General features: G+C 43.5%; 3 protein-coding genes across 4 annotated transcripts in view; 2 read left to right on the forward strand and 1 right to left on the reverse strand.

Annotated features, from left to right (window-relative positions):
- Positions 1 to 9,011, forward strand: part of syt4 (synaptotagmin IV) — a 13,197-nt gene extending 4,186 nt beyond the window's left edge. The window contains exons 2-6 of one of the 2 annotated variants that reach the window (XM_079580665.1): positions 132 to 511; positions 930 to 1,166; positions 1,547 to 1,870; positions 5,508 to 5,625; positions 8,097 to 9,011. In XM_079580665.1, the coding sequence (XP_079436791.1) occupies positions 132 to 511; positions 930 to 1,166; positions 1,547 to 1,870; positions 5,508 to 5,625; positions 8,097 to 8,407 (1,370 nt within the window). In that variant the 3' untranslated portion in view covers positions 8,408 to 9,011. The remainder of the gene's footprint in view (positions 1 to 131; positions 512 to 929; positions 1,167 to 1,546; positions 1,871 to 5,507; positions 5,626 to 8,096) is intronic. The other variant, XM_079580666.1, reaches the window with a different exon arrangement.
- A 21,921-nt stretch (positions 9,012 to 30,932) lies between these two features.
- On the forward strand, positions 30,933 to 53,223 carry LOC306980294 (urea transporter 1). The gene is made up of 8 exons (XM_079579640.1): positions 30,933 to 31,100; positions 39,032 to 39,221; positions 40,377 to 40,505; positions 40,810 to 40,999; positions 51,091 to 51,238; positions 51,546 to 51,680; positions 52,815 to 52,864; positions 53,027 to 53,223. Exons 1-8 carry the CDS (start codon positions 30,980 to 30,982, stop codon positions 53,207 to 53,209), a joined length of 1,146 nt encoding a protein of 381 aa, XP_079435766.1. The 5' UTR covers positions 30,933 to 30,979; the 3' UTR covers positions 53,210 to 53,223.
- Positions 53,224 to 61,494: 8,271 nt separating this feature from the next.
- Positions 61,495 to 100,803, reverse strand: LOC306980271 (protein O-GlcNAcase). The gene is made up of 18 exons (XM_079579598.1): positions 100,582 to 100,803; positions 89,342 to 89,393; positions 86,749 to 86,846; positions 85,098 to 85,228; positions 81,056 to 81,227; positions 77,658 to 77,756; positions 75,660 to 75,929; positions 73,908 to 73,991; positions 73,381 to 73,603; positions 72,165 to 72,384; positions 69,522 to 69,696; positions 67,677 to 67,733; positions 66,795 to 66,877; positions 65,126 to 65,230; positions 64,293 to 64,381; positions 63,915 to 64,104; positions 62,942 to 63,101; positions 61,495 to 62,192 (listed from the first exon to the last, which is right to left on the reverse strand). The coding sequence occupies exons 1-18, from the start codon at positions 100,619 to 100,621 to the stop codon at positions 62,056 to 62,058; spliced, it is 2,385 nt and encodes a 794-aa protein (XP_079435724.1). The 5' UTR covers positions 100,622 to 100,803; the 3' UTR covers positions 61,495 to 62,055.
- Positions 100,804 to 144,179: the final 43,376 nt, after the last annotated feature.

The following is a 144,179-nucleotide window of genomic DNA, read 5'->3' on the forward strand; positions in this document are numbered from 1 at the left end:
TCTGGTCCATACCCTCTGGTCCATAGCCTCTGGTCCATACCCTCTGGTACATAGCCTCTGGTCCATAGCCTCTGGTCCATACCCTCTGGTCCATAGCCTCTGGTCCATAGCATCTCTGTGTGTGTTTCCAGTGGCACTCCCAGCCGGCGTGGCCCTGGTGAGCGTGTTCGGCCTGGTCTTCGCGGTGTCCGCCTTTGCCTGGATCTGCTGCCAGCGGAAGAGCACCAAGACCCACCAGACGCCCTCGTACAAGTTTGTGCACATGCTGAAGGGAGTGGACATCTACCCCGAGAGCCTCAGCGGGAAGAAGAAGTTTGCCGCCTCCCCGCCCGCGCACGAGCTCCACAAGACGGACGTGAACGGGAACTGCCACGGCCTGTCCCCCCAGAGGAGCTGCACCCAGGCCTCCAGCCCTGGTGGCACCAGGCCCCCCATGCACCTGGAGCTAGAAAAGAGGGACCTCAACGGGAACTTCACCAGCAAGCCCTTCCACCACCACCACAAGGCAGAGGTATGGGCAGTATCTTTGAACCAAAAAACACACCTGGAACCGATTACTTTAAGTGACTCTTCTTACTTTTTTGTTTCTTTCCCCTTGAGTCATTCATTTCTACTCAAAGTACCCCATAAACTCTAAGGTGCAGTCTATTCTTTAGAAAATCATCCGCTAAACTCTAATTTATTGGTGTTTAATTGTGTATTGTATTAAAAAATACTGTTTGACTGCAACAGGGCATTCTGATATCACTCAACGTTGTTGTCATTGTTGTTCAATGTTATGGAGCATGTCTTATTATAATTTTAAACTCATGTTATTCCTCATTTGAAAGCTCAGAACCTCTAGTGACTGAGTTTAAAAGTAAGATGTAAACGCTATTGTCTTCAAACAGTCATTTGAGTAAATCTAAAGCCTCTTCCACTCCCCGGAGCAGCAGAAGGTCCGGAGCTCCCCAGACCTGGAGCTGCCCTCTCCCCACCCCGGCTTCACTCAACCTGCAGTGACAGAGCACCGGGAGCCGGCCTCACCCCCCAGCACCACCTCCAGCCAGGCCCCCACGCCCATGGTGGAGAGAGCCCCAGCCGAGGAGCGCGACAGCGGGCTGGGGACGCTGCACTTCGCCCTGGAGTATCAGGCGGAGAAGAAGGCCTTCATCGTCCACATTAAGGTACGCTGAAGTAAAGAGATAAATATCCAACAAGAACATAAGTGAGTTTAAACACTGTTCTCTTGGTCTGCTCTCTGTTCCACTTCCTGATGTCATGAGGTGGAGCCCTCCTTCTCCATACACCTTAACCATACCAGTGCTCAAATTGTCATAAAAACAGTCATATCGAGTGTTCAACTCCATTACTGCAAACAGGCAAGGCATGCTTTAGTGAAGGCAATTTGAGCTCTGAGACATGATCAGGTGAAGGTGTATTGACTTAAAAGGAAGATGCCTCATGAATTCAGCCATTGGACCAGACTATTTTGTTTACTTGCTGCAATATTGTATAAAAAAAACGAGTTGTGGCAGCAGCTAACAGCTGATGGTCCATTGTGCAGGAAGCCCAGGGACTGACCCCCACAGACGAGCACTCTCTGACCTCTGACCCCTACATCAAACTGACCCTGCTGCCGGAGAAGAAGCACCGCGTGAAGACCCGCGTCCTCCGGAAGACTCTGCACCCCGCCTTCGACGAGACCTTCAGCTTCTACGGCCTGTCCCAGGCCCGCGTGGCCCAGCTGTCTCTGCACTTCGTGGTTCTCAGCTTCGACAGGTTCTCCCGGGACGAGGTGATCGGGGAGACGCTGGTGCCCCTGTCCGGCATCGACCTGAGCGAGGGGAGGGTGCTGATGAGCCGCGAGATCATCAAGAAGGACAACAAGGTAAGCATAAGGAACCTTTGTGCTGTTTCAGTAGCAGGCCTGCTGTGACGTGCTTCAGACAGGAGAGAGCAGGGACTCTTTTAGATTGCCTGGAAATCCATATCCAGACTCACTGTTGCACCAGCGACAGTTTGGTGACTGTGGCATCAACTATGTTTTGAGGTGGAGCAAACGCGGGTTTACTCCACAGTAACCTTTGTGCTGTTTCAGTGCTTTGACAGGCTTCAGACAGGAGAGAGCTGCACTGCCAAAAGTCATATCTAGAAAAGTTCACATTATTTGAATTAAGAATATTTTGCGCTTATTTGAGTAATTTTGACTTGCCAAGTAGACATATTATAATTTCATTAGCATTTTGCCTGGAAATCCACTCACCAGAGATTTTTGGTGAGCGTGGCATTTATCTACATTCTGAGGTGGAGCCAACGCGAGCAAAAAGAAAGTGGAGTAAACCAATCAGCAAAAGGCGGCCGTATGTTGCTGTTGTTGTGATGTTATTACCAGTTCCACACTAATATTCGAACAGGAGTATGAATCAGGAAATTTACTGTTGATGTATTTTTTGTTCATTTATGGCCGATTGGAAAAAAAACTCTGTCCTCTGTGCGCCATCCATGCAATTGTACGAATCCGCTTGCACAAGTCTCTTTCAGTTTTTTCGTGCAGCTCGGGCCCTGACTGTTATCCCTGTGTGTAAAAAAATAATAATGAGAGCCATCATTCTGGACATGCGAGGCCAGATTTTAGAAGAACTGTTTCCGCTGCTTCTGTGGGAGTACTGCAGTCAGACTAGGAACACTTTGGTGCATCACTGAATCTGGCAGTTATCTTTAAATATTGATTTGAAATGCACAATCAAGCCAGTCATTTCCCACTCACCCTCTTTCCTTTGTGCACCATTAACAGAAGCAGCAAAACTCTGGGAATCATTATCTCTCTGTAAACTTCCAGCGCCTGCTAAGTGCACGCTGCAAATCTTTCTCGATTCTGAAAAGTACAAACTGGATCGGTACACACGGAGCTGGCATCCTGGAGTCCCTTTGAACTGTTTGGTGCGAAAAACGCCTTTAGCACTCAGCAATCCATGAGTCATTCATTCCACGTGGTGCTCGTTCTGTAGCAACAGCCCCCCAAGGACAGCCGCTTAGAAACTCGTCTGGTTGGATAAAGGAGGCCGTTCTGTGTCTCTTTTTATTTAAAAGTCATAGAACAGTCACCAAATGGCTCACAACTCTTCCCACGGTATGTCTAATAGGTGGCTAATAGGGACCGTCTTTCCAAACAAAGCAATCAGTGTTTGATTTTTAACAATCACATAGAAAGACATGGCAGATGAGTAGGGCTGGGTACTGGTACATGTTTTCGATAACGATACTGATCCCTTCATGATACTTTTTCCAATATCTATACTAAAATATTCATCTAGAACCAGAAAACAGAAGATCTGCAAATTTACAATGTCGCGTTCATCCTCAATGTCAAGAAATGTGTTAAAAAATGGGGAATAAGTTGGGAAGAAATATGTAAAAAAAAAAGGCATTACGATTAGAGATGATAAGTTCTTTTACCTTTACAGAAGCAGGTCATCCTCAGAACTATCACCAGCATGCGGTGAAGTGTCAATTATAAGCTGCTCTTTCTTCCAAGGCGTGGTGAGTCTGGCAGCGATCCGTTTCCTGATTTCGGTGGCTTCTTTTATCCATCCACCCATCCGTCCATGGCTCCTTCTGCAGGTGGTGGATTCACAGAAGGACGGCCCCATGTGTCCAACCCGGGCCTGTTGATCTCTCATAAGGGGCTTCTGAACCGCTCCTTGTCTGACCCGTCACCTAGGACCTGTTTCCCATGGGAGACCTGACCAGGGTCACGAAGCCCCCGACAACAGAGCCCGCAGGATCATTCGGGCGCTCAAACCCCTCCACCACGTTAAGGTGGCGGTTCCAGGAGGGGTTCTTTTATCCAGTGCTTGAATTTGTTAGTTTACGATTCGATAACCGACAAATACAAGTGCTAAAAGCCATCGAAATCACGATGGATGGATGGATGAATGGATGAATGGATGAATGGATGGATGGATGGATGGATGGATGGATGGATGGATGGATGGATGGATGGATGAAAGAAGCCAGACTCACCACGCCTTGGAAGAAAGAGCAGCTTATAATAAACACTTCACCGCACGCTGGTGATAGTTCTGAGGACAGCCTGCTTATGTAAAATTAAAGGAACGTATCTCTAATCGCAATGCCTTTTTTTTTTTTTACACATTTCTTCCCAAATTATTCCCCATTTTTCCACTCATTTCTTGACATTGGGGATGAACACGACATTGTAAATTTGCCAATATTCTGTTGTCTGGTTTATAGATGAATATTTTAGTATAGGTATTGGAATTCGAAACCCACAAATTCAAGCACTAAACCTTGGAAGTTATGCTGATCAAACCTTCATGCAACATCCCAAAACCAAGATCTACAGTGTTTGAAATAATGCCTGTTGTAGGAGTATTAATATTGGACAATGTGACATCCCTAATCGGCAGCTCAGCAAATGCAGCAAAGGGGCTGAAGAGGTGGTTTGGCAAAGTGCCGCAAAATGGCTGGATATGGAGTAACTTGAGTTGTCTCTGGGCAGAAGTGAGAGCATTACCTCAGGCCTGGCTTCCTGTATGAAACACACTCCCAAATGGATTTATGGATTGGTAATGTGATACAGGGCTAACGTCCCACAGGAGAGCACTGACTATAAGAGCTGCTCAGTCTCAAACCAAACCGCTCCACAGGAAACAAATGTGGGTCTTTTACTTGTCCTCCTGGCTGCTACTTGCATGTCAACATGGAGAGACAGCACAGAAAATACTATTATAGATTTTCATGTAATGGGCTGCAGTCGCGAGTGAAGTGAACTGCAAACAACAATATCTTGATGAATTAAAGCAAGACGCTGCTGATTTTTCATTCAACTAATTCATCTACTTCTACTACACTATCAATCCACCACCAACTCTCTGAAGACCTTTACAATCCATGCTCTGAACTGTGGCTGCGATAGACACACACGTCAAAAAAGTATTTTACAAGTATTTTACATTAATGAGAACATAATAAACTTTTGCCTTGATTTAAGTGATTCTGACTTGCCAAGTAAATGTAATTTTCTATGCAATAATATATATATATATATATATTTTTTTTCATTTCCTTTTCATTGATAGATAATTCAAGGTAGAAGAAAATCAAGGTATAAAATTCTAAAACTAAACAAGGTCTAAAAGCCAATCCATGATTAATGAGGCATGAGAGGTTCCCATGGCAAATGAGGTCACTTTTGTCCCGACTTATGAAGCCTTATCAACTGGACTAAACCAAGTCTAAACCAGGATACAAAAGAACAAGCTTATTGCACAAGGACTTTTTTTTGTGACAGTGTTCTTTACTTTCTTCTAACCGTGTTGGATTTTCTAACCGGGGGTGCAGAAATGCTTTCCAATTTCCCAAGCAGAAACTATAAGATAGACATTTAAAACATGAAACATGAATATTCCATCTACGATTATGATCAGTGTTGACTGATGAAGGTTGACATGATTCTGTGTTTCCCAGTGTTGAGACGGTGTGTGTGTTTTGTGTTTGTGCAGAAGACTTCAGGCCGTGGCGAGCTGCTGCTGTCCCTGTGTTACCAGTCCACCACCAACTCCCTGAGCGTGGTGGTTCTGAAGGCCCGCCACCTGCCCCGCACGGAGCACGGACCCACAGGTACCACTGCAACTACTACTTCTACTACACTATCAATCCACCACCAACTCTCTGAACACCTTTACAATCCGTGCTCTGAACTGTGGCTGCGATAGACGCAATAGATGCGTCAGTATTTTACATTATGAACAAACGAGGAGAGTCTGCGTTTGCTGCTACGGGATTTAGTAGACGATAGACCATTTTTTGGGACAACAGCCAACCGAGGCCTGGAAGTACTGCATCTCGTCTGGGTGGGAAAAGTGGGAGAGCACGGTAACAGAAGAGCAGCTCTTCTCACATGTGTCGGTCTGAACGTGCAGGTCTGTGAAAAGCTTGAGCGTGATGGTCCGGGAGGGTTCTCACTTGCCTCCACAAACTACAGACCCTCAAATTCTACTACTACTACTACTACTACTACTACTACTACTACTACTGGCACAACTACTGCAGCAGTAACAGTAACCACTGTTACTGCTGCACACCCTCTGCCCCACATGCTCGTATTACTCCTGCACACCCGGCACAGACCAGTTCCAAAATAGATAGTTCGATATCCAAACTTCTTCCGGGTCCAAACTGTGGAATGTTCCGTAGATCAACAAAGCAAAAACGCAACATATTCTTAATCTCCTGCTGAAGCAACAACAACTAAAAGGCCCATAACGGTGTTATGCTTATTTATGATAATTACTATACTTTATGTCACCATTTCTCTAAGCAAAATGAACATATTTATATATTGGAAAATGTGCCTTCAGTGTGTGTTAGAGGATAACATTAAATCGCTATTTATCATCCGTGGGTCAGGCTGTACAGTCGTATTATCTCTGTCGTAGCCTTGACTGTGCTCAGGCGCTGCTCTCAGCCACTGAATGTTTTCTTGCGCATCAGCATGACGCTCTGAGAGGGTATTTATCACTCTTCTGTGGAAGCATAGACTTGAATGGTAGGACTAGCGCAATGTCTCGAGTTCATGTCTCCGGGTTCCATACCGATGGTAAATAAACTTCTCCTGTAACATCCAGACTGCGGCCTATCCTCTCGAACACCTTTGTTAATTCGGGCGTTCTGCTCTCCCAAAACTTCATCCGCTAAGCGGCGCTGCAATAAAAAAAAATGACACTGTTCGTGTCCTAGTGCACTTCCTGCTGCTATTTTACTGCATTCAGACTGAACGCGATGGAGACTTTCTGCTTTGTTTTATTGTCTTAGTGGTTTGTGCAGCCCTGTGAGGCAACTCCTGTTGTAATATTGGGCTGTACAAAACCACTGATTGATTTAGACGTCAGGGGCGAGTGATTTTAAATGTGTTCTGAAGTGTAGGAAGGAGCTCTTGACTGAAAAATAACTGCTGTTTTAGTTCTAACTAGTCCCTCTTTGTTGCTGCCATGTCCTATGGATCTTCAACTATAGCTATACACACGATCTACGCAAGGATCTCCCTAGTATTTAAGCTCATATCCAGCCCATATGTCTGAATAAAGGATGATTATTTGTGCCAGTGGACAATGGCTATTCCAGGTTAGCCCCGTTAGCTTGTTACAATCGCCTACAGCTCATTGTTGATGAAAAGTCCGCAATAAACCACAAATGCATCAAGCCCGGCTCAGTGTGTGATCATCTCAAAGGCTGCTTTATATAGTTACCGGCTGTATTCACGTTATTGTTGCATAATAATTGTTTTCACCGGATCTATGCGCTGCTAAGGAACTAGTTCGCTCCGAGCGAGCGGTTAGCAGCTCAGCTGCTGACTTATTTTTTGGCATTCATGGCTGATGTTCTCACGTTGAAAACACAGACTCGATAGTTGTATTGAGCAGAGAGATAATCAGAGGCTAGCAGTGCTTTTTACTATAGTCTCCAGGGACAGCTCACAGACCCCAGGGGCAACGCTTAGCTATCCTGCCCGGCCTTCGAGGCTACGAGCCGGGTGGGAGACCGTACAGCAGGGCAGTGTCCTCTGAAGGCAGGAGGGGGAGCAGGAGGTACGAGCCCCAAATGTAGGGAGTCGGAACAGTCGAAGTCTGCATCATCAAATATCAGCAACAGAAGTGTATTCCTCTCTTAGCAGAAGATGAAGCAAGCAGCACGAACGAAAACGCTCCGGCAGAACTGGAACTGGCGAAGACTATTGTTACCCATAATGCACCGCAAAATTCAGTCGCTCCCCCGCCCATCGGATGAAATTTTGGGAGAGCAGAACACCCGAATTCTCTAACAGTGTGTTTTTCCCAGAGAAGCTTTGCTAAAGAAAGTCCGGAGTAAATGTAATACTTCTGTGTGATCAGACACTTGAATAGAGCCTTGTACAAAGCAGCAAAATCCCATTATTGGGAATAGATTTTGGGAAAATCCATTGTTACCATGGAAATCCGCTATGTTTGTGGCTGTTAGCATACATTTTCCATAGACCTATATGAAAAAAAACTTGGAACAGCTCCGTTAGGTGCTAAGACTGAGTCGTGCTAACAGCCTGTGTTCTGTTGCAGACCCCTTTGTGAAGGTGAACATGTTCCACGGGAAGAAGCGGATCTGTAAGAAGAAGACCCACGTGAAGAAGTGCTCTCCAAACCCCGTCTTCAACGAGCTGTTCGTGTTCGACCTTCCCTCGGAGCGGGAGCTGAAGGACATCAGCGTGGAGCTCCTGCTGATGGACTCTGACCCCCGCAGTCCCAGCCCGGTCCTGGGACGCCTGCTCCTGGGCACGTCCTCGGCCAGCACCCCCGGGGAACACTGGAGAGAGATCTGCGAGCACCCGCGGCGCCAGATCGCCAAGTGGCACGGTCTGAGCGAGGACTAAACCTACGGGTAGAAGACAAAACGGACATAAAGGGACGGGGTCATTGTTTTTCCGCTGCTGCCGTGGAGCTCAACAGTCCCGCCCACCTCGAAGACGCAATGGGTTCTGGGAGTAAAATCCCCCATAGGCTTGAGATTACGGCATGCCTGAGGCTAACCAGCTACAGACCATAACATGAACACTTTAACAAAATATGCCGAAACATGGCAAGAGGCTTTTATCCATGCTTTTTCTTTTTGGTTTCACTTGTAATTGAAATTGTGGGTTTCATGCCTTGGTTAGTCACAGAGCTGGTTATCCTTGGACATTTCTTTAGGAGCTTATGAACAAATCTTCTGTTATTTTGATCCAGACATCGTTTCACATTCTGAAACAAAAAGTCAGAGGGAATGTACGGGCTTTATATGTCTGGGACGAAGAGTGGGCTTCGAGGTGGGCATGACTTTTGAAACTGCCGTCGGACTCGGACAGAGATGGAGGGGGCTTGCAGCATCATGGTATAGACATTTTTGAGTCGGGACGTCCAGAGGAAACACTTGTTTGTTCGTATGCATCCTCAGCATGCCCAGACCTTCTGTTTCATTCTCATCGAGCCGTTGTAAAATCCCTTCCTGATCGTTTCTATCCGTATACGTTAGACGTCCTCTCGGTGTTAGCTTCAGCTGGGAAAGACTGATGACACGCAGCCTCGTCCATGAGTAATCCCACAGACTCACGGGGAGAAAGTCTCCATGGCAACAGCGGTCGTCACGGCAACAGTGCGCAGCCTCTTCCTATTACTTTAATACATTCTTTCCCTTCTGAGTCATGCCGGAGCGCAGTAGCGGATTGTCCTGTTTTCTAAACGGCTCTTTGATGCTTACAGATGTGGATGTTTCTTATTTTTTACATTATTTCCGTGCAGATGTTTTGTATGTTCGTATTTTCTGGCTGGACACGTGAATGTGGACACTGGCTGTCGATGGCAGGGGCGTGTCTGGACGGTTTGTTTGACTCAGGGTGGCTCAGGGGCGGCACCAGGACAGGACTCATTAAGGATAAAGTGCTTATGTATGACTAGGGCTGGGTACCATTAAACAATACAAGTATGGTATTGTATTGGTATTGGTACAGCTGGTATCTAAAAAATATATAAATAAATCATTACATCCAAGTTTTGGCGCTGTTGGTCAACAAACCTTGAGGAAATGTAAATTTAAAATAAGAAAAAAATGGGGAAAAATTGAAAAATATTTGGGAAAATTTGGACCAAAAAAAAGGGGCGTAAATGAGGGGAAAATGTTGTTAAAAATAGGGTTGAAATTAGGAAAAATGGGGAAAAAAAGGTTTTTTTTTTGCTGCCCTTAAAGGAAGTTTCTTGGTTGTTTCACCTCAAATAATTGATGCAAATGCAAAATAAATAAAATGGAAGAAAACGTAGTAAATTAACATTATGAATCTGTTTTCTGGTTCTAGATGACAAATATTCCAGTATAAGTATCGAAAAAAGGATCGTTCAGGTATCGGCATCAAAAACCAAGAATCAAAGTAAAGTATCAAATAAAAATGTAGCGGTACCCAGCCCTATGTGTGACCATCCCCACTTATTTTGTTAAAGCCACACTGCGGAGCATTCCAGGATATATGTTGCTATGTCACAATAGCGTTTACACACGTGAAACATGCAAGCGATACCAAAGTTCAGATGCTTTCTGTCGTGGTTTATGATAAATCCAAAAACAGACTTATTATTTTCATGTTTGTTCTATTTTCCTGGTTTAGTTGTTTGTTGATGAACAAAATGAAGAAATATATATATACATATATATCCCTTACTTTGCATTGCTCTCACGCAGCCGCCATCTTTATGAACATTTATGAACAGGGCTGCAAAGGGGCGGAGAATTCCGCATGTATTTCTGGAAACATTACACAAAGTTTCAATGGGAAATTAACTCGGAATTTTGGGCAAATATATGCAAATAAAAATACACTATTACTGAACTAATTATGTCACGTCAAAATACAACTTTCCTAAATGATGATTCTGTTAAATGGTTAAATTCAAATTGTCAGTGAAGCAGCGACCTTCAGGTGCATTCATTTACATTTATTCCCATAGATTCCTGTTCATTTATATGGAAAATGTCCCAAACTGAAAATCCCCACAATTTTGCAACTCTGTTTATGATGTGTAGCATCACCTCCATGGAGACGAGCTGGTGATGTCCCTGAAAAGTTCATTTTGTCTGTAGTAAAATGTCAGTTTGTACAGAGGATATGCTCAGTATTTTATTCTAATTACGGGGGGAAATGTTGCGCAGTGTGGCTGTCATTTTGATCCGACTTGTAATTGACCCCCAGTGTGGACACGCCCCTGGTGTCTGGTCAAGTGTCCGTCCTGTGACTGTGAGCAGGCAGATCAGCTGTAAAAGTCTGTATATCTTATTGATAAAATGTTGCAGATACCGACGGAGCGGGCGTGGCGTCTTTCTTCAATGCTGGTGTGGGGGCGTGCGAGGGGCTGATGTAATGCTCCAGATGAGGTCATGTTTTTAATCCGTCTGAGAGGTTTGCACTAATGCCCCGTCAGCAGAAACAAGTCGGCCCGTTTACCCTAAATCATGAGTTTTTCTGTTCTGGCGAAACAAAAGTGTCATTTGGAGATTTTGTTGGGAAGTCAAGGCAGTGTTTTCAACTTCAGTCTTCTGTTAGGGATGGGCGACACTAAAAGTACTTTAAATACTAAAGTATTAAAAGTACTAAAATACTTTTACTCAAGCACAAGTAAAAAGTGGGCGGCACGGTGGCGCAGCAGTTAGTGCTCACGCCTCACAGCTAGAAGGTCCCGGGTTCGATTCCCACCTGGACGGGGCCTTTCTGTGTGGAGTTTGTATGTTCTCCCCGTGTCTGCGTAGGTTTCCTCTGGGTACTCCGGTTTCCCCTACCACTAAAAACATATACAATAGATTCCCTTCTGGAGCCAGGACTCCCCTGAAAAAGAGATTCTTAATCTCAGTGGCACTATGCTGGTTAAATAAAGGTCAATAATAATAAAATAAAAAAGTAGTGACCATTGGAGTTCTTGTGTGTAACTGAGTTTATTTACAAAGACGCCATTAATTGTGTGAAACAAAATTATGAAAGAGAAGAAAATACAAAAAATATATATATATATTACGGGCCGGTAAATCCGTGGTACTTACAGTGGTAATTACTATTAATGACAGTGGTACTTATTGTGGTACTAAAAGTGGTAATTACTAGTAATTGGGGTTAGGGTTAGGGAGTCACAGAGGTACCACTGTATCTCTCATTACTAAGAGATACAACTCTTAGTAATGAAGGTTGTACTTCTATTTACTTTGGTATTTTAAGTGATAGTTTCTTGTAGTTACAGTGATACATCTATGGTGCTTACTGGTAATTCAAGGATACTACAGCCGCAATTCATAGGTAGAAAATGTGGTACTTCTACAAACAGAAGTAATTTCTAGGATTGTGTGACTATAAAACAACATAAAACAGCATTAGGGAAAACAACCTTCATTACTAAGAGTTACCACTGTTTCTGAAAGTACTTACCTTGAAATTCTCACTATAGTATCCTTTAAGTACCACGATAAGTACCTAGAAGTACCACTATTACTACAAGTATTTACCACTGTAAGTACCACAATAAGTACCTAGAATTACCACTGTAAGTACCATTGTAAGTACCAAGGACTTACCGGCCCGTAATGTAAAGAAAAAATAAAAATATTTTTTAGTAACACTTTACAAGGAGCACGAGACGAACTGCATCTACTTCATTCATCAAAATGAAGAATTTGAGGCTTAAATATTGAAATGATTATTATTTTACAAGTACAAGTAAAAAGTACAATATGATAAAACTACTCTAAGAAGTAGGCCTACTTGTAAATGTAATTGAGTATATACCACATGTTCCTTAATCAATAGGATACTGACACTTTTGGGGTCTTTTTTGTCGATACTGGTCAGTTCATTTGACCATGGTCTGGATCCATCCCCACCTCATACTCTGGAGGAGGTGATTCTTCAGAAAGAAGGCAGCACACACTGTAGAGGCACGCATGGATTATGGAGCTCCAGACTTGGTGATTCCTCCGCTGTCGTCTCCTCCTCGGCCACACTGACAGGCATGTTTTATTCGCTCGGCAACCTGATTTAGTCGGGCTGTTTCTCTGTAGCTGTCGGCGCTGTTCAGATCTCACTGCCCTCCTCCACCCCGCCTACATATGTGCCAGATACCAGCCCATTCCGATCTGTATTTGAGTTGACCATACATACACAACACAAGGAATCATAATACAATGATTAAACAACATTACGCAGGTACGGGGCCTCTGAATATGCAAACATGAAACGAAGGAAAACTTGTGATGCCCGTTTCTGTCACATTTAAGTCAGGGTTTTCTCAGATTTCCCAATATTCCCCCGCAGCATCTCGCCTTAATTGCGTGATCGGCCGAGGCTACAAAGGCGAGTGCGTCAGAGGAATGGATGAGATGCACCACTTTGAGAAACTGAAGCTTACGAAGTGAGCCATCATTTCTCCTATTAAAACAGCCGATATGAGCAGCTGTCAGGCTCCATTTATAAACCTGTAATGATGCATCCACTCTCTACGAGGCTCTGCAGCTGAGGACACCTCTCACCAAACTCATCAACAGCACTGTAGCTGGCAACACTTCAATGACACAGAGGAGGCAAATATGAAACTGATGATATTAACAATCACCATTTTTGCACTGATTAAAATATGTCGTCGTCATTTTAGTCAAAGTCATATTTTTGCTGACTAAAATTAAACCAAAATTAAATTGAAAGTTGTTTATGAGACTAAGGCTATATCCACACGTAGATAAAACGCGTATATTTTCAGAAACTTTCTTTGTAAGCATGATTCCAGTTTATTAAATGTGTGCGTCCACATGGGTCGACTCAGGTCTGTGAAAACGGCGCAATTCAACTTCCAGGCCTGTGTGAGGCGCTGTGACGCTCACACAGATAATAGAACAAGATGTAGAGGCGCATGTGCAGTTAACTTATGTGGAATGTAAACAGTGAAAATGAAACTGATTGAAGGATTTAGGATCTACAGAAGAGACGAGGAGGAGAGTTTATTCTTCAGACGTAAAAACCTGTCAGTGACTTTTACTGTCAGTCCAAAAACACAGACTGACTTGTGTTTTTCTACTTGTCACCTGTGGCTTAAGGTCTGCAGTGGAGCAAAGAGGAGCAGAGTCAAACCATCATAGATCCATGAGGAAAACTCATTATGAGGTCAGTAGATTATAGATAACAGACACCACTCTGGAGCTGTGATGTCATTGTTTTAGTCAAGGTTGCGGAGACGTCGTAACAATGGAGCCACGCAAACGACGTTTTGAGATCTTTCCACTCTGGGACCTAGTTTAGAAAATGTTTGTTTCCAGACCCCCAAAACCTTTGCAGTCAATGACAGCCTGAAGTCTAGAAGGCACAGACGTCACAGACTCTGGTTTCCTCCCTGGTGATGTTCTGCCAGGCTCTACTGTAAATGTCTTCAGTTCCTGCTTGTTCTTGGGACATTTTCCCTTCAGTTGGTGTGAAATGCAGCTCAGTTGGATTCATGTCAGGTGATTGTCTTGGCCATTGAATAACATTTTACTTCTTTGCTTTAAAAAGCTCTTTGGCTTTGGCAGTGGCTTCGGGCCATTGTCCATCTGCACTGTGAAGCAACGTCCAAGCATTTGGCTAAACCAAAAACATGAAATAAAACAACCAAGATGTGCTTAAACTGAAGACTTTCAGCTTTAATTTGAGGCTATTCACCTTTATTTCTCCATAATTTTCTCTTCAAATCACTTTGGTACAAGTTGATCTTTGTCTCGTCTGTCCTGGATGTTGTTTCAGAATTGTGAAGGCTCTGGACGTCTCATCTCTTCTTTATAAATGGGATAATGAGGGAAGAGCAAACACCAGGCCATGGAACAGCTGAGCAGCCAAGTGTCCCATTACTTTTGGTCCCTTAAAAAGTGTGAGGCTCACATACACACAGCTGTAATTCCTACACATTCGTCTGATCTGGATGTAAATACTCTCAAATTAAAGCTGAAGTCTCCGGTTCAAGTACATCAAGTACATTAATTGTGGTTGTTTATAGCCAAAAACATAAGAATTGATACAAATTTGATCGGGTCAGGTCATCTGGTGATTGGAGGCAGTGGGAGTCACAGGAATAAGTAGAAGAGCATTTTTACATTAGGGTGGTTCACAATATGATGATATAATCAAAAGATTTCACAGTTTTTTCAGATTTCATTTTGCCTTGTTCCTAACGGAATTTTGACCAAAAACGTTGAGCCAATAGGACACCAGGAAAGGGTGGCTCATTTTACTTATCGAGCGACAAGTGGATATAGTAATTATCGTGACAGGCCTATAATTAATAATGTCAAAACTGTGAAAAGGTGTGTCAACCCTACATGTGCAGCAACGACTCTTTGGTAGGAAAGACCCTACTGTACACAGTTAGTGAGCCAGCACCTCCTCGAACCATCTCCACATTCAATAGCCTAATGTTAGCACTAGCCACAAATGATGAGTGATCCAGATGTTGTCGGCCACATCTGTGTGATGTTAGAAATCTTTATACACTGAATGTACAAACCTAATGATTTCAAAGTCATCTGTCTGAGGAGAGAATGTGACAACATTCAAATGCCTGGGAAAGTACTAGGTGCAAATTGTCAAGACCACTTCGTCAGGTTGCCGTGGTGATGGGAGAGGCCGCGGGAGTCGGGTCTAGTTGCCATGGAGACGGGAGCAGTCGCAGGAGGCTGCTGGGGTCCTGCTGCCTCCTCCGTGCAGTCAGACCGAGCTCATTATCTTCCCCACGAGAGACACAAACAGGTCTGTGCCGCGTCATCCGCCCGTCGCCATGGAAACAGGGCTGTCACATACCATAATATACACAGAATACAATCACTGCGCTTGGTGACATGTGACGGTAATGAAGAGGACAATAGAGAGATTTATACTATCTAAGATGAGGCATTTGAGTTCATTCATCATGTGTCTTTGGAGCAAGTTTAATTTGGCCACATGCACTTGTCGTCACTGCATGAGTATTGGCTATAAGTTATTTAAGTACTGGCTCTAACGTGAAATTTGTATCAAACGTGAGAGGTTGCGCTGCTCAGGGCGGGTGGAGATGTGTGAATGTCAAAAATACGAAATTAATTAAATAGCCAATTAATGGTGCACATTTGCCCATTCTTGCACATTGGCCATTGGATTTTTATCATGAGTTAAAAACAATCAGCTGTTAACATAGTTCACGTTGTGGGGAGCTGGGCTGAGCACACGAACGATCTCAGAAGATTCCAGAATGAAATCAAATTGCTTCCACTTAGCCAAACTTACCTGCATTACTTATAAACCCTTATTGAAGCCCTTGAAAGCAGCATGAGTCTAGACTCTGATGGGTTTGGAGCACAACCTTCAAGCTTATAAAGCAGCAGCTGAAGCCCGTGTCACAACATTAGGTCAATTATCAACTATAAAAGGCCTCTTTCCGAAATAAAAGAGAATGTGCTGTGGCTGCAGTGGACTCCTGTCAAACAGTGACATACAGTAGCTCTGCACTGAGTGACCCGCTCAGAGAGAGGCAACAGTCATTAACATGATGTGAGTCATACCACAACACAGATACTTTTCCAATGTCCCTCCGTCAGTGGCTGTAGATATACATGCAGAGCATGAATCTGATCTTTGTCTGATCTCTGGAGGTCTTCTATTACTGAAGTAGCATGAAACTGTACAGAGAGCACGATGAGTCCTTTGAGGTGCAGCATGGCAAGTGAAAACAGTCTTCCTGCTGCGTCAGATATGAGATTTTTGGCTAGTTTTCTTCCTTAAAGGAATAGGCCACCTTTTTTACATTCTGATATGTTCTTACCTTAGCTTTGACGAGTGCTTTAGGACCTGTCTGATCTTCAGCCGTGCCTTCAGTCACGTAAACACAGCGCAGACGGCGTTAGCATTTAGCCTCTCCCTCTCTCCTCTATAGCTCCAAAACAGGTCAAGATAGAAGCTACCAAGCTCTTCCACGTTTTCCCTATTTAAATATGGTTACGTGAAGTGTTACACTACAAAGTATAATTACACAACATTAAACAATGTAGATTTTTGAAGCGGATAAAAGGGGGGACTATATTTTAAGGCGTAATAATACCAGGAGTAGTTTGGCATCCGCACAGTAAAGTGAAGATATTACTGTGCGGATTTCGAACTACTCCTACTAAATAGTGTGTGTTACTGTATTAGGGCCAACTCTGCTGCTGATCCATTTGAACACGAGCAAACACTTTGTAAATGACCCCCAAAGTGTTTAAATCGGGCCGTGCAGAAGCTGCTAGCCACGGCGTAAATCGAAACTGAAAGTTTGTTTTTGCTGCAGTGGCCAACAGGACGAGTCAAAAGCCACCGCAGCTCAAGATCTGTATTTCATTGTTATCATTTAATCATAAAACATACAGCGTACAACATCCTCAAACAGATGAGACTAAGATCAACTTGTACCAGAGTGAAGAGAAAATTATGGAGAAATAAAGGCTCTGCTCATGATTGAAAACATCCCCTTCCTCAGTGAACATGGTGGTGCAGCATCATGGCCTGGGCTCGTTTGGGCCAATGGAACTGTTCCCTTGTATTTATTGATGATGTGACTCTTGACAAAAGCAGCAGGATGAATTCTGAAGTGTTTGGGACAATATTATGAGCTCATATTCAGCCAAATGCTTGGACGCCTCTTCACAGTGCAGATGGACAATGACCCGAAGCTACTGCCAAAGCCAGCAAAGAGCTTTGTGAGGCAAAGAACTGTTGTTCAGTGGCCAAGTCAGTCACCTGGCATGAATCCAATTGAGCAGCATTTCACTGTTGAAGACCAAACGGAAGGGAACCAGAACAAGCAGGAACTGAAGACATTTGCAGTAGAGCCTGGCAGAACATCACCAGGGATGAAACCAGAGTCTGTGACGTCTGTGCCTTCTAGACTTCAGGCTGTCATTGACTGCAAAGGATTTGTCATCAAATATTGAAAAGAAAAATGTTTGTTTCATAATTGTTACTTTGTCCCATTACTTTTGGTCCCTTAAAAAGTGTAGTCGTCATAATTCCAACATCGTTCATCTGATTTGGACGTAAATAGCCTCAAATTAAAGCTGAAAGTCTTAAACACATCTTGGTTGTTTTATTTCAAATATTTTTCGTGGTTTATAAAGCCTAAAAGATGAGAATTGAGTCGACCGTTAAAGACTCTTTAATCGACTCTTGCACATAGGCTTAAAGGTGCATTATGCAACTTTTTATGTGGGAAAATAAGTTGATATTTGTGTGTATTTCACCTTGTAGTGACCCAGCAGCTGTAAGAGTGGTCAACATGGTGCCTTTACTTTCCATCACAGCGTACTCTGGACACTCCAGGATCAATTGTTTGGTGAGAGGCTCTGTCAGCAGTGAAAATGCATCTGAAACTATAAAAGCAATTGATCCTGGAGCCTTGTGGAGACCACTGTGACGGAAAGTAAAGGCACCATGTTGACCACTGGGTGGTAAGGGCAAAAACATTTCCCTGGACCTACATCTAGCACATCCCAATTCCTCAGGTATTTGATATAACACAGTGGTCCAAACATGACTGATCAGGTCAGCAGATCACTGGATGGAACTGGAAGTATCAAAGAGCAGCGGTGTCCATTATGTGGCCAACCTGACAGAAGACGTTGGATTTCTTGTGCAGTGTTTCTCAACTGGTGGGTTGGGACTCAAAAGTGGGTCAGGAGCCTTTAACGGGAACCATTTCTTTCAAAAATGTCGACATAAAAAAACTGTTATTTCATTAATTTTTAACATGGGTTATTTGAGCCTTATTAAGGCCCATTAAACAATCATTTGTAAGGAATATACACTATTCAATTCTGTTTTGGGTTGCAGCTTGTGATTTTATGGTGACGGAGCGTCTCAACACATATCTGCTGAGAACCACAGGCCTAAACTCTAGTGGACATTTTCAAAGAGGGGGGGACACAGACAGTTCATAGAAAAAAAACGCCAAGCTTTTCAAATGTGGATGAGAGTGGACAAGTGCTTCTACTGAGTCTATACAGAATAGTAAAACTAAGTCATGTGATTTATTTATTATTAATTTGACCATGATATATATATCTATATATATATAGATATAGATATAGATATATATAGATATATATTTTTATATATAATAGCTTTTTTAACTTTAAAGCTACACCGTGTAGAATTTTTTCCAATAAATAAAATTCAAATACAAGCATTTATATTATTTTCATTATTGAAAAACACCACAAAAATGTACAAACAAACAGGTGCCTTTGCTGTGAGCAGCTCAGCTCTCCTAAGACATGACTGTAACTTTACCGGGAGTGGGTACGTCTCCAGCTCGTCTCCATGGAGATGCCAACTAAAGTTAACAGGATTTGAGATTTAAACAGGTTAGGTCCCCATGCAAATCCATTCTTTGATTATCCACCGTAAAAAGAGTATTTTCTGTGTCAAGCTGCTCATCAAGAGCATGTTTTGTACTGACGGTATTAGTCATCCAAAATGTTACACAGTGTGCCTTTAATAAATGACCCGGAAACCTTGTACACAGCTTATTTTGGATTTTACATTCATTTAAGTTGCAATTATAGCTTCACCACACATGTCAGAATAATCATCCTCTTCGTCACAGTTACCATGAAAATCTAGATCTAGATCAGGTAACGAGTCCAACGGTGAAGCTGAGAGTTGACACTCAAAATATAAAAATACTTCATTGGTTGTTGATTTTGCAATAATGGCAAAATGTACTTCATCAATGAGCTCTCTGTTGGGAATTTCTTGTAAAAGTATGCTTAGCAATGTATTAGAATGTATGAGCAAGCCAAAGGCAAATTTCTGCCATCATTGTGCATGGTAGACAATAAAGTTTTTTCTATTTCTATTCTATTCTTAGCTTCACCATTTAAAGGCCACTATATGTTCTCCTCTAAACCATCTTAGACCAAAGGGGTTCAGCTGCTTCCTCCAGGAATCTTGGTGGAATATTCAGGTTTTCAGAGGTCTGGTCCTGGTGTTACTTGAAAAAGCAATTACTGATTTCTGATTGCAGATTACAGTTAGATTAGTGTGTGTGTGCGTGTGTGTGTGTGTGTGTGTGTGTGTGTGTGTGTGTGTGTGTGTGTGTGTGTGTGTGTGTGTGTGTGTGTGCGTGCGTGCGTGCGTGCGTGCGTGCGTGCGTGCGTGCGTGTGCGCGTGCGTGCGTGTGCGCGTGCGTGCGTGTCTTTGATATAAAATGCCATCTCTGGTCCTCATCTCGGTCCACCTTTGCTCCTCCATTAAGTTCTGCTTTAAGATGGCAGAAAAGTCTCCCCTGCCTTCAGTGATTTGCTGTAACTGGAGCCACTGACAGTACTTTTTTGTTCTGTAATCATCTTTCTAAACCGCCTGAAACACCTGAAGTTTGTCCTGTTGGTCCTGCAGTTTTTTAAACAGCATCATCCATGTAATCACTGCCTCTTGTTTTTAACGTTCCTCTTATTGTCATGCGTACAGTGTGAGTAAGAGCAGCGAGGGGCTGATTTTTGATCACAACACAGCAGATGTTCACTGCCAGAAAAACTGTAGGAAATTGGGAAAAGAATGTTCAAAGGCACCGAAATAGATCAGAGAGAAGCTGAAAATGTCTGCCGCTGGTGGATTAGCGCCTCCCACTGAAGCTTCTAATCCCAGACACGCCACAGATCTCACTTTATATTTTAGGATCTAGGAAACGCTTTGATCCTTTTACATGTCCTCCACGGGGAAATGTTGGGGAAAATGTGTTTCCACACGAGAAACAAACCTGGGCCATTTACTTACTTTACTTACTTTACTTACTTACTTACTTACTTACTTACTTACTTACTTACTTACTTACTTACTTTACTTACTTACTTACTTACTTTACTTACTTTACTTACTTTACTTACTTACTTACTTACTTACTTTACTTACTTACTTACTTACTTACTTACTTACTTACTTACTTACTTACTTTACTTACTTACTTACTTACTTTACTTACTTTACTTACTTACTTACTTACTTACTTACTTACTTACTTACTTTACTTACTTACTTACTTACTTACTTTACTTACTTACTTACTTACTTACTTACTTACTTACTTACTTTACTTACTTACTTACTTACTTACTTACTTACTTACTTTACTTACTTTACTTACTTACTTACTTACTTACTTTACTTACTTACTTACTTACTTACTTACTTACTTACTTACTTACTTACTTTACTTACTTACTTACTTACTTTACTTACTTTACTTACTTACTTACTTACTTACTTACTTACTTACTTACTTTACTTACTTACTTACTTACTTACTTTACTTACTTACTTACTTACTTACTTACTTACTTACTTACTTACTTACTTACTTACTTTACTTACTTACTTACTTACTTACTTACTTACTTTACTTACTTTACTTACTTACTTACTTACTTACTTACTTACTTACTTACTTACTTACTGAAAATACAGGATTTAGGAGCAGTCCCAACCTGCTCAAAAATCAGCTTTAGTTGTCTGAAGTCAAACACATTTCAAGCCATTTTTCTCAGATAAGATAGCTTTTTTTGTCTCCAGTGCACCTCTGCTTTAGGGGGTATGCAATCCAAATGAATGGAATGTCTGCATTGTTATTTGATTTGACTGAGTTTTTGACAAATCCACAAGCGTGCTTCCAATGTTTACAAGAGAGAGACAAACTGTCCCAAGTGTGATTAGTCCCGAAAATGAGGTCCACAGTCCAGTGACAGCCAGTCTGCAGTAAAAACGCGAATACCTTCTGTAGAGATGATGTAAAAGAGGAGCTGAAGGAGGAAAAGAGCTGAATCGATCAAGGACAGACCAAGGACAGAGGAACCTGAGTGTCTTCCAGGATTACACTGGTGTGATGGTGTCCAAGGGAGGCTTCAGTTACAGCGTGACCTAACACATAACAGCCAATATCCACTGTTATATCTACATATCATTGAGGGCCACATATTGAAATGTGCACAGTGTGGAGGGCCACGGTGTGTGTGTGTGTGTGTGTGTGTGTGTGTGTGTGTGTGTGTGTGTGTGTGTGTGTGTGTGTGTGTGTGTGTGTGTGTGTGTGTGTGTGTGTGTGTGTGTGTGTTTAGCATATTTAGCAGAGTTTTAACCGAGACTGCACATCTTCATTTAGTCCTAGAACCTTAACACCACCTCTTTCCCACAATAATAATATATTTTTTATGATAAAATTGTGTAGAATTACAAAACATGTTGTAAATGCGATGTGCAATGACCACCAAAAGGCTTTGATTTGTTGCTGTTAGCATTAGCATGCTGTCATTAACATTACACTGTTGCATTTGTCAAAAATACAATTGCAGAGGTTGAAACTAACTCAGATTGAATTCTCCAGGTTCTGTGCTACAGCATGTCCATATTCACTGAGGTTAAACTCAGTTAAAGGGGGCCGTGGTGAGGCCCCTGTTGCCCCAATTTGGACTGTAATGATTTTAACAATTTCAGACCAGTATCCAACTTCAAATGTTTAAGCAATAGCTTAGAAAAACTTGTCTTTATCCAACTTAATGATTTTATTACTGCACATAATGTCCTTGAAAAATTCCAGTCCGGCTTTAGGGTAAACCACAGCACCGAGACCGCCCTCTTAAAGATTTTTAATGACTTTAGATTAAATTATGACTCACAGAAGGTCACAGTGTTGGTTCTTCTGGATTTGAGCGCTGCCTTTGATACAGTCGACCACACTATTCTTTTAACTCGTTCAAAACACATCGGCCTCTCTGGTGCTGTACACAAATGGTTTACTTCCTACCACACAGACAGGACGTTCATGGTAAGTGTGGATACCTGCTCCTCTAAGGTGCATGGAATTACATGTGGTGTGCCCCAGGGTTCAATTTTAGGCCCAGTGCTTTTTAATCTGTATATGCTCCCTCTTGGTGATGTCATCAGGAGACATGGAGTCAACTTTCACAGTTATGCTGATGATACACAGTTATACATCTCCATGTGTCCTGATGACACCAAATCCTGGATGGCAGAAAACTTTCTCCAGCTTAACCAGGACAAACTGAAATGTTAATCATCGGCCCTGAGAGAGAAACTTTTACCCAAACTACACTCACTGTCTTTTAATCCTTCCTCACAGGTGAAAAACCTGGTTGTGATTGTTGACTCTGAACTGACTTTTATTCCACACATTAAGAATATCACAAAGATAGGTTTTTACCATCTAAAGAACATAGCCAGAGTCGCCCCATTCTCTCTCGGGCCAACACGGAGACGCTCATGCATGCTTTTATCACCAGTCGTATCGACTACTGTAATGCCCTGCTTTCTGGTCTTCCCAAAAAGAGGATCTCAGGTCTACAACTTTTACAAAACTCAGCAGCTCGTGTCCTGACGAAGACCAGGAGGTGGGACCACATTACACCGGTTTGAGAATCGCTGCATTGGCTCCCCGTGTGTTTCAGGATCAACTTTAAAATTCTTTTAATGGTTTTTAAATGTCTTTATGGTCTTGGTCCTTCCCATCTTTCAGAACTGCTTTTACCTTATAAACCTTCACGGCCCCTTCGCTCCTCCGGCAGGGGTCTCCTAGTTATTCCTAAAGTCAACAAAAAGACTCATGGTGAGGCGTCTTTCCAACATTACGGCCCTCGCCTCTGGAACCACCTGAGGAGGAGCTCAGGGCTGAGGATTAGCTCAGGGCTGCAGAGAACGAAAATGTTTATAAGAGCAGGCTCAAGACCCACCTTTTTAGCTTAGCCTTTAACTGACCTAATAACTGATCTATTTATTTAGTCCTCATATATAAAATATATGGGAGGTTGTGCCAGGCGCATTGTTTGAAATGTTGTAATCTGTAAAGCACTTTGAGATACCTTTCAGTATGACAAGCGCTTTATAAATAAAGCTTGATTGATTGATTGATTGATTGATTGATTGATTGATTGATTGATTGATTGATTGATTGATTGATTGATTGATTGATTGATTGATTGATTGATCAAACTTGTACTTAACCAATTTTCATTGCGATGTTTCTCTGTGGGTGGACTGGTTTTAAAGCCTTGACTTCGCTCTTTCCAATGCAAAAAACAGGAAGCCTCTATTGGTCCCAGAGATATCAGCTTTTTTCGGTGCTAGATCGGACCAAATAATGGCCCAAATAATGGCCCAAATATCCAAACACTGACCCAAATATCAAAATACTGGCCCAAATATCAAAATACTGGCCCAAATATCAAACTACCGGCCCAAATATCGGTTGATCTCTTGTCAAATCAGACCATATTTGTTTCCTCCTGTCACAATAACGTATCTCCATGCCGTACTCCATCTGATACTGAATTTAAAGTGTCAGGTCTCAGGTACAGTCAACCAAAAGCAAATGAACACACACACAAGCTCCACCCACAACGAAAACTCCCACAAGCTGCAGATCAGTTTAAGGGGAAGTGCGGCGACACCAGGCAGAGTCGGCCGAGGGTGGAGAAAGGCATCGGACACACCATCTTAACCCCATGACCCCCGCCTTAACAGAGCACATCTTCTCTAGTGGGGCTTTATGGATGTTTTACCTGTAACCGTTGCTTGTTTTCCCATTTTTTTCACTTTCTTATCACTCTTTTGTGGCTTTTTGGTCACTTTATTGTTGCTTTATTGTCACTTTTTTAATGTTTTTTTGTCACTTTCATGTTGCTCTCTCGTCATATTTTTGTATGCTGTTTTGTCACTTTATTGTTGCATGTTTGTTTTTTGTCACTTTTGTATCACATTTTTTTGCGTTTTCATCCTCGTTTGCGTCTTGTTTTCTTGCCTATTTTGGCACTTTTTTCAAGAAGCTTCTAGGTTTGGGTAAAGCCAAACTAAACTAAACACATTATTCACTGGAAAGCAACAGATTATTGAAAATACTGACCAATATTGCTGGGAGCCCGATTTAACCTGCTCTTCTCTTTCGTTGCTCTTTAGTTGGGACATACCATTTGATGCTGAACCCCCTTCCACAGTAGTTCAAGTTGGTGGAGTCTGATTGCCTGGGGAAAATGGATGGAGAAAAGGCCATGTGGGGCTAAAATGAAGCCAGACATTAGTGACATTTCTAAACACGGGCTGAGGCTGTGCAGCTGTATCGGTCAAGCCTCTCCACGAGTGAAATATTGGTCTTCTGTGAATTATAATTTCATTTTATGTGAAAACAGAGAGGATGCTGCTGTGACCAACCTGTTCAAGGATACAGGCCTCATGTGGATGACTCATGGTTGACCTTCGCTCTGTAATGATGAGGTGAATTATGAAAGATGGCGGAAAATGTGATGTGTTTTTTCTGTCCTTTTATAGCAACAAAGCACTGCAAATGAAGATGTTTGCAGCAAATTTTTGCACGTTTTTGTATATTTCAGCCCTTATTACAAACACATTTTTTCTGCAAACCCATGAATGGTCACCAACAATAGATCTCTCACTCTTGATACTTGGCTGAACCACCTTTGACCTTGATTATGACACACATTCGCTGTGTTTGGATAAATATCTGCAATTCACCAAGTTCTTTCACCAAGACCGCCTCATCTTGGAACGTTTGCCTGTCGTCAGAAGAGGAAATGAATCCATTGATGGAATAACCTGGTCATTCAGATTATTGAGGCAGTCACTAACCTCATTCCTTGACCACATCACACCTGGACTTGACCATCTGCTGCGACCCCTGATCCAGGACTCTTTAGCCGAAGCTGAGTCAACAGTGAACACAGAGCCAGTGCCAGAAAGCAGAGTGAGCAGTTTGTAGCCACCTGGAGCAGGGATTCCCAACAACTCAGGGCCCACCATTATTAAAGGTAAAATTGGTTAGTGAGTTTTGGTAAGTTCCCTCCTGAACACCCTACATGACAGATCCCACTACTGTGGCATTTGACCAATCAGCAGAGACCTGTCGTGCTCTCAACTTCCTGTTTTCTCTGAAGTCTGATAAAGTCTGGCTAAATTCATGGTACATTTCTTTACTTAACTTGAAAACTAACCATGGTAAGTTAATTGTGATACATGTGATATATGTGTTGGTTTTAGAAGACGTAGTGAAATAAGTGAAATTACAGCATGAAAAAAGCAGTCACCATATTTGTTCACTTAAACCTAAGGTTACGTTAGTTTTGTCCATATTTGGACATGCCCGGTCACCTATCATTCATACTTACAATATTTTCTTGACAAAAGAACCAATAAACCCTAGGACTATGTTTTATGTTGCCAAGGGGGATTTTTAGTAAAGTTTTTAGTCAAATAATACCAGAGGTGACTGACCCCGCCCACTGCACGTAAAGCACTTGTATTGTTTTTTTTTACCACTTAAAGGATCTATATCATGCTATTTTAGCCATTCCAAAGTTAAGTATAGGCATTTATATGATATATTGTACCTCTACCGCTACTGAGCACTCATTTTTGTGATAAATATAAGTGTTTTATGGAGGTATTTTTCAAACCTGGAAGACACAACGCTTCGATTCAGTTAACTCCGCCCCCTCTCTCCGCACATACAACTTTACCGTAATATAAATAAACAACAATAAGTGAAGATACTTCACAATGCAGTTATAAGGAGCTGACATCTGCAACACAGCTTCATAAATGGCTAACACACATGCTAATATGCTAACACACATGCTAATATGCTAACCTGCGTTTGGACTGACTCACCGCTCTGCTCCATCGCTGTTTACATTATGGGACTCGCGTTGGTTATAAAAGTTAATCCACTTTGATTCAGGCGAAGGTTCATCAAACATCCATCAGTGACAGTCACAGAAAAACAACCAGAATAAGCTCCATCTTCAGCTGCAGCACAAACATGACTGATCTGTTCAGACGCTCAGGGGATGTGTTTGTTTTGGCCACAGCTGACCTGGAAGCACCTCAGGCACATCCTTTTTATTTATTTTTTTCATAATTTTGACATTTTTAGACTCCGTATAGTCCCTTTAAAGTAGTAATTTGTGGGGGGAAATAAGCCTGATGTGTGAAGTTTGCATTGTATGTGTGACAAAAATGTGGCAAAATGCGTCAAAAAAACAACACAATTGTGATTAAAATGAATACAAAAATGACTAAAGTGAGATAACAAAAATATGGAAGAAGTTCGAAAGTTCAAATGAGGTTGAGAAGTGTTCAGATTCAGGTAAAACTGGAGGAAATGTGCTGTGTTAGATTCTCATGAGTCCCATGAGTATTGAGTATTCTGCTCACAGGCTCCGAGGGTCCTAATCTAAACTCTCTCCAAAAATGTGACCCGCCTCGTCTCCATGGTTCCCCTGATGCACAGATCCGGTCATCAGTGCAGTTACACATTAGAGCCGCAGCACCAACAAAAGACTCACGGGAGATAAACCCACAGGCCTAATGGCTCTGAGCGCCGGGGAAAGACAAACACCGGGCAGTAAAAGGTGGATCAGTAGCTCATTTCTGAAATAACAGGAGAGGAACGAGTGGGGGACAGCGGGGACATGGAGAGGACGAGCGGGGGACATGGAGAGGATGAGCGGGGGACAGCGGGGATATGGAGAGGACGAGTGGGGACATGGAGGGAACGAGCGGGGACATGGAGAGGACGAGTGGGGACATGGAGGGAGCGAGCGGGGACATGGAGAGGACGAGCGGGGACATGGAGGGAACGAGCGGGGACATAGAGAGGCCGAGCGGGGACATGGAGAGGACGAGCGGGGGACATGGAGGATGAGCGGGGGACATGAAGAGGATGAGTGGGGGACAGCGGGGACATAGAGAGGACGAGCGGGGGACAGCGGGGATATGGAGAGGACGAGCGGGGACATGGAGAGAACGAGCGGGGACATGGAGAGGACGAGCGGGGACATGGAGAGAACGAGCGGGGACATGGAGGGAACGAGTGGGGGACAGCGGGGACATAGAGAGGCTGAGTGGGAGACATGGAGAGGCTGAGTGGGAGACATGGAGAGGCTGAGTGGGGGACAGCGGGGACATAGAGAGGACGAGCGGGGACATGGAGAGGCCGAGCAGGAGACAGCGGGGACATAGAGAGGACGAGTGGGGGACAGCGGGGACATAGAGAGGACGAGCGGGGGACAGCGGGGACATAGAGAGGCCGAGCGGGAGACATAGAGAGGCCGAGCGGGAGACATAGAGAGGCCGAGCGGGAGACATAGAGAGGACGAGCGGGGGACAGCGGGGACATAGAGAGGCCGAGCGGGAGACATGGAGAGGCCGAGCGGGAGACAGCGGGGACATAGAGAGGCCGAGCGGGAGACATAGAGAGGCCGAGCGGGAGACATAGAGAGGCCGAGCGGGAGACATAGAGAGGACGAGCGGGGGACAGCGGGGACATAGAGAGGCCGAGCGGGAGACATGGAGAGGCCGAGCGGGCACATAGAGAGGACGAGCGGGGGACAGCGGGGACATAGAGAGGACGAGCGGGCACATGGAGAGGCCGAGCAGGGACATGGAGAGGATGAGCGGGGACATGGAGAGGACGAGCGGGGGACAGCGGGGACATAGAGAGGACGAGCGGGGGACAGCGGGGACATAGAGAGGCCGAGCGGGAGACATGGAGAGGCCGAGCGGGAGACAGTGGGGACATAGAGAGGACGAGTGGGGGACAGCGGGGACATAGAGAGGCCGAGCGGGGGACAGCGGGGACATAGAGAGGCCGAGCGGGGACATGGAGAGGACGAGCGGGGACATGGAGAGGACGAGTGGGAGACAGCGGGGACATGGAGAGGACGAGTGGGAGACAGCGGGGACATGGAGAGGACGAGTGGGGGACAGCGGGGACATAGAGAGGACGAGCGGGGGACAGCGGGGACATAGAGAGGCCGAGCGGGAGACATAGAGAGGCCGAGCGGGAGACATAGAGAGGCCGAGCGGGAGACATAGAGAGGACGAGCGGGGGACAGCGGGGACATAGAGAGGCCGAGCGGGAGACATGGAGAGGCCGAGCGGGAGACAGCGGGGACATAGAGAGGCCGAGCGGGAGACATAGAGAGGCCGAGCGGGAGACATAGAGAGGCCGAGCGGGAGACATAGAGAGGACGAGCGGGGGACAGCGGGGACATAGAGAGGCCGAGCGGGAGACATGGAGAGGCCGAGCGGGCACATAGAGAGGACGAGCGGGGGACAGCGGGGACATAGAGAGGACGAGCGGGCACATGGAGAGGCCGAGCAGGGACATGGAGAGGATGAGCGGGGACATGGAGAGGACGAGCGGGGGACAGCGGGGACATAGAGAGGACGAGCGGGGGACAGCGGGGACATAGAGAGGCCGAGCGGGAGACATGGAGAGGCCGAGCGGGAGACAGTGGGGACATAGAGAGGACGAGTGGGGGACAGCGGGGACATAGAGAGGCCGAGCGGGGGACAGCGGGGACATAGAGAGGCCGAGCGGGGACATGGAGAGGACGAGCGGGGACATGGAGAGGACGAGTGGGAGACAGCGGGGACATGGAGAGGACGAGTGGGAGACAGCGGGGACATGGAGAGGACGAGTGGGAGACAGCGGGGACATGGAGAGGACGAGTGGGAGACAGCGGGGACATGGAGAGGACGAGTGGGAGACAGCGGGGACATGGAGAGGACGAGTGGGAGACAGCGGGGACATGGAGAGGACGAGTGGGAGACAGCGGGGACATGGAGAGGACGAGCGTTGGCATGAAGAGAATCAGCATCATAATAATGTCCTGGTTCTGTCCACTCAGAAACAAAATCCTGATCTTTCTGGTCACATTCAAACCTGAGACTTGGTTCGATTGGAGACCAAAATTGTAACATTGTTTCATTTTTTCAGCAGGCGCAGTTTGTGTTCACACCTCTTTATTGTCAATCGAATCCTCATTTTAAATGCAGTAATCACTGCACGCCTGCGGGGGCGCTGTATCAAAATGTTCTACAGATCAAACTCCACTTCCTGCACTTTTTAATAAGGCAATGACTGTAACTGCACTAGGAATGCACGGATCTCTTTACATATAAAACAGGAGCAGAAATGAGCCAATACACGGTGCAGCGAGGCAAAACCAGGACTAAACCAGGACTAAACCAACTGGGACTAACGCAGGACTAACAGACCACGGAGAATTTGTCTTCACATGAACTGTGCTAGCTCTAATTGTAGAGGATCTGAACATGCATTCTCATTTCTCGTTTTAAATAGATCAAAATGAAATAGATTCAGTATGAATGTTGTGATTGCCCCCAAGGAACAAGGACTTTTCCTCCTCTCGTGTTTTGTGCTTCATGGAGACATGCTGAGCTCGAAGGTCCCGGACGCTGGTGGGCCTTCAGCATCTTCAGCGTTTTGCACTATGTCCACACTCAAATCTGCTGCTAACACTGAATATGTGAATATGCTCACGCTGTTCTGTGGCAAATTGTTGTTGTCTTTATCATAATTTAAATTTAATCGATTGAACAGAACCTGTTCATATGGCCAATAAAACGAAACTGATTCTGATTCTGAACTTTGGCTCCCTGGTTTTGTTCTCTCGGAACCGGATCGAGACCCGCCTTTTCAACAGGACCAGAGTTCGCTCTTTTCAAGAGGGGGTTGTGAACGCACCAGTCTGCTTTAAGTCAATCCAGTGTTGAACCAGCCACAATTACAGTTAGCACCAAGTTGTTTTGGGACATTCACTCTTCCCTCTGTTTGTTTTGTTCATATAAGGAAATAAATAAAGACATTTTCTATCAAATGTGTGTTGTTTTATTATAGCATTGATGAAAGTGATAGTCTGGAAGTTTTAAATGTTTTATAAAATGTGCAAAATCTACCACCTGGTCTTGCATGGGCTTTACCCAAATCTAAAAGCTTCTTACAGCTTATAGGCCAGCCTCATTTGAAAGCATAAGACCTCCAAAACTGATCTAAACAGATCTTTTTCCTCGCTTAGCTGCTGTTGTTGTCGCTTTTTTGTGGAACATTCATTCCTTTTTTCGTTAAGCCTCATATAGCTGTAAGTGTATCCGCCCCCAGTAAAACATCACTATGAAGGGTGCTGGCACTTGGCCTAGCACATGTATTATGGAATATCTGTACCAACATTTGACTCTGTCCAAACATGGACACACTCTTAGACCGCTACAGTCCACGGCTGAAGAGAAATGACTTGATTAAACAGACAAACTCTCTTGAGTAAAGTCAGAAACTCCGAAAGGGATCCTCATGTTTGTGTCCTGGGCAGAGTGGACGTGGGGCGGGACGTGAGAGGAGGGAGGAGGAGAGGGGCCGGAGGAGCCAGGAGATTGAGAAATGTGCTGGACCCGGAGCGGTTGGACTTTGGCTCGAGAGCTCCGTGAATCTGTGACTGCTGCACTGGTTTATAAGTGACCGCGAGGAGAGGTGGACGGCGGGGGGGACAGAGAGAGAGAGGACACCAGAGTGGACTCAGAGGACAGCCTGTGAAGAGGATGTGGATGGACAAGAAGAACGACGCGGGGGACAGCAGCAGGGACACGAGGACTGGCTGGGTCCAGAAAGTCCACCTCCGGTGCATGGGGGACATGCTGCATCTGGACACACTCATGCAGGGTAAGGGCTGCTCCACATCGCAAGTTACATTTCTTGCATTTTGTAAAAAAAAACTGGACTCTAAGCCATGACACGTTTACTGTAAACACACTTGTGGCCTGTGGAATGTTGGTCCACTCCTCTTCAGCACTGATGGGTGATTGATTCATGACTTCTAACTACAGTAATCAAGCAAGAAATGAAAAAGTTTTCATTTTTTATTGCTGCTATTTGACTTGTAGTGGTGTTGTTCAAAGTTGACTTTAGGAGGTTATGATTATTGTAGCAGCGCACACACTTTTAAAGCTGGTAGTAGTTTCATGTTTGTACTTTTGTATAAAGTCCAAATCCTGAGTTAGTGGCCCCCTTGTCCCTCTGCTGCCTGTTCCTGCTCCAGTCTGTAGCTGCACCTAGAGCTGAGAGAGGATTTAGTTGATCTACAATGGGCCTCAAGATCTCGTCACGGTCTCTCTGTGCTTTCAAAACGCCGTCAATAACACGCTGATGTGTTCACATGTCCACATCAACACCCTGATCAACTGTATGAAGGAGATGTGCTCTACTGTCACAGCAGACACTCACGAGGATAAATATGCACGTTTTGGGCAAGTGCAACTTTGCTTTGTCAGACTATATTTTAGATTTTAGTCTGTTTGTATCACATTGGGAAAGCGTAAATACAGTGGAGGAAGTCGTGATATTGCCCTGTTAACAGTTGAGTAAATAATACACAATAAATGGGAAAGCTGTGCAAGTACCAAAATTTGCAGTACAAAATACATCAGAGTGAAAAGCAGAAAGTACACACATCACCCCCAAACACACCTCACACATATCATAGGTCTTGGCTTTCAAATGAGGTATCACACTGGCATACAAGCTGCAAGCTCTCCAGTCAATACACTTTGAGATTTGGACATAAATATTGGTTAACCCTGACCCTAAGGTGGCAGTAAACAGGATAAAGGAACAGGCCACTGTTTTTTCCATAATGAGATATGTTCTTCCCTGAGCTTAGACGAGTTGATGCGTAACTGCCTGGTCTTTTATGTGTGCGCTCAGTCATGCAAGCATTGTTAGCATTTAGTAGGGCTTTTTTGGTAATCGATTAATCAACCGATTATTTTCACGATTAATCGATTAATTGCTTGGCTGTGAAAGATGCATGGAAATTGTTTTTTTTCAATTTTTTATCACATAAAGCTGAAGTGGCACGGCTTGTTGATGGAGTAAACTTTAAGTAAACGTTTGTAGGAGGCTCTTTGTGCTAATTCTGCTTTCTGACTGGATGAGACAAAGACATATATTTATGAAATTTACAATGTACAAAACACTGCAGACCCTAACTTTTTAAAAAAAAATGTAGGTTTTCATCCAAAATACATAATTGTCATGTCTTTTTTGCTCTATTTTAGTCTGGGTTTACTAGAAAACGATTAATCAATTATTGAAATAGTTGACAACTATTTTAGTAATCGATTAGTTGTCGATTAATCGATTGGTTGTTTCAGCTCTAGCAGTTTTATTATAATAGAGTTATGATAGAGTTATGATAAGTTATAATAGAGTTATAATAGAGTTATGATAGAGTAATAATAGAGTTATAATAGAGTTATTATAGAGTTATGATAGAGTTATAATAGAGTTATAATAGAGTTATGATAGAGTAATAATAGAGTTATAATAGAGTTATTATAGAGTTATGATAGAGTTATGATAGAGTTATAATAGAGTTATTATAGAGTTATGATAGAGTTACCTGATAACGGAGCTCAATTGTGATGGTCCAGACCAAGGTTGCCAGACTCTCAAAACAAATATATCATACCAAGCTTCCAAAACTATCGTATTTCCACACAATCTATCGTACACTATAAACATGTCAATAGCGCTGTTGCACCTGCGCAAAATATGGCTCATATCATCACCTCCCCTAATACACTATCCCATTTTTTACATTACACACACACATGACATGACAAAATAGGCCTCACCTAAGAGATGGCTGCAGCCAAGGAAGGAGGATAATGCGAACTGTAAAACTGATTCAGGAACAGTCTCTCCGTCTGGCAGCAGATATTACACCTACGTGAATACGGAGGCAAAGTCTGACTCCAGATCAGAGCGAAAGCAAAGTTCTGCTGAGAGGGGACAGTGCACTTTACCAGACTTTTTCTGGCGCTCTGAAATTATCAGACATTTTGGGCTATTGATCGTACATCGTACAGGGGTTAAAATTATTGTACAAATACGATAGAATAGTTATCGTACGTCTGGCAACCCTGGTCCAGACCCTTGTACGAAACGCAATAAGTACAAGGATCTGGTAAAACCAGGCCAGATCCGACTAAGCTCTTTACATGAGTAGTTATACAATAAAGTATAGTCACGCAAAATTAAACTAAATGTCGATTTTCTAGGCGGATAAAAAGGGGAACTATATTGTAAGGCATAATAACACCTTAGGAGCACTTTGACTTTGTGGCCAGACCGCCTTTGCTCTGCCCAGTCCCGTCAGACCTTGGAAGCTAAGCCTGGAAGGGCCTGGTCGGTACTTGGATGGGAGACCGTTTAGTAACACCAGGAAGCCTAGCGAATAGAGTGAGAGAGTGAGTGGTTGGTGGTGGTCGGAGGGGCCGATGGCGCAGACCGGTTGCCTCGCTTCCGTCAGTCTACCCCAGGGCAGCTGTGGCTACAATAGTAGCTTACCACCACCAAGTATAGAGTGAATGAATAGTGCAATGTAAAGCGTCTTTGAGTGTCCAGAAAAGCGCTATATAAAACTGATGCATTATTTGACGTCCATGCAGTGAAGTCAACTCGTCTAAGCTAAGGTAAGAACATATGGCTGCCGTTTACAGTGGTCCACTCCTTTAAAATATAGTGCAGTAAAAGCAGTATTTGTTAGTAACAGAGTACCTGTATTTTGAATACTCATTTTCAGCAACTGTATTACAGTGCAGTTACACTTTCATTTGAGGATATTTAGAATATAGTTACTTTCCTAAAAATCAAAGGAATACAATTTTTAAAAAAAACATGCTCATGTCTAAAAAAAACATGTCTAACAAAGTGTGCTGTATCAAAAAAACAACACCCATGAAATGATCAGGGAGTGACGCTTGTTTTTAGTTTAGCTCCATTTAGTTGATTTTGTTGATCATCTCAGCTTTATATAGCATAAACATTAATGAGGAAGAAGAGGTGGTAAAGTTTAACTCTGCAATGCTTCACTTTGAAAAATCACTGATCCGTCTCTCCTCCCAAAATACAAATAAAGGTTTCACGTAATGCACTGTGATCTGCTGCACTCCTGGTGTGTTTGCAAAGTGCTCTTTTGTAGAGATGTCAAGATGAATCAGTTTTACAATGAGCACAATTATGAAAGGACGCGGGAGGTAAGAATGTTAAAAGGCCACAGTTACCGGTGAAATTACACACGCCAACTCACACGGCACAAACAACACGTAAACTCACCCATAGGAATCCAGAGTAACATCCAACTAAAAAACGACTGAAGGCAGCAGAGTGGGACCTTTTTAGGGATCTAGAAGATGACCAAGGGGTTGTTGTCGCTGATAGACATTCTACGTGCAAAGCCTTGTGTCGGAAAGTTGCAGCAAAAGGCGACGATAGGTCCAATATGAATCAACGTCTTGGAGATAATCCTTCACTGTAAAAGTCAAGGAACAGCTGCGTAATTCACAATAAAGTTAAATAAGTTCATAACAGATGCTTTAACACTAGCATATCTCTGTTTTCAACCACGTCCAGTGTTTTAGATATAATACACATCAATAGTATTCAGAACAGTAATACAGTACTCTAATTGCACAAAGAAAAAAAATGCATTTTAAGGCAAGTATTTGGTATTCAGAAAAATAAATGCAATTTCAAAGTATTCTCCTCAACACTGTGTAAAAGTACAAAGTTATCAACACAAAGGCTAATCCAGTAAAGATCCTCAATAGTAAGTAAACTGACTCTGATACTGATCATCAGAGGGGTCAGTAGCAAAGTAAATCTACTATGTTTGTGGCTCTGTACTTTACTTGAGTAATAGTTTTGGATAAAACGCATTACTTTGACTGTACTACATTTGAGAGAGAAATATATACGTTCTACTCCGCTGTTTTGATGAACACTCCAGAACAGCAGGTGGCGCTGTGTAGTGCACTGTCAATGTCACTGACTCGTGACAAAGAACAAGGGTTGTGTTGCCAAACAGGTGTAGTATTTTCTACAGCAAATACATCAGTACTTTAACTCAAAGGTCCTATATCATGCAAAATCGACTTTTTGGAGCTTTTAACCATGTTGTTGTGTTACTTCCTTATCAAAAACACACCCAGAGTGTTTTTTGGCTTCATCCACGCAGTTCTCTAGCCTGGCTAACACCAGACTAAAATCACAAGTGATATTTAGTCTGGGGACCACCAATTCCTTTTCTCGTAGGAGAGGTGTGGTTTACGATCGTCCATAGTCGTTTATTGGGCGATATGAAAAAAAAAAAAAAGTCTATCATGCGTCTGCACGTAGCCATAGCCAATCGTATCATCGTATCCGATGACGTATGACGTACCCGCTGTAAACTTTTGAGATAAACTATTTAGAACAAGGTCTAAAACTTGATCGAAAAATACCATTGTGTCTGCTGCTGTCATGTTGGATCCGTAAATAAACTTTTTAATTTTAATCCGTAAATAAACTACAAGCTTCCGTATGAATAGCGTGTCATCGTCTTGCCGGCCCTCCTCGCTCTGTAATTTAATGCCTTATGGCCTGATTTTAATTTATAAAACAGCTTCTTATTTATTTATTTATTTATTTATTTATTATTTAAGTTTATTTGAATAGGGACAAGTATGTCACATAAACTCATGACATACTACAACATTTTAGCCAAAGCTAATTCTCAATGTCCGTCCCCAGTTGGGCCTTCACAAAAAAATTAAACGATACATAGTTAAAACACATATCATAAAAATACAGCACAACACTATGTAAACACAGCAGAGCAGACGGTCAGTGGTCACATATCTGACCTCTGATTAAAAAGTCTTTAAGTTTGTGTTTGAAAAGGACCCAGTTTGACTCTCCCTGCAGGTCAGTGGGTAAACTGTTCCAGGTTCCCGTTCTGAGCTCCTCTAGTCCTTGAACCCACAGCCCTGAGTGGAATTATACACTCACTCAAGACCTGTGGGGCTGGTTCGAACATTTATGCATCAGCTGCAGCTGGGAAAATGTGATCAAATTTTCAAAAGATAAAAAGTAAAAAAGGATTTTTACCGCTCTGTTATAAATCATTTGTATTGGCCTGACTGTAGTGGCGGTGAGACCATGAGCAGATGCAATAACTAATATGCGAGAAGATCATGGCGTGCATGAAAGTGTGAGCAGCATGAAACGGGAGGTCGTCCCTGATCAGTCTGAATGTGTAAAGATTTGCTTTGGCCACACGACAGATTTTTTGATGTGTCAAATTTAAGTTGAGAGTCAAGTACAACTTTACCTCTGAGACCTGCTGGATCATATGACCATTTATCTGTAAATTTAGTTCTTCGGATATGGACTTGAATCTTGAGGCAAAGCAAACTGACATGTTTTTTTTTAACATTCAATGACAGACTTGTGTTTTGAAACCAAACCGCCACAGTGTTTTGCCAGTTCCTCAGAAACTGCATGCACACTTTTCCCTCACACATAAACCACTGCATCGTCAGCGTACATCTGAAATCCTGCTGTAGGACATGAGTCTGGCAGATCATTAATGTACAATGTAAAGAGCAAGGGTCCGAGAATGGACCCCTGCGGTACACCTGTGTTCATTTTTAAAAATGTACACATTTGATTATTGACCACCACACACTGATCTCTCTGTTCAAGATATGATTTGAACCACTGTAAAGTTAATGTTGTAAAGTTGAGAGTTGAGTTGTTTCATTATTTCTGTTGGAAGAAATAAATAAAGATGTGCCCGATGTGTCCGCGCTGACCCCTGTAGCGAAAACAAACGCACCCCTGAGCATCTGAACAGATGCCATTAATGCTCCGAAAGTTGTGAAGAAGGAGCTCTTTCTAAACTATTTTGGACACACTTGTTCTTTTTTCTTACCTAACAAAAATGTCATGGAGAAAAGCTCGTTTGAGAGGTACAGAACTTTATTCAACCTTCCAAAAGAAGAGGCCACTTGCCAGAAGTTGGAATTTCTTTACAGGATTCGGAGACTATCAGCCAAAATAGTGTTTTTCTGTGACTGTCTCTGATGGATGTTTGGTGAATCTGCACCAGAATCAAAGTGGATTAGTAAGGATTAAACAACGAGGAGCCGCATTAGACGGTTATAATGCACGACGCGGAGTCAAGAACACCACGACGCGCAGCGTCATTTACTAAACTCACTAAATCTGCCAGACTACGGGACTATTTTGTGTGGGTTATTAGCCGGTCACTGAAGGCTGGTCTCAGAGCGAGTCATTCTCCGCAGCTATTACGAGGATCTCAGTCAGGCTCAACGACACAACATCAGCACAGAATCACAACACAACAGGACTAACCCGGAAACACTTTTCCCTGGAAGTAAACACCGATATGCGGCACTCGTGGACAGGAGTTATTTCACTTTTACGCTGTTTAACCTGAAGCTAGCTAGCTAGCTCAACCAGCTCAACTGTTTATGGAAACAGCTGCGGTGGAGTCGCTCACACCTGGGCCCCCCCAACTGAAACTTTTATGTTTGACTTTACTAATCCAGACAAATATGTTTAAATGCAGGATCATTTTATGTACGCCTGGAAATGATGAATAGCCTTAACTGTTTTCAATAGAAATGTAAAGCTCATATGTTATTAACAGTAGCTAACCTAGCTGCTCACTCTCCTCTACAAACATTTAGCAAACGTTTTGTTTTGGCCAAAAACGTTGAAATTAACACAAAATCCATTTCATACGTTCCTGTCAGTCACTAATTACGCGTTTAGCTGATTCAGCTGTGTCATACGTTGCTATGGCGATGCCACAGCGGAGTGATATCCCAGTGATTTAACTACCGGACTACGTGTGCGGTTATACCAAAATAATGCACCAGCCAATCAGAATCCAGTATTCACCCAGACCATGGTATAAACTTTCATAACCAACGCGAGTCCTGTAATGTAAACACCCGATGGAGCGGCCAGGACAGAGCGGTGAATCAAAACGCGTGTTAGCGTGCTGGCTTGTGTGTTAGCGTGTGTGTTAGCATGCTAGCTTGTGTGTTAGCCCTTTATGAAGCTGTGTTGCAGATGTCAACTTTTTACTGCTTTTACTGCTAATTTGGGTGGAGAGAGGGGGCGGAGTTAGCTGAATCGAAGCATCGTGTCTTCTAGGTTTATTTTCTTCCAGAAAATATATATTTCTCACAAAAGGAGAAATATAGGAGTACTCCATAGTGGTAGAGGTACACAATATATCATATAAATGCCTATAGTTTACTTTTCTCTATCTGTTAACATGGGGCTGGAGAAGTCCACATAAAATCAGTTACGACACGAAAACAAAGTCGTTTTTAGGCTGCGCAGAGAAACGGTGCAGTGTTGACATATTGGTGCAACACATTTTACACAAATCAATCTACTAACCATCCGATTTGAGCAGTGAACTTTTCCCCTCGTTCTCCGCTTAATGAACGGGCTTTGCGCTCGACCGAAAGTGTCAGGACAACGGAAGTGCAGAGACAAAGCAAAAAGAGTCCAAAGTGGGCTGGGCGGAATACAGTGAATATGAAGTGCTTTGGCCTGAGTGCTGCCTCTTTGTTTATGTGCATTATTGTAGTGTGCTCTTTGTTGTCTGCTGTCTATCTATCATACAACGTTTAAAGATCCTCTTTCTCAATGGCCCCATGCATGTCCAAACAGCTGAGCGTTGACCCTCAGGCCTCTCGTGCCCTGAGCCTGTGATGTCTGTGTTTCAGATCGGTGGTGGGTCCTGCAGCTGCTGCTCTGGGCGCTCCGTGGAGTGGCCAGGGTCATTCTGGCTAATAACCCCATCAGCGGGCTCCTCATCCTGGCCGCGCTCCTCTGGGCCTCCCCCTGGCAGGGTCTGCTTGGGAGTGTGGGGGTGCTGTGCTCCACACTCACCGCGGTCATCACCGGACAGGACAAGTGAGCGCTTTGAACCAAACACACAAAGGAAGGGGGGGTTAGAGAAGGCAGGCTCCACTGAAGCGCTTTACAGAACAGGAGTGCAGCGTTAGACATAGTCTACGTGACATTACGCTTAAAAAGCAAATAAAAACATTACAAATTCATTAGAAAAGAGAATAAAAATGTGACATACCAAATGCCTTCAGAGTCATCTGCACAGGTAGAAGTGTTTTCAGAGGGGCACTAGCAAGTTAGCGAGTTAAGTTCAGGGTTACCACTAGAGGTGGGAACCACTGGCTCACCATAATGCTAACCTTACGATGCACAAAAATAACCTACGGTACATCATGACTTTTTCAACAGTTTTTTAACACACTGCAATATTTAGCATTTACATTTGTTTGCATGTGATTTGTACCTACTTTTCTTAGATAAATAAGTGAAGAAATGTTCCCTGACTTACTCACTGAAAATGGGTCTATTGATCTGTCATTTTATTTCACTTTAAATAAACAAGAAAACACAGTCCTGCTTCCCAAAAGGAATAAATAATAATGCATGACGTTGGTCATTAATATAGATATCAGAATAAAAAGTATCACTTGATAGTTACATATTCTCAGCACTTTAACTGTAGCCTGTCCAGACAGAATACACGCTTTTCCTCTTCTTCAGACGTGTATCTGGGATCGGGGAGATTCATACCAATTCCTGAAGAGCGTGATTGGCAAGCGTATTAACCAATCAGAGAAAAGCCAGAAAGTTCAACCGGCTTCGTAGTCTAGGCCTCAGACCAGGTCCAGACTAGTTCTGAACCAAGACTAAAACAGGTCTAAACTGGACAAACCAAATGCCATCAAACACCACCGTGTTTCGTCCTGACTTTGGGAACCAGCAAACCCGATTCATTTTTATTCATTTATTTTCATTGATACTTTTGGAATGCATTAAGTTTGGCGTTTATTCTGGATTAGACAGGATTTACACCAGTTTAGATCCATTTTGGACTTGGTTCAGTCCTGATTTGATCTGATGATGAGGCGGTCCCTGCTGTGATCGCCCTGACCCTGACAGGCAGAGCTGTGCTGAAGGATGAGTCTGTAGTTAGAAACATGGCCCCACTCCCTCCCTCACTGCACACTCCCACACACACGTCTCTGCTGTGTGCCGCAGGTCAGAGGTCAGCGCAGGGCTCCATGGCTTTAACGGGATGCTGGTGTCGCTGCTGATGGGGGTGTTCAGCTCGGCCGGGGACTGGTACTGGACTCTCCTGCTGCCCGTGATCCTGGGCTCAGCCACATGGTCAGTGCACACACGTCGCTTTGGTTTGGTCGGTTATTGTTGTTGTTTTTGGCTCAAAAACCTCCTGTTGTGACCAAATTGCTTTTAATTATCCAATCCATCCACTTTCTACAAAAATGGATACAAATCTATGATATTAAAGCAACTCTAAGGGATCCCGTTTTTCTGGTCCAGCACCGATGCATTACCAATTAGAGCCTCTAGATGTGCCCCCCCCAACACACCCCCACATGCCTTTCTTTTAATCTGCTGGTGTGAGCGGGCCCTGTAGAGACCTGTCCCCCTGACGTGTCCGTGTGTGCAGCGTGCTCCTGTTCTCCAGCCTGTCTCCTCTGTTGGACCGCTGGGACCTGCCCGTCGCTGTGTTCCCCTTCAACATCACCATCTTCCTGTTCCTCCTGTGCACCCGCCCCGAGCACCCGTACTTCCCCCGGCACCTGGCTGTCCCTCCTGGGGCTGTGCAAGTGAACGCCACACAGCTCGACGCCCTCCAGGTGAGACTGACTGCGATCGAACAGGACCGTTCACGATGACACTTCTGCCTCTGGCGCTGTCATTTCTCCAAAGCTCTTATTCTCACTTTTCTGTTGCTCTTTTCTTACCTTTTTGTGGCTGTTTTGTTGCATTTTCAACCTTGTTTTAAACTGTGGTGAAAAGAGGTGAAGCCCTATAACTTCCCAAAATTCTTTACTAAACATCCCAGTACGGATGACGACGTGAACAAGGATTAAGACTCGTAAACATGCCCTAATCCTGCAGGGGGCAGTGTTTTTACAGAATGAGTCATGAGAGTGTGTGACTGTGCCCATATGACACTTGAGATGACGTCATGAAAACACACACAGACTGAGAGCGCCATGTGCGCGCCGCAGATGGACCGGCAGCATAATTACACTGTGATGCAGCGGTTACCTAGCAACACGGCGACGTGCGTTTTTAACCGGGAATAACAATGAAACAAATGTCAAGCAGGGGAGATGGGTCGAAGCCGGTCCAAAAATAACAGAATCAGCCAGGCCTGAGACATTTTGGACATTGTGGAAGGTCGGTCCTCTTCCAGTCGCTTTCATTGAGAACTCATCGCTCATTGCCGATGTGAAGCTGATCATCATCAATTTAATTTCAGGCTTTTTAGGGTGCCGGTAGGTTTTCTGAATGGAATACATATGAAACCATGGACCATTGACGTTCCAATCAGCAGTGAAGACCTACGAGAAACCCTAAAAACAAAACACCTTTACTCCTTTACCTTACTCATCTAGGATAACATCTGTTGTAAGTAATAAGTGTGGCCGTCCCACCTTTGCTCTGCCCGGTCCCGTCAGACCTCGGACGCTCAGCCTGAAGGTCTGACTGGCTGCCTTTGCTTCCATCAATCTGCCCCAGGGCAGCTGTGGCTACAACAGTAGCTAACCACCACCAAGTATAGAGTGAGTGAATGATGACGACAGTGTAGCGCTGTGAGAAACTTGGTAAAACAAGCTTGTTTGGTGCAATACAAGTGTAAGGCATTATTGTTATGTTATGAATTATTTTTATTTCAGAGTAGCAGGAAATGATTTTTTGAAGCCACTAACAGGCAGTGACATGTGAGTGTGGCGCCCGTTTCCTGTGATGTGACGTCACTGTCCCCAGTTAGTTGGTGTCATGTGATGTTTTATATCTGTTTTGTTTTGGCATAATCTTTTATCACTAATTGGCGTTTAACAGAGCAAACCATTTGCCTTGTGTGTGAAATGCGCAGTATAAATAAACTTGACTAATACTTGCCACTAATACTCCACTATTGGAGGACGCGGGAGTGGATGAACATCTCACTGCATTACCATCGACAACCTCACGGACCCACCACAGTACGTGCAACTGCGCAGCTGTGAGTCTGAGGTGGTCGTCGTGGGCTGTCTGTCTGAGGGTCGGTTATCATAGACTTTGTGGACTGGTGTGAGCGCAACCACCTGTTGTTGTTGTTGTTGTTGTTGTTGTTGTTGTTGTTGTTGTTGTTGTTGTTGTTGTTGTTGTTGTTGTTGTTGTTGTTGAACACCAGTAAGACGGAGGAGATGGTGTTCGACTTCAGGAGGAAGTCACTACCAAGTGATTGACAGGAGGGTATCATGGACAACACCTCCCACCCACTGCACGGGACTGTAGAGGAGCTGAGCAGCTCTTTCAGTGGCAGACTGAGACACTCTCAGTGCAAGAAGGAGCAGGTCCTTCATCCACACTGCTGTCAGACTGTTCAACAAGACTGTAAAGTAACATGTGCAATAACCTCTGTACCAACGTCACTTACTGACAACCTGCACTAGGACTGTAAACTTTGCACCTCGATATTCTACTTTTTATAGTCTGTTCTAATTTTTATTCTATTTCTATTTCCGTATTATTATAATTGCGCCCCCTAGGATTTTTGCTTTTACTTATTGTGATACCTCTTTTTTCTACTATTTAACTGTTTGCACAATTTCTGTCTATTTTGCACAACTTGAGTGATCTTATTGAATGCTGAATGTAACAAGTGAATTTCTCCGTTGTGAAATCAATAAAGGATTATCTCATCTTACTTTATCTTATAATTACGATTTGGAGAAATAAGACAATGATGTATTAACATTGATTTTGTTTATGCTTCTTTGAACGTACAAACAACACAAACATAACATTTAACATTTTCTCATTTACAGAGGATGTCAAATCTTTCATTCAAAAATAATATCACTCAGGTTGTTTCACCCACCTCCTCATGAATCTGAAAGTAAACTGGATTTGGCCGAGCACAGGCCTTTAAACAGCTTGTCCTGTGGTTCTGCCCCTGCAGTCGCTCCCCTCCTCCTGCACAGTCAGTGAAAGAGCTGGAATAAAGGGATGTTTTATGATTCCCCCAGCTCTGATCCTGCTCCAGCTGCAGCTCTCCTGCCCTGACTGACCGACTGACTGACCGACCGACTGACTGTGCCTTTGAGCAGGAGCCAGCTCTGGGTCTGGGCCTTTCTCACACTTTTCAAACCACTTCCTGCGCTGGCCGGCTTCACGTTGAGCCACGCTGGTTCCATGTGGGAAGAAGGAGGAGCTTGACCGTGTTTTTAAATCTATGGAATGCATTTTGTGTAGTCCATTATCATCTTGTGAAAGCAGTTTTAGAGGAACTCTGAGCCAGTGTGCTGGATCAAAACAAATATGATGATACCACTTGTTGTGTTGGTGAGCACAACTGTCATGCTCACCAGTTATTTATTGCTCTCACCGGCAGTGACGTTTCGGGCCTTTGCCCTTCATCAGGCTCAAGTCTGTAGGAGGAAATCGTTTGTGATATGCCTCTGATTACACAGCATTTTCATTGTTACATGGTACGAATATAGTAGTCAAACTATTGGGATGTTCGATAGGTTTTTTGAAAAGATAGGAGTGAGTTTGGACCACAACAGTTATCTGGTTAGAGTTAGACTTAGGGTTAGCAATTCTGCATATCCAAATCCCAAAGCGTATTGAGTGGAGAGCTTACAGTCTACATGCCAGTGTGATGCCTCATTTGAAAGCCAAGGTCTTCTAGTTTCTAAAACTATGTGTAAGATCTGTGTGAGTGAAACACAACTTATATCTCTCCTGCCTCTGCTCTGCCTGATCCTGTCAGATCTCGAAGCTCAGCCTGAAGGGCTTGGTCAGTACCTGGAGACACCGGGATTAACACCTGGCTTAATTTAGTGAGTGGTTGGTGGTGGTGGGAGGGGCAGATGGCGTAGACTGATCAGCCTTGCTTCTATCAGTCTACCTCAGGGCACCTTTGGCTACAATAGTAGCTTACCAGCAGCAAGTATGGAGTGAATGAATAATGCGAGTGTCTTTGAGAGCCTGGAAAAGCACTATAAAAATCAATGCATTAATATCATTATTTTTATCACATTTGCCTTTTCGGACCACATCATCACCCTGACCCTGTCTTAACTCCCTGAGGGCTGTGCTACGAAGCTGCTTGAACCGGGATTAACTCCTCTAACCCGGGTCGACAAAGTGCTACAATAAAGCACGTTATCAGACGGTTTAGTTAACCCTGGGTTTCTCTGAGGATTTGTATGCGGCTGTGGGTGTTAATGTGAAACAGGAGGAGAGACACAGACCTAGTTCATCTGAATATTACAAATCCATCACAAATAAATACAACAGCGCCATGAGTCTGAACTGAGCAGCCCATAAGGAGAATGTTCATGTTTGTTAACACTCTTTAATGCAGCACTCGTACTATTATGTGAGCGAGAAAAGGGCCTATAAGATGTAACACGCTTCTTTATAAAATCAATGTGCGCTCAAAAACAGGAATCCAGTTGCTGCTGGGGGGGGCTTCCTCCTCTTCCCTCTGCTCCACTTCTGCCTCCATCGCAGCAACAGACCCACCCGCCTCCTTCTGTCTCCCCAGAGAAACGTTCAGTTCTCTGGGTCCCACGGCAGCGCCCCTCTGCTCGGGGTAAACAGGCCCATCTCCTCCCTCCGCTCTCCCCTGGCTCTGCCTCTCTCAGCCTCTCTCCAGGAGCCAAACGTGACGTGTGTCCTATTTTTACTCCTGACTGTGGAGACTGTGCTGCCACCTGCACACGCTCAGTACACACTGCCTGCATCAACCTGTTCAGCTTTACTCAAATCTTAAAGCTTCTCAACCGGAGCTCGCAGCTTGTAGGCCAGTGTAGACCTACTAGACTGATCGAAGATTTGTCCTTGCGTTGTCATCACTTTTTCGTTGAATTTTTGGTGCAGTTTTGCCTCGTTTTGGTCACATGTTTTGCTTTTCTGTCTTGTTTTCTTTTTCATCACTTTTTTGTCACCAGTGCTGATGTGCGCCCCCTGGTGAATTGACTAACAGTCTGTAGGGCTGGGCTTTTTGAGATGTTGACATTTATTGGTAATACGTGCTTTCCAGTCATTTGTAATGCCAGAGACATCCTTTTGGTTCGAAAATGCAAAATTGATCGAAAACAGATGAAACAAAATATCCAGTAGTTTCGCTTCTTGATCCTCTGAGGGAGCAAGAAAAGTAAGCCCCTCCCACTTCGCTGTGCAGCTGTTTCAATAAAAAAAATTCATAAAAACAAAGAAACGAATTCCCCTGTTCAGCGCGTGTGGCTGCACTGAAGCTCTGACAGGTTAAGCTTATAGTCACTGCTATAGAACAGCTGCTGGTGAAGATCCAAAGATGACTCAAACATGCGCTCGCGGCTCCAAACACAGCTCCAGGTCTGTTTTTGAAGAATTTGTTGATTTTGTGGTTCCCTAGCCTGGCCTTAGCCATCCGTAAACTCTCGTCAATCATAATTGTTCGTCTGGGTCTGACCTCAGTGGCGGCGTTTCATCGGTTGACTTTCTGCCGACCATTCAGCGAGCGGGGGAGGCGGGGCTTGTAGGTGACGTCAAGAATTTGCGCCGCATTTGTGGGTTGTAGTTTGGCAATGGCGGCGGATACGAAAGTAATGGAAGCTCCTCAATCCACTCTGGCTCGGCTCCAAATATCCAGAAATTTAAAATGAAGCCTTGGAATGTGCAAGTAATGATCCCAAGAGTTATGATAGAGTTATAATCTATAATAGAAAACGCAATCTCAATGGCCGCCGCCTGGGCGCCGCCATGTTTATTTCCCATACCGACTTTGAAGCTAAGCAGGGACGGGCCTGGTTAGGACTGGGATGGGAGACCGTTCCTCGGAGGCTAAGCAGGGAAGGGCCTGGTTAGGACTGGGATGGGAGACCGTTTGGGAACACCTGGAAACCTGGCGACAGTACTGAGTTTGTGCGTGGTTGGTGCTGACCGTATTCCGTCTCCAAAGCTTTGTCTCCGAAAAAAAGTACACGCAAAACATTGCCCAAAACCTGCTCAAACACGAGCCTCTAATCACACGCGCTGCTCCGAGTGATTTATCCTCCGTGTGAGTAAAAGCGAAAATGAAACTACCACTTAACGAGCGCATGGCCTGCACTGCGTAGTTTTTTTCTTTTTTTTTACGTTGCTGCTGTACCATTTGTTTTCTATTTTGCTTTCACGTATTGTGAGCCCAGAGGTACATTTTATTCTAAAGCAGCTTTGAAAGCATTGCCAATTTTATCGTAAGGTTATAAATACTGTCGAACAACGATCATTAGGCTATTTCAGTTCAAAACCAACTTATTACTTTTTTTATTGTACATTACCGTGATGCACCAAACCACGGGTCCTGCACCGTGAACCAAACCGTTAGAGCTGAACCCCTAAAATGTATCCATAATTATTCCACTGTCTCTTGAATTCTATTCCCTGAGTTTAGCGAACATACTGTCTTTGTAGTTTATAAGAAAGGAGTGTGGGTGCATCAAACACTCCAATTGCAGTTTGTTTGAAATTATTTTTAGCATTCATTATTTGAAACATTTGTAGTGGCCATAGTTTTTGGAATGGGTTGGGAACCACTGGTCTACAGCTGAACTGTGTGACGGGTTGGACATTTCTTTGTAATAACTCATAATCTCAGAATATCAAATGTGGAGACTAGCAAGGCCCGGCCAAAGGCCGGGTCTCAGCTAGTAGAGTTGTAATAGTTATGATAGAGTTATGATAGAGTTATGATAGAGTTATGATAGAGTTATAATAGAGTTATAATAGTTATGATAGAGTTATGATAGAGTTATGATAAAGTTATGATAGAGTTATGATAGAGTCATGATAGAGTTATGATAAAGTTATGATAAAGTTATGATAGAGTTATGATAGAGTTATGATAGAATTATGATAAAGTTATGATAGAGTTATGATAGAGTCATGATAGAGTTATGATAAAGTTATGATAAAGTTATGATAGAGTTATGATAGAGTTATGATAGAGTTATGAGAGAGTCATGATAGAGTTATGATAGAGTTATGATAGAGTTATGAGAGAGTTATGATAGAGTTATGATAGAGTCATGAGAGAGTCATGATAGAGTTATGATAGAGTTATGATAGAGTTATGATAGAGTTATGATAGAGTTATGATAGAGTTATGAGAGAGTCATGATAGAGTTATGATAAAGTTATGATAAAGTTATGATAAAGTTATGATAGAGTTATGATAGAGTTATGAGAGAGTTATGATAGAGTTATGAGAGAGTCATGATAGAGTTATGATAGAGTTATGATAAAGTTATGATAGAGTTATGATAGAGTTATGATAGAGTTATGATAGAGTCATGATAGAGTCATGATAGAGTTATGATAGAGTTATGATAGAGTCATGATAGAGTTATGATAGAGTTATGAGAGAGTTATGAGAGAGTCATGATAGAGTTATGATAGAGTTATGATAGAGTTATGATAGAGTTATGAGAGAGTCATGATAGAGTTATGATAGAGTTATGATAGAGTTATGATAGAGTTATGATAGAGTTATGAGAGAGTTATGATAGAGTTATGATAGAGTCATGATAGAGTTATGATAGAGTTATGATAGAGTTATGATTGAGTTATGATAGAGTTATGATAGAGTCATGATAGAGTTATGATAGAGTTATGATAGAGTTATGATAGAGTTATGATAGAGTTATGAGAGAGTTATGATAGAGTTATGATAGAGTCATGATAGAGTTATGATAGAGTTATGATAGAGTTATGATAGAGTTATGATAGAGTCATGATAGAGTTATGATAGAGTTATGATAGAGTTATGATAGAGTTATGATAGAGTTATGAGAGAGTTATGATAGAGTTATGATAGAGTTATGATAGAGTTATGATTGAGTTATGATAGAGTTATGATTGAGTTATGATAGAGTTATGATAGAGTGATGATAGCTGCTTCACTTACTCAAGCGCATTACATACGTCACGACCAAACTCTCCCACCTGATAACGGAGCTAAATTGTGAAGATCCAGACCCTTGTACGAGGTTCTGGTAAAACCAGACCAGTGGTTCCCCAGTCTTTCACCACCTTCTTAAGATTTGGAATAATCCGTCTATTAAAATTCAGGGTACTAAATTAATGTGGAAAACTTGGATGGATGGAGGGATTGAAGCACTGTCAGATATTATTAGCTCAAGTAATATATCAACATTTGACACATTGAAGGTTAAATTTAAACTAAAAGACTCAGAGATATTTAAATATATGCAGTTAAAAAATTGGATCAAAGAGAACTGTGATATAGAGAATGATGTTCCAGAAAAGATAAAGACCCTTTTGGAACAAAGTAAGAAAAAGAAAAAATGTATAAGTGTTATTTATGATTATCTCAACAATGCTGTAATCAGCTGTGATTTGTTAAGTAAAATATATGAAAACTGGGACAGGGATATAAAGGACTTCAATGCCAAAACAAAATGGAAGGAGTGCTTAAATCTAACATATAAAGCCACAACCAATGAAAATCTTAGATTGATTCAATATAAATTGATGACTAGAATTTATTATAGTAGGGATAAAATTCACAAGTTTGATGCATCCTCCCCCCCCACCTGCTTAAAGTGCGGTAATAATGACCAGCTAACTCACTCATTTTGGTACTGTGACAAAATAAAGAAAACCTGGTTTGATATTGAGAAATGGCTCTCTAACATCTGTAAGCAGAGATTTGTATTCACACCAGAAGCCTGCTTACTCCAAAATGTGACAAAAATGAAATATCCTATGGGATGGCAATTAATACTTTCCTCATTAGTCTATAAGAAGCTGCTGTTACAAAACTGGAAAAGCACAGATACCCCAGGGTTGGATAAATGGAAAAACTTAATGAAATATTATTTAAACATTGAGGAAACTATGTCAGTAGATCATAATAAACAAAAACAGTTCAACTCGGTGTGGAAAGCAATATTTGATGCCCTGTAACTGCCCCAACTCTAGCTCAGATTAACTCTTTTTTTTTTTTTTTTTTCCTTTTAGTGGTTGCTAATTCTAATTTGTAATGCTAAACTTCTTCTTTTTTCCTTTTTTTTTCTTTTACAGTTCATTCAAAGAAGCACCACCAGTGTAACGTGTGCGTTTTTTGTGTGAATGTGTGAATGAATGAGTTATTTTTCTTTTTGTTTGTTTTGTTTTTCGTCTGTTTTTTTGTTTTTTTTGTTTTTCGTCTGTTTTTTCTCGTCTTGTTTGTGTCTAGTCTTTTGTGTTATTTGTCTAAATTGTTTGTCTTGTCAATGTCCCTTGTCTTATATGTAATAAAGAAAAAAAGTGTTTGTAAATTGAAGGGGAATGTACATTTTGGTTTTCTTTCCCCTCCCCCTATTGTTAGGGGACATTGTTTACTCTTGTTTACTTGGATGGAAGACCAGATGTCTGTCTGCCCTGCCATTGTGCTAATGTTTTAATTGCATAATAAAAATAATATAAAAAAAAAAAAAAAAAAAAAAAGAAAGCTAAGACCGATTAAACTCATCTTAATGGAAAAAAAAAAAAAAAAAAAAAAAAAAAAAAAAGAGTTATGATAGAGTTATGATAGAGTGATGATAGCTGCTTCACTTACTCAAGCGCATTACATACGTCACGACCAAACTCTCCCACCTGATAACGGAGCTAAATTGTGAAGATCCAGACCCTTGTACGAGGTTCTGGTAAAACCAGACCAGTGGTTCCCCAGTCTTTCACCACCTTCTTAAGAGCTTAGCAGTTCATCTGTGTTATCCTCCAGTGAGCGTCCATTAGCCAGAACATTAGTAGGGACGGAAACCTTGTGTGGCTTAGCTGTGAGTCTTGCCCGGTTACCTCCCCTTTTGTCTCTTCCTTGTTTCCTGTAGCTCCTCTTGTGACGCCTCCTCTGTGCTGCAGGTGTGGGGGCTCATGGTGCCTCCTCAGTGTCTCAGAAGAAGAAATGTGTAGGTCTCAAATGCGTTTAGCTCATATGCTAGCTGTTTACTTTTAAAAAGCTGATTCTTCAGGTCCATTATGGACTCTCTACAGGAATAAAAATCCACCGAAAACACTGCAAAGCATCAAGAGAAACACTGTGGAACACAGAAAAAGGCAAAACAGCTGTACCAAGAGAGAGGGAGCTTGCTGCTTGTTTTACTCTGACTTTTCCATTGTGAGTAAATATTTTGATCGAGAGATGTACTGATGTAGATCGTCTTGTTTGTTTTTTTCCACAGGATTTTAGGTTTTGTTTCTTACAATTTATGGCATCATTGAAAATAAATCAGACTTTTTCACTCAAATTGTTACTGTTAGGAAGTAAAATATTCTCCACTTTTTACTTTTACTTGAGTAATTGTTTGGTCACTACTTCTAACTTGTACTTGAGTCAAACTACTTCAAAGTAACGTCCCTCTTACTCGAGTAATTATTTTAGCGACTCTACAGACCTCTGCTTGACCTGCGCGAAATGATTTGCCCAAGGACACAATGTCAGTCAGCCGGGAACCCAACCACCAACCTCTGCCACGTGAGCCACTGTCGCCCATTTGTGCCAGGAGTACATCAACAGGTGCACGGAGTGGCCTTGTGTGGGAAATGCGCAGCATGAATAAACTTGCCTTGCCTTACTTGTACCAATAATGCTTCTAGATTTGGGTAAAACCGGTTAAGGTGGGGGCTAGGAGGTTACACAGAGCCAGTCTTCTGAAGTGCAGTGTGAGGGCTGATGCTCCTCTGCCTTGTGCTTCAGGTTTTACAGGGCATCCCTCTGGGCGTGGGGCAGATCTACGCCTGCGGGTCCCTGGGCCCCTCCCTGCTCATCGTGGGGGCCGTGATGCTCTACTCCCCCCTGCTGGCCGTCCACGCACTGCTGGGCTCCGCCATAGGGACGCTGGCCGGTGAGATTTAGGCAAACGAATTAACCAGTGACTGAGTTCAACATTTCTAGAACAGTTTTTGTTGCTTTATCTTTTTTTATATGATAAAATGAAGGAGGAAAACAGGACGAAAAGATGACAGTATCAAAAGCAGATATATATCTTTAGATCCATGTTTTTATGCTGTTGGTCCAGGGACTTGGTTGTTTCAGCTCAAATAAAAAAATATTTTCTAAATTTTTACCCAATGTTTGCCCCATTACTTCCCCGTTTTTCAACATAAACCAAGTATGGAGTACTGGTTTCGGTAAGTGTTTGTGTGTGGCAGGCCTGTCAATGGGCGTGCGCCCCCCCTCGCTGTACGCCGGCCTCTCGGGGTTTAACGGGGCGCTGGGCTGCATGGCTGTGGGAGGACTGTTCTTCACCTTCAGCTGGAGGACGCACCTGTTCGCCATCGCCAGTGGTAAGACCTGCATCCTGGACCAGACTCATCAACAGGCAGCATTTTTTACATTTTAATTTTTTATATTTAGATCCAGAATCCCTCTGAAAAAACTTTGTTACTAATATAATCAACAAAATAAAAGCATATACTGTATTTAAGCCTCACTCTATATCCAATGTTTACATTTTTTTCACTGATTTTGTCAATTTTTATGCATAAAATGTGCATTTTTATGCATAAAACATAAAATGACAGAAAACTTAAATATATACAATGCAATATACGTTTTCTCTAATGTTCAGCAAAAGTTTCAAAATGATAAAATTCTATATTTTATTCATTTTCCTTTTCACCTGCCATGCCTTGCCTTAAAGAGACTAGATGTAAAGTTTGCCATTTTATACTCACTACTGCCACCTCAGGTCATACGTGTAACTGCACCCTCTATATTAAGCTCGTGCATGAAGGCACTTCTGCCCCGAAGTAACACCTTTTTGAGAAACAGTGCAGGATTTTAGAGGCAGTTGTGGTGAACAGATCTGGGCTCATTCTACACATTAGGACATGGCTGGAACATGTAGGAGGAGGAAAATACTTAATTTGACCTTTTTTAAAACTCCATAAAGTCCCTTTAAGTCAAGATGGTCCAGATGGTTTGATTCCTCTGACATAGACCAATAACGTGAGAAAAGTGGTTATGTTTCCATAGAGACCAAATATCTGATCTTAATCTGATTTCTGGAGTTCTCAGATTATATATATTAAAATGTAATCAGATTTTTTTCTGATCTTTCACACTCGTATAAACAAACCGGGAAAATAAAGCAGAGAGAAACAAACACGTTCATCAGTACAGTTAGGAAGGCCACATAGTTTGAACCTGGACGTCTGAGTTTCAAAAGCGTCTCCACTGGGCTCGGGCTCAGGAGGTAACGCCACACTTTGACTGCAAGCCCGAATATGGATCAGCTCCACCTGTTTCTGCAGGTGGAGGAGACTGAAGGGAGGGGTGGGGACAACATTCAAAACTACTCTGGCTCATTCTCTTTTCAGAATTCTGATGTGAATATGAACACATCAGATCTTGTTATTGGGTAATCTGATTACTCTGCCATATAAACGCTGATGATAGATTGTGGTTTCTCCCTGCAGCCTTCTTCTCTGCGTACATGGACATCGCCCTGAGCAACCTCCTGGGAACGGTGCGTGTCACACACTCATCAACGTGTTACTTCACTTAAAAGTAAAGGAAACGTTAATGAATAAACACAACAATGGCTAAATGTCCAAAAGAATGTTTCTGAGTCACATTTGTGCAGGACATTAACGTGACTCTGCTGATATTGGTTTCCTCCTGTGAACAGGTGGGGCTCCCAGCATGCAGTTGGGCAGCGACCATCGTGGCCACGCTCATGCTGCTGATGAACGGCTCTCTGAAAGCTTACCGCATCCCCATTGGTCAGGTGCAGTCACCTGAGCAGAACCTCCGCTCCCGCAACCAATGGGAGGCCGGCAGGAGCGCGGACCAAGACAGCACGGACGTGTAGACTGAGACTCATTTGTACAGAACATTTGTCCAACTGTGTCTTTGTAGATAAAGTCCAGGAGACGTCCAGTCGTCCACATCTCTGTACTTTACTGCCTCTCACCTATGTTTCATTATCGTTCTTTTTTAACCTCTGAACCCCCACCTGAACTGAGCGCATTTTCTCCAGTTTGGCTTTACCTAAAAAAAAATCTAAAAGCTTCTTGACTGGAGAGGGTAAAGCCGAACTGGAGAAAATGCACCCGGTTCAGGTGGGTAGTCAGAGGTTAAAGTTCAATTTGTGCCTACAGTGAGAACCATAAGTTTACATACACTTCATAAAAAGACATATTGGCATTTTTTTCTCCCTGTCTGACATGAAAGCAGAATTAACTTTTATATTTCTTCGGTCAATTAGAATTAAAAAAATTATTTCCATTTGTCAAATTCCAGAAAAATGATAAATAGAATTTTTTACATATTTTTTTTTTTTTATAACTTTTTTACAAAACCAAAAGTTTACATACATTTCATTAATATTTGGGAACATTGCCTTTAAACTGTATAACTTGGGTCAAATGTTTTGGACTTCCTTCCACAAGTGTTTCACAATAGTTATGGTCCGTTCCTCCAAACAGAACTGGTGAAACTGGGCCAAATTCGTAGGCCACCTTGTGTGCCTATGCCTTTTCAGCTCTGCCCATATATTTGCAACTGGACTTTGTGATGACCAGTATTGGCGACATACATCCATTTGGAAGACCCATGTGCGCCCAAGCTTTAACTTCCTGGCTGATGTCTGGAGATGTTGCTCCAATATTTCCACATATTGTTCTTTCTGTATGATGTCATCTATTTTGTGAAGTGCACCTGCCCCTCCCACAGCAAAACAACCCCACAGCATGATTAAAGGTAGAGTCATCTTAGTGTCGCTCATTCTTCTGGGATTTGACAAATGGAATTAAAATTCTAGCTCACCCAAGGAAAATAAAAGTGAATCCTGTTTTCATGTCAGACAGTGAGAAAAAAATGCAAATGTGTCTTTTTTTATGTCATGTAAACATCTGGTTCTCACTGTATTTGACCTTTCAGTGACCCAGGGGCTGTGTGGGTGGTTAGCTTATTCTTCAGAGGACGCTTGAATGCAGTTGGGTGGAGTTCACTCCAGTGTATGCAAAGCCAAGAAGATATTTCTGACTTGACGTTTGTCTGTATACTGTACTATCTTGACCCAAATGTTTACAGATTGTGTCCAATATGTTTAGAACAAAAAGAAAATCTAAGGAGCGCCTTTACTTTCCAGGTGGTGATGCTCCAGGATCTATTATATTTCAGGTTATTTAGGGTTTCTGGTAACTTTTCAGGATGGATTGTATGCGTTATCATGAAGACAATTCGATCAACAGTACAACCCAGGGGCGTCAAACATCGCCTTATCCGGCCCGCGAGATGATTTAATCCTGCCTTGTAGAGCATAAATTCCAGAGTTTGTAGGAAAAAAAGTAAGTCTCTAGCCCATTCCTGTGCGGAGTTATGAGAATGTTCATTCTAGCCACTAGGGGGCATTAAATAAATAAAAAAAGGAAAGAGTTCCACACATGTCCAGCAGAGGGCACTGACATAATAAGAGCTCAGGATATGAACAAAACATTATATAGCCACCTGGTAAATGAACAGTCTGTCCCAGGGCGGCTGTGGCTTCAATAACAGCTGACCACCACCGAGTGTGGAGTGAATGAATAATGACTACTATGTAGTACTATGTAGGACACACAGGCTTGTAAAGTGTATTACAAGTAAAAGCTGTTGTTTTTAATGAAGCTACAGTCAAGTTGGGGCTTTGACCAAATCACAGACCCCCTGTGGGAGCGGGACCCAAAATGACTTTGACACCCCTGGTATAACCTATGAAAAACCTTAAAAAACAATTGATCATGGAGAGCTTTAGAGGCGCTAAGCTAACCACCCATACGGCCGCTGGGTCACACAGGTCAAATCTGCACAAATATCAAGGTTTTTTACATAAGTTGCTTAGTGCACCTTTTAACCATTAAGTACGTAGTAGTTGCTTGTTTTTGATCTTTCTTCTATGACGTCAGTAACAGTTACAAGCTGTTAGCATTCCCCTTAAAGTGATAGTCTCTAAGTTTAAATGTTTTACAAATGTAATAGATTACGTATAATTGAGCTTAAGTAATATTAAAGCCACACCGCGTAACATTTTACCCAATAAATAAAATTGAAATACAAGCATTTATTTTAAGACAGATATTTTCATCATTGAAAAATACCTCATAAATCTACAAACAAACATTTATGAAGCACAGCTCTCCTACGATATGACTGTAGACTTTACTGGGAGTGGGTACGTCTCCAGCTCGTCTCCATGGAGATGTCAACTGAAGGCACCAGATTTTGAGATTTAAATAGGTTAGGTCCTCATCCAAATCTAGTCTTTGATTACTCAATGCAGAAATAGTATTTGCTGTGTTGAGGTGATCATTAGGAGCAAGTTATGTGTTGATGGCAACAGTAGTCCTATCCTAATTCCTATCCTTTGCTGATCTCAATCCAATCAAACAGAGGAATGAGGGGAAATGTAGATATTCAAATGCAAACTGGACACAATGGGAAACTTCTGAGCAAATGTGTTTAACCATAATGATAGTTGAGCAATGCCATTATCTGTATTTAAGGCCAGTTTCAGTTGAATTTCTTTTAATGCACCACAGAAACACAGCTCAAAAAACATCAGACTTTCCAAGAACCACCAGGCTGAGATCAAAACTGGGTCTAAAATAAATGTAAACTGGACTAAACTGGACTCCTCTGATATTGCACTTTGCACATTAAGAACGACAGCAGTACGGTGATCGGGAAAACCTCTTTAATTGTCTTTTCTTTTTTTTCCATTAAAGTTGTTGGAGATGACTCAGGACGCATGAGGTTGTACAAACAGAGTGGATGGAAGCCTGTCCAGCCGTTCACCCTGCTCACTGTCCTGCAAGTAAATGTGTGTCCTCAGTCCATCCGCTCAAACCCCTCACATAACCTCAGATAACCTGTGTGTGTGTGTGTGTGTGTGTGTGTGTGCGTGCGTGCGTGCGTGCGTGCGTGTGCGCTTTCTTTCTTTTGGCTTTGTTTTTCCCCTGCAGGTCCATGCGCCCTCTGCTGGCAAGTGCAGAAAATACACATCTTTTTCTTTTACTCACTTTCCGTTCATACACATTGTTACTTTTATAAAATAAAAGTCATAGCTTGACAACACGGTGAGGAGGGCGTACGGCTGGGCCGGCTGGATGGTGCAGTTTAAAGGCATCCCTCTTGTGTATAAGCGAGGAGCACATCTCGGGCCGCGCACTGCATTATGGGTAAGGTCAATGTTTTTGCTTCCAAACAACGCTATTCATGGATCGTGAAAAGCAATGAAGAGAGCCTTGGACCATTTCAATTGCTGGAAAGTTCATGTTTTTTTGTTGTTTTTGGAGTTGTAAACTAGCAAAAGGAAAACAGAAAGAAGAACAAAGAGAGATGCTGTCAGAAATGGTCCTTGTTCACATTTCTGACCCTTGAAGGCGACTGACGAAGGGTTGGACGCATAGATATAAAATCAGCTACAATGAAGTCCAGAGTCTGAAACTGTGGCCTCACGTCAGCAGAAATCATTCTCCACCAGCTTTATACTGAAACATAAATCAAAGAACTGAGCGAGGAAATATTTTATATCTACTATAATCTTGGCATTTGAAGGTGAAAAATAAAGACAATTTATAACGCAATTCTTGTTTTGTCAATAGGGAGGTGGACAGGAAACAAAATCTGTTTTACACTTTTACACTGCAAAAAGCAAATATCAAGCATTGGCTAATAGCACCATCTGACCAAGTTTACTTTGCTTGTTTGATGACAGTTCCGACTAGTTCTAAGGTAATCTCGTCTGAAATAACAAAGTAAAACTGCCAATGAGATAAGACCAATTTTCAGAACAAGGGAAATAATCTAGGTCAAATGCCCAACTAAATCTTAACTCATCAAAACAACTAAAGTTTGGATTATTATGTTTAACTCCACCAACACGCATAGGTTTGAAATTCTAAATTCATTTGATTTCTAGTTTTCTGGGAGTGATCTGACGGCACACGACACAGTCAATCCATGGCTAATTCATCCTCTACATTTCAGTGGCAGTGTGGGTTGATTGGTCGCCGATATTCCGGAACCTGACTGACCCATGCATGCGCAGATGAGATGTGCACTTCGCGTAGGGTGCAGTTAAAGCCACACTGTGTAACATTGGTTCCAGTAACCAGAATAGAATAGAAGCATTAGTGTTAGTAAAATGACCTGGAGATGCTGCAGAGTCCTCTTCCAGTGTCCACATGTCTGTTATTGCCTTGATGCAGCACGTAGACTGGAACGTTCCGCAGTGTGGCTTTAACCCGATGTGGACAGTGAGGAGGGGGAGCCTTTCCTTGAACATTCACAGAAGTACATTCACACGTTTGCAGTTTTGTGCCGTTGTTTCTGACGGCGTGATGCGGCGCTGACGAGTGGGGAAACGCTGCAAAAGCCAATATCTCTGTGCGGGAAAGGAAACACGAAACCAGACCAGAACTGCCCTATAGCTGCACGAGTCCTATGGGTTAGGTAGTAGTACGCAATTTACAGTTCTTGACCACATTTCTCACCCAGAAACTGAGAGCGTGGATTAAAAAAACAAAACGTGTTAGCTATAGATACTTTATTTACTCTTAACTGAGTAATACATTTTTGACTTCCACTTCAGGAAATGATTTTTTAATAAAGATATGTTTTTATGTGTGACTAATGTGTGCAGCTGAGGAACTGAATTTCCTTCAGGATTAATGAAGTGTATCGTATTGTAGTGTATTGTAGGCTCTGGGTCGGGTGTATGTAGGCTGTTCATCACCTACAAAGCCCTCAACAACGCGCCCCCCCCCCCCCATACCTCACAGACCTCCTACGACGCCACCGCCCATTCCGTCGCCTCTACTTAACTTAAACCTTCTCAAACCCATTACCAAATCAAAGCACCGAACCTTGGGGGACCGAGCCTTCGCCATCGCCGCCCCCCACCCTCTGGAACTCACTCCCCATCCACATCAGAAGCTCAGACTCACTGGCCACCTACAAAAAACTGCTCAAAACGCACTTGTTTCAGCTCACCTACAACCTACAATAGCTCTGCCATCTTTGTTTGTTCATCTCTTTTGTAAAGCGTCTTTGTGTCCCCCAAAGGCGCTATATGACTCATGTATTATTATTATTATTATTATGTGTGAACCAGTGTTCATTTTGTTGACTAAAATATTTAGTCATAATTTTAGTTGTTTTTGCTTTGCTGATAATAATAAGACTAAAAAAGAAAAGCAGATATTTTTTTGTCTTCTAAAACATGGCTAAAATGAAAAGAAGACACTAAAATCATCAAATCTTCCAATGACAGTTTGAATGTCATCCTAAAGTTGACTAAATTCATCTTCATCTTAGTTTTTAGGTTGACTAAAACTAGACTAAAATTGAAGAAAATGATTTGACTTAAAGCAGTACTAAGTAACTCATGCCCCTAGAGGCCATAAGCGCCACTGCAGGTGTCGTAGCAAGTTGCAATTTTTTTACTCATTGATTGTCCGTGAGAGTAAATACTACGCTGACAGAAAAGACAAAGGCACAGAGGGATATTGTTCATCCAATTACACAATGGAGATCTTTTTTTTTCACTCAAACTTGGCTGTAAATACAGTTTAAGTGGCGCTAGCCCGCAGCTAGCTTTGCCCGATGACCTGTTAGCTTCTTCTTCGTGAATTCATTAGTGTGTACTGGTTGCAATTGTGGTTTTGCAATTAAAATATGTTGTCAAAATGAACACTGGTGTGAAGCCAGTTTGACCTCGGGCCGACCTGTAGTTTTGGTTTTATTCCTCTTTATTTATATTTTTGGATGAATACAGGACGTTTGGATTACTGCTCTGACGAGGCAAAATGGAGCAAATTTAAATCCTCAGGTCTCTCTCTGCTGTGCACTAAAGCTTTCCTCTCCTCGTGCAGATTAAAGCACATTTTCTCCTCAGCCTCACTGTGTTTAACCATGAGGGAGAAATGACCAGTAACTTCAGGGAAGTCGTGCTTGAGCTTGTGAATGTGACTGGACTAACATTGAAACAAAAACAGTTCAAAGAAGACCAGTCCCACATGTGTGAATGCGCCCTCAGCCAGAGGGTGGCCATGTTTCCATCTTTCAGACCCAGGGCAGCTGAAGTGCAAATGAATAATAACAGCCTACTGTAGCACACGTGCATTATGAAAACCAAACCAAAAAGATCCATTTAGTGAGAATTCCAAAGTAGATCCTCAAATGGATATGAAATGGATATTCACTTTTGCAGTGCAGGACATGATACAAAAAGTGCCTTACTGTTGCTGATACAAAAGAAAACTTATAAATACATTGTGCCAATGTCTTAGAAAAGTGGACATTCGCAGTGTGCTTCTTTTGGTGTTGGAGGCAAAGTGACAACATACAACGGGACACGTGTTTTTCAGACACTTACACAAACAGAATTATCAAAAGGGAGAGGTATCTTTTCCAAACGAAGACTTGTAAACTATTGGAACTATTTTACTGCATAATTCCCATGCGCAAAGTTCTGGAAAAGTGTGTCGATGTGCATGCGCTGTTCGTCAGAACCACCAGGACGGGTGCAAAAGTTCTCATGGGAGTATTGCATCGAAAAAAAGGAAGAAAAGTCTGTCTTTTTTTTTCCATCTAAATGTCTCGGTGTGGTGAGTACTCGGTGAGTTCATGCATGTAAACATTGAGCTAGTTAAGATGTAAACTGTTATTAGTAAGAGCGCCGTGTGGACGAGAACAACGGTGAAACCCGCCATCGCTTTTCATAAACAGTATTGTTGATCTTTTTCACACATACAAAAACAGCTGACATGATGCAAAAGCTTTTTATGTTTACTTGTTTTGTTCACATTATCAGGAGATTGTCCCAAATCAAGTGCAAGTGGGAAAATGACTATAGTTTTATGGTCCTCACCCACATCTTTTACAAGTAACTTTGGCAGTGTCATCCTACACGTCTTGGCAGCAGTCCTGACAGTGACTTATTTTTTTCTGTTAAATTTAGATTCTTAGATGTGTACAAAACTCACTCCTAACATTCTTAATAATAATACACGCAGTGGCCTCTTGTTATTCACTAATGTGTGTCTGAAGTCAACATACTCAGCATCCTGTTCGCTCTGCCTTCAACACTGTCCTCCCTGGACTGCTACAAGACAAGCTCTACCAGCTCAGCGTGCCCGACTGCCTCTGCAGGTGGATCACTGACCTCCTGACGGACCGGAGACAGCACGTGGGGCTGGGGAAGATCGTCTCGGACACTCGGACTACAAACACTGGATCTCCTCAGGGCTGTGTACTTTCCCCCTGGCTCCTCTCCCTGTACACAAACTGTTGCACCTCCAGTCACCAGTCCATTAAACTGATCAAGCAAGGAGAGAGGTGCACCGGCTGGCGTCCTGGTGCAGCCACAACAACCTGGAGCTGAACGCCCAGAAGACAGTGGAGATGATCGTGGACTTCAGGAAAGACACAGCCCACCGTCCCCCCTGACCCTGTCAGACTCTCCCACCCCCATTTCCCTCGTGGACTCCTTCACCATCACCCAGAACCTCAAATGGGAGTCACCCTCAGCTCCCTCATCAAGAAGGCCCAGCAGAGGATGTTCTTCCTACGGCAGCTGAGGAAACTTAAGCTGCCGACCAAGATGCTGGTGCAGTTCTACATGGCTGACCCTTCTCACCCTGGACACGGACTATTCACCCCTCAGGCAGGAGGCTACAGTCCATTCAGAGCCAGTTTTTTCTCCTCTGCCCTTAGACCATGAACAAAAACAAAATAATAGCTTAGCTATTGCCAATAGCTTGCTTACAGACTCATGGATGTAATCTGCCCTGTTGCACTGTGTGGTTTGTCCACAGTGATCTGCTGCTATCACTTTATACGCCTACACATCTGCAAATACAATCCCGCTGTGCTTTTATGTCAGTAGTTGTCGTCTTACCATATTTTACTTTTTTTACTTACTAATATTCTTATGCATGCCCCTCTAGTCTTATAGTTTAAAGTTTTATAGCTTATTTTTTATCTAAATTCTGTGTTTTATGTTGCACGTCTGCACCAAGAAAAACTCCTAGTTTGTGAACCTGTTCTCAAAAAAATGGTATAATAAAAAATATTCAGATTCTGATACTGCAAGGGGCACTGCCAAAAAGAAAACAAAAAACAAAAACAGGAATAATCAGGAAACTTGGGTCATTTATGTGTGTGTTTCTCATAAAACCCTTTTCAGTGGGTCACGAGCCTGTGCCGGGAAACTTTTCTTTCAATATGAATCGACTGAAAATGCATAAAAACATGACCTGAGTCTGTTAAAATTATTGTTATTTGTTTGATTGTTTTTATTGTGATTTCAGCTTGTTAGGCTTATTGCATTATTCCATCCATCCATTTCCTTTCGCTTTATAGTTTAAACCAGTTGAGAACCACTGATCTAAGTTGTATTTAAAATATATTATACTGCCCCAAATGAGCAGGTGCTACTTCAGCTTCATTTGTTACCCCTTTTCAAAGCAGAAAAATGTAACAAAAGGTAATTACTGCCATTTTTTGGTTCTTTTTCTTTTCCGTTGTGAGTCCTCGTCCACACAGGCTGGCGGCTGTAGATGTAGTGCTCGTGTGAGTGCATTAGAGAGTGCGCGGTGGGCGGCCCTGTAGCCTCGTCCCTCGTGTGTGTGTGTGTGTGGTCAGGGCTCAGAGCAGGTGGTCGGGCGGGGCTCATAACAGGCGGCCCATGACCACGCCCTCGCGGCTCCTGGCTTCTCCTCGCAGGATCTCCAGGAAGCCCAGTTTGGTGAGGAACTCCAGGCGCTGGCGGTCAGTGGGCTGCACCTCGCAGAACACGCCCTGGGAACCTGCGGACAACATCATATACTGTGAGGAACACGGAGCTGACCCACTTTGACCACGCTGCGAGTTTACATTGCTTCTATGTATAAACAGTAGAAATTCACTTGTTAAATTCGGCATTCAATAAGATCACTACGGGTGTGCAAAACAGACAGGAAATGTGCACACAGTTACATAGTAGAAGAAGAGCTCCTGTAATTTTATGTCTTACAAGTGGAGTTTGGGGCAGAAAAGTTGTAGTTTTGTCAGCGTCATGCCACGCCCCCTTTTAGTCGACTAATCACTGTTCAGGGCATGTTTTTGGTCGACCATGAAACATTTTTTGGTCTGAGACAGCCCAATGAAGTCTGAAGTGGCCTTGTGAGGCTCTGAAAACAGATCATGTGCTCACAGTCTGCTTCTTTTATTCTTCAAACACTGTCACTTTTGTGTGGTTCCTGAGGAGATGTGTTTATGTGGGACAGGTGAGGGGTTGAACGTCCCAGCGCTCATGCAGCGCTCAGAGGATGTCAGTCTTGTTTATGAGAAGTCGCGATAATAAAGTTTGTCTTCAAGTGGTCAGTGTTCAAACAGAATGAAACCGCTCCAAGACTTCGAAGCGTATGACACTTTTTTGCGAGGAAAGCCTCAAAGTGTGACAAGGCTTCACTCGCCCCTCAACCCCTGCTGAGAAAGAGACTGTCCTAACTCCACGGGTGCTATGACTGTTCTGGATACGCTGCTTGATTTGACTGGAATGTAGGTGCGTGCTGACCGTTAGCCTTGAGCGCAGTGAGCAGAGCGGTCAGCAGGGTGCGGCTCACGCTGACGTCCACCAGCTCGGGCAGCGCGTCCAGTCGCAGCTGGGAGGGGAAGTGGTAGAGCAGCGAGTCTGGGTACTCTCCCTGGTCCTCCTGCATCTGCTGCACCAGGTCCTGTAGGCATACAGGGGGCGCCAGAGAGTCACATTCAGACAGTTATATTCACAAACACAGGGGGCAGCAGAGAGTCACATTCAGTCAGTTATATTCACGGACACAGGGGGCAGCAGAGAGTCACATTCAGTCAGTTATATTCACGGATACAGGGGCAGTAGAGAGCCTTATTCAGTCAGTTATATTCACGGACACAGGGGGCAGCAGAGAGTCACATTCAGTCAGTTATATTCACAAACATAGAGGGCAGCAGAGCCACATTCAGACAGTTATATTCACAACCACAGGGGGCATTAAAGAGCCACATTCAGTTATATTCACAAACACAGGGGGCAGCAGAGCCACATTCAGTTATATTCACGGACACAGGGGGCAGCAGAGAATCACATTCAGTCAGTTATATTCACAAACACAGGGGGCAGCAGAGAGTCACATTCAGACAGTTATATTCACAAACACAGGGGGCAGCTGAGAGCCACATTCAGACAGTTATATTCACAAACACAGGGGGCAGCAAAGAGCCACATTCAGTCAGTTATATTCACGGACACAGGGGGCAGCAGAGAGTCACATTCAGTCAGTTATATTCACAAACACAGGGGGCAGCAGAGGCTGCTCAACTCCAAAATGATGGCAAAAATCACACAGTGTAAGCCCAGCTTTAGCCTCTGTTATGGATGTGATTGTGACTATGACTGATGAATAATTATCCACACTGTATATATTGCTATTCTAACTGCTTTTGTCCCTTAGGACTACATTGTCCTGATAAATAAATAAATGGTACTCTAATTCTGACCCTATCTGCAGTACCTGTATGTTGCCGTGTGTGCTGCCCGCTCTAGGGGGGTACTTGTCCCTCATGGCAGGGATCCAGCTGGCCTGACACCTCTTTGTGAAGGAGCGCACGTCCTGAATCCCCAGCACACAGCCCACACAGCCCAGCTCATCTTCTAGAACAAAGCTGTACTCCGGGCACAGAGCCAGGCACGCTCCCAGACACCTGCACAGACCGAGCGAACAGAAGAGGAGAGGTTCTTTTCTAAAATTTGGCAAAGTGATGTATTGATTATTTTCATTTCAGTTCAGTTCAATTTCAACCTCACTGTATCATCAGAACTTCCAAACTTGAATATTATGTCTATCTTGTGAGCATTTTGTCTCTTTAAATGTGCATCCTTCTGCACGCACCTGTCTCCTATGAGGTCAGGGTGAGCGGAGGACTCCAGACCAGCCTGAGTGCGGAGATGAAGCTGACGCACCATTCTGTACAACTCCACCTGAAAACAGACATGTCTGTAAAGTTGATGATTTTGTGATGAATGCTGTTATATTGAGGCACATTAAACTCGCGCACACACTGAGCTGCCAATCTTATGATTATTCCTCCAGTTTCTCTCTGAAGAGAGGACTTCTGTCCAGCGCAACTTCAGGAAAGTAACAATAATCTCCATGCGCTCTTCTTCTTCTTCTTTGTTTAATTGGTGTTGGTGACTGTCAGATGCATTCTTTTTTGCGTTTATTCCACAGCCCAAGGTGGCGGAACTCAATTCCGCAGGGTTCTGGCCCGCTTTAACCCCCGGAAGTACTTGATTTGGGAATCGGGATTACAGTTGATTTCAGAGCTAGTGATAATTGAACAATGAAAGTGTTGTTTCTTTAACAACACTTTGTGCAGTTGCTCAGATTATATTTGTTTAGTTGGTAACTGTCGTTGAATCTGTTACAGAGATGGAGCGTATATTGTACGACGTCACTTCCAGGTTGTTCCCTCCGCTGGGTTAGGAAGGTTCAGATTGTCCCTATGGGCAGAAGGAGCAGCTGAAACTCCTGTTCCTGACTGCAAAATATTCCTCACGGTCAACCTCGTGACGTCGCCCTCAAATGTTAAGGAACCGGAGGAGGGGGGAAAGGAACCACTTTTTATCTTGCTACTTTTTAGATGCAGTCTGATTTCGTTCGAGAATCAAACCCATGACCTTGGTGTGAGGCAAATACTACTGCAGGTGTTCTGCTGTGGTTACCTTGTCCTTGCTGTGGTAGGGCCTGATGTTGTAGAGGCGGGAGGTGGGGAACAGCGGAGGAGGGTGTGTGAAGAGCTCAGTGCTGCCACCCACTGGGAGAAGCATCTGCAAACAAAGAAGCTTCAGTATATGGACTCTACTTTAACATGACAGTCTGTAAGTTTAAATGTTTTACAAATTCAATAGATTGCGTATAATTGACCACTCGAGTCTGAAATTTGACGTAATATCAAAAATATCAAATAATAATGTTTTCAGACACTAATCCGAATCCCCGGGCTGTCACTTTGACCAATGAGACGAGCTGTCCTGTGAAGCGGCCTGTCATGACATGACAAATCAGGAGGGAGGGGGTGGTAGCTTTACTTAACCTCTTAACCCTCACCTTAGCTTTACCAGCTTTACCCAAATCTAAAAGCTTTTTTTTTTTTGACTGGAGAGCTTACAACCTATAGGCCAGTGCCTTATTTGAAAGCTAAGACCCACAAAACACATCTAAGCTGCTTCCTTGTTTTCGTTATCACGTTTTAGTAATTTTTGTTGCGTTTTTTTAAATCACATTTTCATTGCTTTTTTGCCACATTTATTATGCGTTTCGTTGCTTTTTTGTAGTGTTTTGGCCGTTTTTTTGCAACTGTGATTAATTAACAAAAATGTGAACAAAACATGTCAAATAAGCAACAAAAACGTGATAAAAACACAACCAAAAACGATAATCATAACTAGGAAGACCTTAGATGAGTTTGGTAGGTCTTAGCTTCACATGAGGCATTACATTGGCCTATAGGCTGTAAGCTTTCCAGTTGAAAAGCTTTAGATTTGGGTAAAGCTGGGGAAAATGTGCTTGGCTGAGGTAAAGACCAGACAGGTACGCATCAACTCGTCTAAGATAAGGTAAGAACATATCTCAGTATCTAAAAACGGTGGCCTATTCCTTTAAGGCCTTGATTTTGACACAATTCATTCAATGACCTTTAAGTAAGGAATAAACTTCAGGGCGAAACAAGACCCCTCCGCTTCACGTTGGGGTCCGGTTCGCCCTGTCGGTACTTATTTTCCCGATAATGACCAGCGTTCTATACATTATTCCGCTTATTATACGGCCATTTGCCAACTGAACACACACAACATAAACTTCATACACTTTTATGAAGGCTGAAAGGTTTATTTAATGACTACTGCGGCAAATACTTCCCAAAAGTTTGCGTGATGCTTGGCAACGTTTGGCTAGGCTAGAAGCAGCAAGGCTAGTAGCTAGCCTAGCTACTTAGTTGAAGGCGCAGTTGGAGGAATGGTGGTGAATCTCTGGGTAAGTTGAAAGTCGGACTCCCGCTAACTTCACGAGCCATTACCCCCACTTCTCTCGCAGAGACGGGGACAGAGATAGTGCCCACTACTACGTACATGTGGAGTGATATGAAAGCACGAACTCCGTTGCCATTGGCAGCGGTCATTATTTTTTTCAGAGGTCCTCTGTCAGAAAATAATGACCGGTAGAACGTTGGAAAATCCCATTCAATTCAATGGAGCGTTCTGAAGAGCCGTATAATAATGTTTTTTAATGCACCGCAAAAACCCTGCACCCCCCAGTCAAACCAGTAGACCTGCGGGAAACACTGCCTATAAAAATGTAAATACATACATACTGTATATACACTGGCAGACGTACCTGCACCTCGCCGGACACGCCCCCTTTGAAGACCCACGGCTCAGACTCCACCCCCTGGTCGACGCCTGTGCTCTGGCCACACCCTGCACAGTAACATCACAACGTAAGGCGGGGTAAGTTTAATTAGAGCACAATTCATACACGAGGCCAGTCAAAGTGCTTCACAGTTCCATAAAACATCAATTCAACATTTACATTAAAAAGCAAAGAGTGCAGATACAATACTTTCAGTGTCATACACACAGCTAAAAGATTCACTGGATTTAGTCATGGCCAGAGTTTGTCTCACATGAAGACGACACACGCTCAGAGCAGTCTTATGAAAATACCAGGCTGAGTGTAACGCTTGGTTTCAGAGAAGGGGCTTTAATATTGAAAGAAACATGCATATTTGATAGACACTTAGACAGCCTTATGTAACCTCTGCAGAGCCCATCTTCACATTCATCATTCATTTTATGTTCATTTTCTTACCCTTTTCAAGATAGAATTGGAGATTTTTTCTAATAAGGAATGCAGTTTGAAAGTTCACAATTCTAAAATGACAAATGTTCTCTGCAGGAACTACTTCTCTATCTCTTACCTGTAGAGTGTTGTTGTTGAGACCTCTACAAACAGTTTCTGAAATGCTAAGTCAGGGATAGGAAACGTCAGGTTGGGAACCACTGTCGTACTGTACATACAGCGCCGGGGGAGTTTCTTCTACAAATCATAAGCTATAGGTCATGGTCAGGTATAACTAGCTTGAGGACAATCCTATTGTGTATGTTTTGTATTGATGGGAGACACCGGAGCACCCGCAGGAAACCCACTCCGACACAGGGGGAACATGCAAACTCCACACAGAAAGTGTTGCATAAATAGCATGGTGGTGTTACTCACAGTGGAAGCAGTTCCTCCAGGAGCCCAGGGCCGAGCTGTCACTCATCACACGGCCATCTGACACACAGACACATCCATCAGGAACAAACTTACACTTTGCAACTTTTCTGTTTATTTCAAAGGTTTCACGAGTCGTGGACATAGAAATTTCATCTTAACTATTTTTTTTTATTCTAATCTTAGAGCATGCACATGTGTTCCTTCCATTTTAAATAGAACCCACAACATTCTGTAATGAGTGTCCAGACCGTCGTCGTGCTACTCATTTGTTTTGGTTGAAGCAGACGCACAATGCCCCGCAGAGAATTCCTGCAACTTTCGCTTCCTGGTTTTCCTGGATAAGTTTTCCTCAGAACAGAAGGCTGAGGTTCTATAGGTTATGAAGAGTGAAACAATAGACTGGTTTCACTATTACAAATAGCTAAGCAAAATGCAGCCGTCCTCTGCTTTAGCGCCATCTAACGGATACAATATAACACGGATATTTATGTATCTGGTATCATCAACGCAGCTTGAATCAAGGAACCCACAGGTGTTTTTAGTTCTTCGGTAGGCCAAGTAGTTTTTGAGTTATGAATGAGTAAAGTCCACCTGCAGCGTCAAAATCGTCGATCAGTAGTCTGGACCTCGCTCGAAAAAAACACGTTTTTCTTCTCGTTTTCCGCGGCACTAAATCACGTTCCTGGACCGTGATATTTTCCAGTAAATCAGAACACGAGTAGCAGAGTCCAATGGTGCAAAAAGCATTTTCATAGCTGCTGTAGTTCCTGAGATATTGTGGAGGGAAGTCTACGCAATTGTGGCTGAAAGTGTGGACATTTTTCGAATTGCCTTAATAATAATAATAAATAATAATAATACATAGGTCTTATATAGCGCTTTTCAGGAAACACAAAGACGCTTTACAAGTGAGACAGACAAACAAAGATGGCAGAGCTATTGTTGGTTGTAAGTGAGCTGAAACAGGTGGGTTTTGAGCAGTTTTTTGTTGGTGGTCAGTGAGTCTGAGTTTCTGATGTGGATGGGGAGTGAGTTCCAGAGGGTGGGGGCGGCGATGGCGAAGGCTCGGTCCCCCAGGGTTCGGTGCTTTGATTTGGTGATGGGTTTGAGGAGGTTTAAGTCGGCAGAGCGGAGGCGACGGGATGGGCGGTGGCGTTGTAGGAGGTCTGTGAGGTATGGGGGGGCCAGGTTGTTGAGGGCTTTGTAGGTGATGAGCAGAACTTTGTAGTGGATGCGCTGTTGTACGGGGAGCCAGTGAAGCTGTTGGAGGACGGGGGTGATGTGGTCTCTGTAGCGGGTGTGGGTGAGGAGGCGGGCAGCAGAGTTTCATCATGATCATGAAATATAGGAAGTATTCTTTCTTATTTGCGCTTTGGTTTGGGATATATCTGTGATTTTAACCCGCGGCTTTCTGAATGAAATTATAAAACCTGGCCGCGCCGTCAGCGGCCAGGTCAGGGCGAGTCCGCGGTGTAGCTAGCGTTAGCTCCGCTCCGCTCCGCTCCCGCGCGAACGGCCCGACTGTGGCCCAGATCTGTGGCTGATTATGGCCCTGGCACATGCCCTGGCACACTGGGAACCAGCGGGGACCACAGGGCACCCGCATCAACCACAGTGTGAGGCTACGAGGCCAGTTTCCCTTGTATACTGTGTCGCTCCAAACTCCTCTCTACTCCGCGGTGCGCACTCTTTGGCATAAAGCCGCAATGACTGTTGAACTTTTCTAAGCCTCATAGTAAAGAGGTGAATCGTCCTGACCTCAATCCTCCCAGATTAATCCAAGATATTTGAAACCTTCACCACGACTATCTTATATAACTGTATGGTTTGGAGTGCCGCGCTCACCCAGCCAGTAGATGAAGGCCTTGGCCACCAGCGCAGTGTTCCGAAGGTCCCACACGTAAGGGTAAAGGTCGTAGAGCACAGCACGATTAGCTCCGCCCACCACACTGCAGTGGAGCTCCGCGATGTCCTCACACAGGGACAGGAACCTGCAGGCCCGACCGCGCCACTCCTCCATCTGAAGGCCAATAAGAGCAGTCAGTTCATTAGCACAGTTCGGTACCTTTTATGATACCAGTACCTGAACAATATTTTTTTCACTCCAATAGTGAAATATTTGTCATCTAGAACTAGAAAACAGAACATTGTTAATTTATTCCATAAAAGGCTATTTCTTTTAAATGTGGAGGAAAAAGTTTCCGAGGCAAGTGTGGATTAAGAGGTCTTTGTCGAGGCAATGTGACGAATCTCATTGCCTTAACAAAGACCTTAGGGCCGAAACTAGGGCTGTGGTTCGTTTCTCTTTGTAATTATATTAATTTTTAATACTTGTCCAACATAAAACACATACATTTAAAGCATTTGATTATTGATTGCACATTTCATTAAACAAAAGTTCACAGTTTCATAATTATGGGAAAAGCCCAACAGCTTCTAACCAGGATCTCTTCAGCCCAGGGCTTGATATGCCACATTTTAGATACATTTTCTTTGGTGCTGAACATTTTGGACAGAATCTGCAAACCTTTAAGTTCATAAAGTAGAAGATAAGGACAAAATTACAACAAATTAAAGCCTTTTTGATGCATAAGTAGCTCTTTGCTGCTTTTGTTTCATAAAGTCCCTCATCGTGTGAAAAGATTGATATGATGCAATTAATTTAATTGATTCATTTTATTGCGATTAATATTGTTTTTGATTAATGCAGTTAAACACGATCAAACTTGAGAGCTCCAGTCGAAACATAGCGGTGTTTTAATAATAAAAAAACACTAAATCCAGATGTTCCTCGGAAATGTTTTTCTCAACATTTATTTGTTCGTGCCCACATCTCCCGAAGAGCTCCTGGTACCACAATGCTAAAGGTCCAGTGAGCACCTCCAGCTATTCCCTTTTTGAAGCTATTTCTTTTAAATTTATATCATCTTTTAAGTTTTCATCTGACAAAAATGTGACTAAAACTATCCTATTTAGAACTGACTAAAATGTGACTAAAACGGAAAACGTTTTTGTCCAAAAGATTAAAGGTGCGTGCACACCTAACCCGGCTCACGCGGCTGGTGCAGTTGATTCCTGTGTATTGTCAGTGTAAGCGTGCACGTGTGCGGGTGATGAGTGTGTGTGGCGGCAGGTGCAGAAGAGCGGTGTCAATCAGCGGCAATGCACGCCATCTGTTCAGAGCGGCGTGAATGTGGTGGGAGGAATAATAATAAACATTCAGGAATAATTATTGATCGTTTGATTTTTGAGCAACACAACCACCTCTTTTGCATCATAAAGACACAAGTGAAACGGAAACAGCGTCTGAAAGAGGAGGAAAAGCTACAGCAGCCATGGTTTGAAATGCCTTTCCCGAGCCCTGGCTAATCACACGCTTCAATAAACTAATGAAAACACAGGCACGAGCGAAATAAAGGACACACTGGATTACTCATTGAACATGTTTAAAAGGGGATTTTATCAAGACATGAGGCTGGACAGACAGGTACATATACTCAAACCCACACACATTGAAATAATATCCGGGAGAGGAAAGAGGCGAGATTTGACTCAAGTGTCAGAGAAATGTAGGCTGGTTAAACTATTCCACTGTCACCAAAGAACAAACAAACAATCAGGAAACCGTTTTCATTCATATTTTAGTGCTTAGCAACAACTGTGCAAAGTTTTTATTTCTCTCCAGAATGACGCAGCAGTGGCTCCGTCTGAGGCGTACACATACGAGCGTCTGATACAAGCCTTTCAAGCGTCCAAATAGAAGCGACAGCGCAGTCTCTGCGGTTAGGTGTGTAGGCACCATAAACAAAAACTAAGAGGGCTGCCAAAAAACAACACTGACTGAGTATAAATGAACAACTCAAGGGGTACGTGGAACAAAAAAGTTCGGAACCACTGGCTTAGAGAAAAAAAAGGGTTGGCGGAGGTGTGGTGCACTACAAGCAGCGCTGACTATGAGCACTTGTTGCTTTCTCTTCTTCTAACATGGTGTACAGCCTCTTCTATCTGTTTGTGCGATGAACATGCACGGCACAGCGTCTGGTGTCTCTAACCACCAAAACTTTCCATAACTTAACAAATTCCAAAACTTTTCCAGGGCCTGTTCAAGTTCTATGACTTTTCCAGGATTCCCATGACTCTACGAACCCTGTAGTGCAAAATATTCCAGTGTAGTTCGGTCTGTAGGAGGTAAAGCTTGGAGAGCGACCACTGCGGTAAGATCGCCATGGGAGCCAGGTCTGAAGCTGAAGTTATCCCAGAGCGCCCCCGTCAACACTAAAGTCTAGTCAACTGTCTGCATTTAAAAAGGCAAAATCAGGCCCTCCATCTCATTCATCAGATGTAATTCCTGAGTTTTGTTATTGTGGCAGGTGGACCACGGAAGTGACCTCCACGTTTTCATCACAGCACTGTCATTTGTTTTATGATCATCATAAAGAGACTCATAGACTCATATAAAGGTGGTTTGTATCTCGTCTGCGCACTCACCTTCTCGGGAGCGCTCTTCTTGCCGTTGGCGCTGACTGCGTGGCAGTTGGACTTGAGCCAGGTGAGGTCCTGCAGTAGCTTTTGGGCAGCGGGACCGTGTTCATGGGGCAGATAGTGCAGACCCACCAGCAGACGCACCTGGGACTCAGTCAGAGCGCCTTTGCCCCCCGTGGAAGCCCGGACAGGGGTCTTTGGTGCCCGTCCTCCCCCAGCCTCAGACCTGCGGTGTTAGAGACAAGGTGTGCTGCCCTTACTGGCTCTTCTTTCCAACATTAAGGCTCGTGTTCAAAATGAACTTTAATGGCTCTTTAATGTGAAGTTCAAATCTGATGACATTCATGAAAAGAGCCGGACCTTTGTCGGTTTTTATCCAATTTTACACAAATAACTGAACAAACGCTAAAAAACAGCAGAAAAAAGCCAAAGCAGTTGCCCCTTTTCTTTACTTGCAGCAAAGACTTTTATCTACATGACACAAATTACAAAGGATAAAGACCATCCTGCTCTCAACATGTTTGACTCGAATAAAGAAGACGAGCCCCTCAGCAAATTAGGTCTCAGATTTAATGAATTTTCTGAATGAGCCAGTCTTTATAAAAAAGACAAAGCAAAGCTCTCGATTTACCAATCGATCTACGTTCCCACTCTCACCTATGGTCATGAGATCTGGGTAATGACCGAAAGGACAAGATCGCGAATACAAGCGGCCGAAATGAGTTTCCTTCGCAGGGTGGCTGGGCGCACCCTTCGAGATCGGGTGAGGAGCTCAGTCACCCGAGAGGAGCTCGGAGTAGAGTCGCTGCTCCATCACGTCGAAAAGAGCCAGCTGAGGTGGCTAGGGCATCTGTTCCGGATGCCTCCTGGTCGGTGTTCCAGGCATGTCCTAGTGGGACAAGGCCTCGTGGAAGACCCAGGACACGCTGGTGGGACTATGTCTCCGAGCTGGCCTGGTGTGGCCTCGGGGTCCCCCCAGAACAGCTGGAGGAGGTGTGTGTGGATCGGGAAGTCTGGGCATCTCTGCTAAGACTGCTGCACCCGCGACCCGGCCCCGGATAAAGCGGAAGAAAATGGATGGATGGACTTTTTCGAGAAAAAAACAGCTCATCAAAAAACAGACCTAGAGTGTTTTTGTTTTGTTTTATAAAATCCTGAATAAAGCATGCTTTGTTACTGTTACGCGTGGTCAAACATATGAGTTGACAGAATGGCCGCTGACCTGCACCCTGGACTGGGCTGGTGGCACCTCCTCTTCTGGCCCGCATCGCTGGCCTCGGTGTCGGCCTCTCTGCGGGTCTGCGTGGGCGAGCTGGGGGGGGAGCTGGGGTCCAGGGGGAAGACGGGCAGGGGTATGGTCCCCCTGAAGCCGGAGGTTCTGTCGGAGCCATTATGTTGCGCTGTGGAGCCAGAGGAACGAGTCTCGGCCTGCCGGCCCTGCCGACCTGCCCACACACACACACAGTGAGTTTGATGATATCAACAGATAATCATCAAAGGTTTCCTCATTTGAACAACGAATTACTAGTCATAAACATACACAAAGGAACAATTGACAAGACACAGCTTTATAAAACAATTATAAGTCAATCCGTGACACATTTCATTACATCTGTTTTACAATTCCTTCACGACATTAGTCATTTTGTAGGCTCAAACAACACTAAAACAAAAAAAGAAAAGCAAATTGGTGTCAAACTGGACTGGGCAGTGAAGTTGCTGAATGTAGTGTGTGGTAGAGTGGCTGACCTGCGTGCAGTGGCCGGTTCAGCTCCTCCATCCAGTCCTGCAGAGCCGTGGTCAGTGCGCGCTCAGGACAGTACTCCCATTCCTCTGCAAAAACAGGTTATTTATTTTGAATGAAGGTATAGCGGGGTTGAACACGTTCTGGTGTTTGGTTTAGATCATGTTTCTGAAAGAGAGTGGTATATTGGCTCTCTCTCGGAACGCTAAATATTGAAATACAATTTGATATGACATAATGGACATTATTTTTGCTTATGAAAACTGTGGGGATACTGGACTGAGGTGCATAAACACATTTTTGTACAATGGAGGGGAAATGTGAAATGTATTGTTACTGTATGTATATTATTGTTTTAATCATATGCTGGACCCCAGGAAGAATTCTAAGCGACACCAACACATAGGGCCAGATCTTGTGGCGGCGCACGGGGCGGCGCAGACTCTTGGCGAATTATTTTCCGAGTGGCGGCGCTATATGTGCCATTCGCCTCCGCCACCTGTGAGGGGGCGTCACAAGAGGAGGTGACTGCGCTGATGGAAACACCGCTGACATTCACTTCCTGGTTTACATTGCGCTGTCTTGCGTTCTTTCTTAAGCCTTAGGCTCTCACAGGTCAAACTAAAAACTTTATTTACCCCATCGTGAGCTAAACCATGTTCACGTCTCCAGAGAAAAAGAGCTACAGCGTCCGCTGTGGCGCGGATCGGCCCGCGCTCGGCGTGAACGCGAAGCAAAACAAAAGCACATGTTCACCCCACACAACCACACAACCACTCTCCTGGACGCGGAGTCGATCTGGTTGGAGGAAAATGTGTGTGTCTCCACCCACTTAAATGCGCTAAGTCTGGAGTGGCAAGATCACAAAGTGCGCTCCGACTGAGCGCAAAATGTCACGCTATCGTCTCCGTTTTGATGCACAAGATCGGGCCCATAACCTGTTATTACACAGTATTACAGCAACATACTGTAACTGCATGTGTTAGCACTTACAGTAGTGATACATGTTAGGGCCCAACCAATAAATCGGCCCGCCGATCTACTGGGCCAATATTTGGATATTTTACAATATCAGCCATCATCCAATATCAGCTGATAAAATGCTGAACCAATAGTGATACAGACTTCCCATTTTGTGCATTGTAAAAAGCTCAATCTGGGCCTTAAAATAAAATAAAAAAAATCACATCTTCCTGGGCCTCAGGGAGCGGAAAAAGATCGCAGTGAAAGTCAGTCACAAGTATGTACACCTATTTTTATGTATTTTATGTTGTATGCATTTGCATATAATTTCAGAACCATCAGAGATACAGACTTCCCCTTTTTGTTTTGGAATCTGATGATTTTTGTGTTTCTCTCTCTGAAGTACCCACTAAACTTATACATCCAGTGCCCCCTTCTGACACAGTTCAACACTGACACATTTAGAAGCTTCCTACACAGGATTATAATTTGAAATTTTAAAAATGTGGCCAAAAATATCATTGGTGCTGATCGACATTGGCCTGACAAACCCACATCAGTCGACCTCTATTAGATATATTTCTCTATATTTCTATGATTGTAACCTTCACTATATAAATAAATGTTAAACTATAGGCTATTCGAGAGTTTAAAATATCGGCCAACCCTCTTCCTATCAGTATCGGACCCCAATATTCCACATGGTCAGGCCCTAACATGTTACCACTCCATAACTGTGTGTTACTCCATAACTGTTACTGTGTGTTACTACATACAGGGGTGTGTAGCCTCACCTTTGCCGTCCTCGCCGCCCACTCGGTGCCAGGTTCCCAGTGTGTGCAGGGGGATGTAGTTGGCTTCAAACTCACAGTTGGGATTAAGGAGCAGGCCCCTGAGGTGACCCCGGAGCTCAGGCTCTCTACCCTTAAAGGGCCCCAGGAAGAGCCTCCTGGAGTCGTAGTCATTGGCGTGGAGGTTGTCCCACACCAGAGGGGGGCGCTGTAGGGCTGCCTCCACCTCAGACAGGTTCTCCACTGACAGCTTTCTCGAGATGACCTTATTGCCTGCAACAAACCAGACAAAGGCTCAGCATATTTCCCCGATTCTCAGGCTGAATGGGGGGAGTATTTAGATATCATTTGGAAACTTTTGCTGTAAATAACAGACAGTACATAAATATGAGGATAAAAAGGCATTTTATTATGCATCAAAATTGCCTATATTTTGTGACTTTTGAGTTTATGGTTTTTAAATTGGTATTCAATAGTGTTCATAATTTGGATCAATACTCCATAATTCAGGCTAGGAATTACATATAAAAAAATCCATCAGAGCAAAGAGAAAGAAAAAGAGGAATGAAAAGCTTGTTTTGGGGAAAAGGGGCAGTCAAGTTTATAGCATTTGCATTTGCACTTGCACTTATATATATTTATACCATGGTCTGGGTGAATACTCGATTCTGATTGGCTGGTGGGTGCTAACAAGCGTGCATTATTTTCGTATAACCGCACACGTAGTCCGGTAGTTAAATCACTGGGCATCGCCATAGCAACGCATGACACAGCTGAATCAGATACATGCGTAATTAGTGACTGACAGGAACATATGAGATGGATTTTGTTTAATTTCAACGTTTTTGGCCAAAACAAAATGTTTGATAAATGTTTGTAGAGGAGAGTGAGCAGCTAGGTTAGCTACTGTTAATAAAATATGAGCTTTACATTTCTATTGAAAACGGTTAAGGCACTGTTCATGATTTTCAGGCGTACATAAAATGATCCTGCATTTAAACATATTTGTCTGGATTAGTAAAGTCAAACATAAAAGTTTCAGTTGGGGGGGCCCAGGTGTAAGCGGACTCCACCGCAGCTGTTTCCATAAACAGTTGAGCTCGTTGAGCTAGCTAGCTAGCTAGCTTCAGGTTAAACAGCGTAAAAGTGAAATAACTCCTGCCCACGAGTGCCGCATATCGGTGTTTACTTCCAGGGAAAAGTGCCGGGTTAGTCCTGTTGTGTTGTGATTCTAGTGATGCAGCGTGTGCTGATGTTGTTTCGTTGCGTCTGACTGAGATCCTCGTAGCTGCGGAGAATGACTCGCTCTGAGACGAGCCTTCAGTGACCGGCTAATAACCCACATAAAATAGTCCCGGTGGTCTGGCATATTTAGTGAGTTTAGTAAATGAAACAAATACTTATTATAAATGTTACGTTTGTGGGACCATGGTATAAGCGGATTAAACAACTCGGAGCCGTGCATTCGACGGTTATAATGCACTTCGCGGAGTAACACCACGACGCGCATTCTTGACTCCGCGTCGTGCATTATAACCGTCGAATGCACGGCTCCTCGTTGTTTAATCCTTACATATCCCTGCACACTTTTGGGATTGGTATCTTCCTTAAAGGAAATTACCATATTTGGCATACAGAGTCTTATCAGGGATTCTGTTCAGCCATGTTAGAGTGCGGCCATGTTGGAGTGATTTTAGACAAAATTAGATGCAAAGGTCGACAAAACGTCATAAAAAAAACATTGTAAAGGGAAAGTTTCAAGACGTTAAGTGGAAAACCAGCCAAATATCTCAGAACTGACCACTGCAGGAAAAGTGATGTGTCCAGCAGTGTCTTTGCATTAAAAGTAAAATTGGTATTTAAAGTTTTATAACCTTATCTTATCATTTACTAGCAAATAAGGGAAAGAAACGAGACTATCATTTGTAAAGGCAGGAAGAATTGGCTTTGAAATAAATATTGCATTTAAGGAGCCACAGATAGAGATGGGCAAAAAGTCACCTGTCCAGATGACAGAGATGTTAGGTAGCAGGTCCTCTCCCACAGTCTGGAGGTATGGAGACTTGGACACACTGGGAGAGCACAGGGATCCACAGTACTCTACACAGCAGAAACATGAGTCACAACGTTGGTTCAATTAAAACCTTTCCCTACATGTAAGGCAGAGTGTGTGTCCTACCTGTGGGGCAGAGTGTGTGTCCTACATGTGAGGCAGAGTGTGTGCCCTACCTGTGAGGCAGAGTGTGTGCCCTACCTGTGAGGCAGAGTGCGTGCCCTACCTGTGAGGCAGAGTGTGTGTCCTACCTGTGAGGCAGAGTGTGTGTCCTACATGTGGGGCAGAGTGTGTGTCCTACATGTGAGGCAGAGTGTGTGCCCTACCTGTGAGGCAGAGTGTGTGCCCTACATGTGAGGCAGAGTGTGTGTCCTGCCTGTAAGGCAGAGTGTGTGCCCTACATGTGAGGCAGAGTGTGTGTCCTACCTGTGAGGCAGAGTGTGTGTCCTGCCTGTAAGGCAGAGTGTGTGCCCTACATGTGAGGCAGAGTGTGTGTCCTGCCTGTAAGGCAGAGTGTGTGTCCAACATGTGAGGCAGAGTGTGTGCCCTACCTGTGAGGCAGAGTGTGTGTCCTGCCTGTAAGGCAGAGTGTGTGCCCTACATGTGAGGCAGAGTGTGTGTCCTACCTGTGAGGCAGAGTGTGTGTCCTACCTGTGAGGCAGAGTGCGTGCCCTACCTGTGAGGCAGAGTGTGTGTCCTACCTGTGAGGCAGAGTGTGTGTCCTACATGTGGGGCAGAGTGTGTGTCCTACATGTGAGGCAGAGTGCGTGCCCTACCTGTGAGGCAGAGTGTGTGTCCTACCTGTGAGGCAGAGTGTGTGTCCTACATGTGGGGCAGAGTGTGTGTCCTACATGTGAGGCAGAGTGTGTGCCCTACCTGTGAGGCAGAGTGTGTGTCCTACCTGTGAGGCAGAGTGTGTGTCCTACCTGTGAGGCAGAGTGTGTGTCCTACCTGTGAGGCAGAGTGTGTGTCCTACCTGTGAGGCAGAGTGTGTGTCCTACAGGGCTCAACACTAACGTAGTCCCGTCGTCCCGGGGACGGAAAAAAAAATGCACGGGACGAGATGAGATCTTACCCGGGACGGTCTCGGGACGATAGGCCTTTTTAATATATATGTATTTTTAGGGCTGCAATGATTCATTGATTAAATCGATGAACTCGATTAGTAAAATGCTTTGAATAATATTTTCCCGCTTCGATGATTTGCTTAATTAATATTTCTCATTAAAACCGTGGCGGTAGCTCCGCTACCGCCACAAAAATGCTGTCAGCTGCGTCAGTGATGATTTACCATCAGCACGATCTACACTTTCATCCACTGTTACTTCAAAGTGTGACATGATAAGGTAACTTCTCTCCCCCCCCCCCCCCACCCCTCTACTCCTCCGTCGCTGCAAAGTGGTTTGCGCTAAATATCTTTACGCTGTATCTACGATTTAAATTAATAAGATAAATAAATACACAGATCTACATAGCGTAACCACCTGTCCCTCTTGTACTGCAGAGCCATGTCGTTCTCCTCCCTGCTTAACATGTCTCACTTTATCACTGAAGCCCTCATGATTTTTGCGTTTAACTGCTTAATAATATATTGCGATCTGTTGCTCGCCCAGTGTTATAAAAGTTGTAATAATGAAAAGGTGTGTCTTTATAGTGGGATAAAAAATGCCTGATCTTTAAAAAACTAAACTAATTCCTCTGTACTTCAAAGTTCTACCAAATTGTCCCACTGGTCTGTTTAAACTATTTAAGGTGGTCACACTCAAAAGCAGAATAAAACTCCAACAGTCAGACTGTTTCATCTATACTTTAAATTTCTCATATCCATCCTTTCACTGCTCACAACAAATACATTTATGAACCATGCAAACTGACACATTAAACCCTGCTATAGCAATACTATGACAAAAATAATTAAAATGTTTCTCCTCTTTTAGGAAACCCCTCTGGTTGAGATCCTGGGAAAGAAATCAATCACCTGAGCTTCAGCAGAACATTTCAAGATTCTGTCTCCAGTCAGGACCTACTTCACTTGAATAAGAATAAAAGTACTGAATAATATAAAGACACTATGAAGCTGCTCTCTCTCCTCATCATGGACATAAGGACAGGCGTCTCTTAACGAGAGTCAAATGTTGCTGCTTTTGGGACAAACTAAGAAATTAAGAATAAATGATGTTATTTCTAGCAGAGAAATACTGTGTTTAAAACATTTTTTCTCCTTTTATAACTGCTCTAAAGTCATGAAATGTAGGTTTTCAATATAAATAGTAATACAATACATATCTGATTACTCGACAAATCGATGTAAATAATCGATAGTTGCAGCCCTAATATTTATGTAAGCGAGTGTGCATGCCCCCCTCTTCCCTATAAAAGAGCGAGAGCTCTATAAAATTTGGGACGGTTCACATCCATTTTGGGACGATGCCAAATGGTTTTCGGGACGGTGTCTTGACGGTCATGAAAAAAGTTAGTGTGGAGCCCTGGTGTCCTACATGTGAGGCAGAGTGTGTGTCCTACCTGTGAGGCAGAGTGTGTGTCCTACATGTAAGGCAGAGTGTGTGTCCTACCTGTGAGGCAGAGTGTGTGTCCTACCTGTAAGGCAGAGTGTGTGTCCTACCTGTGAGGCAGAGTGTGCGTCCTACCTGTGAGGCAGAGTGTGTGTCCTACATGTAAGGCAGAGTGTGTGTCCTACCTGTGAGGCAGAGTGTGTGTCCTACCTGTAAGGCAGAGTGTGTGTCCTACATGTAAGGCAGAGTGTGTGCCCTACCTGTGAGGCAGAGTGTGTGTCCTACCTGTGAGGCAGAGTGTGTGCCCTACCTGTGAGGCAGAGTGTGTCCTATATGTAAGGCAGAGTGTGTGTCCTACATGTAAGGCAGAGTGTGTGTCCTACATGTAAGGCAGAGTGTGTGTCCTACATGTGAGGCAGAGTGTGTGTCCTACATGTGAGGCAGAGTGTGTGTCCTACATGTGAGGCAGAGTGTGTGTCCTACCTGTGAGGCAGAGTGTGTGTCCTACATGTGAGGCAGAGTGTGTGCCCTACATGTGAGGCAGAGTGTGTGTCCTACATGTAAGGCAGAGTGTGTGTCCTACATGTAAGGCAGAGTGTGTGTCCTACATGTAAGGCAGAGTGTGTGTCCTACATGTTAGGCAGAGTGTGCGTCCTACATGTTAGGCAGAGTGTGTGTCCTACCTGTGAGGCAGAGTGTGTGTCCTACATGTAAGGCAGAGTGTGTGTCCTACATGTAAGGCAGAGTGTGTGTCCTACATGTAAGGCAGAGTGTGTGTCCTACATGTAAGGCAGAGTGTGTGTCCTACATGTTAGGCAGAGTGTGCGTCCTACCTGTGGGGCAGAAGAGGAAGACTGGAGGTTCCCCGAGGGACTGGTAGATCTCGTTGGTGACTGAGACCTGAGCCTGAGCAAAGGAAGAGAACACCTGGCTGTCGGCCTGGCACAGCGAGTGATCAATGTCGTCGAACAGGAGCGCAAAGGCACGACAGCCCAGCTCGGACACCTGCACACGGGCAGACAGAGCTCCGGTCACGCAGTTTATCCACAGCATTTGGAAGAATATTAAATAAAGGAAGAACATCAACTTTAAACTGCTGTGGTCCATTTCAAACATCTTAATCCTTCAATCCTCTCACAACTTTCAGGGAGCAATACTGTCAGTAACAATAATAACAATTATTTGGAAAAGAAAAAGCGTTTACAATCAGATCCATGGTCAATATGCTGTGCAATTCATTTTATGTAAAAAATAAAGAATTTGTAAGATATGTAGAAGTACTGAGCAGCCTTGCAGAGGAAATGTGAGACATGCGCCACGATAGCAAGCCAGGGATGTCTGTGTACTGCCTTTTGATAAAGTTTATGATATTATTTAGAAGAACCAAGCCAAAAACTAGAGGAACCAAGCGACTTAAAGGGGCTAGATGCAAGTTAGCCATTGTATAGTCACTACTGCCACCTCAGGTCACATGTGTAACTGCAGCTTCTATATTAAGCTCATGCATGACGGCACTTCGGACCCAAAGTAACACCTTTTAAAGTGACAGTGCAGGATTTTAGAGGCAGTTGTGGTGAACAGGTCTGGGCTCTACACCTTAGGACATTGTTGGAACATGTAGGGGGGAGGAAAATACTTAACATTTTTAAACTCGGTATAGTCCCTTTAAGGACTATGAACCTAAGCTTACAGTGGCTAATGTTAGCATGTGGCTTTGCAGGCTGACAATCACAGCTTATTTCACTCACACGTGAAATATTAAATGGCGCAAGGTGTGCTGTCTTGTCTTTCCTCTGGCAGATCAGAGGCCAGCAGTCTGTTCAAGCCACATTAGTGTCAGCACAAATCGCTTTGGCCCAGGGTGGAAGACTTATAATGCACCATGGTTGGCCCGGGTCTGACAGTGGAAAACCGTCCAAAAGTAATGTGCTTTAATGGTAAGTACCACCAGGCCAGGAGATAAATACACTAAAATGTATCTAAATTGTGTCTAAACTGGGTGTAACCCATGTCTGAACCAAAACACATCTAACTTTAAGGCAAAAATGAAATAAAAATGAATAAATTCTAAAATAATCCGTGTACCTTTCGATCATTAGTTATTCCGTTTCAAAATAAAATCAGAAAAACTAATTATGTGGTTGTTTTATTGTATTTCCATTTTCTAAATTAAATTGGAAAGGCAAAAAATTCTAAATAAAATATTGACCCATTTCTTTGCTATGCAGTGGAAACAAACTCTGCTAAAACAACTTCCGTTATTTTGTTCACTACTGCTTCGGTTTGATTTGCTACTAGAAATGATGAGTAACTTTTTCTCTGCCTCTCTCTCCCTCGCGCAAGAGGGAAACAAAAACAAACGTAAGCAAAAGAGGTCGAGCTCTCTCTCTCTGGCACGGTTCCCTCTAAGCTGCGCTCGTGCGTAATTGCGCACGGCTCCCATATTGTCTGGGCACAAAATAAAATATAGCTGATATGATAGAGGAGCATTAACGATCATCCTCCGCCCTGAGAGTCCACGATGTCGCCTCTTTATGCTCATTTCCGGTCCCGGCTCGTGAGAGGCAAAGGCAGTGACAGGTGCTTGTGTGTGTTTTACTACAAAGCGCTGAAGTCCACCGAAAAGAGCCCGCGTTCCAAGTGTGCGTTTTACACTCAGACACTGGAGCTTTAGTGAAGGCTGAGAGAGACTGAAAAGTGGACGCGGCCACAGCACTGACCGAGCCATATTCATGGTCCAAAAACGGTGGTGAGGGGTGTGGGGGTGTGGGGGGTACAGGCGCTCGTCCTGCAGCCCAGAGTCCGGTCGTTTTCCACACACAGAAACATGTTTTCGTTGCATCGGCGCAGACGCAAGGCCCGGTTCATTCATCTGCTTTAGAAAAGGACCTCACTCTCATGAATTCAAGTTTGAGTTGAAGGATGTGTTGATGAGGAGGTTCAGCTCGGAGAAACGCCACCTGCAACTGTACTGACGTTTCCGCCACGAGGACTCATGTTGCAGCTGTAGTTGGTCTGGTCATATTTGCTGTTTAATGTAATGATCAGCGTGCGCCAGGGCTACGTGAATACCATATGATAAATATGTACTTTATAGTAAATGTGCCCCCTGTGGATTTCATATAAGTCTGACGTCTGGCGACGGGACTGATAACGCTTGTGTCCTCTCCTCCCGGCGCCTGCAGCTGCATTTCCCCGTGTTCGCGCTGCTTTCCGCCGGCTTCAGTGTCGCTGCCACAGGGCCAGGACCGCACGACTCGCAAAAAACATCAAACATGTTTGAAAACCTTGCGACCTGCGATTTTCACTCGTACGTCCGTCGGGAGCAGCTGTTCGTGGCACGTAGCCCCCTGTACACTGCATGACAGAGAAGCACAGTGTCTGCCCAGCTTTTTAAAGTTGCTTTCCAAGCAGAATCTCCTCACGGATATTTCTGAGCAACCATTCCCTCCGTGGTAATATAAAGCATCACTGATCTCTGCATGTGTTGCCCAATTTTTAAAAAGTATCTGCATAAAACTTTCCAAACAAGTGTAGGAGCGGCTCTGAGCTGAGGTCTCTCCTCACTTCCGGTGTCGCAAACAATAATAAAACGAAATAATAGTAACGTCATAATTTTGGAGGGAATTAAAACAACTAGAACCAAAACAAACACATTGACATTGACGTATACAAGATTTCTTTTTCTAATTCAAGTTTAGAAAGGGAAAAAAAACAAAAAACAAATGGAAATGTTGTTTTTCTGATTTTATTTTGAAACGGAATAACTAATGATCGAAAGGTACACGGATTTAAAATGCTATATGAACCTGAGTGCCACCTGAAGAAGCCCGCCAGTCCTGTTTGAGAAGCACAGGTTTATGGAATTTAAAAGTGACCATTGAGGGCCATTTTTTTCTTTTTGTAGGGTAATATTCCTTTTTCCCCATTAAAGTATGTTGTCATTTGTGAAACAATAAGCCTGGTGTGTTAAGTTTGCATTGTATTATGATTTGTTCATGCTGAGTATGGTCAACCCAAATAGTCAATATGTGACAAAATGGGGTTTACTTTTGTCATCCTCAAAGGAGCACGGCTGTGACGGTAGAAATATCTATTTTGTCACATTCTGACAAAGTAGATAAAAAAATGAGGTTTAGTGCCTTTAAATTGAAATTGAAGTTGCTTAAAGGCAAAAGTTATATGTGTATGAATGTAGCGACTGAAGCTCTGTGGGGCTATTTTCTTCCTGCGTCTGTGAGGGACGACATCCCACATTTAAACAACACAGCGCTGGAGGAGCAGCAGCACAGGGATCGAGCGGTCAAGGCTACTGTATCGAAATGCTTGTATGAAGCAATGGAGATGACGTGTTTCCTTGTACCTTTCTTAAATTCCCAAGAGTGTAAACCATGTTGGATTGGATTAAAGCTCAGCACCTTGAGTCTTAATTAGCACTGGTGCTTTCGACATATTATTAGTAGACTGACATTCCTCAGTCCTCCCCATTTACATCAATAAAACCACTTGAGAGAGAATCCATGAAGTATGTCAGTCTCCTACGACAGAGCATGTTCTAAAAAAGGACAAAAAGGCGGAACTCTGTCTGTAACAGCCTGCACAGTGCTCCAAGGCCTGTCAATCAAACCCCAAAGCTAAAACAACCAACTGCCCAGTTTCATAAACTATGCCCACTTCAGAGTTATCACCGGAGGAATATCTAGCTTTAGAAACTCTTTCTCTTTCTGCTTTAAAGTTGTTTTGTGACATGTGTAGGCTGGATTTTGTGGATTTGCACCTAGACAAAAGGGGGTGGTATTGCAGCAGTGTGAGCCCCCTTGGCTGGTGCAGGTGTTCATCAGTTATTGTGGACGCCGTGAGCTGCTGGTCACTCACCTGGCGGAGCTTCCTCTTGAGCAGGGACAGGTCTGAGGCAGAGGAGAAGACGATGTCCTGTCCAGGGGAAAGTGCGTAGACAAACGTTATGCCTCTGCGCTCAGCCTCCACCATCAGAGTGCGGAGCTGGGCTGAGGAAACACACCAGTCAGTCAGTGAGTTACCTTCAGTCCAGATTTAGTCCAGATTTAGTCATTAAATCGTTTTAGTTTCTCTAGTTTTAAGAAATGCTACATAAATGTAGTTGTATGAGGACAGTTGTAACAGCAACACCATCAGGGACCAGATGGAGAACTAACGTTATATCAGTGTTTGGCTCATGACCTCCTCTCAATGTTCCTTTTCAGGACAAAAAGCAAAAGTGTGAAGATCTTAATGAGTAAAAACTGATTTGAATGAATTGAATTGAATGAAAGCATGATTATGTGTTTTTAAGTGGTAAAGTGGGGTGCACATGCCGGTGAGACATGGACAGAGAGTGAAAGGAGCACAGGACACTAGCCGCAAAGTCAGATCTGAGATGAGCGTGAGGCAGACGGAGAGAGCCTTCAGGCTCTGAACCAGCGTCGGACACCACTTGCATGCAGAAATTCACTAAATAAAAAGGATTTAATTGATCGGTTACTTTAGCAGCACTGGAGGAGCCAGCAACACATGGATCAAGCAGTCAAGGCTGCAGTTATTGCATAACTATGCAACTACTGCATAGTTATGCAACTACTGCATAACTATGCAGTAGTTGCACGGAAATTAAAGCTTACTGGAACAGTTGGCTATACACTTGTAGGATTCTTGGAGCGGCTGAATGAATGAAGTTTGTGAAATATGATTAAATCTTGGATTTTTGTCTGAGCTGTACACGAGGAGCAGTGATGCAAAAAGGAAACGTGAGGCTTATTATGACGGCCGCCGGTGATGCTCTCTTCATTCATCAGGAGGTAAACGCTGCACAGCAGCACTTAAACATGTTGTCGGCCTAAATACAGCCTTTTCTCACTTTTTTACTGTGACAAATACAACAGCTCATATAACCACTCCTTATACGTGCACGAATGCATCAGAAACTGTGTCACGCTTTGGCCCACCTCTTCTCAGAACCGCGCTGGACCTGAGCACGGTTTGACTGCGCTCACACACAAATGGCTGGACAAGTGTGAGCGTGCGCAACCCACCTATTTCCCTAAGCCACGCCTTCAGGCCATCGGCAAAACGCCCTAAAATTGGGCGTTTGCTAAAGCGGTTATTGATCAGCGCTCCCCGTTTGTTTTCCCTCACAAACCATTCAAATGCCTACAATTTATAGGCATTTCTACTAATAGAAATTCCAACAAATGATTTGGCATGGCTCCAGGCTTTACATTTTAGGTTGGTGACTGTGGTATTTTGTTTCAGGCATGGCATTTCAGAAATATCTCCAAGTTTCCTTTAAACAGGGTTAACTGACTGATACTTTCAGACATTCATCTTTCAGTCACACATGTTATTTTATTACAATAAATATTATGGGAAAGCAGCAATACACAGTTCTAAAGGAGCAGAAGGTTTGTGCATTATTCATGATATTGGGACATTAACGTTAGTCAGTCAAAAGATATACTGTACATAAAATCAATACATCCAAGTTGTGGCGCAGTAGTGTGGTGTGTAGTACCTTCTTCGTCGGAGGAGTAGACTTCTCTCCACAGCAGCCGGTGTTTGAGGTCGTCTTTGGGACCATACAAGTACGTGTTCAGGCCCCACTGTTGCATCCTGTCCACATACAAACAGAAGGAGCTGATGACTGTGAGCAACCGGGGCATCTGACACTGTTTTGGTTGATTATGCAAGAAACAGTGACTCAAGGCATCAGCGCAGTGACTGGACACACGCTTTTGGGACATAAAGACTGAAATGATCCATAATCCCATTTTATGGATCGGTTCAGAGGAAGTTCATTAAACCCTATACTGGGTTGCAGGTTGTCACCTGCAACCCAGTATAGGGTCACAGCGTTCTAAAGGCCAATACTATTGTATGGAGGAAAAATTATTTTGTTTTTTGTACAGAGATATCATGGACCCAGCGAATGATATCAATGATCATTTTTGTAATTCATACATTTTCTTTGGAGCTACGACTTGTGAAAGTGTAATGCTGTTAATAGGAAAAACTGGCTCTTGCCCCCCTGCTGGGCCCGATGACATCATCATTTTCTTGAACCTGCAACCCAGTAACAGAGCATATTAGCAGTGTGCCGTTAGACACATTGTTTGACTTTGTATATTTGGTTGCATTTTTGGCTGCGATTGCTGTTTTTGTTTTAACTCAGGCATTTTCAACTTCGGCCCTTGGAGGCAGTGTTCATTTTGTCAACATATTTTCATTTAGTTTTAATCGTAGTCTTTTGATGAAAATGTCATTTAGTGTTTGCCAAGATTCAGCCAAATAATTCTCTTCGATTTTAGTTTAATTTTAGTCGACTAAAGTTGCATGTAAATTTAGTCGACTAAACTACTTGCGTTGTCGGCCTGCTGCAGGTGGGATTGGTTGGGATGGTCGTGCTGTGGGAGTCACACTGTTGGCTCCTGCCATAATCAAATAATTATAACAGTCATGGGGGGGGAGTTTATAACTTTTACTTCTTCCCACTCCTTTCTTGAGTTTAAAGATGTGCAGGAAACTTAATGTAAAACATTATGTAAATATGTACATGATTTGCATATACTGTATATTGTGTATTTGGTGCAATTGTTGCACGTTTTAAGGCTGCACATAATCATTTATAATATTTATTATAATCATATTTAATCAAGGTCTTCTGCTTCATAATTGCCCCACATGAACAAAGCTCAGAGCTGTTCCTTTGGCGGTGGATTTAAATAATATGAGGCTCTTTCAAACTGTCACTGGAAGTTTGGATCATTTTATTTTTAGTCTTATTTTAGTCAACAAAAAAATCTGGAGATTTTAAATAATAATAATGATAATAATGGTTTACACTTGTTCCCCGAGCACCAGCCCATGCTGGCAGCTCACTGCTCCTCCAGGTCGCCCAGCGACATTGAGGATGTGTCAAATGCAGAGAATTTCTTTACAGAGTTTAATCAAGTATAATTTAACTTAACTTAATGCGCTGTACAAGCCTGTATTAAGTTTCTCAAAGCGTTACAATGTTGTTATTATTCATTCACTCCATACTCAGTGGTGGCAAGCTACTGTTGTAGCCACAGCTGCCCTGGGGTAGACTGACGGAAGCGAGGCAACCAGTCTGCGCCAACCACTCACTCACACACTACATTCCCCCAGGCTCCCTGGTGTTTCCAGACGCTCCCATCCACGTACCGACCAGGCCCTGCCTGCTTAGCCTCCAAGATCTGACGGGATTGTTTTAGTCTCATAAACAACTTTTAATATAGTTTTAGTCTAATTTTAGTCTACGCTTTTACTAAAGTTATGACAAAACATTTAGTCGACGAAATGAACACAACTCACATGATCAAACTATGGCAGCCTTTGCTCTAAAGATTAAAGTGAATGACCCTGGACGAGGCAGGACCAGGCTGGACCAGGCTGGGCCAGGCAGGACCAGACTGGACCAGACTGGGCCAGGCAGGACCAGGTAGGACCAGGCTGGACCAGGCTGAACCAGGCTGGGCCAGGCAGGACCAGACAGGACCAGGCTGGACCAGGCAGGACCAGACAGGACCAGGCTGGACCAGGTAGGACCAGGCTGGACCAGGCTGAACCAGGCTGGGCCAGGCAGGACCAGACAGGACCAGGCTGGGCCAGGCAGGACCAGGCAGGACCAGGCTGGGCAGTGCCGCCCGCACCGCCCGGCTCTGCTGCGGTGGGCGGTTTGAGTGCTTCCTGCACAGATGGTGTGTAGGCTCCTCCTGCACATGCCCACACTGACAGCCAAACTTATGCAACAGCTCCATGTGCCCACAATCTACATACAGAGCTAAAAATACCGGCCCCACGCAGAGCTTCGCAGGAGGACAGAGGGACGGACGCACTCGGAATGACAAAGCACTGCTAAACTGGGTGTGATGCTGTATGAGTCTGTGTAAGGGCTTGTGTTTCCGCTGATGCGCAGAACTCGTCCTTCCTTCTGCCTGAGAGCACCTGCAGCCACGTGTCCTCCGCTCACTCCCTTTGAACCAACACCTAATATCTGATAGTGGTCCTGTGACCAATATGATGCAACTATCCTGAAAAGTATAGCACTTACTGCACCCCAGCACCAACACCCCGCCCCCACTCACCACTGGAAGAGCACCCTCCTCTGATCCATGGACCAGGGCCGGCCGTAGAAACCTGCGCAGAGAAGAGAGGCACAGTCATGGTCTGTCAGCATGATCATCTCTCCATAGATATAATATGATACAGATGAGTGGGTCCCGTTCAGCCCCATTCACGGTAATGGTCCCAAATCCTCTGTGAAACTTAAATGGCAGCCTGTTCCTTAAAAGGGCAAAAAAGCGAGAAGCCCTGCTCTCGCGGGGTGGGTGGAGCCTCCACAGAGCTCCAGCGCTTGATTGACAGGCTCAATGCACTGAAAATGCTTCCACTATTTCGGGCTGACAAACAAAAAACAGCGAATTTGAACATATTTCACCAGTGTTGTCACATGGGTCATAGCGACATTCAGAAAAAACACAGCTCTTTGGAGCCGTCTGAAGTCCCATTAGAATCCTGTCTACCAATAGCCTGATAAACCACACCCACCTTCTTTCTGCACGAACGAAAGTGGGTCTGGCCACGCACGGTAAACAACTTGTTGATTGGCGGCTAAGGCCGAACCAATCACGACCGTCAGTGAAATGAGAAGGTTACGTCACTCGCTGCACCTCTATGTTTTTAGTTCAATTAACGTTAACATTAGCCAAAACTAATCATGGATGAAGTAGTCAAGGATTTTGCCTCGCGTTCTCCGCGTGAGTTTATATTCACTACATATTTTTTTAATTGGACACAGCTGTCGTCACGTCCGCTAATCGCTAATTGGTTTATTTCACTGACAATCTGTGCGCGTTAGGCCCGCCCCTTCAAACTGCTCCAATTGCTCCGTGACCAGACTGATTCCCTGCGTGGAATGGACAGGGAAGAGTATGGCAGAGCCAGGCAAGTCTACCAAGTGTCTCTTGGAGCCGCCCCTGGCCACAAGGGGGTGGTATTACAGCAACGTCAGCTCCAAGCCCTGAGCACCATAGAGAAGCACGTTCCTCGCCCATTGGTTGTATCGTCAGTCGCGTTTCCATAGATTTCTATAATTCTTCTTCCTTGTGGTTCTCGTTGAATAAGGCCGTTTGTTGTCAATTGCATTAATAATACGGTACAATGTCGTTCTACAAAGGCCTCAGCTCATTATGAAGCACTGAACCTATAATCTGGAGTCATCGTCAGTTAGGCTTTAACAGTGTTGTGGGAAATAAATAGCAAATTAAATAACAGATTAAAAAAATACCAATGCATGAAAAGTGCATGAATAACATATTTTAAATTTGCAGAACTCAAAGCTGACTGTGGACATGTGTTCGTCCCAGATTATGTAACGGCCGAAGTGAAAAGAGCAGGAGCTGATCAAACAACCTGTCTGGAGATGTGTGGGCCGCTTTGAATAATAAAACTCCTGGGCCAATATGATTTCCCAGCACGCCCCTGCCTGGAACATCAGGAGCATTCCAACATTAGATCAGGCAAACTCTGGCTCCTGGACAATCAAACCTGCAGTCACAGCCTGGACATGGAGTTTGTTTACCAATAGTCAGCATTTTGTGTTTTGTACTGTATAATTGCAATAGTTGCTTTGTGGCCTTTCCTGTCTGTAAACATCAACCAGCCCTTTGACGACAGATGGAAACCCACCATATTCAACTGTGGGCTTGAGTAATGCCAGTCTGGTTCACTTTGATTGCTAACTTCTTCCACTGCAGCAGCGCTCGGATCGGTTCTTCATCGTTGGTGAAACCCTCGTCCACATTTTGATCATCAGAGTGTGTTCATCACGCCACTACGAAGCTGCTGACCTCCCTGTACGATGAACATTGTTCCCACTGCTGCCTGCGGAGGGAGCTCCAGGCAAACTCCTCACCAGTTCTGGCCTCGCTGTTTTAGGGTCACAATCTTTTTCTTATATTATGTTAAATAATAACACACGAAATATCAAATCTGAGGCACCTCCAGGGTTTTTAGTCTGTTTTCAGCCCTTGTAGGATACGTGGAGTTTTAAATGGTAGAACATGAACTCTTTGCTCACTGTACTCCTCTGCTCCTGCTGCCAACATCCCCCTCCTTTTGCACACAACATAAATCTTCTGCGGCTACTCTCCATCGCTGGAGCTATTTTTAGCCCGTCTCAAGCGTCCCCTCTCCTCCTTTGTGTTTGCAGCAGGAAGTAGGTCAGAGAGTGAACCAGCCTAGCCTCAGATGAATGCCCCTTCTTTACGTGAGTTCCTTCATAGCCTACAGCGAGCATGCTGGAACTATAGGCTACTGTGAATGACATAAATATGGGCTCTATCTGTACACACATCCTGGCTCTGCTGGTGAGGGGCGTGGCCACCTCAGCGGACGGAGCAGCGCAGAGAAGCCAGGTGTTTACACTGAAATGAAAGCCTGAATGCCCGTGGTGCAGACTGCGCAGCAGGGCTTCACAGTATATCTGCAAATGATCGTTGTAAATGGGTTTAAACATCGCAAGAAGTAGGGCTGGGTAACATTAGACAAGGCCAGCATCGCCAGGGTCGCGATACTGGCCTTTTGGGCGGTCACCAGATCATGTTGATAATTATGTTATTATTATAATTTTATTGTACCGTGTGGGCTATTTAACTAGTGTGTCATAATTTACCTTAAAGGTACAATACAGAAAGAATGTTAAAATTGAGTATTGTCCTCCCCCTACATATTCCAGTCAGACCTGTTCACCAAAACTGCCTCTAAAATCCTGCACTGTCACTCAGAAAGCTGTTACTTCAGGAGGAGGAGAACAGGATGAGAACAGGGGGAGAACAGTGGGAGAACAGGAGGAGAACAGGAGAACAGGATGAGAACAGGAAGAGAACAGGGGGAGAACAGGAGGAGAACAGGAGAACAGGATGAGAACAGGAAGAGAACAGGGGGAGAACAGGAAGAGAACAGGGGGAGAACAGGAGGAGAACAGGAGAACAGGATGAGAACAGGAAGAGAACAGGGGGAGAACAGGAAGAGAACAGGGGGAGAACAGGAGGAGAACAGGAGAACAGGATGAGAACAGGAAGAGAACAGGGGGAGAACAGGAGGAGAACAGGAGGAGGAGAACAGGAGGAGAACAGGAGGAGAACAGGAGGAAAACCGGAGGAGAACAGGAGGAGAACAGGATGAGAACAGGAAGAGAACAGGAAGAGAACAGGAGGAGAACAGGAGGAGAACAGGAGGAGAACAGGAGGAGAACAGGAGGAAAACCGGAGGAGAACAGGAGGAGAACAGGATGAGAACAGGATGAGAACAGGAAGAGAACAGGAAGAGAACAGGAGGAGAACAGGATGAGAACAGGAGGGGCTCATGAGGCGGTTTGGTGTTGTGTGTTTTGTGTTTCATTGACTGTGTGCACATTTACTGATGAACACACTTTAAGCACAGAACTGCTCCAGTGACAGATTATGGGCTTTGAATGAGGAGGACAGTTAAATCTGTGACAATAAAAGTCCATAAATACCAGCAGAAAAACAGGATAACTCAAAACTGCACCAACAAATGACGATGAGTGAACGCTGCTAAAAGCTCAAAAGGTGGAATGAACTCCCCTTTAAAGTGTGACTCATCGGTAATTACGCTGTTATGCTGGTCCACACAGTTCTTCACGTGTCCTCCTGTTCTCATTACTCTGCAGCAGAGGGAGAAGCCGTTTGTATCAGGCTGAAAACTGGAGCACGTAGATAGATGTGCAGAAAGATCTTGTAAAAAGTGGTTCAAAACAAAGCAGCAAGATTTGTTCTTCGATGCTCAATTAAAAATAGCAGAGAAAACATGTATTCTACTGGGTACGGTTAAAGGATGTCAGATATATTAACACAATTTTCCTTAATTTTGAAACAATTTCTCCCAATTTTACCCAAATGATTCCCTTTTTTCTCCCATTTCTTGACATTGGAGATGATTCTGATATTGTAAATGTGCAGATCTTTTAAAGGATCTGTATCCTGCTATTTTAGCCAACCCAAAGTAAAGTATAGGCATTTATATGATATATTGTACCTCTACACCCTCTCTCCGAGCAGATCTGCCCATGCATTATTAGCAGTAAAATTAATATAAATATCGCAGCAATAAGTGAAGTTACTTCACAAAACAGTTATAAGGAGTTGACATCTGCAACACAGCTTCATTATGGCTAACACACACGCTAACACACACGCTAACACCCACGCTAACACCCAAGCTAACACACACAAGCTAACACACACGCTAACACACACAAGCTAGCACGCGTTTTGACTCACCACCGCTCTGTCCCGGCCTCTCCATCACATTGGGGACTCGCGTTGGTTATAAAAGTGAATCCACTTTGAGAAGATTCACCAAACATCCATCAGAGACAGTCACAGAAAAACATTATTTTGGTGAAAGTCGCTGAATCCCGGAAAGAAATTCCAACTTCTGGCGAGTGTCCTCTTCTTTAGAAGGTTGAAAAAAGTCCTGCACCTCTCGCCAAACTCGCTTTTCTCCGCGACATTATCGTTAGGTAAGAATAAAGAACAGGTGTGTCCAGAAGAGTTTAGAAAGAGCTCCATCTTCACATCTTCAGTGCAAACACGACATCTGTTCAGACGCTCAGGGGTGCGTTTGTTTTGCGTTTGTTTTTAGCCCTGACCTGGAAGCGCATCTTTTTTTCTTTTCTTTTTAAGCTGTTTTATGAATTAAAATCAGGCTGTAAGGCATTACATTACAGACGTTGTGCTCTTCCTGTTTGACACTATGATGTAAAAAAAGGCAGTGTCACAACTGCAGCTGCTCAGAGAGCAGGATTCAGGAGGATTGCTGAGAACTGTGTGTATGAAGCCATAAGGAATTAATAAGGAAATAGCATAACAACATGGCTAAAAGCTCCAAAAAGTCTATTTTGCATGATATAGGACCTTTAAGGCAAATCTGACCAAGAAGACCAGCTGACCACTTCATGCTCTCAGCTCATGGGATCCATATAAATAAATAAATAACTGCTTTGCAGTGGAGGGATTTTTGGGAGCTGACACGATAAATATGAAATATATCCATGTATTTGTTCATATTTTGATATGACACATTCACACTCACGTCACGCCTGACCAAAACATCTCCACGCTTCAGTTCAGCCACTCATCCTTTCACAGAGGAGAGCTTTAAGGATCATCCAGGTTCTAGGGAACCTACAACTCCATTTGTTGGAGAGTGACTAATATTCAACATATTGTGGTGGGCAGTAACCAATTACATGTACTCACGTTACTGTAACTGAGTACACTCTTTGGGTAATTGTACCTTTTTCAGCCTACTTGTAATTGAGTACATTTTAGGCGCAGGACATATACATTTAGTGTGGAATAGATTGCTACAAGACAGAATGGACTAGTTTAAGTTTACAGGATCAAGCTCTGCCCACGTCAGTAACATTAGCATTGTAGACTGTCCACATCAGGATCTTCCTAAATAACAGAACGTTTAAGACGATGTAGGAAAGGGCCTCTGATAACACTTTTTTTTATAACTTATATCATTCGGAACGTAGAGAAATAGTGGTTTTGGTGTTTGGTAAATACTATGTGATATGAGACATAGGTGTATTATTCAAACAGACGGCCCCAGGTCCCACTGATATGACTCATATCACTGACTTGATGTAGGGCAGGGCGACATGGTCTGAAATCTATATCACGATATATTTATTGATTTATTTATTTATTGGTTCTGTGACCAGACTAATTCCCTGCGTGGAATGGACAGGGAAGAGTATGGCAGAGCCAGGCAACATTACATGCAAAGTGACACATGTCAAGCCTTTGTTTATCATTTTGATGACTAAGGCTTGCAGCTCATTTTTTAAATATTCTAATTTTATGAGATTTTTCATTTGGGGTTTTTTCAAGCTGAGCCATAATAATCAAAATGATAAAAAATAAAGGCTATACATATGTCATTTTGCACTTCCGTTGTCCTGACACTTCCGGTCGAGCGCAACACCCGTTTAAACGGAGAATGTGATAAAAAGTTCACCGCTCAAATCTGATGTTTAGTAGATTGATTTGTGTAAAATGTCCAATATTGATTTGCACCAACAAGTCAACACTGCACCGTTTCTCTGCGCGGCCTGAAAGCTGCTTTGTTTTCGTGTAGTGAATGATATTATCTGGGCTTCTCCAGTCCCATGTTAACAGTTGGAGAAAAGGGGCGGGCACAATTCATGGCGGCGAACACGCAAGCCTCCGGAAAAAGGTGACTGGACCGAGATGTCTGATGTATTTCCTGGGATCTGCTGCCCCGGGGTCACACTGTTTTTAATGCCGTGGAGCTGATACCATAGAAATGCGCTAGCCTTGCACAAGCCTAGCGCCACATAACTCTTCAAATATAAGAACTGCATGAATTACAAAAAAAAAAAATATCTCCAGAAATCAGCAACACTCTGGATAACCAGGAAATGAGGCCCTATGTCAAACATCCTGAAATATCCCTTTAAATGTAAAAGCATTAAATTTGATTCAAACCCGCATTAAATCTGATTTCATTGGAAAATCATGATGACATTGCCCAAAGAAATTGCAGTTTTGGCTGAAATTGACCACATTTCTTTGCTAAAAAGTCTCCTGTTTTGTCCAGTTCTCTTTCCCCTGTTCTTTGAAATGTTTGCTGATCTTCTTTTCTGTTTGTGGCATTGACATACTGTTCAGGCTTCTGTGTGTGTAAAGCCTGGACGTGCTTAGGGTAAAACATACAACAAGTATTACATTAGAATTATTTTTTTTTTTTTTACAAACAATGCAATTTAATGACAAATACTGAACGATAAGTTGATATAGTCAAGGCGCAGTGAGTTGACTTGTGTTTGTCTGGCTCTGCCATACTATTAAGTTTAAGTTTTACTGTATTGATCTCTGTAGAGAAATTAGTTCTGTGCATTTGACCCATCCTCAGTGTTGCATGGGGCGACCTGTAGGAGCAGTGAGCTGCCAGCATGGGCCGGCGCTCGGGGACCCATCTCCATGATGTGGAGTCTGGCTGGAGGATTAACCTATTGCACATGTTTTTATAACCTACCACTAACCTACGCAGACACGGGGAGAACATGCAAACTCCACACAGAAAGGCCCCGTCCAGGTGGGAATCGAACCCGGGACCTTCGAGCTGTGAGGCATGAGCACTAACCGCTGCGCCACCGTGCCTTTTTCCATGTCCATTCCACACAGGGAGTTAGTCTGGTCACGGAGCAATTGGAGCAGTTTGAAGGGGCGGGCCTAACGCATACAGATTGTCATTGAAATAAACCAATCAGCAATTAGCGGACGTGACGACAGCTGTGGTCCAATTCACAAAATATGAAGTGAATATAAACTCACGAGAACGCGGAGGCCTTCATCCATGATTAGTTTAGCTAATAACGTGCACGTGTCACTGCTGATTGAACTACAACATAGCGGCGCAGTGAGTGACGTCACCTTGGCGATTCTCGGCCTCAGCCGTCGATCACTCACTGGTTTACTGTGTGTGTTCAGACCACCTTCTCTAACACAGAAAAGAAGTGGGTGTGGTTTACCAGCTAGACTTGTGTACGAAATGCGCAGTATAAATAAACCTTGCCTTGCCTTGAGTTGCCTATAGTAATTATCGTGAACCTGTGATACTTCCGTATACAGTATTTCTGAGGAAATAGAGTACAGGCAGCACATACGAAGAGTAATAACGACAGAGTTAGTTTTTACTGTGTACATGGGGCTTGCGGGTCACTGCCTGGACATTGCTCTCTGCGCTGTCCGAGCCTGAGCTAGAGGCCAGAATTACAGCACATCAACACCCGCTGTTGTAAACCGAATAACCTTCAGCGGGTCAAGTGAACATGCCCACGCCTCCACTTCAGCCGAAGCTGATCCAAATCGTGACGTCATATCGCTAGGCATCATGGGATTTGCTGCAGGTTTTTTACATAATAAACGAATGGAGGTTTTAAACGTTAAAATACTGGAGTTATTGTTTTCTTCAAATCATTTGATCACTGCGGTGTGTTAGATGGATTAACCAGTACTTTAGATCCTGTTTTTAGCTCATGTTAGGGGGGGGCAATTTATTTTCATAAGGGGCCACATGAGAAGCCTGAATTGAGTCGGAGGGCCACACCAACAATAACTCAAACTTATGTCGGGATATAAGTATAATATATCAGGAGTGTATCGCCTGGTCCATAAACAATAAAAAAATGTTTTGATTGGGAAAATACATTGAGGAGTTTTTTTCAATAAATGAATAATGAGCCCGACAGGACGGTAGCCTCATATAAACACTTACACTTATTGCACTTTACAAGCCTGTGTCACAAGTCTCTGCTACATTGTAGTCAATATTCATTCACTCCACACTCCGTGGTAGTAAGAGACTATTGTAGCCACAGCTGCCCAGGGGCAGACTGTCCATTTCCCACTTGAGTACACTGTGTTGTTTATATCCTGATTTCTTATTATGTCAGTGCCCTCTGCTGGACGCCTGTGGAACTCTTTCCATTTATTCTTTTTTAATCTGCCCCCTAGTGGCTGGAGTGAGTATTCAGGTAATGAAAAAAAAAATCATAACTCCACACAGGAATGGGCTAGAGACTTACTTTTTTTTTTGCACATACTTATGAATTCATGCTCTACATGTTGTGGGCTGGACTGAATCATCTCGCGGGCCGGATGTGGCCCGCGGGCCGTATTTTTCCCAGGTCTGGTCTAAAGTCTGGTGTCGGGACCACATGAATACAAGTATGAGAACAAGGGTGTGGTATCGAGCCAATACCCGATACTGGTACAGCTGCTTTAATCCTGGTTTAGACCTGGTGTTATTGACCTGGTTTAGTGTTGGTGTATCCTGTGTATCATCCGTACGAAACCGGCGTTTTGGGCGCTGTTAAAGATTTTGCAAGCTAGGTCCCGGTGCAGAGAGATACAGCTTTCTCAAAGCGCCGTTTACGTGGCAAAACAATGACATCACAGCGCCATAATCTGGCCTTGTGACTTTTAACGCACAATACTCCGCTCCTCGACCTTTATTTAACCAGGAAAGTCCCACTGAGATAAAGAATGTCTTTTTCAGTGGAGTCCTGGTCCCAGAGTTAACCTCCATTCAGTCTGACAGTGAAAGTCCTGTGAGTCTGAAGAATAAATTCACCTTCACGCCTCTTCTGTGGACCGCACATCCATTGGGCAGTTTCTAATTCACTGTGAGGCTACTGTTTTCAATCCACAAAGTTATCTACAGTCTTGTTCTGTTCTCTGTGGTAGTGTCACAGGCCAGGTTGCCTTGGTTTGGTTTAGTTTGTTTCGAGCACACTATGAAAGGATGCACAATATGAAAACAGAACAATGATCCAAAGAACACTGATCGTCAAACACCACTGCTCGAAAAGGAGTGGGATGAATTTTAACACTTATCACACCCACTCGCTCTTTCAAAGCATTAATACAGGAGTTGACTTCCCTTGGTTTTATCCACTTTCTAACAGAAACACAAGCACTTTTATCTCCGTTCATTATGTTCTATGACGTCTCAAATTCACATCCTTAAATCGTTTCCTAAATTGTTGAATATTCATTTCTTTGAGCTGCTCACTTAAGCTGTTCCACAGTTTCACCCCTTGTTTGGAAACACAAAAACCTTTCTCCTGACATTGCACCCTCGCTTCTTTGAAATGTAGCTTTCCTCTCAATCCATACACTCTTTCCCTCGGAGTAAGTAACTTTGAGGTCAATTATTGCTTCTTGCCAGTGGTGGAAAAAGAACAAAATCATTAAAAAATGTAATTAGGTAGTTACTTTTCAACGCAATTAAAGTCACAAGAATGAAATGACAATTTCCTGAGAAACTAGAGAAATACCAGGGGCTCAAAGAAGAGCTGGAGAAAACCTGGAGGGTGAAGGCATCAGTGGTGCCCGTGGTCGTTGGGGCACTCGGGGCAGCAGAGTGCCCCAACGAAATGCGCACTCTGTGTGTCCATAGAATAATGTTTGGAATATAACTGACCTTGCATCACATGAATGATCACATTTTGAGGGACTATTTTCTAGCAGATCACTCCGCCGCTGCGTAGCTTATACAACCACGAAGCTGATGCTGCTCAAATATAAGGTATTTTAAATGCAAAATGGTTAAAATGACTCTATGGACACAGACATTTATATGGTTAGTCTGGTGTTATAAGTGATTTGCCTCAGGTGCTCTGTGGAGCGGGTCAGACTGTTCTTAATGCAGGCTAGCTGACATCGTAGAAATGCGCTAGCCTTGCGTTAGCCTAGCTCCACGAAACTCTTCAAATATAAGAAAAAATATATATACAAAAAAAAACAATCTCCAGAAATCAGCAACACTCTGGATAACTAGGAAATGAAGAACTATGTGAAAAGTCTTGAAAAATCCCTTTAAGGCCTTGATTTTGGCATAATGCATTGAATGATTTTGACATTGTGTTTCATTGTATTTCATGTCTGTACTGTAGAAGGATATTTTAAAGGAACACCCCACCGTGTTTACATGCTGAAATATTTTCTTGCCTTAGACGAGTTGATGCGTACCTGTCTGGTCTTTGTGCGTGCCCTCAGTCACGCAAAACGACCAAAGATGTCGCTAGCATTTGGCCTCGCTCAGTATATTCCTATAGCTCCAAACGGGGGTGAAGTCAGAAACACGCTCAAAGACCAGACAGGTACACATCAACTCGTCTAACCTCAGGTAAAAACAAATCACAGTGTGGAAACACGGGGGCCTGTTCCTTTAAATATGAAGCAGCTTCTTTTCAAACAAAGCTTTACTGTCATTGTTGTGCACTAGAGTTCGCGTGTGTGGCATTAAGGGGTCTTCAATAATATTGTTAATCGCGATATTCAAAATTCTGTTATCGTGACAATTGCTCTTTCATGTAAAAATGACTAAAAATCAAGGTAAAATCTTCATTTCAGTCAATTTTACTTTTTAAAGACCCTTTTCCCCCCTACAGCTAGCCTCCTACATTGTTGTTTGCGGATAATAAAATATATATATTGGCTGCCTTTACGGTCCAAACGATTTTCATCTGGTTTGTGACGGACAGAAGGTTGCAGACCCCCGCGTTTGAACCGAGCCAGGGCCAAAACTGAGTCAACAACATCGGGACTACGCCACGACTGAGCCGGACCCGTGTTTAAGCCAACCCAAGGAAACCTCCAGCTGTTTTGATTAGCCATTCTCCAGCCGCGCGCGCGGACTCCATGATGGGGCCGTACCGTACCGTGCCGCCGCCGTCTGTCTGCCTGCACGTTCGCCTCACCTTCCACCACGCCGCACAGAAACGCCGAGTCCCCGTCCATCGTGTCCTCTCGCCGCGGGAGGAGGGAGGAGAGGCTGTGGGGGTCCGCGCACCGCTAGCGTCCGCTGTTGTCGCTCATGCTGCTGGAGGATGCTGCTCTCTTTCAGTCGCTGCCGCCGCCGCCGCCTCCTCGCTGAGTGACTGTCTCCTCTGCCTCTTTCCGCTCCTGACGCAGGCGGCACCGCTCTCTCATCACGGTTACGCGGCGGGCTGGGCAGGGCCGTGTCTAGCGCTGACGGGGGCCGGTGCAAAGGGCTGGGTGGGCTATATTGTTTACTTATATCATTGAACCGAGCCCATTTTCTCCAGTTCGGCTTTACCCAAATCTTAGAGCTTCTTGAAAATAGCGACAAAATAGCGACAAAGTAGCGACAAAAGCGACGCGTATAAAACATATAGGCCTAGCAAAAAAAAAACGCATCAAAAGAGTGACAAGAACGCATAAAACAGTTGGCAAAAAGTGATGAAAAAGCAACTAAAAAGTGACAAAACAGGCGACAAAAAAGTGATGAAAAAGCAACTAAAACGAAAATATGATAAAAAAAAAAGTGGGGACAACGAGAGGAAAAAGCATTAATCATTTGTGGAAGTCTTAGCTTTCAAATAAGATAAGATAATCCTTTATTGATCTCACAACGGAGAAATTCACTTGTTACATTCAGCATTCAACAAGATCACTCAGGGTGTGCAAAACAGACAGGAAATGTGCAAAACAGTTTAATAGTAAAAAAAAAAAAAAAAAGAGGTATCTTATGTACAATAAGTAAAAGCAAAAATCCTAGGGGGCGGAATTATAACAATAAGGAAATACGAATAAATAAAAATAGTTTAAAAAAAATAGAACAGACAATAAAAAGTAGAATATCAAGGTGCAAAGTTTACAGTCCCAGTGCAGGTACAGGGAATAAAGTGCAGCTGATACAGAGATTATTGCACATGAGTTACTTTACAGTCTTGTTGTACAGTCAGTCTGCCACTGAAAGAGCTGCTCAGCTCCTCTACAGTCCTGTGCAGTGGGTGGGAGGTGTTGTCCATGATGGAGGTGAGCTTGGCTAATACCCCCCTGTCCAGGGCCGCCTTAACCACTGGGCTTTGCATGGGCTGGAGCCCAGGGACCCAGGGGCCTACAAAAAAATGTTTTTTTTGTTTTGTTGTAAAGGGAAACATGATTTGCATATTGTACACAAAACATTTGTCATTTATGCTCAAAAGGAACTAAACAAAACAACAAGTGACATTTAATAGTAACTCGTCAGATTTGACCTCTGTCGCAGAATAGTGGTGCATTTTGAAGGTCCAGTAATGCATCCGCTGCAAGCTGCACATTTATGGGCTCAACAGGAGCTAGTGTTCGACATTTTATAAGCCGTTCATATCGATCTTCAACACGCCTGGACTGTTTGGCCTGTGATGTGAAGCTGAATATGGAGGGAATGTAGCTCGGACTTCCAGGATCATCACATGGTTTACCTGAAAAGAACCACACCACAAAGCTAATAAACATGTCGTAGTCTCAAAGGTCCCCTAGTGCCAAGGATGGACTTATTAAATGGAAACAATTCCCAGTGATGTAGTATGATGTAAATAAAAATGTGTCTATGGGAAACTGCTGCTATTTTACAATTTTTGCTATCATATTATGTTCATGTTGTATTTGTGAAATGTTTGTTTTTGTACTGTTTGTTTATAATTGATAGGAGAACAGGTCACTCTTGCAAATGAGATAATTAGTCTCAAGGGACAAATCGGTATAATGTAATATGTGATATATAACGCCTTTAAAAGGTTTGACAATAAATACAATAGCGTCGAAGTCTTTGCTAATTTGCTACCTTCAGATTAGCATTAGGTTTGCACAATAGCATGATATAAATACATGACAAAATTACATTAAAAAACGTTCACACAAATAAAATTAGGCTATCTCTTAATTTACGTACCTCCAATGAAGTGAACAGACCAAATTCGATCAAAATATTTTGGCTCCCAAGGTTTTGATGGGTCGTCAAGTCGCATTTTCTTCATTGCCATCAACCATTGCTTTCTTCACGTTTTACATGATGGAAATCTATGAAATTTTATATCACTCCCCTTCCTTCGCCTATTTGTGCAACCTGCAGCGCTACATGTGTTTACCATACTGATTAATTGATCGTTTTGGCTTGCTGTGAATCTTTTGGAAAACACCATTTTTCACTCTTTTTAGACATTTTCTGGTGGAATATGAACTTATTTATCACATACAAATAAAGTCAAGTGTAAGTTGGGCCAATATGGATATTTTCTCACAGCAGATTGTTCTGTAGAAGTGAAAAAACGGTAGTTGTAGCTTGCACTAGCTAACCGTTAGCATTAGCCCGATGCTAACATGTAGCATCATATTAGCATTCTCCTTTTTTTATGTATTTATGGACTGTTGAACAACTTTGCCCCTCTCCATGTCTTTGTATCTTTATTTAGTAGAAAACTACATTCATAATTCAGCATTTGTTAAAGTAGTTTTTGAATAATTAGAAAAAGTTTATATTTTTTCAAAATTGTTTTCCCTCTTAACTGTTTTCAAACATGACCATATATGGGTGATTCCGGAGATGCCATCTGTATCTATGATCACATTCTAGAACCTGCAACCCAGAAATATGCAATTCAAGAATAGAACAGTTGCCGTGACAACAAAATGTGTTCCTTCTGTATTTGGTGATGTCATGCTGGCAGACCCCTCCCCCGCACTCTTAGACGCACGCTTAGACACCCAAGCTTAGACGCCCAAGCTTGGACAAACGCTTGGACGCACGCTTGGACGCACGCTTGGACGCAAGCTTAGACGCCCAAGCTTGGACGCAAGCTTAGACGCACGCTTAGACGCCCAAGCTTGGACGCACGCTTGGACGCACGCTTGGACGCCCAAGCTTGGACGCACGCTTGGACGCAAGCTTAGACGCACGCTTAGACGCAAGCTTAGACGCAAGCTTAGACGCAAGCTTAGACGCAAGCTTAGACGCCCAAGCTTAGACGCAAGCTTAGACGCACGCTTAGACGTAAGCTTAGACGCCCAAGCTTGGACGCACGCTTGGACGCACGCTTGGACGCAAGCTTAGACGCAAGCTTAGACGCAAGCTTAGACGCAAGCTTAGACGCAAGCTTAGACGCACGCTTAGACGCAAGCTTAGACGCAAGCTTAGACGCAAGCTTAGACGCAAGCTTGGACGCAAGCTTAGACGCACGCTTAGACGCCCAAGCTTGGACGCACGCTTGGACGCACGCTTGGACGCACGCTTGGACGCACGCTTGGACGCAAGCTTAGACGCAAGCTTAGACGTAAGCTTAGACGCAAGCTTAGACGCACGCTTAGACGTAAGCTTAGACGCAAGCTTAGACGCAAGCTTAGACGCCCAAGCTTAGACGCAAGCTTAGACGCAAGCTTAGACGCCAAAGCTTAGACGCAAGCTTAGACGCAAGCTTAGACGTAAGCTTAGACGTAAGCTTAGACGCAAGCTTAGACGCACGCTTAGACGTAAGCTTAGACGCAAGCTTAGACGCCCAAGCTTAGACGCACGCTTAGACGCAAGCTTAGACGCAAGCTTAGACGCCCAAGCTTAGACGCAAGCTTAGACGCAAGCTTAGACGCCAAAGCTTAGACGCAAGCTTAGACGCAAGCTTAGACGTAAGCTTAGACGCAAGCTTAGACGCCCAAGCTTAGACGCACGCTTAGACGCCAAAGCTTAGACGCAAGCTTAGACGCAAGCTTAGACGCACGCTTAGACGCACGCTTAGACGCCAAAGCTTAGACGCAAGCTAAGACGCAAGCTTAGACGCACGCTTAGACGCCCAAGCTTAGACGCACGCTTAGACGCACGCTTAGACGCCAAAGCTTAGACGCAAGCTAAGACGCACGCTTAGACGCACGCTTAGACGCCCAAGCTTAGACGCAAGCTTAGACGCAAGCTTAGACGCAAGCTAAGACGCAAGCTTAGACGCACGCTTAGACGCACGCTTAGACGCACGCTTAGACGCCAAAGCTTAGACGCAAGCTTAGACGCACGCTTAGACGCACGCTTAGACGCACGCTTAGACGCACGCTTAGACGCCCAAGCTTAGACGCACGCTTAGACGCAAGCTTAGACGTAAGCTTAGACGTAAGCTTAGAAGCAAGCTTAGACGTAAGCTTAGACGTAAGCTTAGACGCAAGCTTAGACGCACGCTTAGACGTAAGCTTAGACGCAAGCTTAGACGCCCAAGCTTAGACGCACGCTTAGACGCAAGCTTAGACGCAAGCTTAGACGCCCAAGCTTAGACGCAAGCTTAGACGCAAGCTTAGACGCCAAAGCTTAGACGCAAGCTTAGACGCAAGCTTAGACGTAAGCTTAGACGCAAGCTTAGACGCACGCTTAGACGCACGCTTAGACGCCAAAGCTTAGACGCAAGCTAAGACGCAAGCTTAGACGCACGCTTAGACGCCCAAGCTTAGACGCACGCTTAGACGCAAGCTAAGACGTAAGCTTAGACGCACGCTTAGACGCCCAAGCTTAGACGCACGCTTAGACGCAAGCTAAGACGCAAGCTTAGACGCACGCTTAGACGCCCAAGCTTAGACGCACGCTTAGACGCACGCTTAGACGCCAAAGCTTAGACGCAAGCTAAGACGCAAGCTTAGACGCACGCTTAGACGCCCAAGCTTAGACGCACGCTTAGACGCAAGCTAAGACGCAAGCTTAGACGCACGCTTAGACGCCCAAGCTTAGACGCACGCTTAGACGCACGCTTAGACGCCAAAGCTTAGACGCAAGCTAAGACGCACGCTTAGACGCACGCTTAGACGCCCAAGCTTAGACGCACGCTTAGACGCACGCTTAGACGCCAAAGCTTAGACGCAAGCTAAGACGCACGCTTAGACGCACGCTTAGACGCCCAAGCTTAGACGCACGCTTAGACACACGCTTAGACGCCCAAGCTTAGACGCACGCTTAGACGCAAGCTTAGACGCACGCTTAGACGCAAGCTTAGACGCACGCTTAGACGCAAGCTTAGACGCAAGCTTAGATGCAAGCTTAGACACACGCTTAGACGCAAATCCTGTTGTGTATCGCGCGACTTGCCCACCTCTGTGTATTCTTTACACAGAGACTTTCCTTGTAATAAGGCGTCATCCATCGTTGGAAAAATGAAAGATCCAATAGTGATTAAGTTTGATGGAAGCGTGGACAACGAGTTCTTTCAGCTTTTGAAAGAAATTGCACAGAACACGGTCTCTAGCCGTGACGAACAAAATGTGCATCTGCTCACGAGTTTCGACTCTATTCAGACTCTGCGGGCTGAACTAAGAAAGCAAAACCTCATCCAGGCTCAGCTCCAAAAAGAATACAAAGTAAAACACCCAGGTCACGTAAAGGTGCTGGATACTTTGCAAGTCTTCAAAGCGTTGCAACAAGAGGTGCTCGATGTTACTGAGAAAAACAAGGAGCTTGTAGACTGCATTGGAAACGTGAACAAGGGGATCCGTGAAGAGAAGAACTACCAGGAGCTGCAGTCTCAATTGGCCGACTCAGTAAAAGAGTTAAATAAAAAGAACAAAGCTCTCAAAAAGGAGAAGGGAAAAGTTCTCACAAAGTATGCCGATGCCAGATTAAAAAGTTTCAAGTATCAAATGAGGGAAAGAGAGGCTAATGTTATAATTGAACAGAATGAGAGTCTTTTAGAAAGGATTAAGGAGATCCGGAGAGATACCGAAAATGAGGAGGCAAGGAACGGGGTCTCCAGCCATGTCATCAAGCTGAAGGAGGACCACGTGAACCTTATCAATGAAATTGGAAGATTAAATCAAAACCAGAAAAATGTCTATGACGAGAATGGTGACATTGAGCTGAAAATGATAAAAAATGAAGAGAAAGCTTATCTAGAATGCAACAAGGCACTGGAGAAAGAAATTGAAAACATAATTAAGAAAAAGAAGAACCAACAGCACATCGAATTCAAGATCCTCCAGGCAAGAGGATGCGCGGACCTGATAAAGGATTCAAACACCGCGCTAAGGCAACAGCTGGTCAATATGTACGGCTCTCTGCAGAAGAAAAGCATCTTGGAGCTGGGCCTCACCTCAGATCTGCGTCTTCATGAGCTGAGCGAGATTCAGAGAGGACTAAGACCTGAGGTTGGGACTCAGACAACTGTGGTCACTTTGGAAATGCCGGACGGTCTAAAACAGGCTGCTTTGAGGAAAACTGAAGACATGGCCACTGCGGTGGAAGACGCAGGAGCTCAAACAGAGGACGAAGAGATTGGAAACAAAGAAGAAATGGAAAACACGGATGAAAGCTCATCGCCTTCTGAACTGAAGTGGACGGGCTCGTTCAGTTCAGATGACTTCTAATCTGGTGTTTGGAAAAGGCTAAGGGAGGAGTTTGGTTGTTGTGGAAGTAGCTGAGGCTTTTAAAGGAGCATTAGATCAACATGTCAGAACTTAAATGTTTTGACACGTTGTGTTGTTGTGGTTTTGTGTTGTGTTGTTGGGTTGTAGTGGCTGAGGCTCTAAGGCTATTTTCACACATGTTGGAGCGCCTTGTGGGTCGCCTCGAGAGTAAATGCAGTTGGAGCTGAGGCGGTCTCGAGGCGACTCACAAGGCGCTCCAACATGTGTGAAAACAGCCTTAAAGTGCTGCGCTCAGATACACCTTAAAGTCGACCTAACTACAGCCTGTGTGAAAACACCCTAAGAGGAGGAGCATTAGATCAACATGTCAGAACTTAAATGTTTTGACCGGTTGTGTTGTTGTTGTTGTTGTTGTTGTTGTTGTTGTGTGTTGTTTCTCTGTTGTTTCCACATCTGGAGATGGGTTCGAGCACCGGCCTACGCTGGCTGCTCCCTGCTCCTACAGATTGCCCCGGCAGCATTGGCAGCATTGGCAGCATTGGCAGCATTGGCAATGGGCAATGTGGCGGCACGGTAGCACAGCGGTTAGTGCTTGTGCTTCACAGCTAGAAGGTCCGGGTCCGATTCCCACCAAGGACGGGGCCTTTCTGTGTGGAGTTTGCATGTTCTCCCCGTGTCTGCGTAGGTTTCCTCTGGGTACTCCGGTTTCCCCTACCACTAAAAACATGTACAATAGGCCAGGATGTATGAGAGTGTGTTTGAGAGTGCACATGGGGGACGACGGATGGAAATTAGCCTAAGGCTACAATCCGGTGTGGCCTGTTCATTAACTTGCACTGTCCCTACCAAATAAATGAAAAAATAAATAGAAATAAATAAATGCAGAGAACCAATTTCCCTACGGGGATTAAAATAATTATAATAAATAATTATTCTGCACTTTATTATGAGTTTTGACTTTTGTGTAAAGGCCCAACTTGTGACAGACATTGAGAATTAGCTTTGGCTAAAATGTTGAAGTATGTTTCTTTAATTATTATTTTGCTCTTCACCAAATTCGTGGTACGGAGCACAAACTGAAAGGAGCTATAGCTCTTTTCTAGTTACGGAATGAAATGTGTTTTGTCTTCCTTAAGTATAAACAAACTCAGACATTTGTGGGGAAAGCACTGTAGATCTAATTATAAAGCATTTGTATCAATTCGGGCGTTCTGCTATCCCAAAATTTCATCCGAGGGGCGGCGGAGCGACTGAATTTTGCGGTGCATTATGGGTAACAATAGTCTTTGCACATTACGGGTCTGCTGGAGTGTTTTCGTTCGCTCTGCTTGCTTCATCTTCTGCTAAGAGAGGAATACAATTCTGTAGCTGATATTTTCTGATGCAGACTTCCACTGTTCCGACTCCCTACATTTGGGGCTCGTACCTCCCGCCCCCCCGCCTGCCTTCAGCGGACACTTTTAGCCACGCACTGCCCCACTGTACGGTCTCCCGCCCGGCTCGGAGCCTCGAAGGCCGGGCACTTTGGATGCTACAAATATGTTTGGAAGATTAGGAAGGAGTTTGTACCCCCACCAACATTTCAATTTAGTGGCTTCCTCTTTCATTGTTTGAAATGAAAATATCGGGTATAGGGCCTTTAAACATGTCACACTGACAGACGAGGTAAAATACAAAACAAAACAACATACTTCACTGATACAGTGGGTGAACCCTCTTTACAGATGCTCTTTGTGCTTTTTGACTGAAACAGGAGCCCCAATTTAAACATAGATGGATAATTACAATAATACTTCGGCAGAAATTTCTCTCTGAAAACCAATATCTCATTTTGTTGTACACTCTAGTATGACGTAATTCATCTCCAACACCATCATTGGCATTAATAATTATATTATTGTTGGCATTATACACCTTGCCCAGGGACAACATTTGAAAACTAGCTAATACTGACACATTTACGGACATGTTCATTAATGTGTACTGTCCCTGTAAACAAATAAAATAAATAAAATTACATTTTCTCCTATTTCTTTCCAGCCCTTTGTACCTACTAATGACCTTAGGAATCCTTGTGTTATTTGTTTGGAAGTTGCTTATGTAACATATTTGTCCCTTTTCCAAACAATGATAAATAAAATATACCTTACAAATCAACTTGTCTTTCTTAAAGTAGTTAAAGCAGTTTGCCTTCCACAAAAACTGTGTGGTGAAAGGTGGAAAACCCTTGTCTGTCTATTTCCCTCCTCTTTCAACAGTTTTTCCTCCTTCACTTTCATCTGAGGAAGACTTTGTCGCTGTGCAGCTAACACCTTATTCAACGGGCTAGCAGGGGCCGGAGCCCAGGGGCCGGAGCCCAGGGGCCGGAGCCCAGGGGCCGGAGCCCAGGGGCCGGAGCCCAGGGGCCGGAGCCCAGGGCCGGAGCCCAGGGCCGGAGCCCAGGGGCCGGAGCCCAGGGGCCGGAGCCCAGGGGCCGGAGCCCAGGGGCCGGAGCCCAGGGGCCGGAGCCCAGGGGCCGGAGCCCAGGGGCCTACCAATCACTTCACTTTGCAGCATGACTTGCGCCCTGTGTGTGTACCAGGAGTAGGCCCGCCCCACCTGGGCCAGAGGGATTCATGTAGGAGTAGCAGGGTTAGGGTTTTTGTGGGATTTAGGGTGCAGGTTATAGGTTAGGGTTTGCGCTGAAGGGGGGTGGGGCCTACAATTCTGTTTAAGCCCCGGGGCCTATGGGTACATTAAGGTGGGTCTGCTCCTGTCCCTCACGTGTAGTGCTGATTGGAGTTATTGTTCACATTAAAACTTTTGGACACATGGATTGACTGCAGCCAGCAGAGCTGTTCAAACGCTTTTCCTTTCACTTGTTATACTGTTTGCTAATGTTAGTCTATGGAAAATGTTTGCTACTACCCACAAACATGGCGGATCTCCATGGAAACAATGTATTTTCACGAGCTCTATATTTGAACAGGCTTAGATTAGATTATATGACAGATTGACATGGCGGGAAAGAACAAATGTTTGGCCTGAAATGTGTCAATCACTATATAAAACAGTAAAAACAACATTAGAAAAAGGGGGTCTAAAAAGCTCAAGGGATAAAAGACATTTCATGTTTTTTAGTGTTCCTCTTCTTGGCTGCAAATTTATGGCATCAGATAACTATCTTTAAGTTGAGGGCGCAAATACAACATCAACGCGCGCATTACACAGGGATCGAGGGCGCAGGCACTAAAAGTGAGCACAAAAACTATAACAGAGGCTGATGTGTCTCATGCGACCGGTGTTTGCATTTCAGCTGCCGTTTTCAGCCCACTGCGCCCTCTCTCTTCCAAAGTTTGACCGCTCGGTTTTCTTCTTCATTCAGCATTTTTTTGTTCGTTTTTCTTTGTTCGGAAAGCACGGCTCTTCTTTTTGTAGCATAGAAGACAATGGTCAGTCAGAAACTCCACATATTTTTCAGAGGTCATTTTCACACCTTCAGGGAGCCTAAAAGGGCCTAATGTGGCCGACCAGCTCTCTCCTCATGACTCTGGCCCAAAACATGACTCCGCCCCCTCTTTACTGACGTCACAGCCTTGTTGGGACATTGTGGCCATTCACCAACCATCCACTACTCCATTGATCTGACCATCCAGGGTTACACGGCCTCATCAGTGAACAAGACTGTTTGAAAATGAGTCTTCATGTATTTCTGAGCCACTGCAGCCGTTTCTGTTCATCAGCTTCAATTAATAGTTTAGAGGAGGCCCAGATAGAAGGTTTATGCACAACTGCAGCCTCTGGAGGGTCCGACACCTTGATGTTCGGGGGGAGGCACCAGCAGCTTCAAATACCTGTCTGCTGCTTTGTAGCATCTGTTCTCCTAATCTGATGTGTTTGTCTGGCAGAAACCATCCATATTGTGCCTTTATCTGCACAAACTGAATCATCCACGAATCTCTTATCAGTTCGATGATTACACTTTATCTTTCATGAAATATCGAAGGTTTTCATACCTAGACCAAGGCATTCAACTATTTCACGCTTTTCATCAGCAGACAGACCCTTTTTCTTTCCCATATTGCTTGAAAATGATGATCTGCATAATAAAGTGGAACACCCTTTTCAGCAGTTTTTCCCTTAACTGGGCTTAACCTGAAAACTAATCATCCCAGGTCTCTGAGATTAATGTCAGTGATTGACACGATACCATCCATGAGTTTTATTATTATTGTTTTTTTTTTTTACCTTTTTGACACAAAAATACAATTTGCATAATAATTTGGAACGCAGTGTATATTATAAGGATTAAAGATTAAAATGAAATATTCTTAACTACTCCTCGGCTACAACACGTAGTTGTTGGGATGTAATAAAGCCTTTTTTGGGAGTAAAAAATCCAGTATGTTCACGTGTTCAGTCCATAGACTGTAGCTGCATTGTATATCTGTGATCGACTGGTCAGCCTGATTCTGATGACGTAACGTGCTGAATGAAGAACAAAACCGAGCGGTCAAACTTTGTTAGAGCGAGGGCGCAGTGGCTGAAAACAAACACCGGGCGTATGAGACCCATCAGCCTCTGTTATAGTTTTTGTGCTCACTTTTAGTGCACGCGCCCTCGATCCCTGTGTAATGCGCGCGTTGATGTTGTATTTGCACCCTCAACTTAAAGATAGTTATCTGACACCATACACATTGTCTTTGGCGTCTGAGCTGGTACCCAGTGGGGGAGGCCTGAGTCATAAAGGCGTGCACAGGATTATGAATCACAAAACTCAACTACTGTCAAAGTGTTTTTGGTAATTGGTCATTTGAGCTAAATGACCAATTACAAATAATTCTTCTGAACTAAAGTTGGACCAAGGTCCCAATTTAGACCTGGTTCATTATCGCTATTAGAGTTAAAATGGCAGAGAATTTAGGAAAAGTCTGAAAATGACAGAAAAAAGGAGGGATAATGGGATAAATTATGAGATAATGAGTTTGAAAAATAAATGCATCATCCTGACATCCCTCTGTGCATTAAACAGGTCGCTATGTGCTATCTACACTGATTATTGATATACACACATGAATGTACAGTCAGTAATTGTTTAAAGAGCATGTGGAGACCTGGCTGCTACAGTTTGCTTATGAGTTCACGCTTGGCCATTAAAATCACTTCTTTCTCACTTCTTATTTCTGATTGAACTGTAGTGGCTTCAGAACCAAAACAAAACATTGGGATTCCACGTTCAACAAAAATCAGCTAGTTAGTTTCATTTTCTCAAAAAAAGGGATGAGGAATGACGGTTGGATTCACACTGACCCAAAAGTTCTGTTCTTGGCTCGAAAGCCAAACCAGTGCCAATGTGAAAACCACCTCATTTGGGGTAAATTAAAAAACAATTACGATTAATGAAACGATCTTGAACATGTTTTCCTCATATATGACGACATCATGTGTTTTGGATGTTCAAAAGTATTTTAAAGTCTCCAAATACAGGAGCTTTGGAAGAATTTCTTTTTATGAGACAAGGTTTGTTGATTTACCAGTTGGACTGGTTTCAGCTGCTCCTGCTGTCTCCAGCATGAGAAGCATCACAGAATATCAAGTACACTACTGAAGAAAAGCAGCCAGGGTGTGTAAACCTTTGAGCACAACTGGATTTGTTTGTAGGAAAAGCTGAGATGAGATGCGTTATCTCATTTACAAGAGATTCCTAGACATAAAGAAAAATAAACATTCTTTATATCCACAAGTGGCAATTATCAGCCCTCACCGACCACCCTGCCCAGAGCAAGGGGGCGCTATTGTGCCCTTTGTCTCTCTCAGTCTTAGATTATGGAGTTATTTCTACTGCCTTTGTGTATATTTTTGATAGTGACTTGCACAAAGTTATTCTTAAATCTTTGCACTTAGTTTTAGTTAACCTTATACAGTAAAAAAGTTTGTATGAATTTGTCTCACTCAATATATGTGCAGTGTATGTATTCTCACAGTTGATATTATGTCATCATTCCCTGCTCAGCAACCTTTCTCTAAGCCTTTGAAATGCTTGACATTCTGCAGAGTTCCCAGGCCCCGAGCACTGAGAGCTGAGGGGCCAAACCTGAAGTCCCAGATGCCTTGCCGGGGAAACAGAGTGTGGGTGATGCGCCGTCCTCCTCCTGCTCCGCACTGCAGCTCCGATATTTCACTGGCAATGGCCCATCATTAAATCAACACGACACAGGTAAGTCCACATCCTTACAGCCACATGACAGGCCTCAGGACTCAGGCCTCAGGACTCAGGCCTCAGGACTCAGGCCTCAGGACTCAGGCCTCAGGGCTGGACCCCAGACCCGTTCTGTGGGCACTTTGGCCAAATGTTATGGAGTGACTTCTTCCACTTAAACAAGGCGACGCAGCTGTACTGTCCCATTATAGACACTTTTTAATAGATTGCTGACAAGGAAAAATATAAAAACAATTCTATTTTCTAAAATACACATTGAAATCAATTTACAGTACGGTTTTATGTATTGTAAGGCTGTTTTTTTTTTCTTGCATTTGCACTGCTCTATTGCAGTGGTTCCCAAAGTGGTGGTTGGGACCCCTTGGGGGATTGCAAGGCCTTGAGTGTGGGTCCCCAGATGATTTCAAGATGCTATATTAAGAAAAATGTACTCTTTTTAGTATATTTTTGAGTGTAAAGCTGTGTATAATTTGTGTATTTCGTTCAAATATTCAAAATAAACAGTTTCAAACGTATTAACTTGATTTTTAAAAGTATTTCTGGCCTAAAGTAGCATAAGAAGCAACAACTTTATGCAATGAGGGTCCAGAGTTTATGTGTCAATTTTTGGGGTCCCAGCCAAAATGGTTTGGGAACCCCTGGTCTGTCCACAGTCAGATCTGTGAACACACCCACGCTGTTCTATGACAGTGTCTTTATCATATTTTATTTTAATCTTCTCAATGCATGCCCTTATAGTTTTAAAGCTGTTTATGGTTTATTATTTAAGAGTCTGTCTAAGTGTTATGTTTCATGTTGCACGATTAAACTGAAAAAAGAAACATCTGTTCACTAACAACGGCAATAAAAACATTCTGATTCTGAAAAAAAAGTTGATATAGATTAAGATTAGCCCTGCTGAAAGTCTAATCCACACAAAAAACACTGACATAAATAATACTTGGCAGCACAATGGCAATAATAAGAGCGCATCCGTTCATATATAGACAAATTTTTCATAGATTTAAGGCACGGTAACACTTTGTAGCCCGCGAGTTCCATGTGTAGGTACAAGAAAGTAATTGCATGCGTAAGTACCGGTATGACGACGTGTAAACAAGCAGCAACCTCCCTCTCTCTTGGTACAGCTGCGTTTTTTGTCTTTTTGTGCGAACTGCATTCTGCATTTGTGTTCCACATTGTTTAGCTCGATGCTTTTGTGCGTCTTTGCCGTGTTTTTGGAGGATTCTTTTTGCTGCAGAGATTCCAGAATGATCCTGAAGAAAGAAAACAAACAGCAGCTGAAGACATTTGAGACCTACACATGTTCTGTTCTGAAACACTGAAGAGGCACCAAGAGCCACACTCCTGCAGTACAGTGGAGGCGTCACAAGAGGAGCGACAGGAAACAAGGAAGGGACAAACGAGGAGGCATCCGGGCGAGACTCACAGCTAAGCCACACAAGGCTTCTGTTGTGGGACGCTCACTGAAGAATAAAAACAGATTAACTGCTAAGCTCTTTCCAGAAGATCATGACAGACTGTTGTGAAGCAGAGGGAACGGAGGGAGCTGCGCAGGAGGAAGAGGAAGGAGGAGGTGGAGCCGTACAGTGCAGGACACCACGCTCTGAAACAGGGGCTGTTTCTCAATTGCGAGGGTCCGTCCTCCGTTTGGCCACTTCGTTGACGTCCTCGGTCGTGGCTCCTCCAGATGGGAGCGGAGTGTCCTCTCTCCGCCGCCTTTGAGCTCAAATGGACCGGCCTCCGGAGCGAGCGGCTGCGTCAGGTCACGTGTGAAATCATATAATCAAATGTGAATCAATGCTTACAAATATTATGAATAACAGAGGCCAGGAAACTGTTTATATATTGGTTTTGGTTGGATGTCGTGCTCTTTGAACATTTTGGCCTGAATAAAATAATAACATTTCTGCAAGGATCTGTAAGAAATTCAATTTAAATATTAAATATATTTAGCAGGTCCAGTTTATCGGCCATAGCTACTATTTTCTCAATAAGGCCTATTTATTTCATTAACTTAACTTCATTACCTATATAAACCTCTTTTATACATCTTTACTTGCTCACAACACTTCTACCAATGATTTTATTATTACAATCATTTGTTTGCACAAATGTGGAACAAAACTTTTTTAAACTGAGTTCAAAATAGTAAAGTTTCGCGAGAAAAGAAAAAAAACAATGTTGCAGTGCATCATGGGTAATTTCAGCTCTCCGAGGCAGCGGAGGATCCACAGGTGTACCCTTCGTGGTCTGAGTGAAATGGAACACCACTTGGCAGCGCTGTGATGACGTGATTTACGTCCGAAGTGGTCGAGACGCCGAGGATCCTGGCAAGTGGGAAACAGGAGGCGGTGCACCGTTTCAGAGGATCAGAGGAGACTGAAGGCAGCCAGACAGGTTTCCTCCGGGGGCGGCACAGCTCAGGACTAGCACCTGAACACTTTTTTGTATAATGACAAATAAAGCACTTACTTGGTTTCTTGTTACCTGTACCACGTGGAACTCACTGTAATCTAAAGTGCTACCCAAGGCACCTTTACACCCGACCTGACCAAACAGTAAACTTTGCACACTCCGGGCAGAACTTTGAGTTTATTGACGACACTGCTCATTTAAAACACACTACAGTACAACCGCTGTACTGTAAAACAATACCAGTATGGTCTTGCCCCGCCCCCACTCTCTAACTACATTAACCTAGACCGGTGAGGGCTCTCATAAACATCATCTTAAAGTAAATCAGTCCTGCGCTCATTTGAACTAAAATGTAATTTGTAATTCTTTCATATATCCCTACATTGTGTGACGCTGTAGTCCTGTCTGCCTCAGGACTACACATGTAAATTGGCAGTTTTGCTATAATCTGGCACATATGCAATCCCAATCAAATGAATAAATAAATAAATATGACAGGGTGGCCTGATGGGACAGGTCCCTCCTGACAAAACGAAAGCAATTCAACAGGATTGTACCTTTTTGCGACCTGACATTCAAATTTAAATTAAGATGGTTGTCGAGAATAATTCCCAGGTATTTGGTTTCTTGCTTATTTCAAAAGTGCTGTCATGGGAGGTCAGTCCCGTTGCTTCTGGGGCCCAAGGATTAAAGAGCAGAGCAGAAAATGCCTTTGCAGTTGGTGGTCCTAAACTTTGGGACAGCTAGCTCATGAAGTTTAGAATCACACTGACTTTTCATTCATGATTATTACTGTTTTAATGGTTTTCTGTGATCTGGTGACTGTGCCAGCACTTTGGAGCAGTACGGACTGTCTAAACGTGCTTTTTAAATCAACTCCACCTCGACCTTGAACTCGACCGAGCAGGAGTCTTGAACTCGTTGGTGTTTCTGTGCTTTGTGCTTGTAGGTGCGACATTTGTGCGTCAAGGTGGGACAGATGGATTCTCGGCTGCTCATCTTTGTGCTCACAGGTTTGTGTTCTTTTTCAAACACCCAAAGATGCTTGACATTGAAATACAAAAATAGCAAACGAAATTCAAGGAAAAGCCAGTTTGAACAGGTTTGAGTCATGATTTCAAGTTTTGCAGTGAGTCCAAGGCCTTGTCCACATGTAGCATTTAGCCAGCCTCGTTTTTAACAACAACAACAACAACAACAACAACAACAACAACAACAACAACAACAACAACAACAACAACAACAACAACAACAACAACAACAACAACAACAACAACAACAACAACAACAATAATAATAATAATAATAATAATAATAATAACAAGTGGAGGTGCCCAAGTCCTGCCAGGCCTTCCCTGCTTAGCTTCCGAGGCCTGACGTGATCAGGCTCAGTCCCTCGGCAGAGCAGAGGTGGTGGGTGGGTTGGTGTTGGCCACTGTCGTTTTTGGCGGCCCTTTTAGTCTTAGTCTTTTGGACAAAAATGCTTCTGGTTTTAGTTACATTTTAGTCATTTCTAATAGAATAGTTTTAGCCAGGTTTTAGTCAGATGAAAACTCAAAAGGTTTTGGTCAAGTTTTAGTCAATTTCATTATAAAATGTCAGAATTAATGTCGACAAGTTTTGGAAATTGGGATGAATAATAATAATCTGTTGGTTTTATCTAGCTTTTGACAAACAGAGACCACAATAGGCACTGGAGGAGTGTCATTGTGAACAGGACTTTTCCCAAAAGGACCCGCTCTCCTCGTCCTCTGATCATCGCTTCCAGATTGTCTTTACCAACAGCGCTGTCTGCACATTCGTTCATTAATATGCTTTATGCATTGATACGAAACGTTTTTTAAAACTGTCCAGAGTACAGACAAAGTCCCTGTGACTGCTGTCAGGCGCTCCATGGAGGACGTACGCTGATGGTAGGGGAAGTGGGGGCGCAGCGTGGGAGTCCACATGTGCCGACAGCGTCTCTGAGTCACATGTGTGAGCGTGTTCTCCTGACACAACTGTATCTGTATCTGTATTAGTATCAGTATTGGTCCCAATGGTATTATTCTATGACATTATTAGCATCTTGCATGTCTGTTCCAGGAGCTCTGGTGCACAGCGGCAGCGGCAGCGGTCACTTTCTTCAGTACGTGTTTGTGAACGAGCCCATGACATGGACTGCAGCTCAGAGTCACTGCAGAGAGTTCTACACGGACCTGGCCACTCTGCACACGCCTGCAGACACTGACACCATCATCCAACTGGCCCCAAATTACGAAGGTGACCGACCGCCTCTGTTCACAGGACAATGAACAAACCTTGCATAACCTTTAATGTTCTTCTATACATTACACCAGTGGCGGAGCTTTGGGTGGCTTTGGGGGCTTAAGCCTGGAATGTTTCTTTTTTAAATTGATTTTTAATTTAGTTTAGTTTTGTGACAACCAGGCACCCATCTGTGCATGGCCAGTCACCTATACCCTCGTCTTCACCACACCCCGGTTTACTCCCCTGTCCAGCCTCTCTCTCTGACCTCACACTCAACGCCCATATCTGCCCCTTCGCCCATTCGCTCCCCCTGTTCCCGCCGCCGGTTAAGCCTCCTCGGCTTGCTCTAGTAAAATGGCATACCTTTGCGGGACAGGGAAGTAGCAGCCTCGGATCCTGAGGGGTAGCAAAGAGTTATTAGTTGTACTCCCAACGAGGGTGGTTAATTTCTCCACAAACAAGTCCTTGCTGCACCCGGACCTACTGCTTCCTGGTAGCTACAGTACGTCGGTGACGTCATCCCGTGCACCATCGATTTCTGGCTCCTCTGTTTGGTTTGTTTCTTCTTTTGAGTGGGGATTTATTTTGTGTATGGGGGGGAGAAAATTATGAACACTTATGTGCTATTAGTCCTTGTTTATGTTCAATACACACTTGCAAAACCCACATGTTCTGTCTGTGTTGATGGTGTTCAACCTATGTCCTACATACAGAAGGGTTTATGCCATGTAGGATATGTCCTTGTGAGGATTGTGGCATTGTAAGGAAACTCACTGACTATACTAAACCCATAGAATACACGATGCAATACATACTCCTTTATCCTATACGTCAGGAGGGAAACCTGACTGGCACCCCTAAAAGCGAACCTAACAATAATAATAAAAATAATAACAATAACAATAACAAACAAACTGTCCATCCATCACAGTTTATTGGTTTATTTGGTAGGGGACAGTGCATGAATTACAATATATGCAAAATGTGACAAAGGTTTTATGAGACAGGACAGCTCAGGGTGAAAGGGGGATGAAGAGCGGGAAAGACATTCAGTAAACTGTTATAGGACTCGAACTCGCAACGCTGAGGTTGGCGCATTATTTCATGCACATGACAGAAACCTTAAGGGAATAGGCCAGTCGTTTTTACATTCTGAAATATGTTCTTACCTTAGCTTAGACGAGTTGATGTGTAGCTGTCTGATCTTTACGTGGGCGCTCAGTCACGTAAACAGAGCACAGCCTCTCCCCCTCTCCTCTATGGACCCAAATGGGAGTGAAGTTAGAAGCGACCAAGCTCTTCCACATTACACGATCCAAGTATAGTCACACAAAATTAAACATGTCGATTTTCTAAGTCGATAGAAAGGGGAACTATATTGCAAGGTGTAATAATATTTTAGGAGCACTTGGACTTTGCTGCATGGACGTCGAAGTGCTCCTGGTGTTATTACACCTTGCAATATAGTTCCCCTTTTTATCCGCTTAGAAAATCTTGGAAGGGCTTGGTCGTTTCTAACTTCACTCCCGTTTGGGTCCATAGAAGAGAGGAGGAGAGGCCATGCTAACTGAACCAGGGTGGGTCTATGGCAGATCAAACTCGAATATGACCCACTTGATGATGAGTGTGAAACCTTTGAGAAGAGAGATTCAATTGTGTTTAAATCACAATTTAGTACCAGCTTCATTATTGCATTGTGGGACTTCCGGTGGTGCTGATTGTTTTTGATTTGATGAAGTGTACTGTATTTACAGGCATGGCATGGATTGGTCTCTACGACGAGCTCCAACTCAGCTGGAAATGGTCTGACGGCAGTGTATACTCACCAGAGCTGGACTCTATAAACTGGCGCCCAGAGAACCCTCAAAACTACAACGGCAACTGGCTCTGTGCGCTCTTTTACAAGGACGGCTGGGAGGACTCCCATTGTGACCGCAGGCTTAAATCTATCTGCTATGATGGTGAGCTGTTGGATTATTGTTCATGTTTGAAGGCGAGAGGCGGCAGGTGAACAGGTAATCAAGCTGAGACTTTTCCTGTTGGTATAAGACATAAATACATATCACTTTAAACATCTTGGTTTATCAGATGATTAGATGATTTAGAGGATTATTATTATGTTTGATCAATTCACCCTTGTCCACATTTTGCAATCTTGCAGACTATCACTTTAATAGTAATAATGCATTAGTCTTATATAGAGCTTTTCCAGATGCTCAGTCACTTTACAATTTTGTGCATTATTTATTCACAGAATCAGAATCAAAAAACACCTCAAGTGAGTGAATGAGCTTTTTATGCAAATTAAGGTTTTATTGTGACATTTGGTGGTTTGATCCCTCGTTACTAATGTGAAACTTCAAAAAGTGCATTCAAATCCAGTGATGGAAATGCAGTTATGAGGGAACAAACTTTCAAAACCTTCTCAGCGATAGCCCAGGGATTCTGCTTTGGGAGCGATCTTAGAAAAAGTATTTATCTAATATGACTTGTGTTACATCCAATTGCCTATTAGACGATCACTTACAGAAACGACCTTTCTCTTCCGTGTACAGATGGAGGGCGATTTCATAAGATCGAGGAGCTGATGACGTGGCATGAGGCCCAGAAATACTGTCGGACGTTTCATACGGATCTGGCCAGGTATCCAAGCAGACTTGATGTGACTGATGGGCCATTTACAGGCATACGCACGTGAGACACTTAGATATGATCAGAAAATTCTTACTTTTTCATGTCCCCTTGTGGTCCACCGGTCTAAAACCAAACAGAGACACCTTTGCTGTTTGCTATCTGTAGTTATGAAAATACTACGGGCTCATGGTACAGGCACATTGAACTTTTGTAATGGACATTTGAGATTGAGGTCATCTTCACTAATGCTATATTTGAGCGCAAACAAGCCTTGTGTGATGCTTCTTGAACATAGATGCCAAAAAATCTATGTAATATTTATGAGTGATCTAACCTTTTAAACAAAGCATTGTACAAAGCACTGCGGAATGTTAAAATCAGCAACATCCCATTCGAGATGGGAGCAACATCCAGGAACCTTTGCTCACCCTTTGGATGAAAACAAGAGTTAACCATTTCATTAGTGTGTATGGGAGAACAGGGATCATTCATGTTTTGGGGATAAAATATTTCAAGCCAGTGATCACAAGCACAGGAAAATGGCCGTTCTTGCTTACGGACACATAGCGCGCCGTTTGTTTTGTGTGGAAAATGATATGAGCTACTCTCTGTCAAGGCCATGTCAGGCCTCATTATTGGGGAAATGGCTCCACCAGGTGGCCGTGTATTATGCACTTTGTGGTGTCTTTAATCAGTTAATATCCAGACTTATTTAACGTACTCAGTGCCTAATTAATGATTCTCAAAACACACATACGAGCGATCGCTGTTATTGTTTACTTCCGCAATTTTGGCCGGATGTTTTGATGAATGGTCGGCAACAGCTGATGCATACAGGCCTCTAACTCGGTTTTATTAAATGATAGATCTGTTACAGCGCAAGAGAAGCAATGCCCTGTTTATGGACATTGTTTTTGCCGATAAAATTTTTATCAAATATGAAAAGGTAAAATGCCTACCATGGCCAACGGATGTGACGACATCGCAATCGCTCGTATTGATGCTAATCAATCAATTAATCAATCAATCAATGGTTTTGTATAGCTCAATATCACAACAGGAGTGGCCTCACAGGGCTGCACTTAACACTAAGGCAATAAAACAAAACAGTAAATAAGACAATGTAAAGTCCAGGCAAGTGAAGTATCCAGGCAAACATAAACATAATATCCAATTAAATGTCAGCAGCAGGTGATGAGGAGCGGCGTGGGTGTCCTCTGTCCTTAGACTCTCTAGTAAGGCGAGGCAAAACTCAAAAACCACAGAAGGAGAGATCCACTCCCATGGACGGACAGGCTTTAAACCCAGGGCCGATGGGAGTCGCTCAGCAGACGGGCCAAGATCACAGAACATCCGGTCCATGTTGGAGCTTATTTCTACTTGACCGATCCATGTAGGCGGGGTTCCTCCATTCGATCTAGACAGGCACTCTCCCGAAGGGGGTGGGACAGGAAGCACCATGTGAAGAGTAATGAACAGACTTCAGATAAAAAGATGTGAAGAGCTCTTTTCCAAAATGCAATAAACTGCATTTAAAAAAAAAAAAAATCATGTCATTTTGCTGTGTACTGAACATAGTCACTGCTCCATCAACATTTCAGGTCAAATTGCTACATTACCTTGTAAAAATGTAGGTAGAAGATGCCGTTCTTTTCCAAACTGCGATAAGCGCCAAACTTATTTCTAGCCTAAACGCGATACATCCTCTCGGTGAGCGTTCAACGCAATCCAACAAGGCGGTGCTCTGAACAGAGGTGTGTTTATGTTCATTCTTTCCTCAAAATGAAACGGTGTGAACACTTTTGTGAACACTTTTGATGGCCTTGATGAGCCGGTGAGACCTACACCTGGGGGTAGAAGACGCAGACTGGACAATGAAAAGTAGTGTGAATGATAACTCACTTGCAAGATGTAAACAAACGGAACCCAGGCCAAGGGGGAACGCTGCGGAGTGGAGCGAAGGCAAGTGGGAGAAAAGGCAAAAAGCAAGAAAAATGTGCCATCAAAGAAAAAAAATTGGTTTGCAAACAGGTAATATGTAAATAAATGTCTCTTGCATAAATCCACTTCCCATAGAGCCGACCTCTACAGCAACTAGCAACACAACGACAACTAGCAAGATTATCCCAACACACATTTGACCAGAGGGAAAGAAGAACGCTCACACTGTCATTAGTGCCATGGACAATGACCAGGTTATATTATCCGTAACCTGCACACACGGCTTACGACAAAAAACAAAACAGAAACAAATCCAATCAACTGAACACACCACGTTAGCTTACAGCACAACAATGGCCTCATCAAAAAGCACCACGTTACGATGGCACAGCGGCCACCAGTGAAAATAAACTAACTTTCACTCACCTTTGAGGCCTTCGGCTCAGCAAACTCGTTCACTATTGTGTTAAAATCCAGTTTCCATATTTTCCTTATTTTCAATGTAGAGTTACAGTGCCTCTAGAAAGTATTCATACACCTTGAACTTTTGCACATTTTGTCATGTTTACAACCCTAAACATAAAGATTTTATTTCGATTTTTTTTACTGAACGTTCGCACACAAGTAACAGACAACTGTGAAGTGAAAGTAAAATGATACATGATTCTGTTGTGTTTCAAAAAATAGAAAAGTGAAAACTGGGGCGTGCAAAAGTATTCATACAGCATGAATGAATACTTTGTGGAACCCCCTTTTGCTGCAATAACAGCAGCAAGTCTTGGGGTCTGACTCTACAAGATTTGCACATGTAGAGACTGACATTTTAGCCCATTCCTCTTTACAAAACAGTCAGATTAGAAGGAGAGCGTTCGTGAACAGCAGTTTTCAGATTATTCCACAGATTTTCAATAGGATTTAGGTCAGGACTTTGACTGGGCCATTCTAACACATTAATATGTTTTTATTGAACCATTCCATTGTAGATTTATCTTTGTGTTTAGGGTCATTGTCCTGCTGAAGGTGAATCTCCGCCCCAGCCTCAGTTCTCTTGCTGACTCCAGCAGGTTTTCCTCCCCATATTTGGCCCCATCCATGTTCACAACTATTCTTACAATCTCCCCAGTCCCCGCAGAGGAAAAGCAGCCCCACAGCATGATGCTGCCCCCCGTATATTTGACACTGGGGATGGTGCACTCAGGACGATGAGCAGTGTTAGGTTTGCTCCATACATAACGTTTTGCATTTAGGCCAAAAAGTTACATTTTTCTCTGATCTGACCAAAGCTCCTTCTTCCACATGGAGCTGTGTCCTCCATATGACTTCTAGCAAACTTCAAACGGGATTTCTTATGGCCTCCTTTCAATAATGGCTTTCTTCTTCCACTCGTCCATGAAGGCCAGATTTGTGTAGAGTACGACTTATAGTTGTCCCATGTACAGATTCCCCCAGCTCAGCGGCAGGACTTCACAGCTCCTCCAGAGTTATCTTGGGGCACTTGGTTGCATTTCTGACCAATGTTTGGTGTTTGTTTAGTCTGTTAGTTTAGGTGAACAGCCGTGTCTTGGTAAGTTTGCAGTGGTGCTTTACTCTTTCCATTTCTGAATGATGGATTGAACAGTGCTCCGGGAGATGTTTAAATCTTGGGAAATCTTGGTGTAACTTAACGCTCCTTTAAACTTCTCCACAGCTTTATCCCTGACCTCTCTGGTGCTCCTTGGCCTTCATGATGTTGTTTAGTGACCTATACACTCCGACCACAGCTCTGAGGGCCTAAAAGAACAGCTGAAATTATACTGAGAGTAGATTACACACAGGTGGCCTCTATTTAACCGTTAGGCCAAGGTGTGAACATTCTGGAGTCATGAGGAATGTTATAAAGGCAATTTAATGCACTCAGAAAATGCTGTATGAATACTTATGCACGCCCCACTTTTCACTTTTCTATTTTTTGAAAAATAACGGAATCATGTATCATTTTGCTTTCACTTCACAGTTGTCGGTTACTTGTGTGTGAACGTTCAGTAAAAAAATAAAAATAAAATCTTTGTGTTTAGGGTTGTAAACATGACAAAATGTGCAAAAGTTCAAGGTGTATGAATACTTTCGAGAGGCACTGTATGCAAATCCGCGCTACATCCTGTCTTAAAACACGCTCTGAAGGCAAGGAGCTGGCTCGGGATGGTCGTTATGGTCAGCAGGGCGCTGTGCATGCTTAAGGCCAGGGCATCATCAGTCAGTGGAAAAGTTACCCTGGAAAAGTTCATGCTGAAAAACCAACCTCTGCAGTAGTATTTCAGCGTTAGCAGCAGCAGGGCCTCTGTCTGACTCAAGGGGAAGCTACACACACACAATGACGGCGTGCGCTCTTTGTCCGATGAAACAAGACTTTTTCAGCCTGAGAATTAACGTTTTTAAATATACCAATACTGTTTTCTAAAACATGGTGAGGCATCTTCGTGATCTCAACTGAACGATTCTGCAAAAAAAGTTAAAATTCCCAATTTAAAAAAGAAATCTTTCTCGATTAGTGGAAAACTGAGTCAGCCGATTTGTGTCCCTGGATTCCACGGCGGGGCACACATAGATAAAACTGGCCCGAGCACTGAACCCTGTGGTACCCCATAGCACACTTTAGAACACGGTGAAGACTGTTGGTTCACATTGACAAATTGGTGCCTGTCAGAGAAGTAGGATTTAAACCAAGAACTGGAAGGTTCTACTGCACTGTAGCTGTTAGGTGGGCTGCCGTGTTAAAGAGAAACCTAGGGTTATTTTTATTTACTTCAATTAATGAAGAGTAGTCATTTGTTTGTGTTTCAAATCATTATGCAAATGACATGTTTCTCTGATTTTGTAAATTGTCAACTCAAATGAGAGTCAGCATAATTTTCAAGTCCATAATATCATCATCTTATCTTATCTTCATCATCTTATCTTATCTTATCTTATAACTGTCAGAGGATCATTTGAATGTGGTTGAAGAAATCTCCCAGTGAAAACAGATTTTTTTTTCAACTCAAAATACACTGTTCCAAATTATTATACAACTCATAGCAGCAACACACTTTAAAGCTTGTAATTAACTGAAAATAGTCATGTGTTGAATTTGTAAACTTGAAAGTTTTTGGAGAGTTTCTGCTTGGATTTCTTTGCAGGATGTCAGAATAGTCTCCCAGAGCTGCTGTTTGGATGAAAACTGCCTCCCACCCTCATGGGTGTTTTGTGTTAGGGAGCCCCAAAGGTTCTCAATAGGTTTGAGGTCAGGGGAGGAGGGGGTCCACATCATGAGTTTCTCTCCTTTTATGCCCATAGCAGCCAGTGATGCAGAGGTATTCTTTACAGCAGGACATGGTGCGTTGTCATGCATGAAGATGATCTTGTTAAGGGAAAGCACGGCTCTTCTTTTTGTACCATAGAAGAAAGTGGTCAGTCAGAAACTCCACGTATTTGTCAAAGGTCATTTTCACACCTTCAGGGATCCGAAAAGGGCTGACCAGCTCTCTCCCCGTGATTCTGGCCCAAAACATCCATCTGACCATCCAGGGTTACGCAGCACTCATCAGTGAATAAGAGTATTTCTGGGCCACTGCAGCCATTTCTGTTTTAGCGTTTCAGTTGAAAAACATTAACCGTCCTCTCTATGAATTATCTGAAATAACAGATCACTTCCATTCTTCCTTTTCACATTCGATAAATAAACAAAACAAATAAAACGTTTTTTCAAATGTAGGTCGAACAGCTTCCATATTAAATAGGTTTAACATTCATAGGACACGTAGGTAGAGGGATTAGGGTCAGTGTCTAACGTCACACAGAGAGGCTCCTATCGAGAATCCTAAATGTTTGTTTCTGTACTTTTCAGTTTAAGAAGCAAAGGTGAAAATGAGATGGTGACACAAATGCTTGGAGAAGATCTTGTGTGGATTGGTCTTCATCGGGAAAAGTTATGGTCAGATGGCAGTACTTCAGCGTTTCGAAACTGGGCAGAATGGCTGCCAACTGTATTTGTAAACCCATATGTAGTAAAAGGGGCAGTGCAGTGTACAGCAACTCTGTTCCAAGAATCGGGAAAATGGACGAATGAGCGTTGCACCAATAGTTTTCCAGCAATCTGCTACCAATCAGGTAAAGTCTGCTTATGCTTTTTGCCCCTGAATAAAAATGGTGGCTTGTATTATCTGCGAAAGACAAAGAATTGACACAGATGCCTGCACAGGGTGCTAATAAATAATAACAAACCAAAGCTGTAGACCAAAACATTGATACAGATGTGCCCAAAAGCTAGTTTACTGTGCAGAACAAAATAAGATCTCTGGGGTGAAGTCGAGTCGGGCATTACCGTCGGTGAGGTAGAGTCAAGAGCTAGCCATCGAAGACAGTAGCTCGGTAGCCAGTGCTAGTGCTAATCATAACCATCAGCAGCTGTATGTCAAAAAAGAGGCTAAATGCTGATCACAATATCTTTGTGGAAAGGAAAAAATGTTCAATATTTATCATTCAGCATTATATTTTGTTGAGAAGATTTTAAGATAAGAAGAGAAAGAAAGAAAGAAAAAAAGAAAAAAAAGAAAGAAAGAAAGAAAGAAAGAAAGAAAGAAAGAAAGAAAGAAAGAAAGAAAGAAAGAAAAGATATTCATGAACCATTTGTTTAGAGTTAAAGAGGTTGTTTCATGAACAACATTCATGTTGACTCCTGAAAACAATTAGTTTCCTTTGGTCAGTGCTTTTATTATTGACGAGTTCCCATCTGTAAGTTCTGGATTTTGTTGCATGAGGACACAGGCACATGAACAGATGAGGTCATGATTATCTTTTGGAGTAACAAAAAAGGATGAAGACTCGATTTTTATATTTTATATTATATATTATATTTTCTTTCTGCATAAATTAACACATAATTACGTAAACTTAGAGAACATACTTTTACATTCTACCAAAGCATTTGAGATTCTTTTCCTATTTTTTTTCCCTGACAAACTCATATATTTATTTTGTTTCACAGCCCTTCAAAATCCAAATGACTTGAAATCGATATCTCAAAATGAAAATAGCATTACTCTACAGTGGAGCTCAGTGGAAGAGGCCACCTACATCTTCCAGTTTGATGACTCAGAGACCAAACTCTCTGCAGCTGAAGGAGCAGTAACTCATACAGTGTCCTCCCTCAAGGCTGGATCTAAATACACATTCACTGTCTTCTCTGTGTTTGAGAACATCAGAAGTTCTGGAGTGAGCCTCACTGCAGTCACTGGTGAGAAAGGTCCAAAAAGCAACAGATGAAAAAAGGGGGTTAATGATGGGGTTGAGTTTTTTTTTTTTTTATATTATATTATTTTAATATTCGTTTGCTCATTAATTAATTCATAGGTTAGGAGATTAGCCTTAATTAATTCGGGGCACCAGTTCAAAAAAACTAAGTAAGAATAAGAGGCTGAACTACAGATTTATCTGAAGGATGTGGATTCTTGAACCATACACATTGACTCTTAGTCTGAACACAGACATTACCAAAGCAAACTGTGCTTTATGGATAAGATAAGATAAGATAAGATAAGATAAGATAAGATAAGATAAGATAAGATAAGATAAGATAAGATAAGATAAGATAAGATAAGATAAGATAAGATAAGATAAGATAAGATAAGATAAGATAAGCCTTTATTGATCTCACAAAGGAGAAATTCACTTGTTACAGTCGGCGTTCAAGAAGATCACTCAGAGTTAATAAAGTGCAGCTGATACAGAGATTATTGCACATGTTACTTTACAGTCTTATTGTACAGTCTGACAGCAGTGGGGATGAAGGCTTAATTTGAGGTTTAATGACCAAAATCAATTAACAGCCGGCATTGAATGTTGATATGCAAAACCCAATATTACTTGACTCAAAATGGTCAAAAACGTTGTTGTCTTGTTGGAAAAATGGAAATTGTCCTTAAAAGAAATAACCTAATAGTGACAATCAGGTTGAATTTTTCGACGGGCCAAGCTTTAGGATCCTTCCTCTCTGAAACAAAGAAGTTCAGAGATCAGCGGGATGGGCTGCTGGACAAGCCATTCTCTCTTTCCCTGTCCTGGATCCGGTCTCATGTCAATCTGCGACAAAACTCTCCACAGCTGAAGGAGCAGTAACTCATACAGAGTCCTCCCTCAAGGCTGGATCAGAACACAGATTCACTGTCTTCTCTGTGTTTGAGAACATCAGAAGCTCTAGAGTGAGACTCACTGCAGTCACTGGTGAGAAAGACAATGTTGTGTTTACAGACTCCTCCTCCCCAGCTCTGACGAAGCATGTTCCTAAAAAGGGCATACAGGCGGGATCTTCACTGTAGACTCCGCCCTTGCGTGACGTGTAGCTCGCGCTGCTCCAATGCTCACAGTCCGACCCTCGTTAAGTACGAGATTTCTAAAATTCTTCTTACGAAAACCAGCCTGGTTTCTTAAATTGTGACTAACCCAGCGTCATCTCTGGAGGAAGATCTCGCCTAGTCTAGTGTTGAAAACAATGAAACCAGGCGTTAAAGTTGTTTTTAAGGTGTCTGAACTCCAATGCTTTTCAATGGGGCACGAGCGGCGATATGGAGGTACTACAGCAATGGCGGCCTCCAGTGTCATGGGCATAAAGTAGAGCAGCCAGCGGCCAATGCCCTGAAGGCATTACCTTAAAGCAGGGGGAGGCAAGTTTGTGTCATGGAGGGCCAATTTTCTTCATTGACAAAACACCAAGGGCCCAAACTCACAATTGTAGCCCAAAGTACAGCACCTTTTCTCTAAAAATATAAGTTTTGCACATAATATATGACCTAATGCAGTGCCTTGCTTGGAAATGTGAAAATATTGACAGTATTTTCCATATTATAGAGTCCTTTTGGAGAAGACACTTTGAGACTTTTTACATTTTACCAAAGTATTTGACATTCTCTTCCTCATTTTTTCCCTGACAAACGTTGATATTTTTTCCACAGCCCCTCAAAATCCAGTTGACTTCAAATGGATATCTCAAAATGAGAGCAGTATTACTCTACAGTGGAGCGCAGGGGAAGAGGCCACCTACATTTTCCAGTTTGATGACTCAGAGACCAAACTCTCCGCAGCTGAAGGAGCAGTAACTCATACAGAGTCCTCCCTCAAGGCTGGATCTGAATACACATTCACTGTCTTCTCTGTGTTTGAGAACGTCAGAAGTTCTGGAGTGAGCCTCACTGCAGTCACTGGTGAGACGACCTCTGTTCTTTCAGTTCTTTAGAAATACATTTCATTAAGTTGTAATCTTTATCAAATCAGCAACATGTGTTGGTAAAATGATTATCTAGAGAACATACAGGGACTTTTTCACATTTTACCAAAGCATTTCTCCTTTTTTCGTGAGTTTTTGTCTAAAGAACCTTTTCCTTTTATTTTTTACAGCCCCTCAAAATCCAGTTGACTTCAAATGGATATCTCAAAATGAGAGCAGCATTACTCTACAGTGGAGCACAGTGGAAGAGGCCACCTACATTTTCCAGTTTGATGACTCAGAGACCAAACTCTCTGCAGCTGAAGGAGCAGTAACTCATACAGTGTCCTCCCTCAAGGCTGGATCTAAATACACATTCACTGTCTTCTCTGTGTTTGAGAACATCAGAAGTTCTGGAGTGAGCCTCACTGCAGTCACTGGTGAGAAAGACTATGTTCAAAATGTTGCTTCGGAAATACATTTCTTAAAGTTGTAATCTTTTCCGAATCAGCAACAGATGAAAAAGGGAAGTTAGTGGATGGGGTTTAGGTATTTTCAGTGACGTAAAGAGGTTGTTTCATGAACAATCAATGAATTCATGTTGACTCCTGAAAACAATTAGTTTCCTTTGGTCAGTGCTTTTATTATGGACGAGTTCCCATCCGTACTTTCTGGATTTTGTTGCATGAAGACATGAACAGCTGACATCATTGTGATCTTTTCAATTCAATTCAATTTATTTGTCCATTCATTGTACAGTGAATCGAAATAAATCATTCTCTCGTCGTTGTTGTGGAGCAGGGGGTGAGGAGTAAGAGGTGGAAGCACAGGGAGGGCAGGGAAGAGAGGGATTTCAGCTTCCTCATGGCCTGGTGTATGAAGCTGTTCTTCAGTCGACTGGAACTGGCCCGTGGATTCCGCAGTCTCCTCCCTGAAGACATTACCTTAAAGAGACTGTGTGATGGGTGTGTAAGGTCTTAGCGGGGGAGACGGGTGGAGTACATGTCCTTAATGGAGGGGAGAGGGGCTCCGCAGATCTTCTCCGCTGCTCTCACGATGCTCTGGAGACTTCTTGGGCAGGAGGCACTGCTGAGGTCGTGCCACACAGTGGTGGAGCTGGTCAGGATGCTCTCTATAGTCCCTCTGTAGAAGTTGAACATAATGGAGGCTGGGACTCTGGCTCTTCTCAACTTGCGGAGAAAGTAGAGACGCTGATTACTTTTCTTTACCAGGAGAGGTTCTCTGATGTGCACACCCAGGAACTTAGTTCTGGTCACCCTCTCCACAGCAGCACCTTTGATTGTTAGAAGAGCACGTCTTCAGTGTGATGGTTCTGGAGGACCTACGGCCGCACGTACAGCCTGTGGTCTCCCCGTCAGAAAGCCCAGCAGCCAGGTGCACAGTGATGTGTTGATCCCCAGGTGGAATGACAAAAAAGGATTAAGACTTTATATATTGTCTTTCGGCATAAATTCACATATGCAGGCATTATGTAAACTTGGAGAAGATACATTGAGACTTTTTACATTTTCCCCAAGTATTTGAGATTCTCTTCCTCATTTTTTCCCTGACAAACTTTGATATTTTTTTTCACAGCCCCTCAAAATCCAATTGACTTCAAATGGATATCTCAAAATGAGAGCAGCATTACTTTACAGTGGAGCGCAGTGGAAGAGGCCACCTACATTTTCCAGTTTGATGGATCAGAGACCAAACTCTCTGCAGCTGAAGGAGCAGTAACTCATACAGTGTCCTCCCTCAAGGCTGGATCTAAATACACATTCACTGTCTTCTCTGTGTTTGAGAACATCAGAAGTTCTGGAGTGAGCCTCACTGCAGTCACTGGTGAGGAAAACAATGTTCAAAATGTTATTTTGTGCTTTGGAAAAACATTTCTGAAAGTTGTAATTTTTGTTCCAAGAAGCAACAGATGAAAAAAGGGGGTTAATGATGGGGTTGAGGTATTTTGTTTTAGCGACAAACAGATAAAGAGGTCGTTTCCTAAACCATAAATTCATGTTGACTCTTGAAAACAAACCTGGTGTAGTTGTTTTCTTTTCGTCAGTGCTTCTATTGCTCCCATCTGGATTTTCTGGATGTTGTTGAATGAGGACACAAGCACTTGAACAGACGTTATATATTATCATTGGGCACAAATTCACATAATCAATTAATCAATCAATCAATCACGTTTGTAGTATCTGAGGGTATATTAATATTCCTTTGCTCATTAATTAATTCATAGGTTAGGAGATTAGCCTTAAAGGAATAGGCCACCGTTTTTACATACTGAGATATGTTCTTACCTCACTTTAGACGTGTTAATATATCCCCGTCTGGTCTTTGTCCGTGCGCTCTGTCACGCAAACGGAGCACATACGCAGCCTCTCCCACATGTCACATAGCTCCAAAAAAGCTCACGATAGAAGCTACCAAGCTCTTCCACCTGTTCCCTATTTAAATAAAGTTACGTGAAGTGTTTTCATGCGAAGTATATTTACACAGAAATGTAGCATGTCGATTTTATAAGCAAATAAAAAGGGGTACTATATTGTGAGGCGTAATGATACGAGGAGCAAAACGTCCGCGCAGTAACTCCTAAAGACTTCCCCCGCTCACTTCCGTCAATAACCTTTAGGAGTTACTGCGAAGAGCTTGGTAGCTTCTATCGTGAGCTTTTTTGGAGCTATATGACATGTGGGAGAGGCTGCGTATGTGCTCCGTTTGCCTGGCAGAGCGCACGGACAAAGACCAGACGGGGATATATTAACACGTCTAAAATGAGGTAAGAACATATCTCAGTATGTAAAAACGGTGGCCTATTCCTTTAATTAATTCGGGGCACCAGTTCAAAAAAACGAATATAAAAGTAAGAATAAGAGGCTGAACTACAAATTTATCTGAAGGATGTGGATTCTTGAACCATACACATTGACTCTTAGTCTGAACACAGACATTACCAAAGCAAACTGTGGTTTATGGAGGTTTAATGACCAAAATCAATGAACAGCCGGCATTGAATATTGATATGCAAAACCCAATATTAGATTAGAGAATGGAGTTCTGATCTTAACAGGCTAAGCCTGGAAGTCCTAAGTTTAAAGGATGGGTGATCAAGTAAAATGTTGAATTCATCTGAAAGTCAGTGAGCCAGCTCTGTAAGTGCGCTTACCACAAAAGGAAAGGTTCTCCATGATGGTCGTGGTTTCTGTCTCCTTTGTCCTGATGATCTCGCGCTGATGCAGATCAGAGCAGATCTCACACAGGAGGATAGTCAAGTTAGCTCGACAAGTTTGACTCAAAATGGTCAAAAACGTTGTTGTCTTGTTGGAAAAATGGAAATTGGGCTTAAAAGAAATAACCTAATAGTGATAATCACATTGAATTTTTCGACGGGCCAAGCTTTAGGATCCTTCCTCTCTGAAACAAAGAAGTTCAGAGATCAGCGGGATGGGCTGTTGGACAAGCCATTCTCTCTTTCCCTGTCCTGGATCCGGTCTCATGTCAATCTGCGACAAAACTCTCCACAGCTGAAGGAGCAGTAACTCATACAGAGTCCTCCCTCAAGGCTGGATCAGAACACAGATTCACTGTCTTCTCTGTGTTTGAGAACATCAGAAGCTCTAGAGTGAGACTCACTGCAGTCACTGGTGAGAAAGACAATGTTGTGTTTACAGACTCCCCCTCCCCAGCTCTGACGAAGCATGTTCCTAAAAAGGGCATACAGGCGGGATCTTCACTGTAGACTCCGCCCTTGCGTGACGTGTAGCTCGCGCTGCTCCAATGCTAACAGTCCGACCCTCATTAAGTACGAGATTTCTAAAATTCTTCTTATGAAAACCAGCCTGGTTTCATAAATTGTGACTAACCCAGCGTCATCTCTGGAGGAATATCTAGCCTAGTCTAGTGTTGAAAAAATTGAAACCAGGCGCTAAAGTTGTTTTTAAGGTGTCTGAACTCCAATGCTACGAGCCCCATTGAAAAGCAATGGCGGCCTCCAGTGTCGTGGGCATAAAGTAGAGCAGCCAGCGGCCAATGCCCTGAAGGCATTACCTTAAAGCAGGGGGAGGCAAGTTTGTGTCATGGAGGGCCAATTTTCTTCATTGACAAAACACCAAGGGCCCAAACTCACAATTGTAGCCCAAAGTACAGCACATTTTCTCTACAAATATAAGTTTTGCACATAATGTATGACCTAATGCAGTGCCTTGCTTGGAAATGTGAAAATATTGACAGTATTTTCCATATTATAGAGTCCTTTTGGAGAAGACACTTTGAGACTTTTTACATTTTACCAAAGTATTTGACATTCTCTTCCTCATTTTTTCCCTGACAAACGTTGATATTTTTTCCACAGCCCCTCAAAATCCAGTTGACTTCAAATGGATATCTCAAAATGAGAGCAGCATTACTTTACAGTGGAGCACAGGGGAAGAGGCCACCTACATTTTCCAGTTTGATGACTCAGAGACCAAACTCTCCGCAGCTGAAGGAGCAGTAACTCATACAGAGTCCTCCCTCAAGGCTGGATCTGAATACACATTCACTGTCTTCTCTGTGTTTGAGAACGTCAGAAGTTCTGGAGTGAGCCTCACTGCAGTCACTGGTGAGACGACCTCTGTTCTTTCAGTTCTTTAGAAATACATTTCATTAAGTTGTAATCTTTATCAAATCAGCAACATGTGTTGGTAAAATGATTATCTAGAGAACATACAGGGACTTTTTCACATTTTACCAAAGCATTTCTCCTTTTTTCGTGAGTTTTTGTCTAAAGAACCTTTTCCTTTTATTTTTTACAGCCCCTCAAAATCCAGTTGACTTCAAATGGATATCTCAAAATGAGAGCAGCATTACTCTACAGTGGAGCACAGTGGAAGAGGCCACCTACATTTTCCAGTTTGATGACTCAGAGACCAAACTCTCTGCAGCTGAAGGAGCAGTAACTCATACAGTGTCCTCCCTCAAGGCTGGATCTAAATACACATTCACTGTCTTCTCTGTGTTTGAGAACATCAGAAGTTCTGGAGTGAGCCTCACTGCAGTCACTGGTGAGAAAGACTATGTTCAAAATGTTGCTTCGGAAATACATTTCTTAAAGTTGTAATCTTTTCCGAATCAGCAACAGATGAAAAAGGGAAGTTAGTGGATGGGGTTTAGGTATTTTCAGTGACGTAAAGAGGTTGTTTCATGAACAATCAATGAATTCATGTTGACTCCTGAAAACAATTAGTTTCCTTTGGTCAGTGCTTTTATTATGGACGAGTTCCCATCCGTACTTTCTGGATTTTGTTGCATGAAGACATGAACAGCTGACATCATTGTGATCTTTTCAATTCAATTCAATTTATTTGTCCATTCATTGTACAGTGAATCGAAATAAATCATTCTCTCGTCGTTGTTGTGGAGCAGGGGGTGAGGAGTAAGAGGTGGAAGCACAGGGAGGGCAGGGAAGAGAGGGATTTCAGCTTCCTCATGGCCTGGTGTATGAAGCTGTTCTTCAGTCGACTGGAACTGGCCCGTGGATTCCGCAGTCTCCTCCCTGAAGACATTACCTTAAAGAGACTGTGTGATGGTGTGTAAGGTCTTTGCGGGGGAGACGGGTGGAGTACATGTCCTTAATGGAGGGGAGAGGGGCTCCGCAGATCTTCTCCGCTGCTCTCACGATGCTCTGGAGACTTCTTGGGCAGGAGGCAGTGCTGAGGCCGTGCCACACAGTGGTGGAGCTGGTCAGGATGCTCTCTATAGTCCCTCTGTAGAAGTTGAACATAATGGAGGCTGGGACTCTGGCTCTTCTCAACTTGCGGAGAAAGTAGAGACGCTGATTACTTTTCTTTACCAGGAGAGGTTCTCTGATGTGCACACCCAGGAACTTAGTTCTGGTCACCCTCTCCACAGCAGCACCTTTGATTGTTAGAAGAGCACGTCTTCAGTGTGATGGTTCTGGAGGACCTACGGCCGCACGTACAGCCTGTGGTCTCCCCGTCAGAAAGCCCAGCAGCCAGGTGCACAGTGATGTGTTGATCCCCAGGTGGAATGACAAAAAAGGATTAAGACTTTATATATTGTCTTTCGGCATAAATTCACATATGCAGGCATTATGTAAACTTGGAGAAGATACATTGAGACTTTTTACATTTTCCCCAAGTATTTGAGATTCTCTTCCTCATTTTTTCCCTGACAAACTTTGATATTTTTTTTCACAGCCCCTCAAAATCCAATTGACTTCAAATGGATATCTCAAAATGAGAGCAGCATTACTTTACAGTGGAGCGCAGTGGAAGAGGCCACCTACATTTTCCAGTTTGATGGATCAGAGACCAAACTCTCCGCAGCTGAAGGAGCAGTAACTCATGCAGTGTCCTCCCTCAAGGCTGGATCTAAATACACATTCACTGTCTTCTCTGTGTTTGAGAACATCAGAAGTTCTGGAGTGAGCCTCACTGCAGTCACTGGTGAGGAAAACAATGTTCAAAATGTTATTTTGTGCTTTGGAAAAACATTTCTGAAAGTTGTAATTTTTGTTCCAAGAAGCAACAGATGAAAAAAGGGGGTTAATGATGGGGTTGAGGTATTTTGTTTTAGCGACAAACAGATAAAGAGGTCGTTTCCTAAACCATAAATTCATGTTGACTCTTGAAAACAAACCTGGTGTAGTTGTTTTCTTTTCGTCAGTGCTTCTATTGCTCCCATCTGGATTTTCTGGATGTTGTTGAATGAGGACACAAGCACTTGAACAGACGTTATATATTATCATTGGGCACAAATTCACATAATCAATTAATCAATCAATCAATCACGTTTGTAGTATCTGAGGGTATATTAATATTCCTTTGCTCATTAATTAATTCATAGGTTAGGAGATTAGCCTTAAAGGAATAGGCCACCGTTTTTACATACTGAGATATGTTCTTACCTCACTTTAGACGTGTTAATATATCCCCGTCTGGTCTTTGTCCGTGCGCTCTGTCACGCAAACGGAGCACATACGCAGCCTCTCCCACATGTCACATAGCTCCAAAAAAGCTCACGATAGAAGCTACCAAGCTCTTCCACCTGTTCCCTATTTAAATAAAGTTACGTGAAGTGTTTTCATGCGAAGTATATTTACACAGAAATGTAGCATGTCGATTTTATAAGCAAATAAAAAGGGGTACTATATTGTGAGGCGTAATGATACGAGGAGCAAAACGTCCGCGCAGCAACTCCTAAAGACTTCCCCCGCTCACTTCCGTCAATAACCTTTAGGAGTTACTGCGAAGAGCTTGGTAGCTTCTATCGTGAGCTTTTTTGGAGCTATATGACATGTGGGAGAGGCTGCGTATGTGCTCCGTTTGCCTGGCAGAGCGCACGGACAAAGACCAGACGGGGATATATTAACACGTCTAAAATGAGGTAAGAACATATCTCAGTATGTAAAAACGGTGGCCTATTCCTTTAATTAATTCGGGGCACCAGTTCAAAAAAACGAATATAAAAGTAAGAATAAGAGGCTGAACTACAAATTTATCTGAAGGATGTGGATTCTTGAACCATACACATTGACTCTTAGTCTGAACACAGACATTACCAAAGCAAACTGTGGTTTATGGAGGTTTAATGACCAAAATCAATGAACAGCCGGCATTGAATATTGATATGCAAAACCCAATATTAGATTAGAGAATGGAGTTCTGATCTTAACAGGCTAAGCCTGGAAGTCCTAAGTTTAAAGGATGGGTGATCAAGTAAAATGTTGAATTCATCTGAAAGTCAGTGAGCCAGCTCTGTAAGTGCGCTTACCACAAAAGGAAAGGTTCTCCATGATGGTCGTGGTTTCTGTCTCCTTTGTCCTGATGATCTCGCGCTGATGCAGATCAGAGCAGATCTCACACAGGAGGATAGTCAAGTTAGCTCGACAAGTTTGACTCAAAATGGTCAAAAACGTTGTTGTCTTGTTGGAAAAATGGAAATTGGGCTTAAAAGAAATAACCTAATAGTGATAATCACATTGAATTTTTCGACGGGCCAAGCTTTAGGATCCTTCCTCTCTGAAACAAAGAAGTTCAGAGATCAGCGGGATGGGCTGTTGGACAAGCCATTCTCTCTTTCCCTGTCCTGGATCCGGTCTCATGTCAATCTGCGACAAAACTCTCCACAGCTGAAGGAGCAGTAACTCATACAGAGTCCTCCCTCAAGGCTGGATCAGAACACAGATTCACTGTCTTCTCTGTGTTTGAGAACATCAGAAGCTCTAGAGTGAGACTCACTGCAGTCACTGGTGAGAAAGACAATGTTGTGTTTACAGACTCCCCCTCCCCAGCTCTGACGAAGCATGTTCCTAAAAAGGGCATACAGGCGGGATCTTCACTGTAGACTCCGCCCTTGCGTGACGTGTAGCTCTCGCTGCTCCAATGCTAACAGTCCGACCCTCATTAAGTACGAGATTTCTAAAATTCTTCTTATGAAAACCAGCCTGGTTTCATAAATTGTGACTAACCCAGCGTCATCTCTGGAGGAATATCTAGCCTAGTCTAGTGTTGAAAAAATTGAAACCAGGCGCTAAAGTTGTTTTTAAGGTGTCTGAACTCCAATGCTACGAGCCCCATTGAAAAGCAATGGCGGCCTCCAGTGTCGTGGGCATAAAGTAGAGCAGCCAGCGGCCAATGCCCTGAAGGCATTACCTTAAAGCAGGGGGAGGCAAGTTTGTGTCATGGAGGGCCAATTTTCTTCATTGACAAAACACCAAGGGCCCAAACTCACAATTGTAGCCCAAAGTACAGCACATTTTCTCTACAAATATAAGTTTTGCACATAATGTATGACCTAATGCAGTGCCTTGCTTGGAAATGTGAAAATATTGACAGTATTTTCCATTTTATAGAGTCCTTTTGGAGAAGACACATTGAGACTTTTTACATTTTACCAAAGCATTTGACATTCTCTTCCTCATTTTTTCCCTGACAAACGTTGATATTTTTTTCACAGCCCCTCAAAATCCAGTTGACTTCAAATGGATATCTCAAAATGAGAGCAGCATTACTTTACAGTGGAGCGCAGTGGAAGAGGCCACCTACATCTTCCAGTTTGATGACTCAGAGACCAAACTCTCTGCAGCTGAAGGAGCAGTAACTCATACAGAGTCCTCCCTCAAGGCTGGATCTAAATACACATTCACTGTCTTCTCTGTGTTTGAGAACGTCAGAAGTTCTGGAGTGAGCCTCACTGCAGTCACAGGTGAGTACTTTAGCAATACATCACATCATTTGTAATTTTCATCAAATCAGTAAACACGCTTTGGAAAAATGATTATCTTGAGAAGGTACAGGTAGATTTTCATACTTACCAATGCATTTCACGTTTTTTTTGTGAGTTTTTCTCTGAAGAACTTATTTCATTTAATTTTTCGCAGCCCCACAAAATCCTGTGAACTTGAAATGGATATCTCAAAATGAGAGCAGCATCACTCTACAGTGGAGCGCGGTGGACAAGACCAACAATGCCACCTACATCTTCCAGTTTGATGACTCAGAGACCAGCCTCTCTGCAGCTGAAGGAGCAGTAACTCATACAGTGTCCTCCTTAAAGGCTGGATCTAAATACACATTCACTGTCTTCTCTGTGTTTGAGGACATCAGAAGTTCTGGAGTGAGCCTCACTGCAGTCACAGGTGAGACGACCTCTGTTCTTTTACTTCTTTAGAAATACATTTCACGAAGCTGCAATCATTATTTAATCTGCAAAATGCTTTGGTGTATTGTAAAACTTGGGAATATGCAGGCAGATTTTATTTAAGCTTTTGCCTGACTTTTTTCCCCTTTAATAACCATCCATCCATCCATTTTCTTCCGCTTTATCCGGGGCCGGGTCGCGGGGGCAGCAGTCTCAGCAGAGATGCCCAAACTTCCCGATCCACACACACCTCCTCCAGCTGTTCTGGGGGGACCCCGAGGCCACACCAGGCCAGCTCGGAGACATAGTCCCACCACCGTGTCCTGGGTCTTCCACGAGGCCTTGTCCCACTAGGACATGCCTGGAACACCTCCCGCGGGAGGCGACCAGGAGGCATCCGGAACAGATGCCCGAGCCACCTCAGCTGCTCCTTTCGATGTGAAGGAGCAGCGACTCTACTCCGAGCTCCTCTCGGGTAACTGAGCTCCTCACCCGATCTCGGAGGGTGCGCCCAGCCACCCTGCGAAGGAAACTCATTTCGGCCGCTTGTATTCGCGATCCTGTCCTTTCGGTCATTAACCAAATCTCATGACCATAGGTGAGGGCGGGAACGTAGATCGATCGGTAAATCGAGAGCTTTGCCCTCCGACTCAGCTCCCTCTTCACCACGACAGACCGATACAGCGACCGCATCACTGCTGACGCCGCACCGATCCGTCTGTCCATCTCACGCTCCATCCGTCCCTCACTCGTGAACAAGACCCCGAGATACTTGAACTCCTCCACTTGAGGTAAGGACTCCCCACCGACCTGTAGAGGGGAAGCCACCTTTTTCCGGTGGAGAACCATGGCCTCAGATTTGGAGGTGCTGATCCCCATCCCGGCCGCTACACACTCGGCTGCAAACCGCCCCAGAGCAGCTGAAGGTCCTGGTTCGTTGAGGCCATCAGAACAACATCATCCGCAAACAGCAGAGATGAGATCCTGAGGCTCTCAAACCGGACACCCTCCGGCCCCTGGCTGCGCCTAGAAATTCTGTCCATAAAAGTTATGAACAGAACCGGTGACAAAGGGCAGCCCTGGCGGAGACCAACACGCACCGGGAACAGGTCTGACTTACTGCCGGCAATGAACCAAGCTGCTGCTGCAGTCATACAGGGAACGGACAGCCCTTAACAGAGGGCCCCGGACCCCATACTCCCGGAGCACCCCCCACAGGGCACCACGAGGGACGCGGTCGAACGCTTTCTCCAGATCCACAAAACACATGTGGACTGGTTGGGCGAACTCCCACGAACCCTCGAGCACCCGATGAAGGGTATAGAGTTGGTCCAGTGTGCCACGACCAGGACGAAAACCGCATCGTTCCTCCTGGATCCGAGGTTCAACTATCGGCCGGATCCTCCTCTCCAGCACCCTGGAGTAGACCTTACCGGGGAGGCTTAATAACCTTTTTTTTCTATTTTTCACAGCTCCGCGAAGTCCAAATGACTTGAAATGGATATCTCAAAATGAGAGCAGCATTACACTGCAGTGGAGCGCGGTGGACCAGGCCAACAACGCCACCTACATCTTCCAGTATAATGGCAGAGAGACCAGCCTCTCTGCAGCTGAAGGAGCAGTAACTCATACAGTGTCCTCCTTAAAGGCTGGATCTAAATACACATTCACTGTCTTCTCTGTGTTTGAGAACGTCAGAAGTTCTGGAGTGAGCCTCACTGCAGTCACAGGTGAGTACTTTAGCAATACATCACATCATTTGTAATTTTCATCAAATCAGCAAACATGCTTTCGTGACATGATAATCTAGAGAACGTACAGGGAGTTTTTCAGGTTTAACAAAAGCATTTCTCCTTTTTTCATTAGTTTTTGTCTGAAGAACCTATTCTTTTTATTATTTACAGCCCCACAAAATCCAATTGAGCTGAAATGGATATCTCACAATGAGAGCAGCATCACTCTACAGTGGAGGGCAGGGGACAAGGCCAACAATGCCACCTACATTTTACAGTTTGATGACTCAGAGACCAGCCTCTCTGCAGCTGAAGGAGCAGTAACTCATACAGTGTCCTCCTTAAAGGCTGGATCTAAATACACATTCACTTTCTTCTCTGTGTTTGAGAACATCAGAAGTTCTGGAGTGAGCCTCACTGCAGTCACAGGTGAGATGACCTTTGTTCTTTCAGTTCTTTAGAAATACATTTCATGAAGGTGCAATCATTATTTAATCTGCAACATGCTTTGGTATATTATAAAACTTGGGAATATGCAGGCAGATTTTATTTAAGCTTCTGCCTGACTTTTTTTCCCCTTTAATAACCTTTTTTTTTCTATTTTTCACAGCCCCGAGAAATCCAAATGACTTGAAATGGATATCTCAAAATGAGAGCAGTATTACACTGCAGTGGAGCGCGGTGGACAACACCAACAACGCCACCTACATCTTCCAGTTTGATGACTCAGAGACCAGCCTCTCTGCAGCTGAAGGAGCAGTAACTCATACAGTGTCCTCCTTAAAGGCTGGAACTAAATACACATTCACTGTCTTCTCTGTGTTTGAGAACGTCAGAAGTTCTGGAGTGAGCCTCACTGCAGTCACAGGTGAGTACTTTAGCAATACATCACATCATTTGTAATTTTCATCAAATCAGTAAACACGCTTTGGAAAAATGATTATCTTTAGAAGGTACAGGTAGATTTTCATACTTACCAATGCATTTCACGTTTTTTTTGTGAGTTTTTCTCTGAAGAACTTATTTCATTTTATTTTTCGCAGCCCCACAATATCCTGTGAACTTGAAATGGATATCTCAAAATGAGAGCAGCATCACTCTACAGTGGAGCGCGGTGGACAACACCAACAACGCCACCTACATCTTCCAGTTTGATGACTCAGAGACCAGCCTCTCTGCAGCTGAAGGAGCAGTAACTCATACAGTGTCCTCCTTAAAGGCTGGATCGAAATACACATTCACTGTCTTCTCTGTGTTTGAGAACGTCAGAAGTTCTGGAGTGAGCCTCACTGCAGTCACAGGTGAGTACTTTAGGAATTCATCACATCATTTGTAATTTTCATCAAATTAGCAATCATGCTTTCGTGACATGATAATCCAGAGAACATACAGGGAGTTTTTCAGGTTTAACAAAAGCATTTCTCCTTTTTTCATTAGTTTTTTTCTGAAGAACCTATTCTTTTTATTATTTACAGCCCCACAAAATCCAATTGAGCTGAAATGGATATCTCAAAATGAGAGCAGCATCACTCTACAGTGGAGGGCAGGGGACCAGGCCAACAACGCCACCTACATCTTCCAGTTTGATGACTCAGAGACCAGCCTCTCTGCAGCTGAAGGAGCAGTAACTCATACAGTGTCCTCCTTAAAGGCTGGATCTAAATACACATTCACTGTCTTCTCTGTGTTTGAGAACGTCAGAAGTTCTGGAGTGAGCCTCACTGCAGTCACAGGTGAGACGACCTCTGTTCTTTTACTTCTTTAGAAATACATTTCATGAAGGACAGTGTAATCATTATTTAATCTGCAACATGCTTTGGTATATTGTAAAACTAGGGAACATGCAGGCAGATTTTATTCAAGCTTTTGCCTGACTTTTTCCCCCTTTAATAACCTTTTTTTTCTATTTTTCACAGCCCCACGAAGTCCAATTGACTTGAAATGGATATCTCAAAATGAGAGCAGCATCACTCTACAGTGGAGCGCGGTGGACAACACCAACAACGCCACCTACATCTTCCAGTTTGATGACTCAGAGACCAGCCTCTCTGCAGCTGAAGGAGCAGTAACTCATACAGTGTCCTCCTTAAAGGGTGGATCTAAATACACATTCACTGTCTTCTCTGTGTTTGAGAACGTCAGAAGTTCTGGAGTGAGCCTCACTGCAGTCACAGGTGAATACTTTAGGAATACATTACATCATTTGTAATTTTCATCAAATCAGCAAACATGCTTTCGTGACATGATAATCTAGAGAACATACAGGGAGTTTTTCAGGTTTAACAAAAGCATTTCTCCTTTTTTCATTAGTTTTTGTCTGAAGAACCTATTCTTTTTATTATTTACAGCCCCACAAAATCCAATTGAGCTGAAATGGATATCTCAAAATGAGAGCAGCGTCACTCTACAGTGGAGCGCAGGGGACCAGGCCAACAACGCCACCTACATCTTCCAGTTTGATGACTCAGAGACCAGCCTCTCTGCAGCTGAAGGAGCAGTAACTCATACAGTGTCCTCCTTAAAGGCTGGATCTAAATACACATTCACTGTCTTCTCTGTGTTTGAGAACATCAGAAGTTCTGGAGTGAGCCTCACTGCAGTCACAGGTGAGACGACCTTTGTTCTTTTACTTCTTTAGAAATACATTTCATGAAGGTGTAATCATTATTTAATGTGCAACATGCTTTGGTATATTATAAAACTTGGGAATATGCAGGCAGATTTTATTTAAGCTTTTGCCTGACTTTTTCCCCCTTTAATAACATTTTTTTTCTATTTTTCACAGCCCCACGAAGTCCAAATGACTTGAAATGGATATCTCAAAATGAGAGCAGTATTACACTGCAGTGGAGCGCGGTGGACAACACCAACAACGCCACCTACATCTTCCAGTTTGATGACTCAGAGACCAGCCTCTCTGCAGCTGAAGGAGCAGTAACTCATACAGTGTCCTCCTTAAAGGCTGGATCTAAATACCCATTCACTGTCTTCTCTGTGTTTGAGAACATCAGAAGTTCTGGAGTGAGCCTCACTGCAGTCACAGGTGAGATGACCTTTGTTCTTTCAGTTCTTTGAAATACATTTCATGAAGGTGCAATCATTATTTAATCTGCAACATGCTTTGGTATATTATAAAACTTGGGAATATACAGG

The sequence above is a fragment of the Gobius niger genome (assembly GCF_951799975.1).
Source record: "Gobius niger genome assembly, chromosome: 21".
In the NCBI taxonomy this organism is placed as follows: Eukaryota; Metazoa; Chordata; class Actinopteri; order Gobiiformes; family Gobiidae; genus Gobius; species Gobius niger.

Excerpts from the sequence above, each read along its gene's own strand:
- LOC306980271 (XM_079579598.1), bottom strand. The coding sequence starts at position 100,621 with ATGGACGGGGACTCGGCGTTTCTGTGCGGCGTGGTGGAAG. Across the intron at positions 81,228-85,097 it reads TCAAGAGGAAGCTCCGCCAG|GTGTCCGAGCTGGGCTGTCG; the intron begins GTGAGTGACCAG and ends GCCCGTGTGCAG. Across the intron at positions 69,697-72,164 it reads AGAAGAGCGCTCCCGAGAAG|ATGGAGGAGTGGCGCGGTCG; the intron begins GTGAGTGCGCAG and ends ATTGGCCTTCAG.
- LOC306980294 (XM_079579640.1), top strand. The coding sequence starts at position 30,980 with ATGTGGATGGACAAGAAGAACGACGCGGGGGACAGCAGCAGGGACACG. Across the intron at positions 31,101-39,031 it reads TCTGGACACACTCATGCAGG|ATCGGTGGTGGGTCCTGCAG; the intron begins GTAAGGGCTGCT and ends TCTGTGTTTCAG. Across the intron at positions 51,239-51,545 it reads CGCCATAGGGACGCTGGCCG|GCCTGTCAATGGGCGTGCGC; the intron begins GTGAGATTTAGG and ends TGTGTGTGGCAG.